This window comes from Agelaius tricolor, unplaced genomic scaffold, assembly GCF_023055355.1.
Source record: "Agelaius tricolor isolate 1412-34295 unplaced genomic scaffold, bAgeTri1.0.p SCAF_3, whole genome shotgun sequence".
Taxonomy (NCBI): domain Eukaryota; kingdom Metazoa; phylum Chordata; class Aves; order Passeriformes; family Icteridae; genus Agelaius; species Agelaius tricolor.
The window spans coordinates 11,799,069-11,942,078 of NW_027269263.1; the positions used below are offsets into that span (position 1 = coordinate 11,799,069).

Genomic DNA, 143,010 nt, shown 5'->3' on the forward strand with positions numbered 1-143,010 from the left:
AGAAAGACATTTAAAAAAATTTAAAAAGCAGCATGAACAGTTACACTCTAGAGAGAAGGCAAACCCTACAGGAAGAGATTTCAGTAACTCCTGTGCTCCACAGATGGCTTCCCTAAGCAGCCATGCCTCTTCTGTGTGAGCCCTGTGCCAATCAGGTTATGAGAGTCAACAGATTCCTTACACCTGATCCTCGCTCCTTTCCAATACCATTCCCAGATTACTTTTAATTACTAGTGAAGCACGTAAAGCATAATCAAGCAGTGTAAAACCCTTGCTTATTAGAAGCAAAACTAAGGTTCTTATGCTGGACTGTAAAAGAAAGGTCTGGATCCTCCTCTGAGCTGTGGGCAGAGAGATCTCCAAACCAGAATGGAGCTCCACTGGAACTTTTCCATTGAGAGCTGGGACCTCAGCTGGAAAGTCTCCAGTTGAACTTCCAGGGAAATCAGCAGTGAATTTTCCCTGTGAAAACATTCAATTTAAGACCACGTGACAAACATTTTTTGCAGAACCAAACGAAACCATCTTGGGATGGACCTGTCAAAGAGCAGTTCAAAACCAGCCCAAGAGTCACTTCCAAGGGTAGGGAGTGGCACCATGAGTTCCTCTCTTATCGGTCCTATTTTGAGGTTTTGTCACTGGTGAAAATTGTGTGGCCTGTTGCTATGAGAAGATGCCAATGGCATCTGCTAAAAAACCTGTAACTGCAAATTAATTTTGCACTCGGAGAGCAGAACACTGTGCATCATCTCACAGCTTTATTCTCTCAGCCTCTGGTCCACACGAGAACAGCTCTGTCGCCTGTGCCCCAGCAAATGGCTCCACCTCCCCCAGAGCATCTGGAGCAGAGCCTAACAACTCATCAGGAATTCCTACCCCCTCTCCAGTGAACATCCATGCCACTGAGCCACCTCCTCCTTCTGCACAAGCTCTCCTGCAGCTCCTGCTTGTCAATAACCCTTTTATCCACATGACCAAATTTACACCCTGCTCCGGGATTACCTATTTTTCCTCTGACTGCTGCAATTTGCATGACTCATTTGCAACATGAAGAGCTAAATTGACTTCCTTTGCCTTTTTTTTTTTTTTTTTTCTGAATATGAGCAATTATGAGAGAGTCTGAGGCTCGTGAAGGAAAGCCCTGCTTATGCTATTATACCTGTGGTGGAGCTGTCAATCCCTGTGGGTACAGGAAGGCAGCAACAGTGCAAACTTTGTAGCAGTATCACGTTTGCTCCAAGGTGTGGCTGCAGACATACCACTGGGCCAGGAGGGAAAGGATGAGCACAAAAATAGATTTTTAGCAGGTTTTGCCAGTATCTGGGATTATCATGCAAACAAAAAAATCTGAACTCCCAGGTCTGGGTTCTCATCTCCAAAGTGCTGTTAAATGGAGGTTAAATGGAGCATCTCACACCACTCCGTGGTGCCTCCCCTGATTGTCTGGGAGAGCTGACAAGGTTCAGCAGGTGGGGAGCTCTTTTTCCTGGGTGGGAACTTCTCACCACACTGCATGCCATGAATAGCAGGGTGGATGGTGGGAATGATGGAGGAGCTGCAACGAAAGGAGGGATTTCAGCCTTTTGGAGTAAAGCCAAGGGAAGGTTTATTGCATTACTCACATGCCTGTAAAATCCCATTTTGAACACTCCAGTGTGCACAGACTGTGTGCACTGTGGTAAGTTTTATTGTGAGCAGGAGGGACTGAAAATTCTTTTTCTAATAGAAAAGAGATGGATATATGAAAAAGGGGATTGGGGAGGAAAAGGATGAGGCAACCTTACTTATTCAGTGTGCCAGGCTAGCTAGGGAGAAGTCAGTCTACTTTAAATGCTCCATATTCCTTAAGTTCACACAAAATTCATCCCCAGGTTAGCCCCCAACATTCAGCTTTCACGAAAAAAAAATACAAAACATATAAAAATAAATTTATACGCATAGACATGTGTATGCATGTATTTGCATCTCCTCCAATTGTAAATATTTTTTTTAAATGTGACATAAATGGCCAGCTTCTCTTTCCAGATCCAATGTTGATAAATTGGATCCACCCACAACATCATTCCCTTTTGGTCAATGTTTGAAGGTTTAGTAGAGTGCTGCTCATCCATTGGGAAACTGGGGGATGCTGAGGCTCAGCAAGGAGGGACCCACCTCAGCTGAGCAGATCGAACACAGATTTTTATCAAAAAGGTTTTAAAAAGAGGGCTAGCCAGACCCTAAGCATTGCTTTAGACAGAGAAAATGAGACAACCCAACAGTCATGAACTTATTCTTATCTTCCCTTAGCTGTGCCACAGTAAAGACAGGGGCTAGAACTTTTAATTTCCTTCTTACTGGAGAGACAAAAAATAGTAATTTTATACTAATGTATAGAACTCATGCAAATAGAGTGTAAGACTAATTCAATAATGAAAGCATAACCATTTGAAGCCCACAGGGAGGAAACACCAAGAAAATGAGAAATCAAATAAATCACTTTGTCTTTTTGAGGCACAAACTGGAGGGAGACAAGACATGCAAGCATTATTATTCATTAGAAAGGCGATATGCTTTTGTTTCCAATTGCTATCTCCTTTGAATCACCTTGCTTTGCTTAATCTCAGTGTGATTTACAGTGAGGAGGAAGCTACCACTGGCTTTGCAGACCAGGAATCTGAAGCATGGAATAAATAGGGCAAGCCAAATTCACCAGCATGCCACAAGCATGAGGCCCACGTTTCTAAAAAAAATCCTAAAGCAAACAAATCAGGAAAGGGAGCATCAGGAATGAATCTTCCATGAAATACCTTCAAGGGGGGTTAAGTCTGTGCTGCTGTAACACAGGTACAAACAATAGCTAACAGCACAAGGAAAACTTTCTACTTTCTAAAAAATACTTTCTACCCAAACATGCCATGAGAGGCATCAAGAGCTGCATTTGGACATCCTCACTCCTGTGCTGCAACAGGAATCAGCCTGAAAAAGGAGTATCAAAACCCAGCCTTGGATTCAAACAGCAAGATGCTTCTCCAAGAACAGCATGCCCTGGAGGCTGATAGGTAGGGAGGCTGACAGCTCATCACACAGCATTTCCCCATTGTGTGGGGGTTTCTTTTTCAGTCACAGGCTCCCTGCAGCATCACCTGCTGTGTGATGCTTCAAGGGTCACATGGAGATCTGAGGAGATTCTTAACTGATGGCTAATCACAGGCCTGTGTTTTGTTTGCTTGGAGGAACTGAGCTCAGCTAAAGCTAAGCTGAGGGGAACTTTCCCAATCAGTCACAGTCTAACGATTTTCCTCTAAAAATGCTATATATGGCTTGATGCTGCAAACAAGTGCCCTGGATCAATAGTCCTGGCAAGTGAAACTGCCTCTTTGGAAAGCAAGAGGCACACAGGGTAGATCCTTGGAGAAGAGCTTCTTTTTTTTCTTTCCCCACTGCCAATTTCTTTTGCTACTTTAACCTCTTTAGCCCCAAATCAAGGCATTTCTGAAAATCCACATCAGCCAGAGATTTAGTGCAGGCCACAGTGTTCCAATTTCCATGGTATGCTGCCTTCCCCAAACTCTAGAGCAGCCTTCTCTAAGAGGCCTTGGAAAGGATGCACCAAAGCCATCTGTCTCACCCCCATTTTCAGCTAAGCTGGAACTATTCCTTTCATGGCTAGTATTTCCTGTGGAAGATAAATTCTTGGTTGCTGTTCTAGGGATGCATGGTACTCATCTATGAGGCCTCCCTCCCAGTAGAAAACTGGCATAAAACAAATTACTGTATATTTGTGATGCCAGCTCTGCACAGGGTAATTTTCACATTGGCACTAGGCCATCCATGGTCCAGGTCCCTGGATGATCAGCTGTTGTGGTGTTGTGGGTCCCCAGGATGAGGTAAGAGATGAGAATCTGACTCCAAGTTCTCAGAAGGCTGATTCATTATTTTATCATACTATATTAAAGGAAATTATATACTAAAACTATACTAAACTACAGAGAAAAGAATACATCAGAAGGCTAAACAAGAATGATAATAAAAACCTGTGACTGACCAGAGTCCCGACACAGCTGGACTGGGATTGGTCATTAAGTTAAAACAATTCACATGGAACCAATCAAAGATGCACCTGTTGGTAAGCAACCTCCAAACCACATTCCAAGCAATCAGATTATTATGGTTTACATTTCTTTTCTGAGGCTTCTCAGCTTCTCAGGAGAAAAATCCTGGCAAAGGGATTTTCCATAAAATATCATGGTGACAACCAGCAAAGCCGCAGAGTCCCCAGACTGAAAGAATCAGGCATTTCCTTTTCCATGTCTATCAAAGCAGCAGAGGTCAGCTCTGTGCCCTGGCTGGATGCTGGGTTTGGGCTGCAGGGTGTCAGGCTGGGTGCTCACACAGGCAGAACAAATTCCAAATTGCTGCAGAAATCACCCAAATTATCTCAGGGGTGAGGCAGCCTAAGGAAAGGAGCTGAGGCCAGAAGAACCAATCCCAAAAAGCCAAAGCAGAAAGTGCTCTTTTAAGAGTTCACTCCAGTTTGAACAAGCCCAGAGCAGGGAAAGGCCTCACCTTCCAGAGGGCTGTTTGCCCACCCAGGTCAGCCCCAGCCAGCCCTGTCACTCCAGGTGACAGCTCCTCAGTGTCCCTGGGCTGAAGCAATGCCCCCTTAGCATCAGCCCTCCTGCATCCCACTTGTACAGAGAATTTACTGATAATGGGGCTGTAGCACAGTGTTGCACTGAGTGTCATTATCACTGTTAAATGCTGTTGGCCTTCCCTGATTTGCACCCTTACCGAGATATAATTCTCTGCTAACCTCAAAAAGGGAAGGGTAAAACTTCAGTAAAACCCCACATCCTTCCTTTTCTATCACTAAATTACCAGTTACTAAATGGACACATTGCTGGCACACCTGGGAAAGTTGAGGGCCCAGATTTTTTGCAGTCATCAGGAAATCAAACAAGTAGCAATTGCTTTTTTCTACAGAAAATATTTATTTGCAAGAAATGAAAAGCATAACATACTTCACTACATACATATTTAGGCGAAAAAAGCAGGTAGTCTGTTCTCTCACAGAATCAGGCAGATGATTTAAAAAGGAAAAACAGCAATTTCTTTCCACCCAATGGACATGTTTGCAGTGTGAACAATCAGGTGGGACTGTATCCAGATGACAGCACTTGTACAAAAATAGAAAGGTCACTGAACACAGACACAGAGTTAAATAGACATGGCAAAGAATAGAGATATCTGCAGTCAGAAGAGGCCCCAGTGAAGTTTACAGAGGAGTTTTGAGGGAGGAGTGGTGTGCTTTTGCACTGGTATCACTGTCCCTGTCCTCTTAGACAGTTTTAAATGTTTGCACAAACCTATACTGCATTCACATGAACAGAGGGAAAGGCAAACACCAGCTGAAGGGCCCTAGGGGGGTCACAGCAGGGTGACTGCTCTGCACAGCCCAAGGCAATGGAATTGGCCATGGATACTTCTCTTCAAGAGAGCACCAGCAGGTAATTTACCCTTGGAAGGCCTAATGAATCTCAGGGAAATTGGGATGTACTTGCAGCACCCTCAGAGAGGCAACTGCTTCCCCTGGACTGCATCTCACTGTGCCTGAGGGTGGTTAGGGCATCAGTGCTCCCAGGGGCCACCTTTTAAGGCAATTTACACCACTTAAAAAAGAAAATAATAATAAAAAAAGCATTCAAAGCCATAATTCTGCAGACCAAAAATTATACCAGAATATAAAATAATTAGTTTTTTGTACCAAGCCAGAACTGGTCTCTAGAAAGGCCAGACAATCTAGGCACACACACAAAATGACACAGTGCAACAACATTCAGTCGACAATTAATCACAGGACAGTCTTCAGAGCAATTCACACAACAGTTTTACAAGTGCTCAGTGATGTGGAATGTGAACAGGTTTCAGAGAGAAATGCCTGGGCTTTCTGCTGCACCAAGCCCAAAGTGCCCTGTGTGTTCAGGTAGATGCCTTTATTTAGCAACACTTACTACAAGAAGAAAACTCTGGGGTTTTGATACCTTTTGATCATTCACCATGCACATGTGCACAGATGCACACACACACATACACACACACTCATTCTCTAACTGTACAAATGAAGAAAGCAAGATGCCATTATATCACTGAATTAAAGTCTGTTATGGTAAAGTCAGATATGAGCAGAGTTCTGTTTAACAAAATTCAGTACCTGCCTCTGCTTCTCCCTCTCTCTCTTCCACTCCCTTCATTATGGACTGCTAAGGCTCAGAAAGATTTTCACCTGCTGTTCAGAGGGTAAAGTGGGATATAACATAAAGGTCAGGTATGCATAAACAGGACTGCATAGCATTAAAGAGCAAGGGGAACAGGAGTGAACCCAAACCTAGCAGGTAACTAATGAAAGAGACTATCACTGCTGATTTAGGCTATTACTGCTGATTTATGGAATCAAGAACTGGAAGGCTTCCCTGTGATGCAAGGAGTCCCTTTACCTGCCTTTTCTGTAAGACAGGTCTACAAATCCAGCTTTCCCATGTTCTGTTCTCATCTCTTTAGTTGCAGCTCTTGGAGGAAGAATCTGGAGATTGGTTGTAGGGCAGACAAGAGACTACTGCTAATAAAGAATATCCAAACTCCATTCAGCATCAGATCCAAACAGCATCACAAACGAGTTTCCTGCATGATGCACTTTTTCTACACAGAAATTTGATTCATATATATATATATCACACCTTGGTAAAACAGAAAAAGACCTGACATAAAAATGAGAAAACCAAATTGCAATTTCCCTCTCAATTCTAGAGTCTCCAATGGATGCTGATCACCTAAGCAACGCAGTATTAATCAGGACCAACCTTCAACAAATTCTCTGAATGTCCAATCACCAAATTCTCTGAATGCCCAATGTCACCTTATTGGCCATGAGAAAGCTACAAGATGGATTGAATCCTTACATTTTCTTTGTAAAGACCTTACTTAACACAGGCATCAGTTCATTCCCCTTTGCAACCCCCAAAGTTGTCAAACCTTAATGCCAGAAAGTGCAAAGCAGCAACACATCATAGCACTACACTGTTATATAGGCTGGGACAACTTTAGTAGCTACAAAGTACTGACCTATCATTTCACCTTCAGAATACAAAATGTTCCCTTTTTAATTAGTGACTGGAGAAAGAAATATTTTAGTCACCAGAAGTATAAAAATACTCTGTATTCCTCTGTTCTGAGCTGCGTGGGTTTTGAACAATGGCCTCTTGGCATTAGCTGGAATCTAGAGCCCAAATACTCAGTGGAAATCCCTCCCAACGTAGCAATTAGCATCATTCACTCACTTGACCTACATTCTAAAAGTGTCTAGACAGAATTCACCACTGATAGCTGGGAGGGATGGGAGTGGAGAGGTGGGGTGGTTTCTTTAGCAGGGAAAAAAAAAAGTTTTTAGATGAATATTTGGTCTATGTTAGAAGAATCAAGAACACATTAAGATACACTGTTACACACAGAGATGTAAAGGAAGAGGTCCCCTGTCAGTATAAATCAGACCTGCAGCCTCCAAGAGCAGTGTGTGAGAACCATGCTGGTTGTATCAGCTGGGATCTGGCCTAAGAACCTCAGCCTAATCCATCAGTGCTGCTGAAAAATATTGAGTGGTACAGAAGAAATGAAAGAAGTGCAGCAAAGAACTATAAATAGCCTGGGGGGAAAAGAACTGAACACTATCTACACCCTAGTAACAAGGTTAGAAACGTCACATGCCCTGTGATTCAGACTTTTAAAATATACATATATATAAAATAATGCCCTATATTCCTTCATAGCTTATCTCCCTAGAAGCAAAGACCCAGCAGATCTAAACATGCTCTAAAGCTACAGGCCAAAAGGTAAGTTTACTACTGTGTATAAAATTGTGCTGGTGAGCAACATACCCTTACAGCTGAGGACTTTATCACTTAAGTCCTCTACTGGAAATGGAAATTACATAGCACACAAGGCCTTTGCTTCCCCTGTCCGTGCACACACATTTGATTCCACAGCACCAAGTCACTGATGAGCAGAAAAAGCACACTGGCAGAAGGCTAAGGCCTCAAGTAATAGAGCTGAACTGACTAAAAGCACTTATTGGCATCTCCCCTGAATATGCCTCACTACTCCTATGCCCTTAACCCAGAGCACGGGAGCTGCCTCTCCATGTGGTCTGCAGTGCATCAGCATTCCCAGCCCTGCCTGCTGAGGCTGGCAGTGCAATGGCACCTTGTCCTGCCTCTCCTGTCCCCTGCTAGGCACAGAACAGGGGCACAAACTCCCTCTGGAGGCTGTGGGTCCTTGCCACACCACAGCCTGTGAGTAGGTGATGGCAGGGGATTCCTGGGCCCCTGGCAGAGAAACCTGTTGTTTAAGGCCCCTGAAGAAAAATGATCACAAACATAGCAAAGTGAAGCAGAGCTTTTCCTTATTATAAACTAACATGTAATACAATAAATCCCCAAGCAATGTGTGTGCTAGGTCGAGAGATTCCCTAAAGAAGAGTACCTAAAAATAACTTAAAGGAGCATACAAATTAAGATTATAGTACTAGATTATCAAATACTTACAAGAAACCAGAATGGCCATACTGGCTTGGATGGATTAGTACAGAGGCCTGACCCAGACCATGGCCAGTTTCAAATGCTCAGGATGAAAACATCATTGATTATCTTCCAAACAAGATTTGAACCAGTATGCCCAAATAAAACCAAAAAAAGGGGCTAAGTTTTAATGGTGGCCAGTGCAGTAGGCTTCAGAGAGGAGGAGCTATTTTGGTTGTGCAAAATCATGTATCCTGTAAGAGCTGAGAAATAATTCCACTTTGATTTTCACACAGTGAAGCCAGCCAGCTGTATCTGGAATGGGAGGTGATCCATTTAGCTGGCAATGGGCAGGAGCTCAGGCTGCACACTGCAAACTGCAAGGCTGCTAAGTGGTGCTGTGCTTCACACCCTGGGGCCTCTTCTGCAAAACATTCAACCACTTGGTTGCCCTCAAAGGCAGCAAACCAAAGGTGCTCTGGAAAAAAAAGGACCATTTAAGGAATTTTCTAAGCTATGACCTTGCCCACTTATACTGACCAGTTGGGGTCAATCCCAGCTTTCTCCTGTCACTTTGCTGACCTCAAGTGGCTGAGCAATGAAGCCACCCCTTGTGGCACTCACAAGTGATCACTGTCTTAAACCATTAAAAAAATACAGAAGTTGTTAATGGATACTGGAATGATGCAGAGAACCCAGCAGGATCACTGTGAAGGGAAACAGATGACCCATGCCAAGATGGGAACACTTGCAAAGCAGACTACAACAGCATTTCTCCTCTCATTTTTTTGTCACCTCAGGCAAAATAATAAGGCACTTGGGTAGAAGAATAGGGCATTACCTAGGAGAGCCAATCTGCACACCAGAATGAGCCCATGGAGTCAGGCACTTGTTTCACTGTCACTGACGTGAAACACCCTCTTAAAATGGCACAGGGAGGACTGATCCACAGTCCTCTCCAATTCACCAAATCCCTCCCATTCATTTCACTGGATTTTGAGTCAGGCCTGAGGGTGACAAATAGGATGCTGAAGGAAGAAAGTCTAAGGAGAATGAAGAACAAGGAAGGAGCTGGTGCGACAGCTGCTGTAATAAAATATAAATTCAATATTTTACAAAATAGAATAGCTGCAAGAAATATCTACTGTACATAGTAAAAAATTATTTGTAAGGCTAGGTTAGTTTTTCCCTTATTTAACATTAGGAAAAAAATTAAAAGAAAAAAAGAGCTTCAAAATCCTTTTTTTTTTTTTAATTGACTTCTTCTGGTAAACTGTTAAGTAGCTCTGCTAGCCTGCTGAATTAGGATTTTCACATTAGATCCATCCTCAATGGAGCAGGAGTGCCCTTCTGTAGGAACCAGATAAAACCCTGCTCAAATTCTGGACTGAGTTCAACGATGCCCCTGCAAGGACAAACTGCAAGAAGCACAGCTCAGGCAAAGGCATGACCAGGGTAGTGAGAGAGAGAGAGGGCACATGAAGACAACACCATGGGACAAGAGGGAAACAAAGCATGGAGAAGAAGACTGGAACCAGGACCAGACCAGAATGCTGCTCTTGGCTTTCTCAGTGAGCCTGGCAGTCACTTCACCCCCTCATGTGCTCATCTCATTCCTCTTTTGACAGGTCTCCTGCCCATGTAATCAGCTCCTCAGGTCAGAGGCTGCCTTGGCAAACACTTGATACAGGATCCACCACCTCTAGGCATGGGCTGGCCTATCTGTACCCAAAGCAGCTGGTCTCAGATCACACCTCTGGAAAAGCAGGTAAGAGGAAAACAAGACACCTGGCTTTATTTTAGGACAACTCAAGCTTAAGGGGAGGAAATGGGCATTCAGTGATGTCTGTCTGTCCAATTTCAGGGTCTGCCCAGATCACTTGCAGGGTTAGGAAAGCTCAGTTCTCTTCACTGCAACTACCTGAACAGAATGTTTCAAAGCTAATAAATACTATTTACAACAGTAACAGGAAGATGGCAAGGAAAGGAAAACACAAGACAATCTGAGACCGGGTCTACACAAGAATTTTCATCAACCAGCTAGAAGCCAATAAATTAAATCCATACAGTCCTCTCAGGAGGCACTTCTGGTTTAAGCCTTACATTGATTTAGTTTGTTGGGAAGGAACTGACTTAAGCTAAATAGATTAGCCTTAAGCAGACTAAAGGGCATCCATCTAAAATATTGCATAAATGTAACAAAACCTGCTTTCTAAACAGATTTAGTTAAACTAGTGTAATTCTCCCACACAGTGTGTGGTAAGACAGTGACTATCTTTGCTTAATTTCTCAAGGGTGGAAGCAGGGAAGCCCACTAGGACTGCATTCAATGCACAGAGAAACCTACCCTGCTAAGTAATGAAGAGACTGGAGGGGAGAAGAAAAAGAGCATGGGGAGGACAATTCAGCAGCACCATGGACCAGCCCTCTCCTGCCTGTGCTGTGAACTCAGCAGTGCCAGGGCCCTTTCTTGTCCCCTCAGCAGCAGGCTGCACATGTGCTTCTCTATCCCCCCAAAAGGCTCTAGGGCTGTAGACCAGCAGGCACAGAGCTGTGGTGAGACTCTAAGCACCATCATGCTGCATCTCCTCTCTCTCTCCATTACCTTCTCCCAAGAAAACCATCACCCACATGCTCCCATTGGTTTTGCACAATTCACCCTTCTCCAGAATGTCTTTGTGCTCAGATCAGGCTGTGTGCATTTACAGGCACACACACCCACCAGTCACTGGCACACTGCTGGCATCATCTGCCATCATAATTCAGTGCTGCCCTTGCAGTGTTAGACAGGAAAGGGATAAAAGCAGAGACAGGGACTGTGTGTGACGTGAGGAAGGGAGTTACAAAGACAAGAGATCCCATCTGTAGTCACAGCCTCATCAGTCAATGCAGAAGTTGAACTCCCTCTCTTTTGTACTTTGGTTCACTGAGGATGACAAGTCAGGGGAACTTTGGTTGAAAATATGTGGGAAGGAGGGAAGTCAAGAAGTCACTCTTTTTTATTTTTAAGACGTGGCATTGACTCTTCTGTCTATTTCAATTATCTTCAGTGTTTCATTTCCTTCTAGTTCCGAGTTGACTCTGTAGGGAACAAAAAAACAGAGGTTAATGCGAACAGTAAGTTTTTTAAGCACATATCCTGCTTGATTTGGCTAATGCTAAAGAGCCAAATTCAGTATTTCCCAGCTAGGTATTTGTCAGTTAGCTAAGTCTGGTAACATACTGAATTATACTGAAGTAGTCATCTCTTTGGTTCTATGCAAGCAAAGGGGCAGCAGATGAAAGCACATATATTTAAACCGGTGACTCTCTTTTCAGAGGCCTGAAAAACTTACATTTATGCTAAAAAAAAAAAGCAAACAAAAAAAAAAATGCCTTACATTTATGCTAAAAGTGAGGGAACTCAGTGTGGGAACTTAAGTAGTCAGATAATTGTAGATGTCTGTCTCTTGAGACTGAGTCCTGCAAACTTTCAGCAGTAATGCTTTAGTAAAATCACTGCTGTGAGAAACTCCAGCTCTTCATGCCCTAACCTCATTGAAATTCCAGTGAATCACAACCTCACACTTCCATACAACTGCCAAAAGCTTATTCCTTTGGGAAGCACAGAAGAAAGTGCTTTAAAGAAGGGGGCAGGCCCATCTAACAGGCTTACAGGGGTTAGGTTTCTGGCAGAAGCACCAAGTTTGGTAGCTGTATTACTACAATTATGATGCAAACAGTTCTCCAGAGCAACAGTGACTTTGCCTACAGGCTGTCCAGATAAAAGCCAAACTCTTACTTCATATAAGTAAGCTTAGCTGAGCTTACTTACAGCATAGCTGAGCTGCTAGCCTAACCTGTGTCCTTCAGGCATGAACAAGAGTGACACAGAACACCCGTGTGACAAGCAGCCTACCCTGCACTCACCTGTGCTGCTGCAGGCCCAGCAGCACTGATTTCTCTAGCCTTGTCTCGTTGGCTATTGTGACCTGCATGATTTCATCCTGCTGTGTCCCTGGCACAGCTTCCAGGGACAGTGCTGTGAACTTGGAGGTGTCTGTTTGTCTGTCACTGCGATCTGCGAAGGAGATCGGGCTGGATGGCTCCTCCAGCTGTTGAGGCTCTTCATAAATTAGGAGGCTCCTTGACCTCACTGCATACAAAGACAGAAGGCAAAATGAGAACAACCTGGTCATTTCAGGAAATGGAAACTGTTAAGGCAGAGCCAAAGCTGCAAAGGCCTTTTCTTTTCATAGTGATTAACTGGCAATTTGAGAGCTGAAGAAAAAAACCACAGGAATGGTCTTGGTAGGTATCAAAAAGCCCTAAATTATTCAGAAAACAAGAACAAAATTAAACAATAACTTTGATAATATATTGGTTCATTATGGTTATGTAATACTAACAGCAAAGAAATAATTTGTGCATTTTAACAGTATGAACATCTGCTACCGAGTAGAAACCCTGCTACCCTTCACAGACCACTAACTTTAGTTCTTCAAACAGAAGCAAAAAATTCTTTAAACAGAAGTACCAAGCAGGCTAGTGGGGAAGATATTTTGCTCATTTTTATGAAGTCTGCTGCCATCAGCATAGTTTGCCAAGCTATCCTTCTTAGAAAAAACAGGTATATATTAAAAAATGGCCATTTAAGGAGCAGAAATGCAAGAGGTGCTTGAGAAGGGGGCTGGGAATGGGTGTGGAAAACAAGTGCTTAAATACAACCAAGCAAAGAGCAAGACTGGAATAGCTGTCACTTACCAATGGAATCTGTGTAGGACTCTGGTGAGGAATGCTGCCTGGGCAACACCATCTTTGTAGCAGAAGGATATGGCCCATAGCTCTGAGAGAAGCTGCCAAAAACTACTGCAAAGCACAGCACCACCATCTGGCAAAGGGAGGAGGCAGGAGAGGTGAGTGCACTTGACCCACATGCGCACATGAGAACAGATACTTTATCAAAACAAACCATTTGGGGCCATCCTCACCACTGCACACCTACCAAAGGCACCTACACAATAACAGTTCAGTGCTTCAAAGGGCACATCTCAAAACTGGGGTTTGTTTTCAATGTCTGCGCCAGTCTGACCAGCTGCCTTTTCTACTCACAAAGCTGAAATGCAGATAAAGCTGCCATGTGTGTTTTACAGGCACTGCTGAGGATTTCCAAAGTTATTTCTGCTGCTGGCCCCAGTCTTGCTTCCAAGTGACAGTGAAGCTAGACTGGGAGAACAGCTTATGCCTTGTAAATTATTTCCATCAATTTACAGCACTTTGGGTATAAAGGGAACTTGATAGCTGAGTGTAAGGAGGGAAAAGCAAATGTTTCATTCTACTCATTTTCTTATCTTGACTACTACTACTACCGAAATAGGACAGAGGTAGATTTACAGCCTCAGTCATATTTTGATTTGGTTGAGCAAGTTTATTTTTATTAGTATCAAAAGTACGAGCCTCAAAGGTCACCCTCATTTTCATTTTACAACTCTAGACACCATTTCCACCATATAATACTGCAGGAAATAATAAAGTGGGTCCCTTGGAAGAGCATTGCTCCTTCTTTCATCACTGCAGCACCCAACCAAAAGCAGAGGCCCAGTCTCCTCCAGAACTCAGTACCTCCCCACAATCATTAATCTTCATCAGTCACAAGTCTCACCTCCCTCAAAATTATGAAAAAGAGTTAAATCATGAAAAGGAGCTCCCTAAGCTGCAAATTTGCCATTGAGAGGCTTTGCAGAACAAGAGATGTGCCTTGAGAGAGATTCTCCTTCCCTCAGAATTCCAGCCTTAGGAATACTCACCATAAGACAGGTCCCTGTTTGTGTGCTAGCTGCCTTACACGAGCGGGACACTTTGCCAGCAACCATGGCTTGGAGCCTCTGCAACTGCTGCAGAAGCGTTCTGGAAAGCAAAGATAACAAACAAGCATCAGACACACTCACCTGGCTTGTTGGTTAAATGGATTTTTGTTCCAAATTCCACACATGGCAATAATACAGCATTTAGGATAAGGTAGAGATAATTAAAGTCTTCTTAAAATCACTAGCCAGGAGTGTTTTTAATTTTACAAAGTTTTTATATGTTATAGCACTGAAATGTTCAAGATTTTTTGCTTTTCCCTCAGCTTATGTCCCTGAACAATTACTTCTTTAGTACTTTCAGTAAGTTTTTATAAATAAAAATTGTATTTTCAGTGTTTCTATACAAAATGGCACATTAACAACTGAAACTGCTCTGCATGCAAGTGACAAGCTGCATATATAACCTGACTCTATGTCATGAATTCAGCTGGAGTTTTGCCATTATTTTTAAAGATGCAAAATCAAGCTTATAACTGCTTAGTTAGTTTTAAAAACCTTCAACTTCTCTAGTCAGTTATCTAGTTGGTTATCAAAAGCCCCTTTTCCCAAAATCTTACTGTTTGGTTGTTTAGAACACATGCTGGCTGACTTTTAAAGAGAAGAACTTAAAACCAGACATAGGCACAGACTTCACTTCTCACATTCACTTATTAAATCAAACACTTTAATGCTATTTGTTAAATCCTGCAGAGTTGACAACAATTGCAGATGCTTCAAGTGGGTACTCTGTGTCTTTGACAATCCTCTTGTGGCTAGATTCAACAGTCCCAGACCAGAACAACCTTTCTGACTGGTTTTTGTTTTGTTTGGTTTTGCTTTTTCTGCTGTAGCATCAATTACTACAGTCAGAACACAAAGTATGATTGGTACAGGATTTTCACATAACTCTTTTTAACAATCTATTAGCAACCCAAACGCCTGTCCTCAACACAAATATAGTATAATTTTGTATCAAGATGCTAAATTTTCTATTTGTTCCCAAGTTTACTTTTCACTTCTCCTGTAAGTTTCACAATCTACTGTGGAGGATACCCCACAGAAACTCCAGGCAGTTTTGGAGGCTGTTATGTCAAAAGCTAAAGCAAGAGGCAAGGTCAGGATGTCAGAGAAAATAGAAAGAGTATTTTAAGACCAAACTGGCTAAAAGCTAATTGTGGGACAGACCCAGAGGTGCCTTCACAGCTCAATATACACTGGTCTGCCTATTTTCATAGATTTTTTTAATCATCAATGCTCATTGCTAATTAGGGTTTAATGAATTCAAGGACTTCAGGAATACATTCTGAAACGAGCACAAGGCATTCTCACAGCACAGATTTATCTGGGCCAGCAGATCCTTCTCAACTTGTTAAGAAAGGATATCTTGAATGCTCTTGAGAGCATGGCTTACTCTGCAACTCAGTATTTTAAAAAGAGAGCAATATGCCCACTACAATCCTTTATTCAGTAATACAGAGACCACAGGCAAATTAAGAGATACAAACAGTGTCCCCCACCTAAATGAGACCATCCTAACTCCCTGCTCCCTTTGGCATCTCTCCCCAGTTCCTCCTGACATCCACTGCATGGCACAGGGTTCACCAGACCTGTGCACATCATTTCCTGGCACAGAACACCTTGCCCACAGTATTCCCACCACGTGCCACCAGCTGGGTTAGACAGCAATGCCCTTCCAACCCTGAACTTTCTGTGCTATTTTGGAACAGTAAATCTTTCCCCCATTTCAGGCCTGACTCACTAGAGGAAGGAGCTCTCCTTCTCCTCCTCCTCCTCCTCAGCTTGGGGGCTGGCAGCAGCAGCAGCAGCCTTGAAATGCTGATCATTCCTGCCACTTTTTGTGGAGGCGTCAGTGAGAAAACAGCTAATGGCTGGTGAGGAAATCAACAGAGAAGAGGCAATTCTCCTCAGTTTGTTCATCTCTGCCTTTTCATGCTCAGTTTAAAAAACCTGTTGGGCAGAGTGGGCCCAGAGAGCTGATTACAAAACAGTCTCTTTGGAAAGTGTAATTAGGCAGGTATTCTGAGGTCTTCTATAGACAGAGGAAGATTCATCCTCCACCTTATTTACCAAATACCTTCACATAAAATGTCTTTCTTCCCCCAGTCATTTATCTGTTTGAGCAGAGCTACTGTTTCCTCCTCAACAGACAAGGACTCAGTGTTTGGAGCTGACAGGATACAGGTGCATTTGCAAACTGTGAGCAAGAACTGAGGCAAGAACAAGAAACAAGTTTGATCAGAGATGACATCAGTTTATCCTGCCACTGCCAAAATGAGACACACCTTGGGGCATTTATTCTCTGTTTGAATCTGGAATGGTGGAAGACTGGATTCTGAGGTCAAAAGATTTCCATGCAAAAGCTTGTGACTGGACAGCTGCAAGGGTTATCTGGACCAGGAGAGACAAACAAAAGGAGCAGATCTCTGATGCTCCCTCTAAATACCAGTAGAAAGGCCACAAATGCTTTTAGTGGAATACACTGCCTATGGGTAAGTCCTAACAGGAGAAAATGCAATGCCAAGACAGCATGCTAAGGGGGTTTGCACCCACAGGGATTATTTTCACTGTGTCTGACACATTTCCCAGGGATATTCAATTAGAGGGTCAATTCTGTAGGAGGTGTGAGTGTGCTTTCACGCTTTTCCCTGCCAATGGAAGCACCTCATAGGAAAGCTGTAAAGTGCCTGAAGACTCCTGCACTTCCTTCTACATGCTGCCAGCAAACTCAGTCTGTCAGTGATGGCTTGGTTTTGGTGCATATTCACAAATATTCATTTTCAGAAGAGGCCTTTTCACTACCAAAGTATGGAGCAAGTCAAGCCTTCTCCTCTGCTTCCAGTGATACTTTAATTAAGGAGAGAAAACTTGTCACTACAGAAGCACCTGGGAGACTTCCTCAAGTCAGTATTTCTGTTTAAAATCCAACATTGATGCAAACAAACAAAAAAACAACCAAACCACATCTTCTAGGGGACACCAAACACTTTATCCTAATCAAAGCTTTTAGAGGATTATTCCTATTGTGTGAGGAACAAAACCCAATTCTGATAAGGAGAGAGACAAAAATATTCTGTCTTTTAATTCTACACAGAGATTCTTCTCTGTCTGTCCCATTTGTAGCAAAGGGGACAAACCCCAAAGTTTTAACTAAAAGACCACTTAAATCCACAATCTTCCCTCATTTGAATTACAAAGAAAATCTCCACTAATTTTTTCATAAAAGATGTTTCAGCATAAAAGCCTAGTAAGTAAGTAAGTAAGGAGTTACTCCAGGGCTGCCAAGCTTTGTCAACTATTGCAAGGGTGGCCTGAAATTAGGTGCAATATATCTCATTGCAACTTAAACCTAGATCCTTTACTCCTTGAAAACAATTTGCTAAAATGACTTTATCAGTCTCAAATGAATGAACACCCAATCAAATCAGTGAAGTCTGGCAGCTTTGGTGCTGATAAACCCTTGGTGGGTCAGAGTGATGTGCAACTTGATCTTTAGGTGACTGGGAGTTGAAGGAATGGAAGAATATCCTATTTTTATTTACAAGGCATTGCCTTTAAGGTGCTTGTTAGTGCAGATCTACACAGCTGGCTGCTGTTACTCCATGGGAGCAACTCTGGCAGCCACTTGCATTCACTGTCCACGGGTGACACTCTCATGCACTGGATCCTATGTCTATCATTTCTCCAGGAAAAGAGACCATCAAGGTACTTACAAATACAGAATCAACAAAAGTGAGAAGCAAAAGCACTTTTCAACACATGATACCCAGCACCAGATGTTTCAAAATTGTATTTAAGCCCAAACAGACTCCCAGAGAGACCATGCTGGTGTCAGAGAGTGTTCACAACCCTCTGGATCACTGGCAGGTTCTGCCTTTGGTCTCAGTGCCAAAATATGAGTGGGACAAGCCTTCTTGGTGACTGGGACAACTTACTTCAATACCCAGCCCCAGCTTCTTCTCCCACCCTTTGCTTTCTGAGAGAGCAGCGTCCCACATGCTTAGATGCTACTCAAACCAGTGGCTCACTTGTGGCTATAAGACAAAACAGGTAAGCATGGAATAATGGGCTTCCTTAGTTTTGAGAAAACTGCCTAGGAAGGAACTTGGATGGGTTTCTTTTAAGGGATTGAGTCACACAAATGAGGAGAGGTAACATATGCTACTGTTCTAATACTAAAGCTGACAAAAATGCTGCACTCACCCACTCAGAGTAATGAGAATTAAAAACTCTGGCATCTTGATCCCCAGCCTCCTGCCTTGTCTTTTAAGATGTGTGAATGCCAAGGGAGATGCTCCTGGATGCAATTTTTTTGACCACAACCACACCTTTGACATTACAACTTTTCAAACCCAGATTTTCAGGCTAAGGCTGTCTTTCAAGGAAGAATTTTCTGAATTTTTTTCATGTTACTGAGAGTAACGAAGGAAAACTTTTATCAGAAAAAAATTCTCGTGTTTCCATGGTTTGGAGCCAGATTTTGAAATGCAAGCAGGGTTTCCCTGAAGTCTTAGGTATGTATCTATGCAAATGTTTTCTATATATAGATTAACATACTCTTAAAATCTGATTGCACATACTGAAAGGAAACTGCTGTTCAATAGTTGTATGTTTTGGAAATTGCTCTTCAGTTCCTCTCAATCCAGCCAGACTACACAAACATGATAGTGACTGACAGTAATACATGTTCATTAACTTTTAGGTAGGCAACTATAGCCCAAGTTTTCAACAAGGTAAAAATCCAACTTTGTCTACATCTACAGTTGAAAGCATTGTTTTAACACATAATCTTATTCTCCTGGTATCTTTCTTCCACTCTTACAGTCCTTCACAATGGGAGAACAGCTTTGATGTTTGTAGATCTAATTTTAGATAATATGTTCAATAATGTCTTCATTTTTTACTGAAATGAATACTCAAAGTTACACCTAAAGTCAACTAGGGCTTTGCTTTGGGCATATTAAATAAGATACATGTGTGCATAACTGTGCTAGGTACTTTGAGAAATAAAGTCCTAAACATATAAAATCAGGTATCTGACACACCAAACTGACACTAAATAATTTTGACCACCACTGCTCCAAAGTTAGATTCCTGACTGTATGTAGGAGATGAAAGTTCCAGCTATAGGATGCTGTGAAGACAAGTTCTGAAACATGTGAACAGTTTCTGGATGTCATGCCAAAGCTCTGTGCAAATACCAATGAGGAAATGAGACATTTTGCATTCACTGTAGGATGTGGATCATGTACATTAAACCAGGGCCTGGAACCATCCTCTGAATGAGACAGTTGCACAATTATACAGTAAAGAGGAAAAGTGGCTTTTTGGAATTAAGGTGAAAAACTCTATAATATGATATGTTACAAAACTGAGGTTTGATGAAAGCAGGCACTTTAACAAATTTCTCAGTATTTCACACATAAGCCTTAGCAGATTTTAGACACAGTTGATATCTAAATAGCCAAAACAGCATTGCCATGAGTTACAAGAATTTCTGTGCAGAAGGATGAACATCTGCTTCTCTGCATGAGATTACAGATCAATATCAATGCTATTGCAGAGGGAAGGAAACAATGCAACTCATCCCACATGGGGAAAGTATGAAGGATTTGGAGATCATATCACTTACCTAAAACTTTTTAGAGCATTTAGCATGAAAGAATTAAGATAATCAAATAGTAGGTAAGATGCCAAAGCTCCTTTTTGAAAGGATAGACAACAAAGCTTGAGTGAATCCTCAACAGCATAGAAATGAAAACAACAAGCCAAATTTATTTTAACTGGGGAGAACAACTCCAGGGTTGATAACATGTTGCCCCAAGGGGATAATCTACAGCTGCAGCTTTTCTTAAGAGAAATTGGCTTCAGTACCTTCTGGGACAGATTCTGGGTGGGACATCTCTACCCCACACCTACAGAATAGTTGCTGGTTTTTTTGTGTCAAACCCTGGAGGACGATATAAGAGGCACAGAAATGGCTTGGCTCTCTTCAAGCAAGCAGCAGATGTCTTTATGCATGAGCAGTGTGTGGGAGACACTCTGCAGCAAGTCACAGTGCTACAGGGTCTGGCTTCATGAAATCAGAGATAGGATCCAGAGATTAGAAACAACACATGCCACTCAATTAGCAATGCACTGGCTGCCAGATCAGCTCTAGGGCCATTTTCCATTTTCTTATCTTCAAAACCCAGCTTCCCCCCACACATCAGTGTCACCATCATGCTCCTTGGTAATATTCAGCCACCACTGCAAATGCCTCTAACTGGGAAGTGTTGAGGGTGGGCTCATCTGGTTCCTACTCACTGGAATTTGCCACTGAGCATAAGCCAGGATTGACACTGCGCTCTCTCAGCTAACATCAAATTAAAAGCTTAGCTATTCAACATCTTCTGCCATGTGTCCTTTGAAAAAGCCACCACTGAGTCACCCATTTTTTCAGAAATGAAGAAGCAAGAAGATGGTTTTCCCCTCCAAATGAAGGAAATTCTGGGGTGTGAGATAGTTAGAAGGGTGCACAATAATTGCAATGACATCTAGTAGTGCATAAGGAAGTAATAATGACTTTTGAGTTTCAGCACTGTTAATTCTGGAAGTGTCATGTCTCAAATTAAGGCTTCCTGGCAAAATTCACTAAATAAAGACAATTGGGAGAGCTAGACTGTAGGCTTTTTTGTTTTGTTTTGTATTGCTAATTACATTCCCTTGGACAGTGGAGGAACTCAGAGAAGAGTGCTAAAAGGTTTCTCAAGCACACCACAGGCTGGGGAGGCAGTTTTAAGACATGACATCAAAACCTCCATGCTTTACATCCCACTGCAGTCACAATAACTGGCATTCCACATCTTTCTCTGACATGAACCCTCTCAGACACAGCTATTGTTCACACCTCAGTTGATCTCTTAACCTCCAGATTTTCACTTTGCATGGTGGTATCCCACTACCAAGTTCTGTTTGATGATATCCATACCTTACCTGTTAGTGTTCTCCAGGACTTCAACCTTCTTACGCAGCTCACTGTTTTCATTTGAGCAGGTCTCAACTCTGGAGACAGCACAATGAAAGAGAAATATAAAAACATCAGTTATTTATTCAAGTGATTGTAAAACAAGCCAAACTTGCTTTCACTGAGAGCTCCATGATCTTGCCTGCATTTTAAGAAACAATTACACCAATGAACCTTAGTCGTAATATTTAATCACACTTTGTAGCATGAAACACAAAGCAAAAGTTGCATTAGCTGTCTGGCAAATGCCATGCTTCTGAAATCAGAGCCTCAAATTTCAAGTTTATGAGGGCTAATAAGCCACAAGATTAAGTACAGTGCTCAAGACTGTCCCAAGATACTACTCATTTCCAAACCACCCCTGAAATCCCCAAACTAAAGGACTTTGTCATACAACATGTAAGAGGTCCAAGTAAAATATGTGACTCCTAGGAAAACAAATAGAACCATCCTGAATAGCTTCAAGAAGAAAAAAGGGAAAAGAAAATATCCTTGATATCTGGTATGCATGAGGTGGAATTTCAGAAGAGTAACTCTGAGGAAGCAAGGCAGAGCTATAAAGAGACAAGAAAAAAATGGAAATTACATCAAGGATATCACCAAAGATGGTACAAGAGTTTTAACAGAACCATCTGGTGAATTGCATAAGAGTAATACTAGAATATTCATCTCCTGGAAGAGAGATTAATTTGGGATATAAATCACTAACTGGGGGTTGGGTCCTGCTTGCTAAGGGAAGCATGCTATTTTCCCGAGTCCTGCTTATTTTCCCAGGCAGTCCTGACTCACCCACTTCCTATTTCTGTTTTCATCTGCACTGGAAGACAGAGTTCACTCGCTCTGGATCCATCTTTCCCTGAACACTGCCTGTCCACTGGCCAACACAGTCGCCTGAGGTGAAGGCCAATGCAGCTGGGTCTTGCCTAATTTAAGGCGTGAAGTGTTTGCTGGCACATTAGCGACCCGCTGCAGGCAGGCACGGTCCTGACCCCGACAAGCAGCTGCCAGGAGCAGGGCCTTTTCTCAGTCACTGCCACGAGATGGCAGCTGGCACTCTGTGCATGGAACTGTCCCAGCAGCCACAGCTGGATCCCTTCCCAGTCCCACAGCTAGTGCTATTGGCCTGCTTGAAACAGGAAGGAGGCTGGCTTACTTTTTTTCCAGACTGTCCATGTATTCTTTCTTTTTTCTTCTACTTTCCTGGGCAGAGATCTAAGGAAAAAGGATGAAAAACACCAAATATTTGCAGAGAAAACAAAAGCATCAGAGACAAATTAATAAACTGGTAAAAAGCCCCAGTGTTATTGGATTCAAGCATCTGTCTTGTTCTCATTTCTATTCCTGGCAAGCAAAGCACTGACTTGATCTATTTCCACATTCTGAAGCAAGGCTCCTCCTTTCAATCACACAAAAAAAGATCATCCCCTGCTAACTTTAAAAAAGAAATCAGATTCATCTGGAGAGAATATCCCAGGACAAATACCAAAAGATGATCTCAGGATGATGTCCTGCATCCAGGACAGAAAAAGCCCATGAATGTATTAGAAAGCAGCTTTGCAGACAAGGACATGGGGTCCTGATGAACAAGTCAAACAACTGTCAGCAGTGTGCCCCTGTTGGAAAAGCAGCCAGCCAAACGTGGGTCTGCATCAAGGAAATTGCAGTTAGCAGGTCCAGAGGAGTGGTTCTTCCCCCTCTGCTCAGGGGCTGCAAAACCACAGCTGACTGCAGCAGTGCAGTCCATGGCTCAGAAACAAATCCTCTGGATGTACAGAAGCAGGCCCAGAGGCAGGGCTCTGCTATAATAAGCATGCCAGAGCACATGACATTTTAGAAAAGGAAGAAAAAGATGGGCTTGTTCAGATTGAAGAAGAGAAGGCCAAGGAGGGAGTCTGATTTATTGCTGTCTTCAACTATCTCATGCAGCAAAGATGATGTCAGAGCTCTCAGAGGCACACAGCAAATGACAAGAGGCATCAAATACAAGTTGCAGCAAAGGAAATTCCAGTCACACATTAGGGATTCTATTTATTTTTTTTTACCTCAAGAGTGTCCTAATATGGGAACATGGTGCCCAGAGACACAGGGGACTCATCATCCTTTGCAGCAGTAAATTGTGACTGGACAAGACCCTGAGCAATCTTCTCTAAGCTGACCCTGCTTCCCAAGCCAGGGCTTTGACCAAAGGACCTCCAGATTTCTCCTCAATATAAATGACTGATTCTATGTAAGTGGTACATGAAATGCACAAGATCACTTCAGAAAATTTTGAAAAAACAGTACAAGACCAAATTCCAATTTAGCGTGTCCAAATTTACACCTCTATCTGCTAAAACCGGTAGCAGACTATAGGAACCACAAAATATGTGCTAAAATCCTCTAGAACAAGTGAGCTGGCCAGGTCTGAAAAAAATTGCATTCTTCTCTATCACTAGGATCTTCCCCGTGTCAGAAGAAAAAAAAAAACAAAAAAAAACCAAACTCCCGGGGCATTTGGCATATTTGATGTCAACTTTACAAGTCACTGAATTCAGTGATCAAAAGACTAGTGCATTGAAATACAGAGTAATATTTTAAAACAGGAAACAGAAAAGAACACCTTCCTCACCATGCAGAGAATACAGAGCTCTTTGCCCACCATAAGGGTAGGATTGTTCTGATTTTTAAATGGAGCCAAGCCACAGCAACTTGATACCCTGCCTGCTAAATACTCTATTGTGAATGGGCTCAGGTAAATACCTACACTGAGGCACACTCACACTGACAGACAATTTGATGGATGTGTTTAGGAACAAAGAAAAGCACTTTGTTAAAAGACAACTTACAGCATTCAACAGTACCAGGGACCATTACTGCAGAATTCTGCAGCATTTTCTAAAATGAAGGACAAGCATGACCCACCCAGCAAAGCTAACTAACATTTACCTTGTTTTTGATTTTCCTGCGGATTTTCTTTAGGACTTTCTCCTCTGCTTTTGTCAGGGGTAGTTTGGTAGGGATTGGGTAGCCCTCTGCTATCAGTGTCCTCTTCTCTTCCTCTGTCAGGATGAGGGGGCCAGTCCCCTGTAATTTCTTCAGGGGTCATAGAAATGAAATAAAATAAAATGAAACAGTAAGTGCACACAGTCCTAGAAGAAAAGGTTGTTAGGGAGGAGAGGCAGCAGGTCTCCCACTCCAGACAGGACCAAGCCTACTAGGACAGCCTCCTGCTATTGGGAATGTGTGGAAGACCTTACAGGTAACTTCCATTCTGAGTTCAAACCTTTGGGACAGGATTCCCTCAAAAGAGTTGTTCTTGGCCCAGCTCTGTCCACACTGAGGCCGACAGTATAACTGCCTTTGGCTCAAACAGGGACAGAGACACATGAGAAACACCACTGAAAATCCCTCCCTAAAGATCACCACCTGCTAACGACATGACAAGAGGACAGATGCAGATCTACCAGAGACAGGTCAACCCAGCAGGGCTGGACCCTGAGGCAAAACACAGTCCATGATGGGATAAACCTAATAACACTGGTGAACCCTGTCTCAACCTGGAGGAGAGGCACATGCTGTTCCCTGTGGGAACAGAACAGACCGGTGAGCAAGAATTACCGGATCTGCAGTTTTGACCAGAGATGAATTCATCGAAACAACAACAGAAAGTTAGCAAATCTCTGTCAAAACCAGTAATTTAAAAAGTGAAAAAAATAAAAAAAGACACACAGATGGAGAAAGCCAGTTCAACTCACATGTGGTGCAGTCAGGAGAGGGGAATTGGAGAGCATCGAAGCTGCGCGCGACGCGACCTTGGCCGTGGCCTGGAGCTGCACTGGGCTGGAAGGAGGGAGCGAGCGAGCCGGGCTCTGCCCTCCCTCAGAGTCACTGCCGTGGCTGCTCGGAGGGGTGGGAGGCAAATGCAGGGGATCCACTGCTACAAGGCAACAGAGACACAAAGTAACACAAGGGTTTAAGGTGTCCATTCACACTGCCACTACAGCCCCACCACCACACAGTTCCCAGGACTAGGAGCGTCTCCTGAAAAATGGATCAAGCAGAAGTGGCAACTTGGAAGAGGTTTGGAGCATGCAGGTCTCCAAAGAAGGAATGAAATGCAGCAGCTATCTTTAGGTTTGACAGACAAAACAGGGCTCTGTGCATATGCTCCAGTCACTTCTACCTACACTTCAGCTCCTTCTTCAAATGCTTTGAGGTTCATGTATAATGTAAAGTACAAGTTCCCTGTTCCTGGGAAACCACATTAACAGAGGGGCTCTGAGCCAGCATACTTTCCCTCCAAAAACAATAGTATTTTCTAACTTTGCCATGGATTAAACAATCTGCCAGTATTTGCAAGGGAAGGGATCACATCCAAGGAGTTACATGATCAGGAAGGAGAGAAAGGCCTCCTAAGGACATGATTTGGCACAGCTGGGAAGTGACTGACAACCTAGTGACAGCAAAGGCTTCAGTGCACTGATGGAGCAGGAGCAGCACAGGCAGCCACCACAGGAACCTCTCTCACAGTGTCTATCCAGGGCCATAAGATAACCTCAGCTGCAGCCAAAAGAACCTGCTCTAGAATTGTCAGCCAAAGTGCTGCTTATGATCAAAAGGGTCTGGACCAAGAGAAACAGGGCATGTCTCACTCACTCTTACTAAATGGACAATTTAGCAGATGCTCAAAACAGCCATAACTGAGTCACACTTTCTCTGAGCTAAATTTAAAGCAATTGAATTCTGAAGTAGGAAGACACAGGGTTGATCTGCCACCTTTCACTTCTGTTATGCTTTGCAAATTTGAGTTGAAAAGATCAAATGGGTGGTAAGGGAGGATGGAAGAAAAATAGTAAAAAAAACCACTATAATACTCTTTTTATCTCACACAGTAGCTCTTGCAGTTGCCAGAAGAAGAAACATATTTGAAAAACAGAAAAGCCCTTAATCCCACAAAGTGAGCAAACAAATCTACACCTGGGTTGAGATATCCTTTTATCCACCTGCTACATCATTTGCTTCTCTCCCTGGAGCAGTGCTACTTACCCACAGAAATTAATTCACTAACAGAATATCAAGTGTTTCTAACTGAAATGCAGTTATCTGCTCAGATCTCACACCAAATATTTGGCTCTTCCAAATTTTCATGGCTTTAATTGTGTTTAGCTTTCAGGGTAGGGATCTTTGCTCCTCCTTTCACATTAGAGTGCAAGTACAAAGAGATAATGATTGTTCTTAAAACTAATTTGCTACAAACAGATTCACCTAACTTTTGTTTTCATATAAATTCACATCCTGCTTTTGCATCAGAGGTTAACAGTAAAGTTTCTTATATCTTAACTAAGTCTCCTCAAATTGATTTCTTTTCTATCCCAAATAATCTTGTCCTGGAATAATTCAAGCTCCCTTCAGTACAATTATTAATATCCTACAGAGAAAAAGGGATCATTTTCTTTGTGATGAAAAAGGGGGGGGGGGGTGTGAAAGAAAGAAAAAAGAAAGAAAAAAAACTTCCCATAAAGGCTCAGAGAGACTCTGGCTCTTCAATAGCCTGAGTTGAATCCCTATAAAATGACAGCTTCAGCCTAAAATCTGACATGGTGAACGAGAAATCCAAATATTTAATCAGGGTAAAGTACATTTATTGTACTTGCTGGACATCTAGCCCTACATTTTCATTTGGTATTTAACAGACCTTCCTTAGAAGAGAGGTTCAGGAACTGATCCACTTCATGGGGCTCCAATTTAATCTCTGGAAGAACTTTCTGGATCAGTGGTTTCATCTAGAAAAGAGAAATTAACAGCATGAAAACCTGGAGTACATATCTTAAAGTCTTAATAGAAGGCCACAAGGATTACTTCTCCATAAATGGAGAGGTTTCCTCTCCTCCTGCTCTGCCACAGGCAAAGCTTTAACTGCTTCACACAGTTTGCTAAACCAGGCTACAGAGAATATTGCCCTGACTACTCCCACTATGGCTTTTCTTACTACTATATTTAGCTAAAATAAAAGATTACGCCTCAGAGATGACATTTCAGACTGAAAGCTAACATGTAACCCACTCCAATTACTTCTCTTAGCAACAGAGCTGCTGCTAGGATTTGCTGGACTGCAGGGTCTGTTTGAGCAAGGACAGGAACACCCCTGGGAGTCAGGGACAGCCTCTTAAAGGCCATTGTCATCTGTGAGCAAGAGCAAGGTGCCAGTCGCTGAGCACCTTGGGTTTTGGGATGCAGGTTCCTTTCACAGTGCTGAGGAGCAGGAAAAGAGACAGTCACTGCTGACTGAAGTTTGGAACACACCTGGCCTGCCCCACTGACCAGGCTGGGGCACCAGGCTGCCAAGCTTTGCCCAGAGCCTGTCTGTGTGCTGCAGTGCCAGGCCTGAGGAGGCCAGACTGGCACACCAGCAGGCTAACTGCAGCCAAAATCTCTCTCAGTAACCTGTGTAACTAATCCATGCAACAGCAGTGAGCCACCAGCAGGTCCCAACACTCTGCAAATCACAGCATCCCAAGCTACAGCAGGACTGTGTCCTGGGAACAGCACATTCAAGCCAGGAGAAAATTATGGGAAACTTGTGCTTAGCTTTTTTCAGTTTCTCATAAAATAATTTCTGTTGCACCTATTTCTGATCCACATCCAAGTGGAAACATTTATTTTCAGCATATAACAACTCCCTCCAGCCTGGACTGACATTGCATGCTGGGGGCTGACAACAGCCATGCTTCTTCCTCTGCTGGCTGGGGACCCTGGTGAGCCACCAGCTGCTGCACTTCATTCTCCTTAACCCAACCACAGCCAAACTAAGCTCTTTAGAATGTCCACTGGCTGCTCCAGCTGTGGTCAGAAAAGCATCACAAAGCTCCTTGTGAGGCTGCTGGGTCTGGAAGTAGCAGCAGCCTGAAATGTCAGAGCTTCACAAATCTGGCAAAAGTTACTTTGCAGGCAAACAGGGAAACTCTCCAGTCAATCCAAACAAGGAGTCTTGTTCTGCTAAGGGGAAGGCATAGCAGCATTAAAGCAAGGTCTTAGCAAAGACACTTAGCTTGTCACAGGCTTCATAGAGCAAGTGGATTAGGCAGTTCAGGCACAACTGGCTCATTAGAAACTATTCAAATATTTCTAGAAACCCAAGAGCCGCACGCTTTGGGGCTAGCATAGAAGACAAACTTGTATATCCAAACATTAAGAGCTAAAGATGCAGACAACAAGTTCTTACAGCACTAGTGGGGCACCAGCAAACATTAAAAACCATTGAACAGACTGCAGTGTGCACCCTGAACTGCCAAGCTCTGGCACCAAGGAGGCTCCACTGGTAACAGCCTTAGGAGAAGCTGCAGCTAAGTGTGCAGAGAGAGCAGAGTCTGCAGTACCAGGGCATCTGTCTGGAGCTCAGGCTGTTCCCCCTCCAGCGACGTGGCCGTGATGGTGAGACTGACTGAGGGAGCAAGGCCTGATGTCTCACAAAGCCCTGGCTCAGTCTTTATTGCAGCTGGAGTAAACTCTGTAGCCAGACACCATTCCTCATTTTCCAGGTCACCTGCCAGGGAAGGAAATTGGACACCACATGTTTAGATCAGAAACAGAAAGACTACAAATGAAAATAATGTCATTCCTCTTCCAGAGAAGGGAAACAAACACAGAAGACATTTTAGTCTATCAACAAAACTCTGCCCTTACTATTCAGCTTTCAGTCAATGCAGACAACCATGCCATTTCAGGGCTGTAACCTAATCCTAGCCCCAGGATACACAGAGGAGCAGCGAGGAAAGACACAGAGCACTAATCACTGTGCATTGCTGAAAGCTGCTAATTCGTGGCAGAACAAGACTAAACAAGCTCTGGGTAAAGCAGCCAGAGAGCCCTGTTCTAAACAGCCTAATGCCTGCTGACTCAGTTTTATTCCTCCTTCTAGAGATAGCCTTTAGCCAGACTTCTGCTTCTTCTACTGCTTGCAGGCAGCAAATAGCTCAAATGGTGGGATTATACTCTTTAAAACAAAGTATTTTACTTAACTTCATTTTTTCCCCCCAAGGATTCATTTAGTATGTGCAAAAGAGGATATAGGCTTTGATGATTTCACAGGAGCAGCAGTGCCATGGTGATCATGCTGATTTCCTCCATAGAGCCTCTGGGAAGTGACAGCACAGGATGCATATTTTATCTGGCAGCAATGAAACGTGCATCACGTGTCAGCAGAATTATCCCCTAACTCCACTTAGTGAAAGCTCCCTAGTCAAGAGAAAGCCATGCAATTCTTTTCTAGACAAAGCTGAAGGGTTTGCCCAGCATTGTCAAGAACTGGAAGAAGGTTGGCAGGCAAGTTTAGCTCCCCATCTCCATTCCATTTCCATTCACTGTTTTACTTGCTGAAAAAGGACTTATTTTCCCAGGTCTGAAGTGTAATAGAGTACTAAGAACTGAGAAAGACTCAACCTTCGAAACAATTCCACAAGGCTATTAACAACCCTTTAAAAATACAAAATAATCAAATGCATTTTTGTCAATTGCAATTCTGCCTTAGAAAACTTCCTGTTCCAACTGAAATACTCCAGTCTTTCCTCTTGCAGGAGAATATCCTATAGCAGGGGCACTGCATCCCAGCTGCATGTGGCACAGTCCTCTGCCACGACTGAGCAGTGGCTGTCAGAGGCATATCCATTAAATACAGCAGCTGGAATCTCAAAGCAAATATACACAAAAGGAAGAAGAGTGCTGATCTTTCTTTCAAAGCTTTCTACTGCCTTCAAACCGATTCTTTACTGCATATACAAAATTAAAAGAGAGAGAGCAAAACCATACACTGTAGGGCTGGTAAAAGCAACAGAGCTCTGAATTAACTGTGTACTGCACCAACATCCTGGGAGGCAGCCATGGGGCTGTGGCTGTGCCACCAGCACTCTGCAAGGCTGCACAAGACCCTTCATTCACAGCTGAGTGCATCAAGCTGGTGAGATGTCAACAGAGCTCAGCTGCAAACAGGTAACAAAAATAAGAGTGGGCTTACAGCCTGTGCTGCTGTGTGTCCTTGCTATTAAGACCACACACACACACACACAGAGCACACAGGCACTGGGCAGAAGCTGGGTGCCTGGAGGAAGGGAGGAGAATGTGCATCTCCAGTGCTAGTAATTACTCTGTGGTGGGACCTAACCTCCACCACTGGCAAGGAAGGAGGTAATTTGAGTAAAGACACACCAAGGAATTAAAAATGAAAAATATGTATCCTGTAATCAGAAGCTCAAGAACAGCAAGGCCAGCGCTCTGCCAGGTTAACTGCAGAGCAAGGGCTAAACACCATATTTAAACTTCTGGAGAGCTTGCTCCCAAAGCTTCCTGGGAAATGCAAAAATGCAAAAATAGAAGTATTTATGGGAAAAAAATAGGTAGGCTTGCCTAAATATTAACTCAGGAGAGAGGACATTGCTCTTTTTCAACCCTCCCTGAGCCTCTCTAGTCACAACACAAAAGCAGCAGCTCCCTCCTAGCTTGCTGTGTATGCATTGTTCAGGTAAAACCTTTAAAGTGGTATCTGCATGGAAACCCAGAATCCCTTGGCAAATGCAACTTTCAAATGCCTGTTTGGATAAGTTGGGTCAAAACTGGCCCCACAACACCTTGGGCAGAGCCTCTCTTTGCTGCCTCTTGCACCTCTGGGTCAAGCTACCCCTGGGACAGCACCATTTTGAAGGCTATGGATAAATTAGAGCTATGAATGAGGCCAGTAATTAGCCCTTAATTTTCTTAAATTTGTATCATCATGAAAGTAGAAGGGAAATCCAGCCATGGGTGACCAGCACAACAGGGCATGTCCTCTAAGGCTGCACTTTATGATGTTTATCAAATCTAATCCCCAGACTCATCATGAATATTCAGCTGCTTTAAGACAGCAAGATATGCTGGCTTTGGCTGGTCACTTCACTCCTCTGGAATCCATCATTTTACTCCTCTGGAAGCCAACTCTGCTGATTAACCTGACATCCCTGCCATCACCACTTAGATCTGCATAAACTGCTCAGAGTTATTCCAGGCTTTAAGCCAGTCTAACCAGTCTGCAGGGTTACAGAGGTTGCCAGGACAGCAACATGCTGCGCTTAGCGCTGAGATAATTCTGAACAACTGCATCTGGCACTCCTCTGACACTGCCTCTCACAATGCATGGTGACAGCTGTCATTCCAGATGAACAATCCTGAAAGGAAGGGATGGGGGACTGGTCAAATCTCACCTTGATACTCTCCTCCCCTCCCCTCCATCCTCTCCCCTTCCCCTGACGCCTTTTTCCAAGTTGCAGTTCCACATTCCCTACCTGGATCACGGAGTGTTGTGCTACAAGTTACTTTGTTTTGACACATTCTGGCTTCTGAAGTCACCAACAGCCCCTCTCTGCTTCAAGGGATTTCTCACTCTCTTTCCTCCTCTTCCTGAGCACAGCAGGTTGAAATTATCTGAAAATCATTCTGAGTTTACTCTTATAATAGTCCCTTAGCATCTTAGTGTACTCTGCCAAGCACTGCACTAGCAAAGTGGCAACCCTTCTCCCAAAGCCCTTGAGAATGACAAACACAACATGAGAAACATGTTGAACATGAGAATGTTCAATTTGTGTTATGTTCAACGTGAGAAACATGTTGAACCTAACACAAAATGAGAAAAACTTAGGCAAAGAGGAAAAATGGAGCAGGCTAATAAATCAGTGGTCATACAGAGAGGTATGGTACACCCTCTACTCTTATCTAAGACAAGAGTATTTCTTATAGAGGGTTACAGAGAACCACGAGAGAGGTTTCACAGAATAATGAGAACAAGAAAGAAGGTGCATGGGAAATACTGGAATGAAAAGGACAACAGGAGCTGGCTCAAGAGACCCACTGGAGAAAAAGGTGTCTTCTCCAAACCAAATCAAGCAAGATGTGCTGTGGTAAGAGTAAATGACTGGTGTCAAGAACTTAGAGGTGTTTATGTTTATATTTGACGTGACCCAGGAGGTACATGTGAACTCTTGAGCCACAGTCCAAAACAAGAAGCTGAGAGTATGACCTTCATGATGATATGAATTCTAGACAAATAGGAATAGAGCAACACTGCATCCTCAAAGGTGAAACAAAATATGCTGCAAGTCATTCTGATATTGAGACAAGAAAGCCTAAACAAGAGATTTGGCTCTCCAAATGGCCAAGAAAATACACATCCTAAGTATTGTCACTTCGGCTCTCTTGAAAAAATCTCTTCTCAGGCTTCAAAACAGTTCACTGTTAAATAAGTGATCCTGGCTGTCAGTTCCCTCCCCAGCTGAAATTTTCTACAAACCTCAGAACTCTATCATGCAATGACTGTTTAAATGAGTAGCATTCCCCTTTACCTACACTTTCCCAAGTCCATGAATGCTAGGCATTTTGGCACATGGAACATATAATTTAGGGAGTCCACACAGTACTTGGCAAAATCCCAGCTAACACTTCTACCTGCAATGCCCTAGTGCTGGTAAATTGCACATATGAACTGAACATTCAGGCTGCAAAGCACCCAAGTATTAAGAAATACCTGTGAATGTTTAACTCAGTGTCCTTTTGCATATCAAATACACCTAAAAATAGGAATGATTTAATGACGAAACAGTTTCTCTACAGAACCCATGCTTTATCCAACAAGCAGAATGCATGGTGCTCCACTAATTGAGAAGATATTCCATGTTTTGTTCTTTGCACTGGCTCATGCACAGCCTCACCTCTCCTTTACCGAATACAATCCCAATTTTGTTCCCACAGGGCTATTTAATTCCCTGCTAGGGAAACACTGCACAATCTGAATTCATTTTCACAGTGGAGCTGAAAATTCAAGTGAGACACGGGGAGACTAAGGCCAAAAAGTAAATAGTAATTTGAAGTGGCCAACTGGAGACAACTGGAATTGGGTTTTTCAGATGATTTAGTCCTGTTACTACACTTGATCAAAATCCAGCATGCTTTCAGGTTGGGCTGTGAGCACCTACCACTGCTGCAAGTTAAACATCAGAGTTTCAACTCAGCTATCCAAAAAACCCATTCATCACAGCCACCCAGGGTTTGTGACACATGCACGTAAGATCTCCTGTGCCCAAGACTAAAATTACATTTCTTCAGAAAGCTTTTGTGTGCTTATTCTGTCATCAAGCTTGTGCCTCTTGTCATGCAGACTTGTTTAGCACACATCTTCCAGTGCACACCTCACACACTGTGATGATGATTGTCAACAGAAATGTGCTCCTCCAAGCACCACAGCTGTAATCAGTGTGTGTGATTTAGGCACACGTGAAAAACACACAACCAACAACAGCTGTGTTTTTACATGTCAGAATTCACAGATACCATTTCTGTGTTTATAAAAAACCATTTTTTTAATATATCTGTATTTATACACATATTTTAAAAATTCTACAGAGTCTCTTAATAAGACCATGTGCAGCTTTCTAGGATATTCATATCTCTCAGAAGAACGGCAACACTTTGTTTCTCTTCTTGTTCTGTGGACATGGTATGGAAAGGCAGGGTAGGCAAAGTGGAAAACAAGGTGAAAAATGCTTACCTCAACTGTACAGTTTTTCTAATATCAGAGTTCCCAAAAAGTTTTGCTTTCCTTTTTTATTTCTATCCAACTAATTCTTCAATCTTGTCCAACATACCACCTCCTTTCTTGTGAAAAAGTAGATCTTCTCCAACACTGACTAAATTTCACCCTTTCTGATAGATGTACAGGAAAATGTACAAAAATAACTAAAATGGTGTCCCTTGCTCCCCACATTCTTTTCAGCATTCTTCATTAGAGTTTACAGAGACACTTATTGCTGGATATTTAAGTTGCATGTGCATTTATTGTGCCTTTTTAAATAAATGACAGATGTACTCTGCATCTCATCCTCACTCCTCTCAAGTACAGAGAATGCAAGTACCCAGAAAAACCACATGGCTTTCACCTTTTTTTCCCCTGCAGTAAAAAGTATGATAGCACCACTATGTAAACAACCCACATGAAGGGTGTAGCACTGAACCAAATCTTTGAGGGTAATAAAAGCCCATACCAGCATTACAGATCTCCATCACAGAGAACAGATGCATGCACTGAATGTCATTTCAAACCAGGGTGCAAATAAGACCTCTAGAATCATCAAGGGATATATCCTTATCTGTATCACCAGAATGAAGAGGCAGCTTTTGCCTCTTTGGTAAAGTTCCCTGTTCAAGTGATGGAGAAAGTAACTTGGAGAAAAACAAAACTGAAAATTTAAGGTGACCACAGAGTATTAAAGTGCTCTGCACAGGTATCAGAAAAGCAATCTCTGAACAGGGTAATGCAGGAAGTTCCCTAATGAGTGAGTCAAAGTGTTCTCCAGCCAAGTGCACTTAAATAACCTCCCTCTTCAGCTGTGTTACAGATTTGAACAATAGGGTTTCAACTAATTCCTTCTGGCAGACCTTACACTGTCACCATGCACCACAGGGCTGCATGCACAGCCCACCTGGCTCCTGCACAACCATGTGCAGTCTCAGGCTCAGCTCACCACATGTTAATGACACACCTTGATGCAGAGGGTGCTTAAATTGCACCAAGGGTCCCTGTGTGCAAAGCTGGCCTTTGGACAAGTGTCCAGTCCTCCCCTGAATCCTCCCTCTGAAGGGAGTGCCTCTATACAGTGGGACCTAGGGGTGTCACCACCACAGAACAGCTGCCAGCTGGGAGCCAGCTAACTGCAAAGGGAAAGCACCTCTTGGAAGAGGCTCACAAGTTGTTTGTAGGGAAAATGTCTGCTTGATCTGCCAGAGAAGCACCTCTGCACCATGAGCCCAAAAGGGCTCCTGATGCATACATTTTGGGCATGTTGCTGGACATGCTACTTGCAGGGAAGGAAGTTCAGTGTGCCCAGCTTTGCAGTCTGAGCCTTTCCAGCCTCCCAAAGGCAAATTGGACCTTTCTGGAGAAATAACTGTTTCCTTCTCATTCCCCTGGGTTTGGATGGTTTGCAGCGCCCAGCTCTGGGCTCACATAGCACTCCCTGTCAGACACAAGCCCTGTTCATTATGCCTGAAATGCTGAACTCCAACGCCTCTACCTCTCTCCCTCTCTCCTTTGGGAGGTGAGAGCCCACATTCATCCACAAACAGCTCCTCTTACAGATTTTCCAGATGGCATTTTCCCTTCCCGGCGCGCACACGCTCCCACCGCAAATAACGAAACCGGAGCCCTCAGAAGGGCTGTAACAAAAGAGAGACTGTTTGACTACCAAACATTGGGGTCCTTTCTAAAGTGCCAGGAAGGGAAAATTAAATAAAGGGGCAAAGATAAGCAGCAGTAAAACACAGTAATTACAATGCATAGCAGAAATAGCTTTTTTCGTAACAAATGATCATCGCTCATACCAGCATCCCCTCTTTGACCAGCATGGAGTCCATGTAAAACCCACAGATAATTTGCATCACTATCAAAGTTACTAAGATAGAAACAAAAACATATCACCTTTATATACATGGGAGTCAGGCACAGATTGAGGTGGTAGCTGGATTTACAGCCTAAAAGTTGGATAACATTAAATGTCTTATATAAGATTATGATTTTTTTCTTTTCAGGTATGAGAAAGTTATCCACAGAAGCCCTGTGGTCAAATAAAACCAGTTTTTCTCCTCACACCCCACACAGATGCTGTGAAGGCAGATTTGTATTATGGCTTCAACACACATGAAAATGGACTTGAGGTTCACAGTACATAACTAAGTGAGCACAAGCTGTCAGTGCAACACTACAGAAAAAATGAGATCACTGGTTTGACAAACAGCAGGACTGGAAGTGGGAGGAGTATTCCCATAACATGCATCATCAGGGAAACTATTCCTGGGAAATCAGTTCCCGTAGTCACTTGACAAAGAGTTTGAAAAAGAAACTGCAAAGGTCCCTGCATTGAGAAAGGCACAGCAACAGCTGAAGGTCCAGAAGATTCCACCTAGGGGGAAACATCAAGGAAGTACAGTTCATTTAGACTGTATCCAAGCAGCAGTCAAGAGAGAACTTAATCACAGCCTATAAACACCTAGGGAAAGAGGTTTCAGAGAGAAGATGGTTCTTTAAAAGAAACAAAGGCTATAATGAGATCTCATCTGTGTGTAACTGGAAGCTAAAGGAGGCCAGACTGCAAATAAAGCTGACAATTAACAGTAACCATAAGTAAATGCCCACCTCTAAATCAAAACCAGCATTTTTCAGACATGCTGCTGCTCAAGGAGGAGTTACAGGGTTGATGTAGAGTGACCTGTTGAGACTGTGCACCTTGGATATACAGAAGTTCAAAAATCTTATACTCTGGTATGAATTTAGTTATTCTCATAGAGAGCAATGCTTTCAGGCACATGGTGTGATTCTTGGGGTGTCCTGTGCAGGGCCAGGAACTAGACTTGATGGTCCTGATGGGTGCCTTCCAACACAGAGTTTTCTATGTTTCTATTAATTTAACACTGCAGATGGTGACAAGGATTGACTGCTACCTTTCCACATAAAAATCAATACAAACACAGGCCACTCCCACTAAATGGCTTTCTCCTCATTTCCTAAATAAACACACAAAAGAAAAAAAAATTACACAAAAAACAAGTTGTAGGAATATGCTCTAAAAAATTACCAGTGTGGCTTTGACAGCAACTTTTGAAAGCATAAGTGAGTTTGTTCTTTCATTTCTGTTTTCTTTAAAGTCAGGGCAGCAGCGATTCCCATTTTCATTGTTCACATTACATCGATTCAGTATTTGGACAAAAACAGACAGTAGCAGGACATTGTACCTCTCTATATATAGAAAATAAATTAGGATATGTAATATAACCTAATACAAATAATAAAACTCTTATGACTCACATATATACATGTATATTAAATGTGTGCATACACATGGACACAAATAAAACACATGAAGACCAACGTGAGCCTCAAGCCCAGAGACAGCACATGACTGATTACTGCTTGTGAACTCCATACTTAAACAAAGCTTTTTCATAGCCCTGCCTGAGATGAGGGATGGATTTATTGTTGAAGGGAGAAAAGTGGGAGCCATGGTGCTGGGGGTTTCATTTGGTTCATTTGGGTTTCTTATTTGTTTGTGTTTTTCTTTTTCAAACCATGTATGGAGATGGACTTGAAGTTTAAAAGTTGAAAAAGAAAATTCGAGTTTGAAAAGCACATTACAGAAAATCATAACCTCAGCAGTAAAAAACTCAGTAACAATACAGGTTACAGTCTGGGGCCAGCCCCAGTTTTGGCACAGCTAGGAGTAAAACACAAACACACCATTTCAGCAATCAGTCTGTCAAACCTTCAGCCAAGACAAGCCTCTTCAAATCCAAAAGTAACTTCAAAGCATTCCTGAGCAGGAAAGCACCAACAGGAGGGGCAAGTGGGGACCCAGAGTAGCCTCAAAAGCAGAGCCCTCTGGGGACTGGGGAAGGAATGCACCCAGCAACCTGGGCACAATCTGAGGAGACAGAGCATCCAAGTGACTGGCCAGCTGCCCATTTGCTCTGCCCTGTCAGGCTCACAAAGTGAAAACCAGCAGGAAAATCAAACACACACCCACCACAACACACCCCCAGCACTTGAACTGATCTCAGAGGATGAATAGCCCCACACAGATGCTGCAGGCTCTGTCACCCATGCATCTCACATGGCCAAAACAAGGGACAGCACAATCCCAAAGTTTGTGCCCACAGCTAACAAGATCAAGCACGGGAGGGCAGGGAAAGAGCCTACACTCTTGAGCCTGTTAGTCACAAGAATAACCCTAGTGCCTGCTGAAACCTGGGTCTTGCCTTGCTCCTGGCTGTCTGACCCACAGCCCTCCCTTTCTAAAAGGCTGCAGAGACTGGAAAACTGAAGACAAACCTGCACTGACTACAACAGAAAACCAGGCTTCTTTCCCTACTTCTTTACAGTTGTCAGAAATGACTCTGTGCCCCAAAAGGCTGCAATGAGATCTCCCTTACCCATCAGCCCTATTCCCAGTCTGCCCTCCCACCTTCTTCATGTCCTTTCAAGAGCATTTTCCACTCCACAGCTACCCACTGTCCTTCTCCACAGCCACTCTGCAGTTGTTTCAGAAATCCCAGGGCTCAAAACTAGAAAGCAGAAACCTGGTGGAGGAGAGGTGGCAGTGCAGCTGGTGTGGATAGTTTGTACACAGGATACAGCCTCCTTTTTCATGTTGCAGCCTGAAGCCCTCCCCAGGCCATACTCCTTATTCACCACTTCAGGCAAACAAAAGTGATCAACCAGCTGCAAGCAGGCTGGTCAAGCCTGTATATCTTTCTCTCTCTCCAGTATCTTTAAAGTTTATGCAAAACTGAATCTAAGAATAGATTCTCATCATGGGAAGAAACCAAATAATGCATTAAGTAGCAGATGTCTTGTATACATGTGGTTTAAAACTGACACCTTCAGAAAGCCCACACTAGCAACAGGCTGCAAGTATTCAGAAAAGTTATTCTGCACAAAGCTGGGGAAATGGCCTCAAAACAGTGAAGTCAGAAGAGTAAGTGGGGGAAGCCAGTGTTTGGACCTTGACTTTATGGACACTTAAATGTGTGCTCACCTTGAACTTAACAGAACTTCTCAGAAAAGTTAAACCCAGACTTATGAGTTTCCTAAGTTTTACAGTTCTAGCTCTTTTTAGAAAAACTTCATATAAAATTTACAATTACAGGAATAGGTCAATTCAGCAGCTGCAGAAATTACAGTAATGGCCAAGCAGAGGCCAGCAAGAAACAGCTCACAGCAGAAATTACTCATTCCCCTGCAGGAGTGGGCAGGAAAATGGAATCAGAGCAACCAATTACTCCACCATAACGGCTGAAAGGAAACATTAAATAACATTGTCTGAGAGGAAACATTAAATAATATTTTCAATGAGGTTGTGAAGATTTGGGGCAGGGGGGATGTTGCTCTGTTCTTTTAAAGTTTTGCTAAGCTTTTTGGTGTTTACATTTTTGTAATGGAGTTTCTCATGCACTTTACATGTAACTAATGATTGTTTTGCATTCCTTTCTGGAGGAGGAGAGAATTGATGGACTGTTGGTTTGAGCAGTGTGGTTGGAGAGGTAGCAATTTCATCCTCCAAGCCATGGTCACTTTTGGAATTCTATAAATATTGAAGCCCAGAAATAAACGCGCGTTTTTTGCCTTCAACATCTCAGAGTGTGAGTGTCGTTCATTTCGTGTCCTATTGCAACGGGGGGGAAAACAAAAGATGGAAACAGACACCATAAGGCTTAAACCTGTCTTGAAGACCATGTGCTGAGCAAGGATGGCCTTTTTCTCAGCCTCCCTGCATGCTGAAGCTCAAAAACCATCCCTCACCAGGGAGAAATCATGAAAACACTACAAGACCTCTCCAATTTGCCCACTGGGATGGGTTTCTGGAAAATGCAAATTTTTGGGATATTCCACATATGTCTCAGCTCCTGCCACCCCACAAAACCCCTCCCAGCTCCCCAGCAGCAGAGGGTTGGAGCATACAGACCTTCCCCTCCACACTCTGTATTTCTGCTCCCCAAAAGGACACTGGTGCTCCCAGGACCTGTGCCCTTACCCCACCCAGGGGACTGGCCTTCACTGGAGTTGTCAGGAGCACTGTGTACCTTCACTGTTCTAACAACAGAGATGCCTTCAATCCCCAGTGTCAAGCCTTGCAGTACTGCCATCCACAAAATCCTCTTTTCCTGATCTCACAGATTCAAGGAATGGAAAATCATCAGGGTGATGCCTTTGAATATCTATCAGACAGCCAGGTTCACTCTAATATTGCAATTTCCTTATGTACTTCTCTGAACTTCACTCTATTGAAGTCAATAGGCACAGAAAGGTTGTGAGCACGATTCTGGGGTTAGGATTAAATAAATTCCCAAACACCAAGAACAACTCCTCCTCCTCCTCCTCCTCCTCCTCCTCCTCCTCTCTTATGAAACACTCGGCAGAGTGAACATAAGATGAAATGTTTCCCATTCATTTTCTATTTTTAAACCCACTTGTTAATGTTTCTCAGCGTTTTCAAACATCATTTGACTACAGCTCTATTACAGTGGTCTCAGCAGTATGAAATTCTTCAGAAATTTTCCCCCAAGGAAACTCCCTCACTTTTAGCCTAATTTGAAGCTTCCCCCTATTAACTTCCAGAAAAGTTTTGTTTCTGATGTTCCTTGTGCTTGTTTTCCCTTCCACAATTAATATCTCCTATACGTGTTAATTTTAAAATATTCTTATAAACCAGCTAGGAAAAAGAAAAATTTTTGTAGATTATGTTTCCCAATCATTTCCAAAAATCCTGACCCACATTGAAAAATCTTTCTCACAGGTTTTATTAGTTGCCCTCTTGTCAAATCTCAGGAAGATTTCATCTTGTTCCAACTGAGCACTTTGGACTACAAAACTGTCAGCCTTTGAAGACCTGTCTGGTGGATCTTCACAAACAGTTTAGCTGGTCAGTGCTTAGCCAAAAGCACTAATCTTTCTCCCTTTCATTCTAATGCAGCTTAACACTCCACTGCTTTGTACTGTAAAACTAATTGTGAAGATAAACCAATTTTTAGGAGTCTGGCATTGCAATTATTCCTTATAGTTACCAGATATTCATGGTCTTGCTCCTCTACCAACCACTTCACACCAGAACAAGAAGGTTGGATCTCCTCCTCCCACCATTCTTGCCCTTCCCCCTTTTCCCCTCCAGATGTTTATAACTGCTGAATTACAGGTAGCTGTTAAAAATGCTATGGGTTTTCATCAATTTCTGTGCATCACCATTTTCCACAGCCACAGTTCCACCAGGAGCATTTCATTACTGCATCATCACAACAAATGAACATGGGCTCAGTGTGCTGTACCTTCATTAAAGTTGTCATCAGTGGAGATGTGGGTCAGGGGAGACTGGGGTCGGGAGTCCCCACAGAGGGAATAGCTGTGCTCAGCCTGGATGAGGGGTGCTGGGGATGCTGGAGACAGTTCCACCTCCATGATCTCATTCTTCTCAGACAAGAAGGGGTCATTCAACAGCTGGCCTAGGACATCAGGTGAAAATTCATCCAGGAACTCTGTGAAGTGCTGTGGAGACAAAAAGGCAGGGGAAAGTTTATCTCCTTGCTGTCTGTCATGCCAACAACAGGAGGGAATAGATGAGAACAATTCTGTATGTGCCCTGGTCATCCGTGCCAGTCAGCAGCAGGATCTACCAGCCCTGTCTAACAACCTCCTCCAATCACTGCTTCAAGCTGAAGAGCTACAGCTAGAACAAAAGAGGCATGCATTACAACAGAAGAGCCTGTCATTAAACTGCAACAAAAATGGAAGCATGGTACTCATGTCCTGAAGCAGTCTCCTCCTGCCACACCAAAGGTACTCACTATGGTGCACTGTAGTGGGAAAAATGGGAAAGCACATCTCCCTCAGATAGAATGAAAGATCCTGGAGGATCTATCACCAGAACATATTGTGTATGGAATAGAATATAAGGGGTTAATGTTCACTGAAGCACAGAAGAAAAATGAAACACATTCCAGCACAGACTGACACCACATATGACTGTTTTAGCAGTGCAGAACATTCCGTGTGCTCCAGGAAAACGGGTCCATGCACATCCACAGCCAAGCAATTAACACATTTGCTATAAAATGGGTTTCCTGGTTGATTTATGTATCTATTTTAGAAGTAGCATTCCACCTAGAGCCCATACCCAGCTTCTAGGCCCCAGAGCTAAAGCTCCTGACAGCCAGTACTAATTACCACTTTGTCTATTGCACTGAATTCCTTACACCAGCAGCCCATGTTAGATCTGTATGTAGCAGAGTAATTCCATGCTTGTTTATTATTCAAAATGAGCACAAACCAAACCTTGCAATCTATTTCCTCCAAACTCCAATGCAGTTCCCATCAATAGCCAAAAACCTTGTCTCTTCATCTTCTTTCCAATGTCAGAATACTACATCTTTGACAGATGAAAAATCTGCACTGCAACAAGTCATTCCTGTTCATCTCATTGACACAAAGAATTCTATTTTTGGATAAAAATACTTGCACAGTGAATTGTAATGAGCTTTTCTGAACAATGAGCCATTATCTACTATCTTATATAGGAATCTTTGTCAGCTCAGGCATGATGCTATAAAAGTCCAAGTTTGTTTGATCTGTTTAGTTTTTGCAAGCAGTATTGATCTTGGCTCTTCATCGTGCTCTCTCCTGCACAAACAAACACTGAAATTCAAGATTCAGCTTCCTGTAGGCTAAATTGAGAATTAAACAAGTCAATATTGTGCAAACCCACAAGGGAAGCAGTGTGCTCACACCCTCACATTTCACAGCTCCAGCAGCACCTGTGGCCTTGAAGCCTCATGCTGAAAACCCTGAGCACAGCTGGCTCTCACAGAGCTCCTGGATGTTCAAGCACCTCCTCCAAATGCTAACTGTGCCTTTTTTGAAAATCAGTAAGTCTTGAGTCAATTCTGACCGACAACGAGGAAAAGAAAATATTGACCGAATACAAGGCAATAAACAGGACCACAGCTGCTGTACTGGAATAACAAACTAGCTCAAGAAAAGCCTTTACAAATGGCAAAACAGATTCATAGCCTCGTATTTACTTACTGTAAGTCATAACACTAATAAACTCTTAGAGGACTCTGCAAGAGGGTCATGACCACCTTAGAAAGCCTCATTTATTTTAATTTTGATACCCAAGGACTCACTAGCACTTCACAACCAGGTGCTTCCCAACAAGGATAAAAGTATAAACACCCCACTACACCACCCCACTATGCAAAGAAAAAAGGATACACAAGAGTAGTTGAACATCCTGGTACATCAATAAAGACACTGAATAAAACAGGGCAGGCAGCCATTAATGTGTAAAGAAGGCACAGAAGTACTTCCCATCCAGGAAAGAAGTCAAGGATGAACCTATAAAAAAGCAGTGCCTTTCTTAGGGACAATGCTTCTCCCCCCACTCTACACATTTCTTTTCATTTGGAGCAATGGCAAGAGTCAATTGTATTTGTTTACATATTTTCCTAAAGCTGGAGCATTTCCTTAATTCTTGCATGCATCACTGTGACTGATGAGTACAGATGCTGGAATATGGCTGCTGCAGTATTTCTACCATAGTTCCACATGCAGCTGCTTCACCACCAGCATCATCCAATTTCAGGATGTCATCCTTGAAAATATCATACCCATGTGCTGACTTAGTCTGACTATTTAGATGTTATAACTCAACAGACTCGGCTTAAAGAAACACGGTCACAGGCTACTCAGCTATTTTTGGCAAATTCACAAATAAAGATTTTTTATTAGCCTTCTGTCTATCACTGCTTTGATATGGAACAAAATCTTATCAAATGTTATTTTACTTTTTCATTTGACTGAAGTTAGGCCCATCAGATTTTGTTTATTTTTTTCCTTTCTGAATGGGGAATTTTACTAAAACCACTTCAGGAAAAGCAAAGGAGGAAACAAACATTCAACTTCAGAAAACCAGAGAGAAAGAGGACCTCAGGGTAGGGAAGGATGTTAAACACATTTGTCAATATTTGTGCTTTCTCCTTTTCACATGCAGCTGCAAAGCAGCAAGCTGTGAGCAAGAAAAGAATATGCATTTATAATAGAATTATCTGAAAGCAAATAAATGGCTGGTTTCTAAAATGATTTTCTAGTTTCATTATAAGTATCAAGTTTATTTTTAATGATCTGTGATGTAATATTGTACACTGGCCAATACAGACTGCCACAGGTCAGACTGTGCAGCTACTGAACTCAGCAAACAGACAATTTTAGGGATGTGGACTTCCCTGATTTAAAAAATCATTGATTTACAGGAATTTTTCAGATGTTATAAACTTCTCTATTACAGTGAATGCTTAAAGCTAGATCACTTTTTGTCCCAAATAAAACCATTGTCTCATTGAATGTTTGCTTAGAGAACTAAAGAAGAAAAGGCATCTGAGCAGCAGCTAAAGCAGAAACCATCTGGGGGCATCCAGACCTCCAGCTCCCCAAAACTTCCACCTACACCTAAGCTGCTCCTTCTCTTTTCAAAGCACATTCTCCCACTGCCAGCCCCTCTCCTCCTCCTCTTCCTCCTCCCCTCTCTGCTTCAACATGCACCTCAGCAGTCATCAGCCACTTCCATAGCTGGAAAGCCCCAGAATAACCCTCAATTTTGACACAGTAGCAACCACCCCTGTGCTCAGGAACAGGAAAGGGCAATTTGGGAAGGAAACTGAGACTTTGACTCTTAGAACCTGTATATAAATTTGCTTGCAAAATAAAGAAATTCTTTGTCTAAAGAGAATCTCTGGCTTTCAAGCTGGGCATCTTTCACCCAGAGAGTTCACCTTTACAAAAACTGAAAAAACAGAGGAAAGAGCACTTGCACTGAGAATCTGCCTTTTTTTTGTCCTTCTTTTCCCTTTTTGCTCTTACTACCTCTGTAGACAGCTCAGCTGCCAGATTCCTGCTATCCTCACACCCCACTGGCAGCCCCAGCACTAATTGCAGACATGTGTTAGTACAAGGAGTCTGTTTGAATTATTAAACTGTTTTCACCACATAGCAAAGAGATGTGTTCAGCTAGGATTTTAACCTCTGTAAAAAGTCAGGCATTTAGGACAGATGTAACCTTATCTTCCACCTCCCCTTCCCCCAGAACCCTGAAAAGAAAAACAAAACAGCAGCACTCCTGTTTACACACAGGAAGGAAATGGCAGCCCTGAGGAGTTTCAGCACTCATCTGCCTGGACACTGGCTCATGCCTACATCCTGGGTGTTTTTGGGGAACACAAACACCTCCAGCCATGCTGCTGCAGTGAGCAAACAGAGGAAAGCTCTCACATCCGGGTGCACAGGGGATTTTTGGGCAGCTCTTGGAAAGTAGCATTTGGCTGCGCACCAGCCGTGCCGCGGGCTGCAGCTCTGCACAGCATCTGCCCCTTCCTGCCACACAAAGGCCCTTTTCTCCAGCTGCCTCAGGGACCAGGGGCTTTTTTATTTCTTTTCTGATCAAATGAGGGTCTGTGAAGCAAAACACTCAGGTTTTGCTAGGTGCATGGCAGTGCTGGCTTCTCCACCAGCTGACCTGAAGCCAGATGAGAACAGCACCAGCCCAGTTGGTTGTTTGAAGATGATGTTACCATGCCTGAATATTGAAGTCATCTTCAGAAAATTGACCTTTTAAGAACTCATTAAAAAAGGAATCCAGAGAAGTCAAGAGCCCAAAATGACACTTCCCAATGATATTTAAATTTTTAAACAAGTAGCAGGCTTTGCTGAGCCTGGAAAATGCACTGCGTCAGCTGCAAGTGCCACACACCACTTGTAGCAGCACAATCCCACCTTTTCCAGCAGAGCCATGCCAGAGGGGAGCTGCAGTGACAGCACCTTTTGCACACTGCAAAACAAGCCTGGCTCTCCCAGCAGACCAGGGCAAGGCAGCCATGCCACATGCCAGGGTTACAAACACCCACAAATTCAAGATAACACCCTCCTGGGAGTTAGTGGCTCCCTCCTGGCTCACCCCAAATCTCCCCATCCTGAAGGGATCTGTCACCCCTGCACAGGAGGAGCTGTCAGGTACACAACAGGCACTCATAAAAAAAAAAAATCTCACCATTCACCTGTAGGTACAAAAAGCCTGGGTTTTATGTGTTTATTATACTGTAAAATCATTTAATGTCTCATTTGTGGGAGAATATGAAGAGTAACACAAAACTGGTATTTGAAACCAGCAATGAATTCCGCTGTAAGAGCAGACACAATTGTTTGGACTCTCACACCAGCATTTACTCACTTTAAGCACTAAAAAAAATGTGGACAGATTTAAAAAAATCCACTAAGTGAATAACATATAGGTTGTGTCATCAGCAAAACAAATGCCAGGAAATTCAGAGCTAATAGATTTACATGGTAATTAAATCTGCACATCTTCCCAACTTGCTCAGGTTACACAGTTGGAAATGCTGAAGTTCATGCTGAGCAAATCTTATAATCCACCCCATTATGTACACATGTATGCACACATTTCCATTGCAAACACTCAAATATTTCCACCCCACAACCAGCAAAGCAGACATGCATTTTTTTAATTTATCAGGGGGATTTTCCAAGAACCATGCTGACTCCTTTGCCTGTCTTCCAAAATATTCTTTCACTTTTTCCTTTAACAACCCCCACCAAAAAATATTTTGTATTTAAAAAGATAACTAAAACCTAAATTAAACTCTTAAACAGAGAGGACTAAATATGGGTTAAAAGAAAGAAAAACAGAAATCAAAGAAAGAAAGAAAGAAGCCCTTGTGCAGCAGAGGCAAGGGTGAGAAACAACCCTCAAGTTCAGTCCTTTAAGTCCACTGTCTGCAAGAAGAGAAAAGGATGCTATTGCTCCTTCCTAGCCCAAGCCTCCTGGGAGTCATGCAAAATAGGAAAATCCTTCTCACACTCCCCTGCCCTTCTCCCAGTGCATAGCTCTTGGATCTAGCCTAACTTTTCACCAGGCTGGGTGCATGTTTTGCTGTTTCCCACCCTCTTCCCAAGAAGCCAAAGCCAGAGGAGTGAGTCACTGGGGCAAGAGCAGTGAGTCAGTGGGCTGGAAGCCCTTCAAGAAGGCTCCCCCATGTGAGTCCCTGACTGAGACCTCAAAGTACATTACTAATTCTGTGTTGCAAGTAAGCATTTGGATTAAGCTCTCAGGTCAGATGTAGCTGTTTTTTCCTCTCAGCTCTTTCCCCACCCCCCAATGCCTTATTTTTTTTGCCAGCTTGAGCAGCAGAAACACAGAACACTGAACCTCTCCATTGCTTGTCCCCATGCCCTTCCCCTCACCAGTGAGCAGCAGGGTCACAATTCCTTACCCCAGTGGCTGCAGAGCTGCAGGACAGGCCTGACTGACCCATCTGCATCTCACAAGCCACCAAGAGTAGGGGCAAGCCTCTCCTTGGCACCTCCAGCCAGCGTGGCTCACACCACACAGAGAGGGGAGCTCAGCTTCCAAAACTTACTCACTGGGGTCTCCAAGGATTTTTAGCCCCCACACAAGATACCTAAAGAGACCACTTATGTATTAAAAGCTGTGTGGAGAAGAAAAGTATGTTTGGTTGGTTTGTCTGGGTTTTTTTTTTTCCCATGCTCCAGCCATGCAGTGCCAGTCATAAATATTTGCTGTGAGATAATATTAATTTGCTTGGTTACACCCCAGCTGCACCTCCAGGCTCTATGGAAGGAACTTGGATTTACTGTAAGTTTCACATCAAACTAGTGTCTTCTATATAACTCACAGGATTAAGCCAAAAAATAAACAGTGAAGAAAGTTTTCAGATTGCATACAAAATTTACAGTTCATTGGTGGGCATTTATGGCCCTCTTTGCTGTCCAAGAGCTTGGCAGCAGGGATAACACATTTTGCTCTTGCACACCTGGTTCAACTTACAGCCATTTTTAAAAGGACATGGTTGCTCCAGCTCCTTCTTGACAGGAGACAGATCTTAATAATATAGGAGAGTTTACACCACTTGAGCACACTGCACTTGACTTCATTTAACATCTTCCCTCAACATGGAAATGGGAGGGGATGAAAGCAAAGAAAATACATCTCAGGCCTCCTGCAACAGCATCCCTTGTTGATGGGTACAGATGAGCCCTTTGTAAAGGGCACAGCCAGCACAGTTCCTGTATTTTAAACAAAATCCACTAGTCCTGCATGCATCTTAGAGATCACAGAGTATCTCAAGTTGGAAGGAACCCATAAAGATCATCAAGTCCAACTCACAGCTGACTTTAGAATTATAACAGGAAGGAGGAAAAGACAACCACTGATACTGCCAGGAAACCTCAGAAAAATCTTAATTTCACATTTAGGTTCCCATTAGTGCAGGGGACCTCCTACAGAACACAGATGCTTTCCAGTTCAGCTGTTTCATGTTTAAAGTGTTCTCAGCAGCCTCCTCCTTGAGGACCAAATTAGTATCTTTCAAAGGAGGATCTTTCACTAGCCTGACTGGTGTAGGTAGGAAACAACTTCTGCTCTATCAGCAGTGCTTGCTAGTCCTGACTGACAAGACACTTGACATTTAAAATAAAAATCCTAATTCCTTCCTTCAAAAGTGTTTCTTTAATGGTTGCAAAGTTTAAATGGCAGGGTTCCAGCTTGCAGGAGCCATCATTCCTTCTTTTTCCTAATGCTGGCTGCAAACCTACACACCACCCATCCGAATCCTGCCCTTTAATTAAAGCTGTCTGTTATTATAAAATAAGTTGAGCTTTATGATCAGTATTGGCGGCTTAAGGAGAGACTGGGCATGTTATTTCACAAAAGAGTTTAGTTTTTGTTTTACAGATTTATAGTACTGGTTGGGGGGTGTTCTGCTGCATTGTTTGTTTGTTTTCAAGCCTCAACTTCTATTCTTGAAAAGGCACAAATTTAAGCTCCTTGATGTTTATTTAGGCACTCTTCAGCTTTGAAGAGTTAGACTATCAAGTGCCTAGATGCAGACACCCTTAGTTGATTATGGAAAATATGAATTAGCTTTTATAAAAACTACCAAAAATCCATACACATAATGGTTGAAATTGCAGATGTGTGCATAGTTTTAAAAAGAAAAAACACACCATGCACATATAACCCTTTCTTGAACTCAAGAAACATGTGTCTGAGCACAGTGGAGGGAGAATAAAAAATGCAGTGCTTCTGTGAAACAAATGTAAAGAAATCAACAAGTCATATTGCCCTGCCCAGGGGGATGAACTGCCCAACCCTTGCAGAGCTCAAGGATCAGCAGCCTTTGGCTAGCAATGAGCTGAGCTGCCAGAGGGTTCAGACCCTGCCCAGCAGGACCTGTGTCTATCACACAGATATCTGCTATCAGGGCAGAAGGAGGAACACACTGGCAGGACTTTGTGTTCAGTGCTGCTGTCACTGAGGGTTACACATTAAGTACCGTGCACTAAAAAAGTTGGTTGTGTGTCTAATACTCTTCCAGTGATCTCACTAGACAGTCAAACAAACAACCACACTGAAGAGCACCTTTCCAAACAAGTTCTCTACCTTGCTTTCAGTAGAAACATCCTGGGGTTTGATGTGATGTACCTCTCAACCCTTCCCCTGAGCTGCCACTAAGCCCAGGCACCATGGATGCACACAGAGCTAGGACTTCATCAACAGCAGGTATCATCACGTCCCTGACTGACAAAACATTCCCAGTTTGCAACTTTGCAGCAAGTTTAATGTCAAACCTGCTGCTGCCCCAGGAAGCTAAGGAAGTGTGACAGTACTTGATGATGACAACACCAAGAACATCCCTACCCTGCACCTGAAAGAGAACATGGTTTTTAAAGCCATGACATTGCAGCTGCTTCAGATGAGCCAGCCCTACCCATCCCACAGCAAAAAGCCTTGCCTTTTAAAGCCACCCCCAGTGGTCCTCTGTACCATGAGATGGACACCTCAGGACACCCACATTGCACTTGTACAGCCTTAACTCTGCAGAAATCCACACAGGAACCCACAGAAATGGTTTTGACACCTCATTTTGTCTGGACCAGCGCTTCCATCAGCACTGGTACTTTGGGACCCTTCCTCTGAGGGAAGACACATTTCATTCCATATGAAAACAAGAGTGTGGGGGGTCACTTGGTTTTTACTTGTGTCAAAGGAAGACAAAGTTTGTTTTGAAGCCCTGCTGAAATCTGCAGAAAGTAAAAAAAGGAGACACAATATGAAAAAGATCAGATAAATATACACTTACAAGCATGTGTCTGGAAAAATAATTTTAAGATACCCCACACTTGAGAGCTGGTATTCCAATTTCCTATGACAAGCCTTTTGTCCCAGTGCCAGTAAACATTACTTCACTCAGTTTTATAAAAAAATAAATAAATAAATCATGAGTGGTACTAGACTAGGGTTCAGGACCCAAGACAGCAATAGATGGAAACATCTGTATCCTAAGACCAGGTCTTAAAAACAAACTTCTGTGCTTGTTTTTCCTCTCTGCTTCCTTCCAGAGATGCAGGGACTTGTGGAAAGGTTATCTAGCAAGAGGTATGGTGGCTCTCTCTCCTCACGATTGCTGGGAATACAGGGGAGACTTTCAAACCAGTGTTGCCATCAGTTGTCTGTGACCTGACACTTCAGCTTCTTTTTTTAGCCCTCTCCCACTCAGAGCACCCCTCTGCTTCATCTCTAGCTCCTCTCTGTACCTTCCATTTCCAGGCCTTTGCTCCCAAGCAGGTAAAACTGAGGCCAAGCTACTCATCCATCCCCTTGCAGGACATCAAGAAGAGCAGCAGAACTGGGAAGGAAGCTGCAAACTGCAGGCAAAGACTCTGGAGGAGCAGAGCCAGAAAAGCAAGGGTCCAGAAGGAAAACAACAGGAAAAGTCAAAGTCACAGCTCCTGGAAAGGGATAAAATAAACCAATGACAGATAAGCAGCATATTAAGATTGTGCAAGAACTTCCTCCATCCCCAGCTGTGTATTTTTGCCGAGTGTCATTGACTTTTGTGCACTGCCATTTAAATCTCAGCATATTACAGTGTTTTCTCTCGTGACTGCTCTGCACTTGCTCTCATTTGTTCCTCCCCACCTGAAAGGCAAAACCACTGCCACCTCACCATGGCAGGTGAAGAGAAAACCACACAGGGAAAACAAACCTGCTTACCATGGGAACCATAAGTGTTATATACTTGAGCTACTGAAAGAAAGGAAAAATTACCGAGAATTAACGTAAATCAGAATCCAGAAAACAAGAAAGAGTTAATAGAAAATGCAATTCAGAGGGAGAAAGATTGCTTCTGACTTTCTCAGGATCCAGAAGAATGTTAATTATAGATCAGGCCACTGCTTGGCTGCAGTTATTGAGGGGAGAAAAAAGAAGATCAAAATGTTTAATTGAATATTCCTGGGAGGGGGCGGTTCTGAATTACTGCTTTTTATATAAGACCAGATGATACAGCCATCCCACAAGATGGTAATGAAACGACTTTTATTCCAACAATAATGGAAGAGAATATAAAAACAGCTACTCAAAGTTGGCCATTTTAATTAGTAGACCTAGAAAACTTCCATCTGAAAAGTCTAAATAGAGCTTCTAAGGAGTTCTTGAAACTATTTTCAGTAGGAGACAATATTAATGGACTGTAAGAAATAATACAAAAATATTTAAATGTAAACAAGGCAACCAAAGTAACAGCAAATTAACCTACCTACAGTTCATTTCTGAGGAAGGGAAGAGATGGAGAAGGGAAGAGAGTAGTGAAGAGCCCAAAAACTTCCAAAAGGAAATCTAATTTATGCTTACTATTCCACAATAACTGATAATCAAGCTTCTTACATTTTCTCTCATTCTGAAATAATGTTACAAGCATACAAGCTTAATGCCCCTTGTCGTGTAAGGCAATTGACTTGGTGCTATACAAACAAAGCCAGAGTGAAATGAAGTCAACAGGCCCCATTCAGTGTGACAAGGAAATCAGAAATCTCCAGATGTGAAACACAAATGAGCTGATTGTGCCACACATTTTCAGTGGGTTCCCACAGGGATCAGTTCTTGGCCCCAGACTCTAATACTGTGACCTGAGAGGAAAAGCCACCACCACTGAAGGCTGCAGATAATGCAGTATCAGCAGGGGCAGCAAGTAACAAAAAGGTCAGGTCACCAAACCAAAACAGAGAGAACTTGGTAAGCAACCATAAACAAGAGACATGCCTTAAGTAAAGATGAAGGTAAATTTAAAAGCAAAAAAACCCCAAAAAACAAAGTATCTTATGGTGCAAACCAAAGGCTCCAAGTCACACTTGGGCAAGGACAATCAGAAGCCAAGACCCCAGGACTCGGGGACATGGCTGAGGAACATCTGTGGGACAGGTCCCACAAGCACTGGGTCCTGGGGAGGAATTCCTGCAGATGTGTGCTCATGCTCCAAATGCAGGAGATCCCTGCTGTATTTCAGGTTCAGCCTCTCAGCCAGTACTGGGGTTTCACTCAGCTCCAAGCGCAGCCAAGCACTGGGAAATCTTGCATGGTCATCCCATGCTGTGGGGCCAGCACTGAAAGAACAGCAGGGAGGTACTGCAGAAATTTTTGCCCTTTTTATTTATTTAGGACTTCTTTTGTTTGTAACTTGTTTCTTAAATGAGAAACTTCCTTCATATTTAAAAGAAGTGTGCCCGAAAAGCTCAACCCCCAGCTACACCTCTGTACTGCAGCCTCAGCCCAATCACACAACCTGCTGCACAAGTCTGTGCTCCCTGCAAAACCAGAGTTTGAGGACTTCAGGAGACAGAGAGGTGTGAAGCACAAGCTCTGTGCTCATGGTGCATGCAGCTGCTACTGGCCACAGCCAGGCTCCACTCCTATGCTACCAAATTTCATAAAAAAAGGAAGTTGAACAACTGGAGAAAGTTCAGAGAATCACAAGAATCACTATAGAAAGGGAAATCTTGCCTCAAAATAAAAGCAAATATAATAGAAGAAACCAACGTATTCAGCTTATCAAAGTGGAAACAAATGCAGAACATGAATGTTCCTAAGTAATAAAACAGGGAATAAGACTTCAGAGGATGGCTCTATCAGCTTGCAGCTCAGTTTACCATCTGGAGCCAGATCCACTCATTGTGGTTCACAATATTAAAAAAAGGGAGAACAATCAATCATGAAGGAACAGTGTGAATTCTTCGACCCAAGCCATTCTTAATTGAAGACCAGAGGTTGCCCTAAAAAGATATGCAGGAATTCAAACAATCTGGGGAGCTTTTATAGCCCTTGATTTACATAAGGTTAAAATAATTCATCATAATTGTTTCCTTTGGCCCTCTGGCAGCCAAACAAGGCTGTTTACTAGAATGTGTTCTGAAGAAACTGATGCAAAGCCAGAGCTGGGAAACCTGCTGATGGCAGCTTTGCATTCCTGTATTCCAGATAACCTGATATGCTTATCAGGAAGGCAGCTGGGGAACACAGTTCAGGAAGGCAGGTTTGGGACCAAAGGTTGTTGATGTCACACACAACGCCCGGCCCAAAGCCTGCTCCAAACACAGCGCTCAGCAAACTCCAGGTGGCCAGCACATCCCACAGCACTAGCCCACTGAAAGCCTTTGCCCTTGTTTATTTTTAAGGCTAGGTTCTCCAGCTCTGCTGCACAAGTGAGTCAGCTTTCCTCCCCACACCAGAGGGCTGCTAGCTGGGAGAGGGAGCCCCTGCTACCTGTCATCACGGCAAGAGCCCCACCTCAACAGCGAGCTGGGAGAGGGTCTCAGAGGAGGAAAGATTTGGCAAGCCTGCACTGGACTTCAGGGTTTCTCTATCAAAGAGACTGAAATGCAAACACACACATGCAAACTCTCCCCATGCCTTCTGAAACTAATTTGTTCCTCAGGACACACACACACAGAGCAGTGGTAGCTGCAGCCACACCACACCACAAGCAAGTGGCTGTGACAAACTGCAAGGAACTCACAAGCACAGAGCACTGTTATAATTTTCAGAGTCCACATTTGATTTCCATATCCAATAGATGGCCAGTTTCAGTGCTGATGGGAGATTCCCCATGAGCCCAAGCAAGAGGAATGCTGAAGTGCATGGGGAAATTAAAAGGGAGCTTCCACGTGAAGGAATTTGCTTCAAAAGAAGTCATTTAGCAGCTGCTCACTTCAAAATCTTTTCTAAGTCTTCTAGGTAGTAAAGCTGCATGTGTCTGGGCATCTCTTTCAGGGCCTATCATCCTTTCCAAGTGCCAAGTTTGCAGCAGCAGAAGCCTGCCCACAGCAGAGAAATCAAAGGCAAGTAACTTTATTCTTGCTTTAAATCTGACAAAGAGCACAAACACAAGCGTGTTATGTGCAACCCTGTTCAAACACAGTGACAACAAGGTTACTTGTGCTCTTATTTTACATTAGACGTAAGCTTTTTTAAAAAAAGGTTTTAAAGCTTTTTTAGTTTGATAAAGAAAAGCTTTAAAAGCAGCCAGCTGACAGAATGAAAGGAGAGGGAGCATTTAAGGAAAGGAGGAGTGTGATCCAGTTTTAAAGATTAATTACAAGATTAATGCCAGCAGAAGGTGCTCCAGCCAACACCTTCAGCCAGCACGCACACACAGAGCTCTGCACAGCATCTTCCTCAAACCCTAATGCACAAACAAAGCCGCTTTCACTTGTGGCACTGAAACTTAATTAATTGGATATATTGAGTGAGTGAGTGAGTGAGTGAGCTGTGCAGCGTGGAAGATGCCTCTCCTGAGGCTGCAGAAGGAGCCTGCCAGCGTGCTGGGGACAGAGACGGCGCAGGGGAGTATCAGACATTGCATAAGCACAGGCACACGTCATGGCTCATTCCCGCTGTCCTGCGCCAGCTCAGACCCCTGCCAGCCACGGCCAGGATCTATTCCAGCCTTTCAGAGGTGGCCGGGTGCCCGAATGGGGGAGCAGGGAGGGGAGGCCCAGCCTGGGGGTGTGCCTGGGGACGGACAGGGGACGGATATGGGGCCTGTCCCAGCACCCAGCCAGTGCCTCCAGGGGCCCCTCAGCCCCTGCTTGTGCAACCATTACCCCACAGTTCAGAAGCGGGGGGAGTAGGGTGGAAAATGTTTTTCCAGACTTGACCAACATATTTTCCTTCTTCTAAGGAAAGAAGTATGGCCTGGTGGTTAGAGGGCTGGGTAGGAGCTGCCATCACACAGCACCTGGGCCAGCCTGGGCCTCTTGTCCCCTGAGGCAAAGGTGCCCTTTGCCTCTTCATTCCACACACCCAGGGGCAGAAAGGAAGAGATACCCTCCAGTCAAAAGGGAGGGATCTCAAGGGTAGTGGCATGGAAGATTGCATCACATTCAATGCCAAAATTATCAGGATCATAAGAAAACCAGAGCCAGCTGGAGATAGAGAAAGCACCTTGTTGCAGGGCACAGCACTGGACACTGCACGAGGGCCAGGAGCGAGACACACGCACAAAAAAGTACTTGCAATTGCTTAGGTTAGTAAACACCTTTGAGATCAGCAACTCCAACCCAGCACTGACAAGTCCAACATTGAACCTGGTCTTTAAGTGCCACATCTGCACATGTTTTAAAAATCCCCAGGTATGGTAACCCAATCCCATCCCCAGACAGCCTGTTCCAGTGCTTGACAACCCTGTCAATAAAGAAAAGTTTCCTATTATCCAATCTAAAACCTCCACTGGGGCAACTTGAGGCCATTTCCACTTGTCCTTGGGAGAAGAGACCCAACCCACATTGCTATGACTTCCTTTTAGATAGCTGTACAGAGAGCAAGAAGGTCACCCTGCACCTCCTTTTCTCTAGACTAAACAACCCCAACTTCCTCAGCTGCTCCTCATAAGATCTGTGCTCCAGATCCTTCACCACCTCTGTTGCCCTTCTCTAGACTTGCTCCAGCACCTCCGTGTCTTTCCTCTTGTGAGGGCAAACACTGGATTCAAGATGTCACCTCACCAATGCCACATACAGTACACTTCAGGCTCTGAGGCTACCCAGAGGCAAAGTGCAAGCTCAGGAGCTCAGAAATGAAAATCTGCATTCAGGAATTTCAGGTGTTGTGATTTCTTCCATGCAGCCTGTAAGGCACCTGTGGCACATGGCCACATGAGACCCCACTGCCAGGGACCAACCCAGCACAGCCCCTGGCATTACACAGCTCAAGCAGAGAGACCCAGAGGGAGGAAAACTCTCCCAGAGCTAAATGAGTCTCTTTGGCTCTAGGGAAACACAGGTAGAGAGCCAGAAAATTAATCAGGGGAACCTTGTACTGCTTATCAGCACTGTGTAACTCCAGAGCCAGTTAGGACTATATATACATAGATTTATATACATGTGTATGTGTGTGTGGGCTTGTGTGTCTGTGTGCATTAAATATAGATCATTTTTCTAACATTTCAGATGAGCATCTGCCACAGACCATCTGGGCTGGGAGGGAGGGAGACCGGAACACCAAGGGACTCTTGAGGAATTTGAAACTTGCAGCGGATTTTACACAGAAAGCTGTTGCATAAGGGACACTGACAAATGTGTGGTATCAGGAAGGTTCTTTAACTAAAAGAAGGAAAAAAGAAGAAACAGAAGTGATCCTAAAACTGCTGCTTCCTGTGGGGGTTGGAGCTGGCTACAGATGACAGGACTGACTTCACACCACTTCTATTCAGCATCATGAAATGAAACTAAGCCAAGTTGCCAGGACAGGCATCAGTGTGCCAGGAGATCAAGCACTGAACTGATGTTGCCCCAGTGAACTGAAAGTGGTACCTAGTGTTCAGCAGGTTAGCACAGAGTGTCTTCTGCTTCCATCAAAAAAAGCACATCAAAGCCACACAAGTTTCAATTCATTAAACTAACATACAAGAACAAATGGTTCCTGTGTAAAGCATTCCAACATCCTTCTAGCCAAGACAGCTTCACATTCATGATGTTTATGTGTAGATAGAATCTCAACCACTTCCCTGGGCAGACTGTTGCAATACTTGACAGCCCCTTCCACAATTTTTTATCATATTATCCAATCTAAACCTACCCTGGTACACCTTCAGGCCACTTCCTATTGCTTGTTACCTGGAAGAACAGACTGACCCAACCTCCTTTCAGGTAGTTGTAGAGATCACTAAGGTCTCTCCTGAGCCTCCTTATTCTCTAGGCTAAACAACCCAGCAACCTCCTCCACTCCTCAGAAGATCTGTACTCCAGACCCTTCAGCAGCTTCTGCTCTCCAGAGACTAAAGCAAAGCTTTACAAACTAGAGGATTTTATAAATCAAGGCTCACAATAATCACATCTTATGCAATAACAATACAAAGACTCAGACATGCCAAAACTAAAACCATCAGATTTTCAGAATTGCTGAGCATCCTCCTCTCTATACCTCTATTTTTAATTTTTTTTTCTAGTTGCAAGAGCTTTAAAGTCTAACAAAGGAAACTAAAGAACGTGAAATAGATTTGAGTTTGCAGAGTCCACAAACTTCCCCAGAAAAGTGTTGGGTGTCCACAAACAGCAAGGGATTTAAAAGCACTGCTCTGTTCTACCAAAAAGTTGTGGCTTCAGATGGCTTTGGAAAATCTGGTCTTTGGCAAGGCAAAATGAGCATGGCTGGCACTAATGCCAAAGGAGAAGAATTCAGTATTTCTGGGGTTTCTGAAAGCTGAATTGCTCCTGTGTTGTAACAGTTGCAAGCATGCACACGCTGGGAACCCAAGCATAGGACAGTAGAGGGAAATAGCTCTTCTTTTGGAAAGAGCAGCTGCCCCTCTTTTCCCCACTAAGTTATCTTTATTTTTCCAATAGTGCAGTAAAAATATCTAGTAACATTTCAAAAGGTCCAGTAGGGCATCATTTTGTAAAAGGAACAGAGTAGGCCATTTTACAGAAAGACCTAACAGTTTTGTTCCATCAAAGGGTTCTGTTACACAAGCCTCCAGTTTGAGCTTTATGGGGACAGCCAGGCACACCCAGAAAAGCCTGCAAACAGATGAAGATAATAGAAGTTTAAATGGACCATCCAGCTTTTAGCATAATTCCCATATGTGCCATTCTACAAGCTACCAGGTGGGTGGGATGGGGGGAAGGAGTAGAAGACATCATCAATCTCCCCATCCTGCCTACAGTGCTTCAATCTCTGGTGCATGTAGCTGCAGTTAGACCTACTCCCCTATTCACAGGATTTGTTAAACCAGCCAGAAAAGGTCAGGACAGAACATGGAAATAGACTTAAACCAGATTCCCATGCTAATAACAACTCAAACTGCATATTTCCTAACTAAAATGAAAATATTAAATAAAAGCAGCGACAATCTGATATGCTTTTAAAGGTTTAGTGCTCTAGCCATTCTTATTCAAGCAGATGATTTGTCTGATCCTGATATAAACCCTTTCTTAAAACTTCAAGCAGTAAACAAGGATACATGCTGAGAATCAGCCTTTTTTGATGTGTAGAAATTTGTATTCCTGGCTTTTCTGTTGATAAGATAGAAGCTCTACACACAGTGCTGTACCTAGAGGAATAAAAGCTGGACAGGGCTTTTCACACCACATCACAGTATTGTCAGGCAATGCACTGTATTATCAGACAACACCACAACTCTCCACCTCCAAGAGGGGCAACTGGGCCAACAAGCAAACGGGCTACAGACCCCACCAAGGGCTGTAAAATCTCTCACTGCTAAGGGATGTCCACGCACATGTTCAGGTGTTCTCCTGGGACACTCTGAAGTCGGTGTTTTGTTTAGGGAGAAAATCCAGCACCACCTAAGGCGGACTACAGAGAGGGTCCCTACCAGGACTTAGAAGAACAACAACACAGACCTTCTGAAGCCTTCAGTGATAAGAATACACAAAACCCAAAGACACAACTGGAGAGCAGAAGAGGAATGTGCACAGCTCTGCATCTTGTCCTTCAACACTCAAATTCCCATGGCAATAAGTCTTTTCTTTCCAAAAACAAGAGCACAATTGTGAAACTGGTGCAGGAACACCAGCAGCAAGCCACCACTACTGACACGCACAAGCTTCATCTTTGGCAAGATAACCTCTAGCAGCAAAAAGGTCCTGTGGTCATTCAGCCTCTGCCAGTGGTGGCACAAGAGCACACTTGATGGGGAAGAGGCCTGGGGATGTTGTGGAAAGGGACAATATTTCACCAACAGCCACCAGAACAGCCCAGATGCTTTTTATATCAATACCTATCAAGCCCCAGGATACCTGAACCCTTTAGTCACTGCCCAAAAACTCAGATAAACAAGTTCTAGAAAAATGTCCAGAAGAACAGCCCTGGCTTAAGATAACATCGTGCCAGACACCTGCAGGACTAGCACTCTCCTGATGGCAGGAGCAGGCCTTCACCCCTGCCCTCCTGTTCTCAGGAAGGGACAAGCAGCCTAACTCGCCTTCCTGGGCAGGGTTAGGCTAAAACACTGGTGCATGAGGCCCAGGCACCTCTTCCCACGACAGTCCCCAGCAGAGACACCAAAGGGACAACTTTGGCAGCAGCATGGAAAAGCAGCCTTGTGCAAAGATACCAAGTGTGTGCCCAGAGCGGCTCCAGGCCTGCCTCAGCCCAAAGCACAAACACAGAGCTGTTGTCCTTGGAAAGAGGCGAGAGCATCCCCACAATTCACCCACCAGCGTCCCAGCCGTGCTCTCACCCGTTATATTTAACTACCAGCAACCGATGTGCTAACCCCTCCCTGGATTTACATCATCCCTCTGGCAGAATGAAACCACGTGGATTCCGCAGGGTTCGCTTAAAAGTTATGCACACACGCACGGCTCGGTGGTCTCAGGGTCTCAAAGGCCTGCCCTGTCCCTCCCGATCCAAGGGAACACAGAGCCAATTGTTGGGAACCCGCCCCCACAGAGCGGGGACTGTGCGGGGAGAGCAGAGGTGGGCTGCGCTGGAGGGAGCTGTGCTTTTTATATCAATACCTATCAAGCCCCAGGATACCTGAACCCTTTAGTCACTGCCCAAAAACTCAGATAAACAAGTTCTAGAAAAATGTCCAGAAGAACAGCCCTGGTTTAAGATGACATCGTGCCAGACACCTGCAGGACTAGCACTCTCCTGATGGCAGGAGCAGGCCTTCACCCCTGCCCTCCTGTTCTCAGGGACAAGGAGCCTAACTCGCCTTCCTGGGCAGGGTTAGGCTAAAACACCGGTGCATGAGGCCCAGGCACCTCTTCCCACGACAGTCCCCAGCAGAGACACCAAAGGGACAACTTTGGCAGCAGCATGGAAAAGCAGCCTTGTGCAAAGATACCAAGTGTGTGCCCAGAGCGGCTCCAGGCCTGCCTCAGCCCAAAGCACAAACACAGAGCTGTTGTCCTTGGAAAGAGGCGAGAGCATCCCCACAATTCACCCACCAGCGTCCCAGCCATGCTCTCACCCGTTATATTTAACTACCAGCAACCGATGTGCTAACCCCTCCCTGGATTTACATCATCCCTCTGGCAGAATGAAACCACGTGGATTCCACAGGATTCGGTTAAAAGTTATGCACACACGCACGGCGCGGTGGTCTCAGGGTCTCAAAGGCCTGCCCTGTCCCTCCCGATCCAAGGGAACACAGAGCCATTTGTTGGGAGCCCGCCCCCACAGAGCGGGGAGAGGTGGGCTGCGCTGGAGGGGAGCTGTGCTCCATCTGCCTTCCACACGCATTCCTGAGGCTCTTTCTTCCTCCAGCGCAAGGCACATAAACACGGCCAGCGAGACATTTCTGAGCAGAGGCAGGAGCAGTCCATGGCCCTGCGGAGAAGGAGCAGTAACCCCCGCCTGTCCCCCATCCCCGAGTCCCTGCCGAGGCAGGGCTGGCAGCGATCCAGCCCACCCGGACACCGCGCCAGGAGCCTGCAGCTGCAGGAATGTCTAGGACCGGCGCACGCAGCTTTTTTTAATTGCATGCCTCTGCTTCCACCGTCTCAGACTGCCCTGGCTGGGTACGTTTTGGGGTCGGCTTCTTTTTTGTCCTTCTTATTTCTTTCCCGAGTTCTGCTTTTAAGTGGATGGGAAAGGGGAGCAATTATAAGGCAGGCTATGGTGATGGAATGCTCCTCTGCCTGTTCCTAGACTTTGAAGGGATGCTCTCCAGCCTAAATGACCACAATCTTATCTTATCCTCATTTTCGGGTAACACTTGTGTTTTTTCAAACTCTGAAAAACCATTTTGCTCTGTTGATAGCGGTGGAGAAAGCAGGGATCTCAGACGACACAAACCAGTGTGAACAAAGCTGAAAGAACACATTTCAGAAAACTTCGATGTGCCTGAAAACACACATGCAGAAAGGAGTGTTATAACAATATCAAGCTATGAAACATACTTTGGCAACCTATCTTTAACAGCTCAAGAGTCTAAATGCTGCTCATATCCAATGGATGAGAGCACATCTTGAAAACTGAGCAAGTCCTGGCAAAGTCACATGCAAACTACTCAGCTACGCCAGCTCTGTCATTAAAACTCAGGCTGAGCACAACAAAGAGGCACATTTCAACCGCAAGACTCAATCTGAAGCCATCACACCAGACTGTAAATGCAGGAGTTCATAAATATGCAATTTCTTATAGCCTGACTTTCCATCCTATCTGTTTCAGCCTCTTGTCAGCATACCACAGCATCAGTAGACCACGCAAAAGGCCACCACCAAAACAATCCTAGTATTGCTGTGTCACTGGAATTCTGAGATAAAAATGTTTAACAGCCATAACATGCAGAGATATGTGCCCTTCTGCCAGAAACTTTTTCGTTTATTCCTCATATTCAACAGAAGGCACCATCCTTCCCAGAGGTCACTGTTCTCTCAGCTTCACTCCACATCTGCTGCTCCAACCCAGTTCCACCAGGATGGATTCGTGGGTTATTCAAGCTAACAGAGACCACCTTGGCAGAGCAGTATGAGGGAGCTACTCCAGGTTCAGTTATGCCAGCAGCTCTGAAGTGGACAGCCAGAACACCTAACCACTGGTTCATTTATTGCTCTCCCTCCCATGGGTGATTTCCACTTTATTTCTACCTGTTTGGTCAATCAGGACTGACCTCATTTAAGAAATCAGAGAGATTCCACAACTTCAGAGCAGCAGCAGCCCAAGCACTCAGCCCTGTACAACTCAAGCAAAAATTGGATTTCTTTTTTCTCTCCACCTCTCAGAACTGCATTGTTTATAGCAGCAGCTCACCTCACAGACTGTTTCTTCTTGGAAACATAAGAGAATGTAGAAGTATGTAAGTAATTCAGTGTTTTCATGCAGAATGTTACAGTGACACGATAAAAAAAAATCATACATTCTTCCTGCATCATGTGGTGTGTGTAAGTCTTTATAAAATGAGACATTATGATGTAGGTTGTTTAGGCTGCTTCATCTAAATCACACTGCCTTGCACAGAGCACTGCTCCCTTTACAGGTATTACAAATGACAGGATTTGGTGATTTAATTGCAACAGTTAGACCATTCTGCCTGAGGTCAGGTGCACAGAACTTCACTGAAGTGAAAAATGCACCTCCATAAAAAAAAATAAGACCCATATTCTTGCAGCGAATCTTTGCCAACAATATGGGCAACTCTTCATTTTCTATAATTATTCCATAAAACACAGTGAGGGATGTTAGCATCTATTTTCCAGATAAGGTAGTGCAAGAAGTGACCTCCTCCAACTAGAGCAGCATTTGGCATTGAAAATGCAACAAAAACTTGAGTATTCCTGTAAGAGATCTGCAAACCTACCTATCCCCATATGTATAAGTCTGGAAAAGAGATTCTCTGTCTTCAGCCTCAAGAAGAACCAAAACTGGTACAGACAAAAGATATCTTTAAGAATTCTTCTTAAAATCATGGAATGAGCAATTTGAGCTCTATCAAAAGCTTCACAAAATTTCTTTGAGTGACGATGCACTTTGAAGTCCAATTTCACTAAATTGTCATGCCATGGTCATAGGAGAGGAAAAAAAGCAGATTGATCTGGACATCTTGTCCAAGTTTGCACCGAGTAGCTGTACTATCTCCAGGGTGAACAGCTCTTTCCTAGAGAAGAATGTGTGGTTTGTGTGGTTCTCTATCTTTATGATCTCATGGATTAGCTTGAAATGCCTGGGGCTACAGTGCATCCTGACCAGGACATGCTGTCTCTTAGGATGTTGCAACAACACAATTTAAGTGCCGAGTAGATTTCACAGGCTACTTTCCCCAGCTCCGAGTCACCAAACGGCCGGAGGTGTCAGAGTTCCCATAAATCACAAAATCCTGCAAGCTGTACTGACAGGACTGCCACTGCAAGCTCTGGGAGGGCACTAGCAGCGCTGCTTCCTCCAAAATCTGTGCACACTTTTGTCACAGTACACACACAGGACTATTCAACCCTTCTTACTGAAGGGAACGTCTGCTTCTGGCATGTAATGTTCCCAAATCCCACCAAAAAAGATTACTCTAGGTAGCCACGTACTTCATGATGGCAACAGATCAGCCTCAAACTGAGCAATCCACTCATCTCTGGGCCATCTGCCACCCACCAGACACAAAGTACCTGACTTTGTTTCTTACTAGAGAAACAATCCAGCCACGCTTTAGCAATTGGAAAATAAAATTCAGCTGAAGTTCTTTTGGCCTGACCACTGCAGTGGGTTTGTTTTTTTTTTTTTTTTTTCTGGTTTTCCATATATAGTTGTGACAGCAGCAGTAAAACATTCTCTCAGCCGCCCTCCCGCAGCTGAGTCTGTACCCGCCCACACCACAGATGTACTCAGAGGTACCAACCCCTCCCTCCCTATTTACACAGCCTGACAAGCCCAGGATGCCACTTGCTGCAGTGCTGTTGGTGCTCCAGCCCTCCCACAAGATCCCAAATTTGTGTCTGGGGTCCAAGGCAGCACCTGTGCCAAGTGTAAGGACCAGGAGGAGCCTGCATATCTCAGATTCCTGAGCAGAGCACTTCCCGTGCTGCCCAAGAACACTGTGGGGTCAGAGCTGGCAGGTAACTATCAGAAACTCATAACAGGAATTATTTCATTCTTACAGAGTTATCAAGGCACATTTTAAGCACTGCCTTCAGGAGTAGATTTCAAAATGTTTCACACTTCCATGTTTTCTTCTTCACATATGCTTCCATCTAGCAAAATCCCACTGCATTAACAAGCAAGATCTTTACCTTCCTTGTCGTTATGCATAATCCTAACTAAGCAAAACATGCACCTTCCACTGAAATTTCTTTAAGTTACTTAAGCTACATTAGCTAAACATTATTTTGCTAATGTGCCAGTGCCACATTCTGATATATTCTGCTTTGGATGGTGCACTCCCACTCTTTTCCCAAAATACAAGAAACTGTCTCCAAAATACTGCACACCTCCAAGAAAAACAACACACCAGTGGACAGATGACAATTTCTTGCTAAGGCTGAGTACACTCCTTCCCCTGTTGAAGAGGGAATCAAATTTGGATCTTTTGAGGTTTGCATCACTTCCTGGTAAGGGCACATTTTGTCTTCTTTTTTTTCCCTGTCTTTAAACCCCTCCAAGCCCAGGCAGAATCCAAACCAAAGTGGCTGAGCCAGCTTGCACTACACTTTATCAGTCAGCCTGTGACCGAAGCAAGCACCCCAGACTTCCCAGAGGTACCCCTGACCAGCAGGCCCAGCTTCTCACAGTGGCATCAGTACACACAACTACATCATGTCTGCCAGGGAAAGATAAAAAAGCACAGCCTGCAGATAAACATTCTGCTGCTAAGTCACAGGTTCATCATGCATATACTAGAAATATGGAATAAGAGGAACCCAGCCTGCTCTAGTGATAACTCTTGTTTTAAGTGAAATTACAGTTTCTGTTTTCTTAAATTTCATCCTGGTCCAAGTAGTCTTTATTAAAGTTTTAAGCAAAGAGAGCTTCTTCCTAGTTTTTCCTCCCAAATTCTTGTCAAACTGGCTGTTGTTCAGTCTATGCCCTGTCCCTTAGTCTGAACCCCCTGAAGAGCTCTGCAAAGCTTAATCTGGAAAGGGAAGAGGTTCTCCTATTGAAACATATTCAGCACAAGCTGGCAGGTCTGAATTAGACACACAAAAACCTTACAGTGAGAGCTCCACAAGACCACCAGCACCTACCAGCAAGGTAAGGAGCAGAAGTGACACACTCCTACACTGTATGGTTTCTAGGGCAGGAGATGGCTGAAAGAGCACACATTTCTCAGCTCTTCTACATCTCTCTGCCCCTTCCCTGGATCCCCTCAACAGATTCTCTGGCTATACCCTTTTCCAGTAAGATAATGGAAACCCTTTTTACTCCCTGTTGTGGTTACACTTGTGCCCTTTCATATGAGCCTGCCCACCTCAGGGAGGTGTGAGAAACTGTGCACTGGGCTATAGTGAAGAACACCTAAATGAGGCAGAGGTGTTCCTCACATGAAACTATTTTAAAAAAGACATTTTATAACCCTTTTTTTCCTCCCTGCCAGAGAGGGATGGAAAAACCCCCTCCTTCCTCCCAACCTTATTTTCCTGTTTGGTTTTCAAAGGAACACGAGGATATAAAGGAACCAGGTCACAAAGACAATTTGCTAAAAAGGAGACTCTGAGAAGTTACCAGTGACCTCAAGCATTTGAATGTAGTGTCTGCAGTTACACTGACCATAAGGTCCTAAGGCTCCCTGCTCCTCCCTGAGTGGGGAACATCCCTGTTTGCCTTGGCTCCGCTCCCTGAAGCGCTGCGTCACTAACTGGAAACAGCCGGGCTTGCAGGGAGATTCCAAGAACAAACCCAAAGGAGCAATGCAACCACAGGCACCACTCCTCACACCAAATCAGGGGAAAATACAGGAGGCTGAAGGAGCCTGGTCCTTGCTTGGCCCCTGGCTAAGCTAACAAAAGAGGGTTTAAGTGTCTCTGTGTTGCAAATAAGCACAGTGAGGAACCTGAAAGTGCTGATTATATTAATTGTGCTCTTGTACTTCAGAGAAATCCCTGACAATCTGTTTAGAGACCAAAAAAAAAAAAACCTCCTCCCTGCTGCTATGAGACAGCACTAGGCCATGTGTAACCTCAGGGCTGCTTCTACACCAGGCCTCCCTCCAAAGTCCAGAGGGAAGATGAGCTCCTGTGTGAGTACAGCTCCAGTCTGAGACGTGTCAAATATCTCTGCTTAATGCAAGAGCTCTGAAGCAAAGCATCACCCAGACACATTTCAGATTGTCACAGCACTGCCTCAGATGCTCACAGAGTGCAGCATCTGCCAGTGACTGAGCTGGTCAAAGAGCTGTTTCCCAGCACCAGCACAGCCATCTCTCCTTGGCACGCAGTGCAGACCTCTGATGTCACAGCCTGGGCTGCACACAACTCAACACATTTCCTCACCCCATCTGCCTCCACACTTCTTCACACCCCTGCTTGGCCCAGGTTTTCTCAGGCATTTGCTCACTCACTTCATGCCATTTCCACAGAATTCTGACTCCCATTTTTCTCTGTTGCTTGACTGAACTGATGGAATGCAGCCTGCCTGCCTCAAACACCACACCTCTTGTTGGAGATCTCGGCAGAACTGAGGATTTTTGGGACACCTGCTGGAAAGTGCCTTAGGAGGGCTCAACCAAGACAGGATATGCAAGTCAGGAGAGACCCCTGAAAGGCCTTCTGGCAGTACTCTGAAAAGCCAGGCATGTCCTGTCCTGTGGCTCCACTGCCACGGGTTACCTTTGCACAGCAGAATGATGGAGGTGGTCACAGGAGGAGACCTTGCCCCACAAATTAAGTGGTGCTGAACGACCAGCATTGCTCATTTACTCCATCCCCAGGCAGGCTCTGGAGGTGACTCCCAGCAGCACGTAGCTTCAGCCTCTCCTGGTGGAGCCTGACCAGCCTGACAGGATCATCAGGCTGAGGAGCTTCATTCCTTGCCAGACATTCTCCAGGAGGCACTCCATGCTGAGCAGGTCAGGAAGGGGCCACTCCACGAGTGCAGCAGCATTTCCCCACACACCACCACACCACAGGCACACTGGGACTTCATGCCACAAGGAGAAGTAACACTGCTTTAGAGATGATGTGCACTCTCCTGGTCATTGCTGTGTTTCCAATACAGCTTCTGGACACTTTCAAACCACATCTGCTGTCCACACTATACTGGAACAAAATATTTTTGCTTCTAGCATATTCCAGAGAAAAACCAAAACAGCATTACCACTACAAAAGGTCATGCCATGTCATGGAAGCAGTTTAAGGCAGTATCTTCTGTCTGCCAGCTGCCTAAATACAGAGATGCCAAGGGAGAAAAATTACTCACCCTTCCCAAATGTCCCAGGCCCCCTTCTCCTCCTGTTTCAATCTGCATGTCAAAATTAAAGACTATTTCCCTATAAACTATGAGGAGACTGACCCTGGATCACACAGAGACCTCCAGGCTTGCTAAAATGCTGCAGAAGTTCTGGACAGACCCTAATGAGATAAGGCTGCCATAGCCAAGAGATTTTAATCCTCCTCCAGCTGATGGTGTAGAAAGGTACAGGCTTGTAGAGCAATGCACAGAGACAGAGGGACAAGAACAATCTTCCACTGTTAAACACTGGGGTAAAAGTTAGTACCATATCAACCACCACTTTCCATTACTTACACCTTTAAAATAAAAGCTACAAACTTTGCTTTTTTATCTGTATATTTATCCCATCTTCTCACACATTCCCTCCTTCCTCATACCTCACCCTAACTGCCTTGCTTTCTGCTTCTCCTCTGCCCTTGCCTTGTCAGGGTTGAAGACCCCTGGCACACTGACACCAATCACGTGTGTTTTACCCACTCTATACAAGGCCACCTTTGGTACTCAGCTTCAAGAGGGAACATACATAAAGTTGGCCCTGTATTTTGGGACTAACATCTTTTTTCTAGCTGAAATCTTATCCTTCTCCATCTGCCTTGCATATTTTCCTCCTTTATATGTGCCAAGAGGTGTCGTGATAAACACAAGCAGTTCAAAACCAGCTTGAAGCAATTAAAGCACTTATTTAAACTTCACTGAAATTAACAGTTCAGGAAAATGACCAAATGCTGTGATGCATGTGATGTATGTTCTGCCTTGAAGTATCCAGAATCAACAGACCCAGCAATAAAGTTTTATAGCATTTCAAGCTAGAAAGGACTATGAAACCTTCCTAATCTTCCCTGCTCTAATCCACTGTTTCCATAAGGTACCCTTATAAAGGATCTGATAATTTGTTGAAATATAACTGCCAGAAGAGAACATGGGTGTGCCTCAAAGATTGAGGAATGAGCATTTTTCTTAAGTCAAGCATTTTTTAGCACATTTTTTTGTAATGCATTCCAAGTCTTGATTTCCAATTCACCTGTATTCACCTGTCCCATAGGTAGACACATCTTTGTGCTCCTAGTCACATAACTTTGCTTCCAGATCATGGATGAAAACCTTGAGAAGCCTCCTGTCTGGTTCTTTTTGCAGAACCCAATAAATCTATTCTCTGACACCAGTTCTCTGTTAGCAATACTTTGAGTCAGTCCTTTAATTCCATACACTTTGTGGTACAATCTTTCAGCCAATACAATGAAATAAATAGCCAATTGCTTGCAAAATTTCTCCATTTACTATCATTGTTTTTCATCTCAAAGAATGTAACCAGGTTTGTCAGACTATATCTGCTTTCCCTTAAATTCTATCTACTAGGGTTAAATCCTATCTGTATAATTGCACTCTGTAACAGTGGAATACTAAAAGATTCCAAGTATTTTTACATATCTTTGGTACCAGGATCTCCAGTGCATCGTTTTAATTTCCTCCCCTTTGCTCTATTAATTGAAGATTTTCAGCTATTTCCCCATAATGTCATGACCCAACAAAAATCAATGTCAACAAGCCAAACTTCCCCTCTGGGACCTTCCAGCCTATCTGGATTTCCAGTTATCTAGATTTATTGGTTCCAAGGCATTTTGTAACCTGATTACTGACAGTGGCGAATTTTCACATGACACCATTTAGAAAGGTAGACACCTTTCTACCCTTACACTTGCCAACATTGTGTTTTCCCCTTGGATATTCTTTGCTGATCATCCTCAGTTTCTCTTTACTTCACACCAATTCTTTTTTACCCTTCTCTAGTAAGCATTAGATCAGACAAAAAGAGAAAAGGTACTACCAGAGGACATTAGCAGTTTAAAAAAGGCACAGCATAATATAGCTTAAGATTCATAATCCCCTTTATGATAATTTTAATCTAAGCACAAAGCTCTGAAAGGATCCTGCTGGAAATACAGAAATATTCATTATCTGTGTGTTATGAGAACCACAGCTGAAATCAAAGTTTTCAGACACTCTATTCTGGTACAATTACTGAAAATGACATTGCATACATCACATGAAACTGAGAAAGATGCCTCAAGAATAGTAATGTTAGCTTAATATAAACTGTTCTGATCACATCACTTCCTCAAACTCCTCCAAACACCTGTCCACCTTTAAAGCAATACATATTTAATGTTTGTAATAATTTCTCACAAACCTGCTACTTCAACCCCTTACTTTTGCAGCTGTTCTTGGAATTCTCCCAAATGAGCCTCTTTCAGATATCCAGGTGTCAAGAACTGAAAACTCCTCAGCCAAACTGTGACATACTGACACCTGCAAGAGCCAGGTTTTTAAGAATCTCCCCAAACCATACTTTTCAACACTTTCATCCCCACAATAGCAGAAGCACAGTTAATTTGCCATCCCCAGCCACAGCCCAGTCTCCTTTACACCCAGACTTCACAGCTTTCTGCACTCAATAACTGCTTCAGAAGCCTCTTCAGCAATGCAAGTTTCTGCAGACTCTTGTTTCTTGCTTACAATTCCAAGCTCCCTTTTCCCCCTCAAATGCCTGTGAATTTGAAACAATTTCCTTGTAGTTCCAGTGGCTCCATCCACCACACCATGTCCCTCTTGAGCACTAAAACCACATCTTAAAACCTAGTAGGGTTTTTTCCCATCCCCAACTAATCTTGCCAGCAAGCTCTCCCAAGCACAGTTCTTTTTCATTAAATCTAAAAAAAGATGTTCTGGACACAAAATGGCTTTAAACTTTTTAGAAAAGTAATCAAGATTTTAACTGCACATTTTTGAAAGTCAGTGACACTTTTTGTGTTCATTTTGATCTGGCAGTGTTTGTAGTTGAGAAAAAAACAGCAACATGAATTAAGTTCATCTTTTCCCTGTGGTTTTTCTAACATATTTCTAACAACCCAACAAACAAGCAATGGCAATAGGGAAACATTCTCAAGTCACAGAGCAGACTCCCCAGAGCACTTTTCTGATGGAAATTTAGCTGAAATTTTGCTCTGAATTAGAACAGCCAAGTGAGAAGTCACAAGTCACCCTGGGCAAGTACAAAATACTACTTCTTCTCTTTTAATCCTCCTGGCAAGCGACAGCATCCCCTGAAAGCCATGAGAAGCAAACAAGCTGAATTGAAAAAGAGCTGCAAAAGCACTAAGGCTGGAGGAGGAGACAAATTTTGCATCCAGAAAGCTCATGCCTTAAAAGCAGTGAGTGCCAAAGCTCATTCCTGCCATGCCTGCTCCTGCAGGCAGTCGTGCCTGAGTGGTGCCTTCCAGCAGAGAGAGCTGCAGATCCCGAGGGAGCAGCACCCATCCACATCTGGAGCCCCCTGCAGCCGCACCCATCCACATCTGGAGCCCCCTGCAGCCGCACCCATCCACATCTGGAGCCCCCTGCAGCAGCACCTATCCACATCTGGAGCCCCCTGCAGCCGCACCCATCCACATCTGGAGCCCCCTGCAGCAGCACCCATCCACATCTGGAGCCCCCTGCAGCTGCACCCATGCACATCTGTAGCCCCCTGGCAGCTGCCAGCTCCTGCCCTCTCCCAGTGAGCGTCCCTGCAGGAGTGCCATGAGGGAAGGGGTCAGCCAGGCAAGCAGGCACTGAATCATGTGGATGGCACTCTCTCCATCTGGAGAGGCAAGGGGGAAATGCTTCCCAGTGAGAGGAAGGGCAGATGGCTCACAGCCAGCCATAATGGACATCCCCAGAGGGCCCTCAGCCCCTGTGGCATTTCACCAGGGAGCACACAAGGCATTAGAGCCATATGTAGGCAGTGCCAGTTTGCTTTGCTTTTTCTAAAAAGAACCCTTCTGCTTTATGCCCTTTTTCTAACAAATACATCTTACCAGCCTGCCTGAAAGCCCACACCACTGCCAGGCCTGAGTCACACAGCCAGCAGTGCAGGGGGGAGGCACAGAGGAGGAGGGAAGGGAGCTGCAGCACCAAGGAGCTCCAACAAGACACACCATCAGTGCTGATGACGAGGCCAGTCACACCCATGATGAGAAAGACAGATGTTTTGCAGAAAGTCAGCCGCTGCCTCATATGAGCAGTTATGAAAGTGGAGAGTTCAGACATCATATTTTCCTTCAGTCTTCATCCTTTTCTAGCCAGGACGGATCCCAGAAAGCCAGGTGTCTGGCTGCAGGAAACACTAGAGCCTTAGTTCTAAGTTCTTAGTCTCGGCCCCTCCTGAAGGCATCACTGTGTCTGGAACACCCCAGGCTTTCTAAGGAAACCCTGCCATCACTGCTCCAGCACTGGTGAGAACTGATCTTCCAGCACAGAAGATCAGTTCTCTGCTGCTCCTGAGTTTTGGTTCTACATGTACACAAATCTCTCCTGCGGGGACCAGAGGCTCCATAAATGAGAACACACATGTCTTCAGATAACCCCCACAAAACCAAAACATTGCAGGTGGATTACAGAAACCAAAAGAACCTATTTTTTTTCCTAAGACTGGAGAAAAAAAAAAAAAAAGCAGCCTTGGAATAAGCATTCTCTTGTGCACAGAATTTGCTGCAGGGCTGAAGGAACAGAGATCTGCTTGGTATTCAAGGACTGGAGTTTGGGGTTTTTTTTTGATTGGGTATTTTTCAGGTTTTAGGTCTACAAAATCTCCTCCATGCTACTCACATGAGCTAATCCATGAGGTGGTCTTTTTCCACACCCACAGTTTCAGGGTTATCCACAGAAAGGAAATAACACAGGTATGAGGTAGCATAGACAAACAGCCTTGAAACAAACCAGCCTGGTGCCCAGCAGTGCCCTGTCTCCATCTGAGCAGGTCAGTGCCTTGAGACCAGACTGCTGTAAAAGGAACCACAGCACAGGTCCAGCTGGAACGGGGCTCAAGTCATCTCTAGCCCAGCCTTCTACCCAAACAGGGACAACACTAAGCTAAGACCAGCTCACTCAGGGCTCAGTCAGTCAGGTCTTAAAAACTTCCAAGGAAGGAGGTGGTGCAGTCTCCCTGGGCAGCTCTCTCTCCAGTGCTCAGTTATTCTCACTGTGAAGCCCTTTTTCCTTACCAGTCTGAACCCCTCTCACTTCTGCTGGTGTCCATTTCCTCTCACCCTCCTGCTATGCTGTGGTGTAAAGAGCCTGACTCTTTTTCCACTCTTTTCTACAGACCTTCCCATCACAGCATCCAAACTTTGGAGAAGAGAAATTAAACCAGGTACTCCTAAGCACAGCAACTGAAAGATGCTTCTCTTGCTTCACAAGTCACCATGTGCTGCAAAGAATTTTGCCACAGCTGAGGACTCTGCTCACATCCAAAATCAGGGGCAGCACTCAACATCCTTAGTGCAGAACAAGGGCAAATGGCTTTCCTCGTGTCTCCTGGAGATCAGCCCATCTCACCCAAAAAAGCACACTCCTTAGCTCTGCAGGCAACTTCAGCTGCAGCAAGAGTGCTGCAGGCTCACCAAACAGCCTGGGCTCACCACAGCAGAGCTGCAGGAGTGCAGTGAGCCCAGCCCCAGGTGAGCCACTAAAGCCCATCAGGAATATTGCTCCTTGCCCCTACACTACAGAGAGAGGAGCTTCCAGCAATTTGTGCCCTGCATTGCTGCTCAGGACACATCCAGTCTGGCAAGGAAGGAGGTCTGGAGCTCCCTAAGACACCCAAAGCTCCCTAAGGCATTATTAGAGCAGCCTGGTGCCTATTTCTCACCCCATATGACTGACAGATTGCATGAAAGGACAAAGCCAGCCCCAGCACAGCTGCAGAGAAATGTTTTTCTTTGGCAGAGAGGAGAGAGATGAAGTGGGTGTCACGTTTTTCCATTAGATTTTTGCCTGTCGCCACAGCAGAGCCAGATCACATACAGAAGATTGAAAGCCAGTTAGCAGCAGATGGCAAAAAAAAATAGAAGGTAGTAGTTTCCAAGACACAGAGAGGTCACTGGCAGTATTCAGCTCCACATTTGGATGGATGGCACCTGTGGGGACAGCTCTAGCAATTAAGGTCTATCCCATTTAACCATACTTTATTTTCCCACATTGCCTTCTCTGCTTCCCTACTCACCCTCAGGAGAGGGAATGCTCATTACTTGGTAGAGTATGTGTATCCTTCCTGCACACATTTAGCACTCCACTCAATCCAGTGACTTTCTTTTCTGCAGTTGTGATCTGTGTCTGACAGCTCACAGGCAGAGAAATGAGGAGAAAGTCCCTGCTCTGAAAAGCTCAGCATCTCAGACTGGATGTGCACCTCAGCTATGCCTTGTTAAACCCCACCACTTTCATTTTTCACCTGTCTTCTCTACTGCCTATTACTCACTTCAGAGAGGTGAAAGGGCAACATATTTGCCAGCAAAATTGTGGCCCTAAGCCAAGCTTATTCTTTGCATGCCATTCCTTTTGCTTTTATGAAAGAAAAATAATTTAGCATCGAAGGCAGCCTCCACTTTTCACCAGGACTTGACATCATGGAGGGGTGGTGGGGCCATGGACCAATCCAACATCAGTGCTTCCCTGAAAATCAGGTCTGTCTGTTTTTCTGCTACATACCCAAGCCTTTTTGCTACTGACCCTTGAACAAATACTTCTTCCAGGCAAACCCTGTTCTTTCCAGTGACATCCCAATCAGAGTCTGCTGGTATCAAATAAATACACACATGCACATCAGGCTTGCATCTAAGCAGAACTCATAAATCTACTCTGACTATTCCCACTGCACACTCCTTTAGCTCAAAATGCAGTTCCACTACCCCTTCCCCAGCCAAATATTCCTACCTGCCCTTTCACATCAGCATCAGTACCTGGGCTGCTACAGGGCAAGCTGTATCAGAGAACTGATCAACCTGAAAGCTAATTTCTGGCAAAAAAAGTCATTTCAAAACTGGATGAGCTCGCAGGCAGCTGCCACAACAGCCTGTGGTTACATCCAGGTGCAGAACTGCACTGTCAGGTCTTGTCACCCACAAAAAAACACAGCCAGAAGGCATCTCCATGATTCAGAGAGAGATGAATAGGAAGCAACAGCACAAAAGAATGTGCCCTCCTGAAAACACAGACTAAGAGCTCTGCTGTTAGAGCACCCCTCAGGGACCCACCAGGAACCTATTTCTCTTGGAAAAAGGGCAAGATGCTCTAGGGAATCAGAGGAGTTAAAGGGGCTCAGGTTGGCAGCCAAGACAGCCTGTGACAAATGCCACAGAGCCAGGTCAGACACTCTGTGTCTGACAGCAGTTTCACCTATCAGTAATTGCTAATCTCACTCACAAAATGATCCCTCTCCAGAAGTGAGAGAAGCAGCCAAAAAAAGAGATGATGGATGTTTAAACCAAGTATCATGAAGAGACTGGAAAACAGCTTTTGGGAATGCAGGGAGGAAGGTCTGCAGACAGCAGTATGGACAGCAAGGCCTGATAACCAACATTTGGATACAAAAAAGCACAAAAATGCAGCACCTGTCTGCAAGTGCAAAGCCAGCAGTAAAACTTGCCTGGTCAGAGACAGGGGGCTACTTTCAAAGTGTCTTCAAAGCAACAGCCAAGTACCTCAGAGGGACCTTGTGAGCTGAGGGACCAAGAGAAAATGAGCCCACAGTGGCACAGAGGTCCCAGCTCTTTGGAGGGAGGAGTAGCCAGCAAGGCACAGCACACACTGGCCTCCTCTACAGACACGGATAATCCTAAAAAAGCGAGACTGCTTTAATAAAAAACTAGTCCCCATCCCATGAGAGGGGAAACTCACTTAGCCCTAGCTAAGAAGGGGCTCTTCACATTGCAAACAAAGACCTGCAAAGAGCACAAGTTCCCACCAGCCCTGTAGATAAGCTGAACAACTCCAGACACAGGAAAGCCCTGTCTGGTAACACCATAAGTGAAATTCCTTTAGCCCTGCTATCGTGCACAACCTGCTCCATGTGTAAGGACTGCCTTTCCAAAGGAAACATTTACACAGCACAGTGCACAGCAGTCACGTCCATTAGGAAAAGGAATAAATAGTGGGTTTGTACATTATGCTGGCTCATTCCTATCTACCACGCTTCAAAGTTGGTCCCAGGACAGACTGACATTTCTTCCAGCTCCTGTCTTCACTGCAGATCACGCACTTCACTATACAGTTACAGCCAGCAACTCAATACCCCCATTTTTCTAATTTTAACTGTCAGAAAACAGCAGGGTTAAGTTTCAGGGTCTCCTACTTGTGTTTATCTCAGCTTTTAGAGGAACTGTAGATCAGTTAGACCCATTACAAGTAAGTGACATGTCTCTTGGCAAACTGGAATAGTTTTCTTATTTAAATCAGGGAAGAAAACGAGGAGAAATGGTTTTCAGTGCAAGGCACCATGTACAACTAATTTTGCTGTTCAGCAGCTGTGATGTTGACTTTTTTATTGATATGGAAAGTCATTGACAAAATTTAACACTACTGCTTTGTATGAGCTCTGTATACAACTATTTAAAAATCTCACTTTCTCATTTCCCCTCCTCACTGCAATTTTGGAAAAATCTTTCCAAGTACTGACTGTACAAATATTTTACATAAAGCCAGCTGCAGGTGTATAGAGAAGAAAGAATGAGGGATTTCAGCTTTATGGTTTGTGGGCAACAGACCAAACCCCACGTGCAAATAAATGAAGTAGTTCTCCCCCTACCCAAATGAAAGAGAAATTGGATCCAACTATACTGACACCAGAGAGCTACATGCAGCCACCACACAATAAGATACAGCCAGCTCCACATCCACACCCGCTGCAGCAACCACAGCTTTCAATTAAATACACACAGACTGTAAAAATCAAGCCCTGCCATCCATTAAAATAACGACTGCCCTGCTCCAAAAGCTCGAGGCACTCCCTGGCAGCTCATCCAGAAGCAGCTTTCCTGCAGAAGTCATTAGACACACAAAGCAGCAGCAACCATCGTTTCTGTGGCAGAGGAAATGAGTCACCAGGCCAGCTCCGCTGAGGTTCAGAGGTTTGTGATGGAGAGGAAAGGCCAGCTCAGAGTTTCCCCAGCTCATCTTAGATGACAATCACAACCCTGACCATTAACCTTCACCTTTGGCTTTGCTTTCACAGGGAGACAGAAACTTGCTAGCTGCAGCCTGGGAAGCCTCCTCCTCTCATTCCAACCCACAGTGCACCCCTGAGCCAGGGCTGAGCTGCCCACAGCATCCCCAGTGACATGGAAACAGGATCACAGGGCTCAGACACCACCCAGGCAACAGCAGCAGCAATGCGACATTTCACCAATTTCAATGCAGTGTGACATCTCACTAATTTCAATGCTTTCATGAGTTCCAAGTGCAATAGGCAGGCTCTTTAACAAATAACCCATTTGGGCTACTTGGCACTTGAAGTTACTTTCCAGTTAACCACTCATCCAAACAACCAGGATATGACATCTAGGAATTTAGTCCTAAATATCTGAGCCAGCTGCTGTCCCCCATACCTGCAGGGCAGCTGCAGTTCTGCATGTGCCATGCCATGATCACATCCATGCTTGCATTCTGCTGCATTTGCTACCATCTGGAAGCAGCATCCCATGGGTTAAAAGAGCCATGAAAATGGGGGGAGGAAATAAAAATGTCCAAGAACCACCTGCCTTTCAGCCCCCATCCAGCCATGGGACAGGTAGCTGGCATTTCATGGCGTGTTTGTCAGACTTATCCACCTACATCAGACGTGGCACTTGTCAGAGAAGACAGGGTCCCAGCTGGGCCATGTCCAACCACAGACCAATTCCAGTGGAGCCCCAGGGCCTCCAGCAGAGCCCTCACACTTCAGGCCCACCTGTGTGTTATGGAAAGTAACAGCAGCAGCAAGAAGCTGGAGGTGTTGCCACACTCCTGCTCCCCTTGGACAGTGGCAGGTGTTGTGTTTCTCTTCTGTTCAACCACCAAAAAAGCACAAACTAACAATAATAACACTAATAATAATAACAACACTGCCTTGCACAGTGCCAGCACATGGTCCTACCAACACAGTCACAACAAGCTACAGCACAGCTGAAGATTGATTATATAATGCAGACACGTGACACATACCATGAACACGCCTCTGGGAAACCTTTCAGCCTTTGCTTCCATGGGAAACCACTCTGGAAAAATAACTGCTATAAAGCTATCTGGCATGCAGGTGAGGACTTTAATGAGACTTTAACCTCCGGGATTGCTGCCTGCCAATAGCAGAGCTGAGCTCCTCGAGGCCCCACTTTCTCCAGGTACAGCTGATGGTATCACTGACAGCACCAGTGGGGTGAGGGAAGGGCTCCTCACACAGCTCCAGGCACTGGTGAAATCATCAGCTGTTAAAGAGAAATGTAAATCCCCAGGAGGTTGGATTTCAGCCCTGGTAATTAAGGCAGGCTGGAACAGTTTAAAATAGAGGTCAAGTTTTTAAGTGTATGCATACTTTCACACTTGTCTGCTAGTGTCAAATCAACAAGAGCCAGGGGCAGCCTTTTTGGTCATAGAAAGGTTAAATTTCAACTCAAAACACACAAAAAGCAGTTGGCACAAAATTCTCACCCTCACCAGTCCGTACACACAGGTGGAATGACACTGACCCTTCTTCCTGCTGGTGAGCTCTCCCCTCAATCATCATCTTCTCCCTCCTGCCCCTGCCGGTCCAGCTTGTGCTCCCAGGGCTGCCCTGACTGTCCCAGAGGCTTTTCCCAAGTTTTCTTGGATGCAGACCTGCACATCCAGCTAAGGGGCACCTGAGGAGTGTGTGAGGAGCAGAAGATGCTGTAGGACCCGTGTTCCTTGGCTGTGAGGGTGACAGCCAGCACAGGGCGTGGGCACTCCTGCGCAGGGGGCACGGGAAGGGTCTCCTCATCATCCCAATCTTTCCAGAAAAACCCTGCAGTAAGTTTGCAAACAGCAGAATAACGGGGTCAAACCAGTCCTCCCAGAAGGAAAGCACAGCCCAGGAGAAGAACAGATGTTTCATCCAGAGAGCTTGTTTGTTTTGGGTTTTTCAAATGATTCTGTGAAGTTTTGGCCAGAGGTAAATAGAAACCTTGTGTTTTATGGTATTAAGCATGGTATTCTCCTCCACATGGCAAAGCACATGCACAAAAGAAATTTTTCACTCTAAAGAATGTCAATTTCATAAACATTCCTCTCTTCTTTAAAGATTGCAATACCTCACTAAACCTACTTTATAGCATTTAGTTGGGCATTTTTTTTCTGAAACTTTTTTCAGAAGAATTCCAAGAACAACCAAAAAGAGAAATTGATTTAATGCTTTTTATTTGGCTTCAAGAGGGTCTCTAAAGAAATCTTAAACTTCTAAAAAGACCCAATCAGCAAGACAGCAAACACAAACAAATCAATGTCAGTGTTACTCCCAACAAAAGTCATCACAGCCCAATATTTTGCAGATCCAGCTACACACTGCCCCTTACAAAATGCTCACCATCATAGCATTCAAAGCTGAAAATCCCCAATAAAACTTGAAAACAGAAAAGGGAAAAGCATCCCATTTCCATCCACCAGACAAACAGGATGTTTTCTTTATCAAGACACACTTAATTCTCAGGCTTCTTGAAATAGGGCAGAAAAGACATATACATGTCACTGCAGCCACAGTTTCTAGCCCAAGTGTAAGATCTCCTTCAAAGCACTAATTAAAGAAGACATGAGAACACCGAGTAAGAAAACAAAAGTTAAGAGTGGCAACTCCATTCTCATCACAAGGATCCAAACAGAGCAAGAGGAAGTATGCCAGCACAACCATAAAATCTGAAGGGGAACACTCTCCAAAGAGCCTCTCATTTCATTCACAACATTCTTGTTGATAAAGAAAAAAAGCCACAAGAAAACAGCTGTTTGAAGGAAGAGCTTTCCATTGCTAAGCGCTCCTGCTGGCTTTTAAAAGCCCAAGCCACCATGACAGGATTGCCTTTCCCCGGATCTACCAGAAGACACACATTGCGCAAGAAAGCCCAAGACTTTCAAAGACAAAGAAGCCAAACACTGTCTAAAGACCCGTCAGGCGTGCAGCAGGCTCGCTTCCTGCTGGGACCAGGCTTGGAGCTTGTGACGGACACGATCCCGGATCACACTAGCACGCACCACAAATAAGGTTTTCCTTGTTTGCCTTACAAGACCAACGCCAACATCAGCACGGGGGCAGTGCTGCGGGATCCCCGCTGCTCCCACGGAGAGCCGGGCGCCTCGCTCGGGGCTGCATTTGCACATCACCCTCCTGCAGGGTGCAAGGAAGAGACGCGGAGCCCGTCCTGGGGCGCCATCCCCGGGGCGCTGCCACATCCCGTGTGGATGTCGCCACCTCCGCGTCCCTCTGGATCTCCATCCCAGCACGTGCCCGACAGCCACACCGAGCGGGTGGGGGAGAATTCCACGCCGCTGTCCCGAGGTGCTCCGGCACACTTCCACTCGGGATTTACACCGACGGGGCTTTGCAGAGGTTTTAAATCGCTGTGCTTGCGAGAAGCCTCCCTCCTGAGTAACAGCGAGCCAACAGACCCATTTCCTCGGAACTGTCCTAGCTATGCGTTTTACGCAAGCCAAAATATGGGGATCCCAGCCAAAAAACAAACAACAAAAACATCGAAACTTGTTTCACTTCCTTCCTGCGCTTGGGGAGCGGGATGGAGCCGGGACAGTCCGGTCCTTAAGAAGAAGACACGGCCGGCGACTCCTGAGCGGCCGCCCGGGAGAAGCGGCAACGCCGAGAGAGCCCCGGCCGGGCGGGGGAAGCGGCGCCGGACGGAGCGGGGGCTGCGGGACCCCGGTTACCGGGAGCCAGGCTCGGAGGGGAGGGAGCTGAGACCCCCCCCCTCGGCGCACAGGGGACCCCAAGGCCTGCCCGAGGACAGCCCGGCCCCGGGGGTGCACTCACGGCGAGGGGCGCGGGGAGCACCTGTTGGCCAGACCCGCCCGGTGCCGACCCTGGCGCCCGCCGGGCACGCACGGGGAGCCCGAGGAATCCCGCCACGGCCGCCGGAACGCGGCCCAACCACCCCACCCCCGGCCTCCGGGGCCGCCGCCCGCCCCCGCCGCTCCTCACCGTGCGGCTCAGCAGCGTCTCGGGGTCTGCGGGCTCGCACAGCTCGCTCAGCTTGCGGTCCCAGTGCAGCAGCGGCGGCTGCTCCCCGCCGCTCTCGCACACCTCCATGGCGGCCGCAGGCACCCGCGCCGGCCCGTCGGTCGATCGGTCTGTCTGTCTGTCGGTCGGTCCGTCCGCCGCCCCGCCGTCACACGCTGCCCCCGCCGCTGCCCCGGGCCGCGGAGCCGCGCGCTCGCCCCCGCCCCGGCGCGTCCCCTCCGCCGGCGGCCGCGCGCGGGCGTGGCCGGGCGGGTCACCCCCGCCGCGCCCCCGCCGCCCCGCCGGCCAATCGGGGGCGAGAGGCGCGGGGCGCCGGCCAATGGGCGCGCAGACCCCGAGAGGCCGCGGCCGCGAACGTAGGCGTGGCGCGCTCGGCCAATGGCGCGGCGGAGCGGCGGGAGCGGTGGCCAATGGGGCAGCGACAAGACTGCGGCCGGCGCGCACCGCCCCGCCCCGCCCCGCGCCGGGCCGCCCTCAGGGAGGGACCCGCGGTGGCCCCGGGAGAGAGGGGCCCGGACTGAGGGAACGGGACGGGACGGGAGGGGACAGCGGGGACGGGGGTGCCCGTTCGGTGAGGACAGGTCAGAACGCACCTTCTGAAAACCACAACTTCACTGCTCGGGGCAGCCGCACCGAGGCCGCTGGTGCCTGCCTCAGATCGGGCCCAGAGCGCTCATCAACTGGCGGCAAAAATAATCCCAGGCAACGGGAAATGATGGTGTTCTGAGACTTGTGTTGCTGCCAGGCCGGGGCAAGACTGACTGTCCATTGTTCTTAAAAAGTGACAAGTTGCTAAATGTTTCGGGTTCAAAAAGCATTGCTCAGGGTGCCTTGTGCAGGAACAGAACTGGAATTCCTGGCGTGTTCCCTCTCTCCTAGAGCTCCCCTGAGACATCACCTCTGTGGCAGCCGCTTCCACCCACTCACAGAGCCAGCACCTCATCCAGGCCTCACTCTGCAGAGCCCAGACTAACCCTCTGAGGAAAACAAAGCCAGAAGGATTGCCCAGCACTTAATAGGCACAACAGCAACAAAAATAGGAAAAATTATGGTGACTCCACCACCTTCATTGCTTTATAGTTTATTAAACTGCTGGAGTTTGATTAGGGAAAAAAAAGTGTAACAGAAGTTACATTATGTAAGATCTCCTGCAAAAATTAGTTATTTTAAGTTCATTATTGTGAAAGAAGTCAGTCTGATATTTGCCTTCAACAGCAAAGAAAAGCCAAATTACCAGTACCTGAATTGCTACCTTCCACTTTGGCAAGCCCAACCAGAGGTCCAAACGTCTTGTTTGTACTGCCAGGCACTGTTATTAAAGCAATTCCATTGTGCCAGTCCAGAGATGCAGATTGTGAAATTCGTAAAGGTCAGTTCCTGATCCAGGAGCCTCCGTGTTTTCATTGGATGTGTTCTTCATTTCAAAGCTTTTGAGGCCTTGTGATAATCCCTTTAGCAAAAGGCTCTACATCACCCTGCTGGCTGACATTAGCACCTTCTGAAATCACTTCTATGACTAGATAATTTCTGGGGGCTGGGGCACTCAATGAATGTTTTGCCCATATGAGAAGTCTAAAGGGAGACCCGTGTTTGCCTTGTAAACCAACAGAACAAAGGCCACCTTAGAAGAAGGTGGTCCTGACTGGGTGAGTGCAGCTTCCTTTGCTGAGCATGATGAGAACAAGGGGCTCCCAAGGACTGGTGTTTGAGTACTGGGCTGAATTTTCTCACCCAAACACATTTCTCAGGCAGAAGTATTTATTTAAGGAAGAAGTTGCACAGGCACACACTTCTGTCCTTCCCCCTTGGGTAAATCACTCACACAAACTGAGGCACCCTGGGTAAACACCACACTGCTTTTCCCAGTGGTTTCCACTCTTCCTGCACCATGTAAAGCTGTGTCCCTCTCCCCTCTGCTCTTCCCCAGGAGCTCTCTCTTTATCACTGGTACTGAGGCACAGCTGCTGCTGTGAGACACAGAGCTGCTGAGAATTCATAAGTGTGCTGGAAGACTTCTTTGGCCACTGAAATATTTTGACACACAAAACTATCCATTTCAGGGGCTATAAAATATAAAACACAATATTGGTAAACGGGCATCCTGCCCAATCGCTGACACATTATTAAAATTAGTCTTCAAGGCTACATGTAAGTTTTGAGCTTCAACATCTCTGAAACAATGACCCAAGACTGTGTAAGGAAATGTGACCAGTTTGCTTTGCATGGTGGCAGCCAACAGCACAGAGACCACACACTGATGTGTTTGTGCTGCAGCACCAGTTCTTCTTGGGAAAGGAAATCTGAAATAGCAAGGTTCTGCTGGAGGCTGGCAGCACATACAGGGCACCAAGAAGGAGGAGACAAAAGTGGAGGAAAGTAATCCTTTCCAGAGAATATTAATTATTCAGTGTGCTGATACAACACAATGTGTCACATGTTGCTGCCCACAGACTGACACTACACCAGCAATCAGGCACTGGGGAAAGCACGTTAAAACCTACAAGAACATGATACAGACACAGCTACCCTAACTTTATCCCATAGTCCCTGGAGGATTTGAATGGTGGACTTCAATAGTTACCAGCCTGCCAAAAATCAAGGCTGTTTCTCCATGCTTCATTACTTTTCTCTTAGAACAGTTGTAACAGTATTATTAAGTTCCAACTCATGTAATTCTGAGAGCATTTTTGTTTTACTCTTTTGTGTAAGACCCTTTCCTCACCCCACTCTTCTGAAGTGGGTTTGAACTCACCCTGCAGCACAAGGGGGGAGAGTGCAAAAATCAACCAAAAATCTACAAGAACATAAAAGGGTGGGGAGTTATTGTCTGCACATATAGGGAAGAGAAGAGCTCAGCTTTTGTTTATACTGAGAATTCTCCTCCCTTTCTACAAGGAGCAAAAAGCCCACACAGAAAACACATACAGAAAACCAAACCAGCTAAGAAAGAGGAGGCTGCTAAGGCAGAGCTCCAAACAAACACCACTAAAAACATCAAAGAACAAAGCAAGGAACAAAACAAAGCCTGGCAAAGGAAAGGTGCTCTCCTTGCAGATCCGGGTTACAGAAGCCACAACTCCTGCAACCACATCATTACTCAGTTCTCCATCAGGTCAGCTGCACAAAGGTTCATTAAATATTTACAGGTGACATTTTTCTGACTTGTGACAACCAGGATCAAGATAACCATCCTTTTTCTACAGCCACTCTGTTCAAATCAGTTTGAGAAACCAACCAGCAAGAAAAGAGCAAACAGCAACAGAGCCCCCAGAATGAAAACTGCCAGGTTTGTGACCAGCTACCCTTAAAAATCTTAGCCCTTGAAAGCAACAGAAAATAGCCACAGCTAGAGATTTCTTCAACAAATTCAGCTCCTCTTAAAGAGTGCAGGACACAAATTTCAGGTCTAAGAGTACAAAGAATAAACTAGCAGCCAATTCCCAACCACAGTTGTTACTGGAGATTTTTGTGAAATGGCCAGGTATGGTAATGAGCTGAATTTTGTATGTGGGACTAAGCAACAAGCAGAAGAAAAATCTCACACACATTGGCACACGTTCCCCACAAGAGGATGTCTCAGGAGAAACCCTGTGAAAGCTATTTCTTTATGTGATGTGCAAAGACTTTACTTGCACTAACAAAGCAAATTTCTTGTGTAAATGAGATTTAAATCACACTGCTGTGCTGAGAAGCTCACCACTGCTAAGATAAACAGACACCAAGCCTTAGTTTGTACATTTAGACATGCTCAACTACTTGGCAAAAAGGCTTCCACCACAGAAATTTCAGAGTTAAAAATAGAAGGTGAGCTTGAGAATAGTAAAGTTTTCTTCCCACAATCCTGGCATTTCATTCCTTTTCTGACACATGAAAAAAGTGGGATAGCCAGCCCTGCAGACAGCCTGTTACTAAACCCACATAATTGGTACACTGACAGAAATACAGCCTCCCTTTACCAGAATCTTTCTTGCTGTTGTACCCAGGGGTTTCTCTAAGCTCCAATTCAGCTTTCCTGTCCCTCTGCAAGGGCTTTCACCAGGCCCCCACAGGCACTGCTGGCCTTGAACTGAAGTGTGAGCTGTGTTTGGGAACAGACACAGTGCCCCCAACCCACAGAACACACAGGAGGAGAACAAGAGGGCTATTTTGGTGAAGCAGGACTTGATTTCTTTGGCTGAAGCATCTTCTCCTACTTCTTCAAGCCTCCTAATTTCTGTGGGCAGAGAAATTACTGCAGAGTAATGAGAAATAAAGTTGAAAGGGTTCTTTGCTGTGTGACACAGGCACAATGCTGTGGTGTCTTCCTCACACCAGCCACAAAAACAAGCAGAGAAGAGTGTTTCCTAGACCTTACAGCAGGCTGACAGAAATAACTGAGTGCCATGGAGCTGCCTTGCAGACCAGAATAGCTCTGCCTCAGAGCTGCTCAGAAATGCTCCAAATACTTGGTGAACATGCTGACATTTTAAAAAGAAGTCACCCATATTTATCTTTTGTAATTATCTCCATAAATACATAAAATAAATTCCTTGTTAAGGTCAAACGCTTCTAAATATCCTGGTTGATGCAAGCAGCCAGGGTTTGCCTCATCAGGTTTACACAAGATGCTAACACTGACAAGAAAAAGCAGAATGCCATTTTCTAGGGCACACTGTGGGAAAACACTCATTGCCTAGTTACAAGCAAGGAATCACTGTATTTCACTCAGGTGATACCATTCCCATTCCATTTCCTCACAGAGCAAATACCTATCCATAAAAAAAAAACCCTGAAACCAACCAGATGCTATAGGAATGCTGATTTCACACAGGATTTTCTCACAAGTGAAATGACTTAGTTACAGATTAACTTTGCCCCAGAGTGGCAGAGCAGACACGAGATGAACAGCAAGCCTTTGCCACTGGTTATTTTTTGCTGTAACTAGGGCAATGCAGAATCATTTGGGAAGGCCTGCCCTACTGCCAAGCTGTGCTGAACATTCAGCACACTGCTTCCAGTGTGTGCTCAAAGTCAGTGTGTGTTCTTTGTAGCAGGGCAATCTTTGAAGTGTACTAGCTACTTTAAATAGAACTGGAAGGGCAAGAAAACTCAGAGTTCTTGAGTAAATATTTTTCCTTGCTGGCACCTAATCCTAATACCTTGTGCTAGCTCTGCTGTCTCCAGTTTGAACCAGGGGCAGAGATTAGCAGGAGCCATTCAGCAGCTGCAGAGTTCTGGCAGTTCTGGCCTCTCCGTTGTGGTGGTGAAGGGAATCCTCGCTGCCACTCCTGCTCTGAGTCTGGAGGAGAAAGGCAGCTCCCAGACACCAAAACAGGCACTGCCATGAGCTCCACCACCACAGCAGAGTGCAAATTCAGTGACCACTGAATGAACAGCTCACCACATCTGCTCAAGGCCACCTAGCAGAAAGCTCAAGACAAACAGGAAAAAATTGTGCACAAACTACTTGGATCACTACTGTGCAAGGGCACCATCGCACTTCTCACAGCAGTACAACAGGCTCAGATTAAACAAGTAGTTAAAGGAATTAAAGGCAGGATTTTCTATTTAAAAAGACCTTCTCCTATGGATCACAACCCACTGAAGTAGCTAAGCCTTTGCAATACATCTGACATCCCACTATGCCAGTGACAGGGGCTCAGATACTTGTCAGAGCTTTAACATCAACCAGAAATAGATGCTGAATTGAAAGAATTGAAGTTTTTGTTAGAAAATGTGCACAGGGCATTAAAAAAACCCCAGCATTTTGTAGGGGAAAGAGCTGCAGACATTAATGTGTTCTGCACATTATCAGAGAGATCAAAATCGCCCAAAAGAGATGGGATCAGAGAGAGAGATGAGATACAAAATCTCACCAGCTCTGAAGGCAGGAAATTGCCACTTCTAATATTTTTCTTTCCCTGTTCCATCACGTTGTATTACAGTGAGAATTTCCCCTTTCTCTTTTTTGTGTAGTAGAATTAAACACCTTTTAGATGAGCAGGTTCTTGCCAATAACACAGTAATTCTCACTGTGACAACAAAACGCGGTGGAACAAGGGCCACTCCCACACTGCGACTCCCGGACCCGAAATGCTTTTCACGCTTTCCACGCGACTGCCCGAAGGCACAGCCAAGGCAGCCGCTCCTCCAGCTCCTCCTGATGGCAAAGCACGGGCACAACACCCTATCGAGGGCCGGGATGGGAATGCTGGTGTCATCCTACACCAAACACCACAGCAAACAAGACCTAAGCAGGGCTTCGTGAAAGACAATACCGAGGATCAGCAGAGGGGCAGATGCAAATGCACAGGAAGCTTTCTCCGGGTCTGTGACAGAAATCTCCAGCTGAGCACTAGTCAAAGCCAATGGTTCTGCTTTAAACTCACTGTCCAGCTGGCTTAGAGAAGGAAAAACAGGGAATGATGCCTATAGAACAGAGGAGGGATGCCAAAAGTGAGAGGGGATCAGGCTGGCAGGCCCCACAGGACAGGGGAGAGATTAAGGCAGACAGGGACAGAAGGTTTGAAATTGGCTGAAGATGCAAAGAGTGACTCCCCATTTACATATTCATCAGCTCAAGAATTGATACAGCTGCCTAGGGTACTTCTCCTTTAAAGAAGAAAAAAAGAAAGTAATCCAAAAGATCATAACAGAGAGAAAGCACATGGGAGAACAAAACACACAGAAATACCCTCTAGGTAACAAACATTTTATTTATTTCATAAAGAAACTACAGCAATATATGTGACTACAGAATTACGAAGCACTGAAAAACCAAAGGAATGAAATGGCCTGGATCCAAGCACTAAGGGACATCACACCTTTTCTCTCACCGAGCCATCACTCAGAAAAATCACATTATCTGAAAAAAAATTTAAAAAATTAATCTTAAGCATTGTTTTGCCTTGTTGTAAGCCTTCACACCATGAAGCCCAGGTATTTGTGTTAAAAGAAGTTGCTAAGATGTGGATTTTGGAACAGAATAATAGTTGATAAAACAAAACAGTGTCCAATACAAGGCTCCTTCTCTACCTCCCCTGAAAGCAGACACTTCAAGGTGGCCACACGTACCATGAAACAAGTGTGCTAAAGCTGATGAAAAGCTGCTGAACAGTGAAAGACACTAAAAACATTTTAAAATAATGGTTTAATTCTTTGACTACAATCTCCATCAGTTACAGCTTATTTCCCTTTTCTTTTGTCATGCTCACTCTGCACTATATACTATACTATATACCATGTAAACAGCCTGTAGGACTATGGGAAGTTCCTACTTCATCAAACCTAAGGAATTTCTCAAGTGCCTTGAGACTAGGCCTCTTGAACAAGAATCCATTAGGAGAATACTAATTAAAAAAAGAGAATTGCTTCTCCCTTCCAGTAATTTATAGCACTGCTAGCATTTAAAGAGGCTGCAGAAAAATCCAGGAATACGACTGTTCCTTTTTTTCCCCTCTTTTTCCTCTGTTCTAGTTTTTTTAGACATAGTTCTGTAACAGAAATGTTTGCTTTACTACCCAATTAATTTATCCCTTATTCAAAAGCAACACAGGAGCAGCTCTATCCACAATAAAGATGCTGCAGGATGCTCAGTATTTAAAGGCTAAAGGAAAAAGTTGAGTTTCCTTGTTTTCTTTGTTGTATCTCAAGGCACAAGTCTACTCCTTATCCATTCTGTGGGATAAGCAAACAACACCAATAGTTTGCAACTGGATATTCTCATTTTCTGTGTGTTCACAAGCAGTGCCAGAGGAAATCTGCTGGTACACACTATCCATTCTCTCAAAATCCCTGAATGTGGATACTGAGGATGAAGACAAACCAAGCTTCATTTCAGAGGTCCTTCACCCTCTTTTCATTTTAAAAGGGCAAAGGGCACCTTGGTGCTTTGCTCCTTACCTGCTATAATTGTTGTGGCCTGTCGCCTCACATTGTTCTTATCTGTATATTCACCATAATCTATCTTCCCTTCAACAAAGATTCGAGAGCTGAAAAAAAACAAGAATTTGATTTTGGTCAGAGAACTGTGCTGCTGTTTTCCACTCTGTAATCAATTTGGGATTGAATTTAAAATGTTGCCCTAAAGACCACAGGTTCCAAACCCCTGGCCATGGGCAGGAATACCATCTACTAGATCAGGCTGCTCAGAGCCCCATCCAGCCTGACTTTGAACACTTCCAGGGATGGGGCATCCACAGCTTCTCTGGGCAACCTGTGCCAGGGCCTCACTACCTTGACAGTAAGGTTTACATGCATATATCCAACCTGAATTTCCCTTCTTTCACTTGGAGCCCATGACTCTCTGTCTTATCACTACACTTCCTGATGAAAAGGCTGAATTCAGAATCTGATTCAAGGTACACAGGCTTTTGCATCAGTTGTTTGTAGCTGCTCTGCTAACTTGTTTTATGCCACCTGTATCTTATTACAGTTCCTGGTCACCATAATTATTACAGTAATCCATTATGAAGGCATTAAATCCTCAGCCACATTTGTTGTTCACTTACCCCTTCCTCACATACTGATAGGTGACATCCCTGAGGCCAGGTCTGAAGACAGAGATCCTGTGCCATGTCGTCTTCTGACTGACATCACCTAGGGTACACAGAAGTAACAGAGCTGGATGCCAAATCCTCTTTGTGACACAAGACTCAGAAATTAGTTTCAACACATTTATATTCTCAAATTATGAGAAGTGATTTGAAAACAGAAGTATAGTAGCACTCCATCTCCCACTTCACTCCAGAACTAAATGTTCCACTCATCCTTGTCCAAACAAATTCTTGTGCAGAAGCACAGTTCAAACCAAGACATTGCTTTTTCTGTAAGACAGTGCTCATGGTATTAATTTTTTCCCCCTCATGTAGTACCCACCATTCTAACACCCACATTTTTACCCTCAGACACTCCACACACTGAATAGAATCTAGAGAATGAGACATCTGCAGATGCAAACTGATGACAGAATCACTAAGAAAATTATCTTTTCTTTATTTTTCTCATCCTGAAACACGAGTAAGAGCACAGAACCTGCTGTGCCTCTGACACACCCCCCACCAGTGACAAACTGCCCACTCAGCACACTCTCCTCTCCTCCTGAGGAAGGCCAACAGCAGATCAGTACATGCTGCTGGGCATCAGTGAGACACACACACACACAAATGCACCAGCATCTCTGCTGAGCTCAAAGGAACCTTCCTGCACCCCAGAGATTTGCCAGTGTGCTGCTGCTGGCCCTGCAGCCGTGACCTGGGACATGTTGCTGTGCAGACTCACCTCCCTGGCCCACTTCACTATCTCCTGTCCGCCACATCTCATTGGTTGCAAGGGAAAATATGGTAACAGGATTTTTTCCTTCCACTTGCCTCATGATAGGGTCCTGTCCAACCCGACCAAGCAGCTGAACACGATTCATGGCTGAAACAAGAGAGACCAAACACACAGGTGAATTATGATGCTTCTAAGCATGGCAAGCCCTCAGTCAGCAGCTTTTCTCAAGGGCCAAGATCACAACTTTCTGCACCTCCTGAGCACTTTTACGTTCTTGTGACATTTGGCTTTTTCAGGCCCCAGCAGATGGTTGACTGTGTCTGTACTGTCATTATCACTGTGAACTAACTGATTTAAAAAGCCAAAGGTTCCTTATTCTTTCTGTTCCATCTCTTTCCCAGATACATCCATGTATCACTGGAGACTAAACTGCATTTATGTGGCTTTTATTTGTTTCATAATGATAAAGCACAATGCACAGCAGTACCTTTGAAACAAAGTTGCATTACTGTACTCCATCCTCTGAATGAGTGAGTCAGTTTTTACACCATTACCAGGCCTAGGCAGACACAGTCTATCCCTTCCTTCTCCATGTTCAAGGACAACTGGAAGAGGTCAGGGAAGTATCCCTTGTGCACAATGAGCATGTGAAGTGAATAGTGAAGGCTGAAGTACACCTGCAGCAAACCCTGCTGGGGCAGCAGCACACACACAAGTGCCCCAGGAGTGTGAGAAACAAGCACACAAGAGACCTGAAGGCAGGTTTAGAAACCATGCCAAGAGCAGAGCCAAACCACTACCACAGATAAAGCACAACTATCTGCTCTATGGCAGTCTTCATCAGGGCTTTCTTCTTTCCCCCCTAAAGTGCTGCTTCACCTGACAGAGACCAGGCAGGAAGCCACTCAAGACTGTGGGCTTGAAACACAATCTTAGGTGCTACACAGAGGAGCCACCATTCCTACTGCTTCTCTCCTGCCCTATTTCAGATGTCCTACAACTGAGATAAACACAATGAGTGTAACAACTAAATTGCATCTCGGGGGTACTTACATCTTTCAAGTACCAGTGAGTTAACCGTGTCAGAGTCATGTCTTACAAACTGGCGGAGCGCCTGAAGGAACAGAGAAATGTCAGTTTCCAAGACACAAACTAGGAACAGCATTCACAAGCCTTCACAACTTATTTTCTGAGCCCTGGCAGAGGCTCTGCAAGTATGTACTTTGCCAGGTAACTAATGGGGGACCTGAGGAGAGAAATCTATTCAGCCAAATGAAGCTAGTAAGATTATTTAAAGAACATCTGGTTAAATCAAAGAGTGCCTAGAAAAAAGTGTGGCCCAAAGGTACACCTCCAGCAATTATTTTTGAGACATGCAGTAACTACTGTTTTTCTGTAATATGTAAATAAGAGGGGAGGAGATTTGCAGGAGAGTGGAGGTTTAGTTGTTTGAGCTTCAGCCTTTGGAAACAAACAGGTCTGATGGTTCTGCTCCAAAAAGTACATCCATCCACTGGAATGAGCAGTGGATGCACTGACACCCTTGTTGCCAAGGCAAATCGAGGACACAAAATTCTTAGTACTACAAGGGGGAAAGCTATATACCAGCAAATATTCCATCTTAGAAGAGAGGCGGGGGGTGGGAGGGGGGGAAAACCCAGAAAGACTTCTGCCAGAGATCCAGGTGCAGAAACCGGAAAAAAGGGCTCATTTCCCCGATCAGGTGGTTCCAGAGCTCCTTCTCCCCAAGGGCAGACCCAGGGCCGGGGCCCCGGCCCAGCGGGCACGGCCGGCCGAGGGCTCCGGGCGCTCGGCTCTGTCCGCCCCTCCCCTTCCCGGAGCGCTGTTCCGTGTCCGGAGAGCCGCTCCGGGCTCCCGGCGGGGCACAGGGGCTGGAGCCGCGGCTCCCCCGCCGCCCCGAGGGCGCCGGGCCCGCACGGCCCTACCTGCCACGCCGGTCGCCGCCACATGCTGCCGCCGAGCCTGCGCCTGGAGGGAAAAGCAGGGCTGAAGCAGCGCCCCACGGAGCCCCGAGCCCGCGCCCTCCGCGCCGCTCCCGCCGCCGCCGCGCTGCGCCCGCGGCCGGCCGGAACAGGAAAGGGCCGGGCCGCGGGTTCCGGGCGGAAACGCGCCCCAGACCCGAGCAGCGCCCGCACCCCGAGCCCCCGCGGGACCCCGAGGTCGAGGAGGGGGGAAAAAAAAATAACCAACAAAATATCATCACTCCATCATCCGTTAAAAAATGATAAAACCTTTATTCGCACTAAACGATAGGCTCGAACAGTTAAAAGCCAGCATGTGCAACATCGTAAAACAAACCAGTAAAAGCTGGAAATGAGCGAGTTACCAAGTGCTCTCTCAGAGCAGTGCAGCGCTCTGTCCAACCAACTCAAACAAGCGACAAGGACCCCCCAAAGTTACATTTAGCGGGGAGAGGGGGAAGCGTGTATGAGATCTCAAACACGAAATACATACAACCATCAACACGGGCAACTCTAAAAAGCTGAAAGAGCCCTTTGTAATTGCCCTCATCTTTGCCGAAAGGCTGCAGTTCACAGGCAGGCAGCCGCACCACGTGCGAGGTACTGGAGGGGAATTGGGTACAGACAGACCCAGCTACCAACACCCTGCAGCTGCCTCCCCCAGGTGAACAAGGAATCCTCCCCGATTGACAGAAAACGAGGCGGGCACCAGGGACTAACTAGTCTGTTAGAGCACACCCAGTTACAAAAATTTGAAAGAAGGTTTTTCTTCAACTCCCACTCCTTAACTCAAAGTATTTCCTATGACTCTGTGTCCCCCCTCAGGGAAAAACCACTCCAGCTGCACCCTGAGCCCCCCAGGACAGCTGTGTGTAACCAGCCTGGCTCCTGATGTGTAGCTAAAACTGGTTGTCGTAGTCTCTGTCTGCTTGATCCTAGAAGGTACCAGCTGTAGATGCTGTCTCCCTGTACAGCCATTATCACCCCTCTAAAACACAGTCAGCCCAAGTGTTAAGACCACAAAATCACCAATAACAGGGCCCAACTCAAGACAGAGGGAAGTGAGTAGAGAAAATGTCATTCTTTTGTCACAGCAGAGTTAGACTGAGTCTGTAGCAAGGCCAATTACACAAGAAATTAAACAAGACTGAGGACAACGTTAAATCCCATTATCCAACATTCGTAAGTCAGTCATTCTTTTCTCAGCCAACATCTCATAACTAACAGGGGAGCAAAACAAAAAAAAACACAAACAGGGAGAGAGAATATGGGGCATTGGTCTGTGCAGACCCTCTGCTTTCACAGGGCCATCATTCAGCAGTCTTTGGACAGCACAAATTCAGAAACCCAGAGTAAAGCTAAAGGAGCGACAGCTCTTCCCTCCCACCAGACGCTTGCTCTTCTGCTTAGAAGAGGTTTCAGACTCTTGTAACTTGGCACTTCCTAAGGCTTGGTCCTTCATGAGGCTCTGGGCAAGGCGAGCTGCTTTAAGTTCCCTGCAGGGGGGAGACGAGGGAAGAGGAAAGCAAGAAAGCCATGTCATGTCATGGGCATGAGTCCCCAGCAGCTACAGAAGCAAACTACGAACAATCTTGCATTAGAGGGTTACTGTAATACTCCAGCTCTGCTCGAAAGGGGCAGTTTCTCAGCCCAGAGGGTAACATGAAGATTACTGTAGCTGTCCCTAGAGTTCCTGTTTGAAAAGATAGGAGCTCTGAAGATTTACCAGAAGAAAACCATGTATCAGATCAGCAACACACTGGCACCAGTATGGGGAGCACCTGGCTCAGTTTTTCTCCCATTGTTTCAGATAGTTGTGAGTGCTGAAACTTAGATCAATGTCATCTCATACATATATAATACCTAAATAAAGGCAGATGCTTCTTTTCCATTGCCTTTCATCCCTTCCTGGTACTTGCTGTTCTTCCAGATCATTCACTCTTCTGTCTGCACAGAAAACCTCCTCCCCAGCTGAGCACTGCACTTAGAGGGGTTGTGGGGCAGTTCTTAGATCCCAGCACCCCAAAACACTGCTGCCAACAGCAGTGAGAGGGGACAAGGGAAATCTGCCACCACCTGATATTTCTCTTCCTTCTATGCTTAGCCCACTATCTCAGTGCATTATCAATTCCTCATCTGCCCACTGGCTGCAGGTTGTATCAGCATTTTACGCCACCAGTGGTTGCAGGAAGTGCACGAGTTCACTGTTAAAACTCAGCCAGCTCCTTCAAGCCAGAGCTGAAGCACAGCTGCTGCCTGGGCACTGCAAGTCCCTGTTTTACATCCCCATCATCCCCCCAGCTCTAGGCACAGGAACTGGCTGGGGATTTCTGCATGTGCATTCTCCCAGCACTACCACCCTCCATTCGAAGCTGGTGACCAGCATGGTCATGCCCACACCTTCTCCCCTTCATGCCCAAGCCAGCCCTACCTTTCCAGCATGGCAGTCTTGCATTTCTCCATATTGAGCTGCTCCTGGAGCTGCACAGCTTTTCCACAGGAAGGACGGAGAACAGGGTGTTTGGTGAGAGCCGTGGCAGAAGGTCTTTGTGCTGGGTCAGGGTGGATCATGAGCTAGAAGGCAAAGGAGTTCAGAGTTTAACACTCCTTCCTATCACATGCCAGCTGCAAAAGCCACCATCCCATAATCCTCACCTTGAGGAGCTCAAGAAAACGGTGGGGAAGCTTCTGGGGGATGGGTGGGACGTTGCCTTTGCGGATGTGGTGCCACAGGGCCCCATTGTGGGGCAGTGGCGCTGTCCCGGCTGCCAGAGCCACCGTGAGTGCCAGGGCAAAGATGTCTGCCTTGGGCAGGTAGCAGTATTGCTGCAGAGAGAAGGGAAAGCTGTTAGAAAGGAACATCTTGCTGCACTAAGCAAAGGTGAGGTGCAGTATGAGCTCAAAAACAAACAGCCAAGCAAATGTGTGTATGTAGCACTGCCTTCAGTGAGCTGTTTCCTGCTCTTCAGCATGAAAGCACCAGCAGCAGGCAGTAGGACTAACCAGCAGCACGTTGGATCTCAGCCAGCCATAAGGACCTTGCAGGCCACGTTGGAATCACTGCAGTAACTCCAGAGGATGGCCTAACACGTGTGTACCTCCAGCCTCCACCACAAGGCAATAAGCTACCCAAGCCCAACTCAAACTGAAGGCTCATCTCATACATTGGCCCAACAGTTCCTAAATCCACTTGCAGCACAGATACTGTCCCTTAAATATCTGAACAACACATCCAAGCTGGTTGTTCCATTCTGATTCCCTTTCCATTTGTTGGCTGGAGTGTCAAAACTGCAGTCAGTTCAAGAGATATGTTGTGCCTCCCACGACTATTTGTTCAGCGTTTGTTTTACAAGGCATCTGTCTGGGTAAATATATTCCTCAATAATCACATCCAGTAGTTTCATCTCAGCTGGATATGCAAATCAAATGTCTTTAAACTGATAAAGGTTTTGTCTCACTGATCCCTCAAGGGGAATAGTTGCAATAATCCAATGATAGCTACTTATGAAGTATTTACATATTAACTAAGTATTTACATGATAATACTCAGACCATTATTGTTCACGATAAAGTGCTAATTTCACAGATTTCACAGCCAGACCAGACAGATGAAAGAGGAGATAAGGTGAGGAACAAGTCAGACTAATGACTGCTCTACAGCTGATCTCTCCCCACTGCCCTGCTCTAACAGTTTTACCTCTTGCAAAATTTCATTGGCCAAAAACCGTCTGTCTCCTTCCTCCACCTGAGGGTTTGTTATTGATGTCACATGTCCAAGGTCACCTGAGACAAAGAGCAAGCAGCTGAAATGTAATGAAGCAAACTGAAGTCATTCTCCAATAAAAGCCTGCACTTGATAGGCACCAACAGAGAAATACTGAGTAAGAGAGCAAGCCTGCTCCTAACTCAGGAATCTGCACTTGGAAACAAGCACATGAATTTTCTGTGACTTTTCTTAGAGGGATTAATCCTGGTGAGTAATCGGGGCATTCATGACTATCCTATCAGTTCTGTGTGCAAGATTCCTCAGCCAGAGGACACAGCAGTCTCAGGCAGTAATGGGCAGCCCTAATCTTATGCCAGCTGTAAAGTAGGTTAAAACCTACCAATCTTATACACCACACCAGGAGAGAACTCATCTTCACTGTCACTCTCCTCCTGCCCAGCAGGGCCTGAAACTGCCAGCTTGTGACAGATGAAGATATTACCTGCAAGACAGAGAAGTTTAGCAATAAGGTGATACCAGCAGTCAGGCTGCAGCAGCCTGACAACTCTGTCAAAATCCTACCTGTCAAAGTAGTTAAGCTTTGCAGCCAGAGAAATTATGCACATGCTTCCCACCTAGTAGTCAGCTTTCTGCCCAGCTCACATTCAGCCACACAGCTGGCATAAGACAGTTGTATCTTGTGCATAAAATATCCCAGTGAAATCAGCTTTCCCCTCCCTCTGCCCTCTATGGGAGAAGCATAATTTCAGTAGGAAAACAGAGTTCCCCTCTAAGAATATTAACTATGTGACAGAGGAGAAGCATTGCCCTGGAGGTGACCATCCTGCAGAGAGGAAACTGTGTTTCTGTTTTTGCAGGAACTTAATCCCCCCCCAAGGTAGCTAAACACACAAAAGACAAGTGTTGTGCAACAGGACAGTAAATAAGGAAGTGCCCATCTTCCCTGGCAGCCCTACTTGCTCCATCAGTATGCAGGCGATTCCCATGAGCTAGGATTACAAAGGTCAGGAGACAGGAGTAAAATGCTGCCAACGATCAGAAAAATCTCAATTTTAGAGCAGCAGTAGTGGCACAAATCAAAATAAAAATTAAAAAAAAACCAAAACACCATACACAACACAAGGGCAAGGTCCTCTTTCCTTTGGAGCACTACAATCAGTCCACTCAGAAGGATTTATTACAGGTCCTACCCCTGAGGGTTCACTAGGAAACCCTCCACAAAGGAGAAGGGCACTCTGCTTACTAGGTTTGATATCCAGGTGCACAAGGCCAGAGTTGTGGATGTATTTTAGACCCATGGAGACTTGCAGCAATATTTCCTTCAGCTCTCCTTCTGGGAAATACTGCCCAAGCTTTGCATTTTCCAGCAGCACATCTTGGAGACTCCCACCTAGAGGAAAACAGTCAGCCTGAGACCTGACAGAGGTTTTATGGAACAGCATGTTTGAAACAGTTTAGCTGCCCAGAACACTTGGAGGCTGGCTAGTGACAAACCCCCAACCCCAGCAGCTCTGTGTGCTCTCCTGAGCAAACTTGGCCATCACCACTTGGCTGCAGCCTTCCCACTGCCCTGGAACACCCAGCCTGCTGCTCAACAAGGATGGCCAACTGCAGTTCTACCTCCAGCCTACAGCTCTACATCCTGCCAGGAGGGCTGACCTCTTAATGATGCTGGTGCTGCTGCAAGTGAACAGCAGAAAAATTAATTGCTTCTGCTGTGCTTAGATGCAGAAAGCAGGTGTAGGAATGGTGGAACAAGGAAATTCAGTTCCCACTAGCAGATTTTCGACTGAAAAGCATTAACATTCGACAAAGTTTCGTGAGTCTCCATCAAGATACTTTGGATATTTCAGAGCTAGAAGCTATCATAGCCTCTGTCTCCATCAGCTTACTTTTGACCACCTCTCCTTTAGCCTCAGATGTTCAGCCACCAGGACACAAGCAGTACACTGATGCTGCAGCAATGAGCACCACATTTTGTGTTTGCCTCCATCAAATTTTAGAGCAATACTCCAAACAGCTGTCACCACTCTTCGTTGAGCCCCAAGACTACAGCTGCAGTCCAAAGATGAACATTACATATTTGCTTTCAGCAACTCTGGCAGCTAAAGGCATCTTTTCCAATTTCTCTCAAGCAGTGGTATTGCCAAGGGCAAACTTCAGTAGGAGTTTGCCACCCTGCCTGCAGCAGCCCATTTATACTTAGCCTCATCATTTGCTGCATTCCTCTGCAGCTGTAAACCCCTTTTTTCAAGTCAGGATTCAAGGTGCCTTCATCCAACCAGTCACTGTCCACGCCCATTAAGAGGAGGTTTTGCCAAGATACAGGGACCTTGAGTCAGCAGCTCTTGAGTCATTCATATCAGGTGTTACCTGGACAGTCTCAGCACAACCCTGAGCATCAGAACGGGGAATGCTTTTCCAGGCCAGCCAAAACAGAGAAACAGCTTTCAAATCCCAGCAGTACAAAACTGCTTCTAAAACATTAGCACACTCAGAGCTTCACCTAAATATTATGTACCCTTACTGGATTCTCCACAGAAATGCAGCCCCAGGGCAGTTTGCTTTGTTGTAAGCCACCACACCCACATGAAGGTACAAAAGAAGGGAACTTTGCCCATGCTGGGATGTCAGCCTTGAGCAGAGTGCACCCTTACCATTGCAGTGCTCATTCTGGATAATCATGTGGTCATCCTCTGCCCAGGCCGAGTAGTAGCGCACAACATGGGGGTGGTGCCCCAGCACGGCGTGGGCATACACCTCCCGCAGGGCCAGCTGCCTAGGGGGCACACAGGGAAAAGCTGAGCTGACAGGCTGCCAGAGGATACCAGGCACCAGGAGAGGAGCCCTGCCAAAGTCCTGAACCCCTCTGTTCCCCCTTTCTCTCAGGTTTTGACAGATAGACTGGCTCTCCCAGCTGCTGAGGCAAAACCTGCCCTTGCTCAAACGCCCTGAGCAGCTGTTAAAGAAAAGAATTGCTGAGCAAGTCTTTTGTTAAAGAGGCAAAGGCAGCAGCAGCTTCAAAGACTTTGCTTTAGCTACAGGACACCACAAGCTGGTCAATACAGATAAGAGTAGTGCTGGCCATACAGCAAGGCAGGGACAGCAGTGTGTCTGTCAAATAAACTTCTTGGCAGTTATTGTAAAGAAACTCTCTGGATGGACCCAAAGTGTTCAGGTATTCCATCCTCCCACTTTGCAGTGCATGTGGCTTCTTCCTTCCCTAGACATTTACATCCCATAGTTGTATAGTGGTATCTTCCCCCACGTTCCCAGCTGTTACTTGTGTGCAGCAGTAGCCAATTCTTGCTCATGCCACCCCATCAGATACTTTTAGATCCACACTCCCTCCTTCCCGTCACACCTCTCAAGAACATGCCCATCATTTCAACTGGCAGATTCCAGCAAGCACACTCACTCATCTGAGGATCCTGCCAGAGGCCTTTTGGAGCGTTTGATGGCATAAACACATCCATCAAGGCGTTTGATGCACTTGTAGACAGAGCCAAATTCCCCCACACCAATTTTTTCTAGTTCCAGGAACTCCTTCTTGTAGCGGGAAACCATATTGCTCGCCTTCAGAGTGTATCTCTGCAAAGAGACAGAAACAGCAAAGGCAAACAGGAGCTGAAAGCCTCAATAGCTGTCATTGTTCTAGAGGTGTGTAACACTTGCTGTCACTGAGCACCCCCATTGCTCCCTCTCCCATTCTGGGTGCTCATCCAGGCATAGGTGCAGGTGTGTGGCCAGTTCTTGAAACAGCCATTTCAGTTCTTGAAGTCACCTTTCACTTGTGTTTTTTCTGACCACTTTAAGGCCACCTTCCCTGGGTTGGCCAAGCTGCAAGGCTGGTTGGTTTTATATAATCAGGATTTGTTAGCCATAGAGGTAGAAATTGTAGTTAAGGAGAAATTTAGTCTAGTTGGCTGTATATGCCTAAGCTCCTTGGGTTACTACCATGAAATCCCTTCTCCTGATAACCCAGACCAGTTCCCACAGCTTATGGAGGCACTCAGGGATGAACAGCAGGCAACAACAAGGTGTTGGCCTAAAGACAGGACTAGAGAAGGCCTTAGATCTATTGCCCATTTTGAGCTCAGGAGAGGAGCTTGGTGTGTTGGCTCTGTGTGACCCCAGCTATGCAAGAGCAGCTCTGCCCTGGCAGCTGAGGTTGCCTGCAGCCAAGGCCATTCTGTATCAGCTCAGGCTCTGCAGGTTTGAAGCACCAGCTGTTGGCTCATGGCAGATTAGCTGGTCTCAGGGTATTTGTTTGTATTCTCGCTGAAATCTCACCCAGAGGCACTTTTCCACAAAGAATTGAAAGCTGGCAGAACTGCTGGAACATAATTATTGCTACAATAATGGCCACTAGGGATTGAGGAACTGCTGGTGCTGCTGGGAGAGTGATGCCTACTGGCAGGGGAAATAAGTAGAGAAAAGATAAGCACTGGAGCATGAAGTGAACAACAAGAGTGATCTAACTGATTTTTCTCCATCCCTTACAGGGACAGCAGCTCATGTTGCTCAGTGGCTTCCTCAGCAACTGCTGTGATTGCTGTAGTTTATGATACAGAGGAGAAGGTAAGAGTTGGTCCTCACAGCCAGTAAAGTGTGGTTCACATGAAACAGCAGCCCTCCCCAACAGGCTGCATTTCATAAGGCAGCTGTATTTTACACTATCTTAAGAAGCTTGGCAGTAAAAATACCTCCCAGTACACAATTTTATACCTATATTACATACTCAATCTCATGTGCAATCAAGCAGAATAATATTCCAGTAATTCACAGGTTACTTGAGGCTTTCTTCTAGGTAAAACAATAATTGTGGCAGCCTGGATGTTGCCTGGTGGCAGATTTGCTCTGCAGGTGTAGTTTTTCCAGGGAGCCCATTTGCCTGCAATCCCAGTCTGCTCGGCTAGAGGGTACCGTTGTCCTTCCATAAGCCTGGCTATTGCAGTTGGAAACAATTCCACCTTTTCCAAGTTTGTCATCGCAAACAAACGTTAACAAAACATTCAGCTTAAACCTTTTCTGTCACAGGTATTCATCCTCTGGCACAGTGCCATGGTTTCTACTCCAAAAACAGAATAAATTCCATCAAACACCAAGCTTTTGCAAACACCTTATCCACTCTGTGGGAGGAAAACATACAGACACTCACCTTTGGAGGCAGCTCCTTTTTAATCTGGCTTCCTGGATGAGAATCCTTCCTATAACAGAAGATTAGGAAAGTCGGGTGTATCATTTCAGTGCAGCAATCCAACTGGGTTTGAAATTAAAACATCTTTCAAATGAGCCTCCAAACCTTGCTTCACAGCCTAATCATGTATTTTATAGAGTTGATAGACAAGTTTTTAGTTGAGCTCTTAAAGACTGCAGTCCCAGGTTGGGAATTCTTTGTTCTCACTTAGGAGGCCTCCACAAAGCAATTTCAGCACTGCCCACAGGACAGAGTGGCATTTCCAGAGGCATCATCCCCCTGGCCTCCTTATTCCTGCTGAAGCTGCAGCCATAGCACTGAAGAGAGCTCTTGATCCCCCACTTACCTTTGTGAACAGAGGCAATGATTGATTTTTATTTATACTTCTGTTACCTTGATACATCTGCTAACATTTACTCTACAGCAATGAATACTACAGAACCAGATGATTCATTGTTAGCAAATAAGTCCAGATACTGAACATCTCCATTGCTTATCCCCTTCCAGCAGTCTGATTCCAGTCTGCTGCCTAAGAGAAGCTCACTTACAGCTCTCCTGCAGCCTTCCTCTTCCCATTAGGATGGAAGAGCGTTTGTCGATAGGACTCAGGTGTGAAGGGGTTAATGTTGACAAGAGAAGCGTGGGAGGAGTCCTCAGGGTCAGTACGGGGAGTGAGCCTCAGGTGTCGGAGGCCTTTGGGCGGGACCTTTGTTGCAGATGAAGGAAAAGCTGTCTTCGATAACAGGCTCTGTGTTGAGAGAGGAAAAAATAAGTGGCAAATAAACCAGGACATTTTTTTTGTTGTTGCTATTTCAGAATAAAATTCTTGTTCTCCTGTAACTCAAGGAGAACTCAGCTCCCTTCCTTGGCAGAGCTGAATGATTAAATCCCTGTGTCCCTAGTTTAGTCCCCACAGTTTTCATTTTCCACAAAGCATTCCATTCTTTGTTAAGCCCTTTCATAGTCTATTCCCTGCTCACTTGGGCAAGGCCTGCAGAGCCATTCTGGCAATCACAGTCCTCAAGAGGAGCCAGCTGCTCCCCTTTCCCTCCTACAGAGAGGTAGAAATTGCATCATATGTTGTATTAACATGGAAGACCTAGTTCTGCCAGGCATGGACCATTGCATCAGTTCAGTCAGGACAGGTTTGTCAGGAGATGAGCTAGAACACCAGCCAGATTTCCCAGCACTTAGCAGCATTAGGATAGGGGAAGTTGCTAGAAATATTTTTTTATATGGCTACTAGCAAAGAAAAATGAACCCATTTCTCTTCACAAGTGAAAACCAGAGTTTCAGAAATTAAAATTCAGAAAGAAGATCTGGTTCTTCTGTAGTTCACCTTGCCACAGAACACAGGCCATTGTGTTTCACTCACTGGTCCAGAACCTTGGACCACAGAAAGTATATTCAGCAGTCTTGAGCTGAAGACAAATCTACTCTCTCTGATTTGACTCCTTCAGTAACCATGAGCTTTTAAAAAAATACATTTGGTTTTGACTTGTTTCAGCTTCAAGAGAGTGGCTTACAGTCTAAAGGATCATTTAACATTGTGCTTTTTTTTAGTTAAAAGCCCTTTAAGAACACAAAGTCTCCCTGTTGAAGATCAAGGCACTCTTATATCTTTTCAATCCCACAGTGGTCTCACTATTACAATCCTGGAGCCCCATCTCCACTCACTTCTGGTGGCTCTGCCTGCAGTTTTAGACAGGGCTCTGCTCTCTCATCCTTTCTATCACTTTCAGATGGTCTAAGGCCAACACTCCCAGATTTGTCTACAGGCAGATTTAGGCCCTTTAGAGCCCATCTTTTGCAGCATGCTTGGAAAACAAGACCTTTATCCCAGGAGAGAAAGGAAAATAAATGGTTGATTTCATGTGATTGCTGCTTATGGGCTACAACATGACAAACTACAAGTTTTGAATCATTCAGCCAACATGTTACCTACACAATGCACACCCTGAAAGCAGCATTCCCTACCTGCAGCCCATCTGCTCTGGAGAAGATTTTTCTACACCTCTATTGTGGTTTAACCCCAGCCAGCAACTAAGCCCTCTGCTTTTGAACCCTTTGCTCACAGCTACAATGCCTTCCTCAGTGGGATGGGGAGCAGAAATAGGGAAAAACAGGTAAACCCTGTGGGTTGAGAAAAGAACAACTTAATGATTAAAATAAAATATAATCATTATTATTGCTATGAAAAGAGAAATAAAACCCAAGACAGCCAAATGATTCACAATTGCTCACCACCTGCTGACTGATGTCCAGCCCATCCCTGGGCCCTAATCAGCCCCTCCTGGCTAATTTCCTTCTGTTTATATGTTGAGCATGACATTCTATGGTATGAACTTTCCTCTGGTTTGTTCCTGGCAGCTGTCCTGGCTTTGGAGCCACACAGCTGCAGGTGCTTCTGCTCACTGGCAGAACATGGGAAACTGAAAAGCCCTTGACTTTGGGTAAACACCACTCAGCAACAACCATGTTTTAGCAACACTGTCCTGAAGCCCAAAATCACAATGCAGTACCAGTTACTAGGACAAAATTAACTCCGTCCAAAGCAAGGACAACTTCTCACCTATGTTAAGGTGAGATTTAGGGAGATTTCTTATAAAGGGTCATTACAGGAAGTTTTTTGAGGGATGCCCTTTAGATGCTTTCCCTTAGAGAGTGGCAGGCCATTCCTCAGGAAATATTGCCACACAGTCAATCATATAAAGCCAGAGGATCATCCTTCTCTCCACACAGTCAGGTTTCTGGAGGAGGACAGAAGTCACAGCCTAGCTCAGAAGCATTAAAGCACTGATCCTCTGTGTAGCACTTAAGGAAAGGAGCAAACAATCTATCAGTAGAGCAGGAACACTGAGAGAAGAGCAACAGCCACGCTTCACTGCAGGTCTGGACTGCTTGGAGCCATGCACACACCAGAAATCATCTAGGAACAGAGAAGCTGGTGCCAAGTCCCCACCTGTGCTTACTCAAGACAAAAAGCAGTTGTATTCTACTCCCTCCAAGAAGTTACACATAAAACAGGGGCTGGGATCATTCTCCCAAGAAACTGATTCAGTAGCTAAGTTGCATTTTAGGACAGTGACACAGGTGAAGAGAGGCTAACTCCCCTCCACAAGCTCACATTGGTTTGCTACCCTTCCATAGGAGATTTGCTGCCCTGAGAACAAAGCCCTGCTTTCTTCAGATCTGCTGAGCAACTCTTTCCCACAAAAAGGAACACTGTGGCACCAGACAACAAGCTGGCTGGAGCTGACCACTCCTGCCAGGTGAAGTACACATCCCAGCCATAATGCCACTTCCAATTTTCAACACCAAACCTGTTAGCATCCAAAAATGTGCTGAACAGAGCAGCAAGTGCAGCTGCCTACCTCCAAGCTCCCCCCAAACCACGAGCTTCTTGAAGGGAGATGCATTTCTCTCCTACAGAGGCACCCCAGACCTACCATTACCTTAGGAGTGTGCGGGGTGTCACAGAGCTGCAGTTTTTTCCAGGTGATGTGCAGTGGTGTCTCAGGTTTACTCCAGCTCTTGCTCACAGATGGGGAAGACTTCAGGGTGGGACTCATCCAGGCTTTTGTTCTGCTCAGGAAAATCTCACTAAGCTTTCTCTGAGGGGTTTTTGGCAGAGGACTGCTCTCTTGCCATTTCTGGAACTCTGAGCTTCTGGGGGGGCTCAAGTTCAGGGAGTCCTCCTCATTTACACTTCTTTCTTCACTCTCTTCACCACAACTGGAAAAGTCCAGTCGCTGGATGAACTCATTGTTGTTGTCCCAGTCATCCATGTTAGCACATGAAACAGAGCAGCAGAGCTGATACTGGCCTGTTTTGTTAAAGAGACAGAAAGTTTATCTGTAAATACTGCTGCCTATCTTCTTCCTCACTTCATTAAGGGCAGCAGTTCTACTGACCACACTCTGCAATCCCACACACACAGAAACCTTGATCATTCATCAGTGTAACCAGACAGCATTGGTTAATGAAGAGCACCCCAGAATTACCAGGTACAAAGCCATTCCACTACTGCTCACATAGAAACAGATTTTTGCTTTTTGCCTTACTGGCATAAGTCAGATACAACTCAGAAGCCACTGCCTTTGCTAGCAAGTTTCCAAGAGAACTCCACTCTCCCCTATTCCCATCACACAAGGAAACACATACTGAAGAATAACACATACAGCCTCCACTCACTCTCTTCTACATTAAATTTCTCAACCAGAAGGGAGAAAAAAAAAAAAAAATCCATGCTACGTACAGCTGTAAAAGCAGAGGGTGCCCCAGGGAGTCACCAGATACCCCACAGACAGCCTCTCTCCTGCCCTGGGCCATTTATAACCACCCCACACCTGAGCCAATGCTAATGGGAAACATCTGGAGCTTGGCAGCACCTGTCCACAGTTGCCTGGTGGATGAGGGATTCTCTCTGGATGTGGATTTGCAGTGCCAACAACCAGCTCTGAAAGGAGCTCGACTCCCTCTCAGTCTGTCATCTCCCTGCTCCTGCATGCTTATCCCTTCTCCAGCTTCCTGGGGCCTGGAAGGGGGAGTGATGTTTGCTGACAGCCTGTCTGCTCCATAATCCCATCAGAGATCCAGCCTTTGCGGGCTTTACCTTTTACCTGTATGCCCCTGTGATGATGGGGGCCTGTGTTTCATCCTTTGAAGTCTGAATTTCACTTCCTGCATTTAGTTGTGTGTTAGTGTGGGCAAGCATTGCAGCCTGCATGGAGAGGACATTAGCCTAATTTATAAGTACAGATTTATGAGTGTATCATTTATAAGACTTCAGGAGAGAGTCAGGAGCCATACACAGGTCTGGGTACAGCTTCCCATTTGGGGTTTCAAAGGAGAGGAGGGAGGAGCTGTGCTGGGAAGGCAGCCCCAGAGGTGGGGTTGCTCTGTTCAGGTCAATGTCTCTCCTCACTGCAGCTCTTTGTAAAAACCAGCAATTTTCTGAGCCTTTGGCAACCTGTGTTTCAAAGTGGGACTAGAGCAAGTTTTAACTAATTGGGGACAAGGTGACAGCAGCCTTTTCTCTTAGCCTTGAGGAGAGCTGCCAGAAAGATGTGCAGAGATTGGAGGTGGCTACTGCCCATAGGAGATGGGTGCTTGGCAGAAGCAGCACCTGCTTTCCTTTGCACACATCAAGGCAATTCCCACCAGAACACACAGGGCCACACAGGGCTGAGCTCTCTGTGCTCTCCTAACCCATTCCTTAAATGAAAATTATGGCCTTATGAGTCTCTGAAACTGCTCGTTAAGACTGTGATGAACAATTCATTTGACAGAGAAATGATTTGTATCCAATTCACCAAAATAGCCTCAGGAGGACATGCCAGGAGCCCAGTGCTGGTTGCATCTGGCCCAGAGTTGCAGTATTTTTGCAGGCACAGAGCTGTTGCTGCTATGCAGCCTCTCTTAGCCTGAAATGCAGCTGCTGCATCTCCCTGTGCCTTATCCTGAGCGAGGTCCAAAAGCCTGGCAGTGCCAGGGCTGGTTGCTGTGACAAGCTGTGTCTGCAGCACCTGGCCAGCTGAGATCCAGGGCCACTTCAGTACTGCTGGGATCTGACTGCATCCATCAGATGTTCAGTACCTGAAACAGTAAATTGAAATATATTCATTCTGAACAAATAATGCCTTTAGTCCCCAGGACTACATGTTTTTAATACCCAGAAAGGAAATTCCTTCAGACAAGTTTTCAATCCCACCTTAAACAATTTTTAAACTTTTTCCCCCCCTCAGGATTTAGAGGAACTATCCATTGTTCTAAAGAGGGATGTGATATGTAAAGGTGAAAACTTGGACCTGCTGTGTAAAGAGGGACCAGCTTGTTCATCTTGCATTTTAAAAATAAAAGCTACCACACTTTCATTTACATTTTTCCTGACTGTTCAAAGACCTGATGACAATTTCCTGAGCCCTCAGCTGGAGGGAAAAGGTGTTCATTTTCTTTTGAAGTACAGTTTTTATTTCTAAAGGGGTAATATTATCTTCCAGCCTAAATCATTTCAATTTTGGTGAAATAATAAAACAGTAGAAAATGTGGTCTTTGTTTTTTGCATGTATCCAACAAAGAGTGTGCTCTCAGCAGGCCCAGATTTCTGGCCAAAGCCATATTAATTGCTCTGGTACCCCCAGGTCCCTTGTCCCACGGGTTTTTTCAGCAAAACTCAGAGCTCAGAGCATGATGACGTTTCACACATCTCAGAGCCAGCACTGGCAGCCCCTGCTCCCTGTCACTGCTTGCTCTTCCCACTGCATCCCTTCCCTCATGCTGGGGCAATACTGGTGTGACTGCAGTGCAGAGGGGACCAGGAACAGCTCTGCACCACAAATAGCTCATGTGGGTCATGAAGAAATTCTTATTTGGGATTTATTTCCTGCCTGGATTGCTGGGGGACAGACACTTGACATTTGTAGCAGCACTACTGTGGAGATGAAGATAGAAGCGAGCTGTCACTTCAGCGTCACCAACATGCAAAAATATATTCATCCAAATGAAGATTGGCACTGTCTATACAGTTAAAGCAAAGCATGTGGCCAAGTATTTGCAGAATCTGGCTTTTCTTTACACAGTAACAAAATATTGTGCAGGGTTTGTTTCTTTTTTTCTTTACCAGTCACCTTCTCTGAAAAACTCCATCTGCTAAAAACCACCTACTCTGGTCTATAGCTCTGCAAAGTAAACTTGTGCATGGGCTTTGCGAAACAAAATGCCCACTCAGTGTTGGAGCTGTCTGAAATGAAGCTCACAGCAAATGGATGCTAATGTTACCAAAAAAAAGAGAAAAAACCCAAACCCCAGTGCTGAGGAAACTGGATGATGGGTTTCTTAATGGGGTATTGAACGCTCAGAACTGCTCAACAGGAAAAAAGTTAGACAATTGAGGCTTTTATGACAGTATCTTCCTTTTAATTGTGGCCTGCTTAATTGGGCAATTCAATTAATCAGAAAGACCTAGGGAACCAAGTTAATCCTAGTGACACTTAATGACATTGGTGGTGGCATAAGGAGGACGGTAATTACAAAAAGCTGGCTGACTGTAGATGCCTTGGTCATGCTTCTGCCCCCATCTTTCAATCTGCTTCTTCTGCCCAGAACTGTTTCACATCCTTCTGTAGCACATATGTACATATGTGTGTGTGTGTATATATATATATATATACATATATGCGTGTGTATGTGTGTGTACACATACCAGTGTACTGATACTGGACCATTATCCCTGACTCCTTCAGATTTGTGGCTCACAGCTTCCGCCACAGCCATTTGAGGGGGTGCGAGCCTGCCCCCGTTGCTCTGCCCAGTTGCCGTGGCTTTCCCAGCAGGACGGCGCTAACGGGGCTGGGGGAGGCAGCTGCTCGGCGTTGCTGTCACAGCAACGGGGGAGGACAGAAGGCGGGCAGCTGGCTCTGCCCGGAGCGAGGAGATGAAGCACGGGCAGGCGGACTGTCCGCAGCCCCCGAGCTCCTCCAGGAGCCGGCACCGGAGAGCTCCGAGCCGGGATCTCCGCCGGCTGCCCCGGCTGCTCCAGCCCCGCCCCGCCGGTGACACCCCCGTGCTCCCGCCCCTCGCTTCCCGCCCCCCGCCGGTGCGGCGCGGGGGGTGCGGCTCCGCTCGGCTCAGCTCGCTTCGGCTCGGCTCGGCTCGGCTCGGCTCGGCTTGGCTTGGTTTGGCTTGGCTTGGCTTAGTTTAGCTTAGCTTAGCTTAGTCTATCTCTGCCCCGCTCGGCTCGGCTCATCTCGGCTCGGCCCGGCTTGGCTCATCTCTGCTCGGTTCATCTCGGCACGGCCCGGCCCGGCTCATCTCTGCTCGGCTCGGTTCATCTCGGCTTGGCTCGGCCCGGCCCGGCCCGGCCCGGCCATGGTGGAGCGCTCGGACGAGGCGCCGCTGCTGTTCTGGGCCGAGGGCCCCGCCGTGTCGGCGCCGCCGCCCGCGGCCGAGCCGGGCAGCAGCAGCGGCGGCGGCGGCGGGAGCGGCGGGCGGCGGCTCGGCGGCGGCTGGAGCGCGGCTCCGTGGGACGGCGAGGGGCCGGCCGAGGCGGCGGGGCCGCAGCGGGCCGAGGCGGAGGAGGACCAGATCGTGGCCGTCTTCGTGGTCACCTTCGACCCCCGCACGGGTGAGCGGCGCCGGGAGCGGGCGGGCCGGGGCGCGGGGGCCGGGCCTGGGGCTCCCGGTGCCGCTGGAGTAAGATGGATGCGGCCGGGACCGGGCTTCCCTTGGGGAGCGCTGCCCGCATCCCGCCCCCCCAGAGACCGCTCCTCCCGCCGCGCTGGGCGGCGTGGCCGGACCCCGCGCTGAGCGGCCGCGGGAGCCGGGCTGCCCTCCGCCCCCAGCGGGACCGCGGCTTCACCGCACGGCTGCCGGGGTCGGGAGCGGGGGCCGTGGGCATTGCCGAAAACGGAGCACAAGGGGATTGCTTTTGGTCTCCATCCCGCCGAGAAGAAGTTCTGGCGGGAGGAAGGCGCCGCGTCTGGTGCCGCTCGGATGAGAGGGATGGGTGTTTCTCCACGGCGCAGGGAGTTTGTGGACGGCGCTGGGGCATCCCCTGTGCCCCGCACAGATTTAGGCCGAGCCTCTGCTCAGCGCTGCCTGGAGGGCACCAACCTGTTAGCAGCATCTTGAGAGCATCCTTCTGTCTCCGTGGAGTGGCGCAGGCCTGCCCGCAGCTATCGGTGATGGATGGCGTTTGTGGCAGGCGTAAATCCGGCAGGCTTGCAGAGCGTGATCACCAGCAGCAGCAGCAGCAGCAGCTCAGCTGCCTATTTCTTGGTGACCAGTGTGTTTAGAGGCTGGCCTCTGGTGGATCTCTGGGACTTAGTGCTTTGAAGGAGTGCTGCAATCAGGGAGGGCAGAGGAGAGGGGCAAGGGAATTTATTTTCTACTTCTCACTGCCATATCCATCACTCTCAGTGTTGTTGGACTGTGCTGTTGTATCACTACTGACAGAGGTTATTAATTTCAAACCTGTAAGTCAGCATTTCAGAAAATGTCTTAACTTTTTCCTAGTCCCAGTGCTCCCACAGTATCCACCAAACAGGATCTTAGGACACAGATAGGAAGTTAGCACCTGCCTTGTACCTGTGAACACAGGTACCACTGTGCAGAGGGGTCTGATGTCCTGAGACACATTGCTGGGTCTTTTGGCTGCCAGGCACCAACCTGGGGTTCAAAGGCAAGAGAGAGATTCAGGAGCCCAGGAGTGAGACTGAGCTCCTCTTTCTTCTCTAGACCGGCACTGCCTTAGCAGATCCACAGCAAAAGTACAAGAGACAGGAGTCTGTAAAGCACAGTGAGGTTAGTTCATCAGTGGAAGGGGAAAGTACCTGACATCCTGCTCACAAGAGGGCCTTGGCAGTGAAGACTGAATGCCAGTCCTGAACTGAAAATCCTAAGGAAGTAGAGAACAGGAGGTAGCTGCTGGAGTGATGTGGTGTCAGCAGTGCCCACTGTCAGACAGCATGGTTGCTGTGTCCCAAAACACCCAGGGATTTTGAGAAGTTACCCTTTCATACTGCACCAGAGGGAAGTGTCTTCAGTCTAGAGGTCATTCACTCATAAAAATCTGAAATAAGATTGGATGTCATCTTTCCACCAGGAGATGGAAAATGGAGGTGTTTTTCCTAAGTATCCAAAACATGAGAGAGTCTGGGTGACTGCAGCAACAGCAGGTTGCCTTTCAATCCGACAGCATATGCCTTCTTTGAAATTGTGAGATTTTCTTGAGAGTTGGCAGAAAGCTGAGCTTTCTCAGGAGTTTTTCTGAACCAGCTGTTGCTTTGAATGAATTCCAGGGAAAGTTGGGCAACAGCTCTTCTCACATCTGATGTGCAGTTAATGCTGGGTGTCATCAGCCTTGGAGTAGTCTGTCAAGTCCAGGAAGATTCAGCCTCCTGCTGCTACCCAGCAGGGATGATAGGACTGTGAGCAATTCACCAGCAAATGTCAGCTTTACAGCTGGGGAGCAAAGTGCCCCGTGGAGGGTGTGGACTTGAAAAAACATCATGAAGGTGCAGTGGTGTGAACTTGCTAAGGTCAAAAAGAGAATACAGGAATTACTGGTAAATCACATCAGATAGTGTGAGGGACTTCTGTAATGTTTGTAAGGGTAGCTGGTCCTTGTGTATGACTTAAAGGAAATCATCCAGTTAGTGTCTGAGCTGGAAACCTGCTTGAGCCTGCCTAGTAAAAGCATGGACCTCCTTTGGCAGCTTGCTGAGGCACAGGAACAGCTGAATTTCTGGTGGTGGCTGTGCAGGTTGTTATCCCAGGTAGTGTCTGCCCAACCACAGGCAAGTAGGTGGGCAAGAGAGGTTTTACTGGAGCAGCATGAAGTGGTGACCATGCTAATAAAGAATGTAACAACTTCCCTCCAAAATTTAGATGAGCTTGAAACAGAGGAGCTTAGTGTACAGCAGTTGCATGTGATGAGCTTCCAAAGGTAGGTTATGGGGTTGCCAGGTCACTGTTACAGTTCCGGTGTCCCTGTCACTGTCAGTGCTCATGTGAGTGACTGACATAAGAGCCAGAGGCAGCTTCAGAATCGGTGCTGGTCTCACCCCAGCATGGTGAACCCTGTGGCACTTGAGAAGGAGCTCTCCTCACTGCTGTTGTGGGACAGCTGATAACAGTCACCTTTGTAGAGGTCCCACACAGTCTGTTAGTTTAAAGGGTCTGTGAGTAATGGAGACAAGGAGGGAAAAGAGGGAAGTAATGTGTTTTCCACCAGTGAACATGCAAATATTCTGTTTTTCTGTCCCTCGTTTCTCCTGTGCAGGAAATGGAGTGAGTGTGATGTTTAGATTTCACTTTTTGCTTCTCCTGTCCTGGCACAACATGGTAGCACTGCACAGCAGGGGACCCTAAAGCCCTCAGCAAACATCTAATAGTGAGGAGTGACAGGTGATGACCCCAAATGCTGGTGCCAATATCTTCTTTGGGAGGATGTGGAAAGGGGAAATACAAGGGAAAGAGGAAGAACATCCTTAACTTTGCACACTAGAAAATGAGTGCTGGCTCAGACCTGACCTGAAGGTGGGAGATAGCTTCCAGGAGATCAGATCTGCAGATCTGACTCTCAGCAGAATCACTAGTCTGCTCCCTAATGCTGGGTGACTCTCACTTGGAAAGTTTCCTGTGTGCATGAGAGCTGCTTTCTCCGTGGGGAAGGGCAGTGCTTCCTGTTTTTCTACAACATTGTTCCCTCCTCCCTGCTCTGGTTTCTCGGGTAGACTGGTAGTCCTGTTGCATCTGGGTGAAGTCTCTCCTTTGTTTGCTCTCCTGTTTCGCCAGACTGACTTTCCTACTTTTTAATCTCGGCGTTTGTTCTCTGACTGCCACGTCACTCATGTGCTCATGGGGCAAGGTGGCGTGAGGAACAGCCAGGAGCACAGCTGCAGGTTGCTCCTGATAGATCCCAGAAAAAGAAATAGCTACGTGATAAGTGAGCTGGTTTTGAGGTCACATGCAGGGTAAAGATCTGTTTCAAGGCATCCTTTCCTTATTGCTGCTACAGAACAGGCATTGTTTGAGCAATGTCCGCTTTAACACCTCCGCCGCGGATGTGACACCTGACGGTGTTTGTGACTGAACTGAGCAAAGCCCATCTTCCTTAGCTCTTGCTGGCACTTTCACCTATTGATCTATGAATCTACAGGTAGTGACCAATAAGGGATGCTTAAAAGCACATCTGGCCTTAACCACAATTTCATGGTTATGAGGCAACAGTCTCAAGAGTTGACTTCCTCACGCTTTCAAGGAAGGTTCTTGCGCCTTTAAAAAGCGAACCAAACAGGCTCACACAAGCCCCAAACAACAAAAGCCACCATCTATATATAATCTGCAGCCCTCCAGGGGAGCGTGCAGGCTGCTATGATGTCAGTGGCTCTCTCTGCCAGCCTTTCACACGCCTCAGAGGCCGAGGCTCCGCACAGCAGAGCTCTGTGCTCCCGCCTGTCACTGCACAGGGCTGCGCTCGGGGTCACGAGGCTGCTGCTGCTCCCCGGCTCTGCAGGAGAGCTCTGCTTGTGCACTGCCACTGGGCTCCTGGAACCACAGCTCCTCCTGTTGCCATGCCTAACGCTCTTGGGTTTTTTGAAGTCCTTGCCAGGCAGGGCTGGGGGAGGTCTAGTGAATACAGCATCTATGTGAGAAGAAAAATAGCCTATTTAAATGTCAGTAGCTAAGCCCTATTCCTGTGCAGGCATATACTTGTGCAGTATGAGTAATGAGACAAAAGACAGGCTTCAGAAATGAGGCCGCAGATTTAAATATCTTCAAGAGTCTTGGCTGAGTGTAAGGCCCCTCCAAATGTACGCTGTCTGTGCAAGCACTGCTGGAATGCTCACCCCAAAGGGCAGGGAAAGGAGTGAACCAGTAGGAAACACCTTTGTGCTGCACCTGCCATTGCATTATCCTGAAGAATGTTGGTTTGTTTGCCTTGCTTTTAAAACTAAGCCACATGACTTCAAATGCTGTGGGCAGACTGACAGAGAACATAAACTTGGTGGGTAAATTTGGAGCACATCTCAGTACAGTGGGAATGTCCAGGTGAGCAGGTTGGGCTCTGAAGTGCTGTCATGGGAAAGTGTGAGAAGTCACCCCTTTTTTGGTCTGTGGTAAACTTGTTGGACTTCATTTGCTTTAGGGACATTTTGTGACCTTTCTGATATCATCTGTTCCAGGATCAGGCTCCTCAGGCCTGGCCTTTTCCCCTGAACAACTGCATGCTTTCTGGCTGGGTTGGCAGGTGACAGATGTTTGCTGATCTTGATCTAGCCTGTAATTTATGTACTTTTTTGTTGGTTATTCTAGCATGCACAAACACATTGCAGTACTTGGATCACCTCAGTCCCCATATAAAGCTTCAGGTAACTCCTCCTATCCTAAAGAAAATAGGAGACATTTCAGGGAAGAAGTGATAACTTGGATGATAGCTTAGGGGTTTCTGTTTGACCAGGCCTGCCAAGCACAGGCAAAGAACAATACTGGTGGTAGTGTGAGCTATCCCAGAAATTCATCCTAAAGAGCAACAGTCTGTCCTTTGGTTCTTTCTTATGGGATAGATGCTTGTGTAGACCAAAGCTTATGCACCATCAGGTAAAATCATAGCTGCTCTGTAAGTGAGCTTATCATGGATAAATCCACAAAATATCACTAGCTTCAGAAGTGGCCCCAAATGTCCTGCAGTGTCTGTGTGTTGTGCTACAACAAGTAACATTTGCAAGAGATGTGTGGAGTATTGTATGTCATGTACTGCCTGTGATAATTTGGGAGTTCAGGAGTTGTGTTAGGACACTGTTAACAGGTGTCCCAGGGTTAGAAAAGCAACAACTTGCTGTTGATGATATGTGCATTTTAGAAAGGGGTACTGTATTCAAGCTTACCCAAATTGATTTGCTTCTCTGCAGGCAACATGGTGGAATGGTGTTTACCCCAAGATATAGATTTGGAAGGTGTGGAATTCAAATCCATGGCAAGTGGGTCCCACAAAATCCAGTCAGATTTCATGTGAGTACATCTGAGCTATGTTACTTCTTCCTTTCTTGGCTGTGCACCTAAACCACCAGCTCTTAATTCAGAACATGCAAGGAAAATACCTTCTAGGAAGCTAGGGTCCTGCAGAAACCGACTTGCTAAGCTGTTCTACCTGTGCCAAAGATACTTTTCAGACACTTGCAGTATCACGTTAAGTACCAGCCAGCTGCAGGGATGTGCTGTATGTCTGCTTTGCCTGTGGAGACCAACTGGGGCAGACCAACTTCTTGCTGCTGTGCAAATCTTAATGTGTACTGGGCAGATGATCTGGACTGCCACTACTGAGACTGTCAGCAGAGGCCTAGGGTGAAGGGCAAGGAATGGCAGACCTGAAATGGGAAGGATTTTGCAGGACCAGGACTTAGAAAAATGTTCTTAACTCTGACAGGTCTTTTGGTTCCTTCAAATGTTGTTATAAACAGGTCTCACTTTCTTCTTTGCTAGTTCCTTCAGTGGAAACACATAAGAGAGGAATTTTCTGCATTCTGCTAACCCAATGTTGCAATGCAGCAATGTTTTGCAATGAACTGCAGTGTCACAGTTCCTTTTGGTCAGGAATAACAGTTACTTTCTTAAAGGCATGTGAACTGAACTCTTGCAGTCTGATAGTCAGAGTGTGCTTCAATGTGCTGGCACCCAAAATATGACCAAGTAGCTGTAGTGTACTCAGACCTGCATTCACTGCAGGCTTCTTCCTTGGAGGAAGGGCTCTGCTCTGACTGAATCATGCATTCTGTTGGTCTTCCTTCTAAGTTACTGATTTATTTTATATTTACTGGCCTGTGACGTGGCTGGTAGGAGCTTTAGTGGAAACTCCTGGGAACTCTTGCCTTAAATATTTTGTCTTGCTACTCAGAAGACTGGGGCACCCAAGGCCTGTCCACAGCCCTTCAGTTAGCAGGGTGGGATTTCAGGGAGCTCCTTACACAAGAAAATATATTCCCAAATCAGCAATTTCAGCCCTCAGTTACCTTTCTTCCTCTTCCCTCTTTGTAACACTAACCCTTCTGTCAAACCTTTGTCTGCAGTTATTTCAGGAAGGGGCTCTGTTTTGGCCTGGCCTGCTTTGCCAACATGCCTGTGGAGAGTGAGTTAGAGCGTGGTGCCCGCATGAAGTCCGTGGGCATCCTCTCCCCTTCCTACACACTGCTGTATAGGTACATGCACTTCCTGGAGAACCAGGTCAGGTAAGTTCCCTTGGGAATGAGCCTGGCCATTCCCCACCTGGGAGAGGTAATGATGTTCCTTCTATGGAGAGCAGTTTTAGGCAAGTGAGAATTCAGTGACAATGCTCTGCTGTGGTTTCCTTGACTGGCTATTTCTGCAGAAAGTATTACAGGTTCACAGTGTGAAGGAGACAAGGAACTGATTAGCAGCAGTTTGTTCCTTCCTTAACAGGCTAGTCAAATGATACCCAAACCCTGGTTATTGTAGGCAGACCTAAGTGTCATAGGGAGAGTTGAGAGAACAAGAAGTTCCCCTTTTCACCTTTTGAAAACTATTGTACTAGGGGTTTACAAAAGGCTTCTAATTGTGTAATGATGCTCCTGGCTAGCTGTGTGCTTCAGTTGTGTTGAGTGGATCCAGCAGCAAAAATGGTGATGGTAGAAAACTGTTTCTACCTGAGTGTATTTAAAACAGGACCAGTGCTATGCACACCCCAGCTCACTGCCTGTGTCAGTGTGTGTGTGTTCTCTGGCTGCACTGAGAGCTGGTAGTCCTGATGTTTCTTCAGCCCTCCTGGATGAATCTGTGCAACTGAGGCACCCAGGATCCCTTTTAGCTGGGAGAGCAGATGTTTGCTGGGGGCAAGGCACTAAACAATAGTATGGAGATACTACAGATCTCCCCTTTTTTCCTTTCTTTTCCAGACACCAGCTGGAAATGCCAGGGCACTACTCCCATCTAGAGGCATTCTATGATGACAAGAAAGGAGTTCTCCCTGATAGCAAGGGCACCCCCAGCTCTCAGCAACCTGTCCACTGGCTGCCTTCCATCCACAGATACATGTACCCAGAGATGAAGGTGAGGCAGGTGCCTGAGGCCTGCAGGAATGGGCAGAGGGCTGCTGCTCCTTGCTGGTGCCTCAAACTCCTTTATGTAAGCAGTCACTCCCGCGCTTTGCAGGCTGCTTAGATAAGATTTTGTTACTTGGACCGTTGCAAGCTGTGTGCTGGTCTTGCTCCCACATTTAGACTTAGCATCTGTGCATGTGTCCCTGCTTCACCTCTAAGCTGTTTTCTTCCCTTTCGCTCCACCTGCAGATCACACACCCTGCTGGCTGTATGTCTCAGTTCATCAAATTCTTCGGTGAGCAGATCCTCGTCCTCTGGAAGTTTGCCCTGCTGCGCAAGCGCATACTGATATTTTCACCACCCCCAGTTGGAGTTGTCTGCTACAGAGGTATGTTTCCAGGGACACTGCAGAGCTCTGATCTAGTAGGCTGAAGCATTGCAGAAATTGCCTGCAAGTACTGAGGGGACAGACATCATGCAGGTGTTCAGAATCCATTGTGACCATGCCTCGTGAAGACACCGCTCAGGCTGCATTTACACGTTTCCTACCAAATGCTTTTCTTCAGGCCTCGTGAGTAAGGACACATCTGGCACTGTCAAACTCAGTTCCTGTCAGCACAGGATAATAAGAGCACTGACTGAATGTGTGGATTCTAAAATGTGGGATTCCTATGGGAGAACTGATTATTTCCTATGCAAAACAAGATGTCATCATTTGAGAAGTTCTGGTGTTCAAGGGCATTTCAGAGCTCTGACCATGGTTTTTCTAGAGGCCTGTGGGAGAACTGGGCAATTGGGGTTCAGAGTGCCTTGAGGGAAAGCAAAAGCATCTCAGGATGTACTTCTCTTGTCCACAGTGTATTGCTGTTGTTGCCTTGCAAATGTTTCTCTGCCTGGTCTTGGAGGAACTGTCCCAGAGTCCAAACCATTCTTCTATGTGAATGTGGCAGACATAGAAATGCTGGAGACAGAAGTATCATACGTGGCCTGTAAGTATGATGGATTAGGTGTGATGTTTTTAGCTTCAGGCTGCAAAAAGTCTTGAGACACCAGACTGTGGAATAGAACTGATGAGAAATAGGTTGTGCATGGAATGACTAACTATGCAAGCAAGAGAGAACAGTTGGTCTGCTGGGAAAGCAACATGCTGCTCTGAAAATCTTCTCTGGTTTTGGCAGGTACAACAGAAAAGATCTTTGAGCAGAAACGGGATCTCTATGATGTCTATGTGGACAACCAGAATGTGAAGACGCATCACGAACATCTGCAACCACTCCTGAAAATTAACAATGCTGACAAGGAGAAGTACCGACGGCTCAATGACCAAAGGTAATCACAGAGGTCTGGGTGCTCCTGACAGGAGATGTGGAATCAAGAGGACACTGCTCCTTTGTACTTTCCTCCTTGTAGTATTTTCAAAATATCCCACTGGTTCAGCTCATCTCTTGAAGACTCTGGTTGTCTCATAAAGCTTTGAGGTTCACAGTAGGAACATGCAATTAACTTGTCTCCCTTCTCTCAGGCAGATGTTAATGTATTCTCAAGAAGTGGGCGAGGATTGCAGCTCCTGTGAAGAAGACCTTTTTATCTTGTGAGTGGCTACCTCTAATACTTAGCTGGACACTGCTAGTTTTAGGGAGCCTCTTGCACTTGATTTTGTGTTGCACTGTTTGACATATTATGAAACAGCATGTTTGACATAATTCCATAGTTAGCTTTCTTCCTCAAGGGTTCCAAAACCATACTCTGGCTCTTCTTCTTCAGATCACCTTCCTTTCATTTTGAGAAGCCAAAATGTAGTATCCACTGGGGTTGCTTATGTGCCAGAAGGGAGAAGCAAATTTTAAAAAACAATCAGAAATGTAAGAATGCCCTTGCAAACATAAGCACTACTGCCAGAACATTTGGCTCTGGAAAGGACAGTGTTCATGGAAAGCAGGCACAGTACCATACTGGGGGTTGGTACAGTGTGGAGATCAGGCCTGCATGTGAAGGATTGGCCCACTGATGTGGCTGACTTCATACCTGGCAAAGAGAGGAAGCAGAACTGGGTATAGAGTGGGAGGTACAGAATTAGATAAAAACCACATGCTACCACCTCTGAAGCCCTGCTGTGCCTGTTGCTACTCACACTCTGCAGCAGGTGAGAAGTAATGGAATGAGACTCTGTGAAGGGCTGTGGGGGCAGAGCTCTGATTGTTGAGCTTCACAGGTGTAGCCAGAGCTCTTTCTGAATAGCTTTGCATGTTTCTAGGAAAGCAACAGGTAAGAAGTAGCTCTCACTGGGGTGTTCTGCACCAGTAATGGAGAATTTATTTACCCACTGGCTTATCAGATGAGTGAAAACGCCATTTCCTCGTTCACATTGTGGGAGCTGTAGGTGTGATGTACCTGCTTGGTGACCACAGATCACACTTTAGCTGATAACGTGGCTCCTTCTGAGGGAAATGGCACCCAGACAGGAGCATCACTGTCAATTAATAGTTCCTGCTTTATCTTTGTTTATTCTGGGTCACCGTAGAGAGAATAGAAAAGTACTACAGCGCCACCCAACAAGGTGGGATCTCTGGCTGAAGGGGGTTCAGTGCAGTTCTGGGGCTCTGCTGCCAGTTTGGTAAATACATTGTCTTTTTGGAGAGTGTGTACAATCCCTTTTGCTAACTTTACCCTCTAGGTTTTTCATGGAGCAGAACAACCGCATATTCCAGACGCTGATGGAGGTGTCAGCCAGCCAGGACAAGACCCTGACAGCTGAGCATGCACGAGGCATGGGCCTGGATCCCCAAGGGGATCGAAGCTTCCTCATGGACCTCCTGGAAGTGTATGGCATTGATGTCATGCTAGTCATTGACAACCCCTGCTGCACTTAAACCAAGGGCAAGAGAGATGGGGAGCAAAGATCACTTTTTAAAGACTGCCGGACATTGCTTAGGAGGATCACTGGAACTCACCACAGCCACAGTTATTTAATAACTTTATATGGAGAGTATTTATAATTTTAAAACAAAATGTGATTTTATTTTCTCACACTCAACTTCCCAGTGAGTACCTGCTCTGAGGTTCCTTTTGGTTTTGTCTCCCTTTCCCTTTCCTTTGTGTTTTTTTGTTTTGTCTAGCTAGGACCAGTGGCACCTTTGCACCAAATCTCACTGTTGCCAGTGATAGCTAGGTTTTGGCCTAGCCTGGATACCTGAGGGCTGAAGACCTCAGGAAGCACTTTGATGACAACCAATGTGAAATGCTATAGCTGAGCTTTCAGACTTGACTGGAAAATCCTCCTATCAATCCCCCTTCCACTTGGGGACTGAAGAGGGCTTTAGCACAAGCTGTTAACAGCCCAATCTCATAAATAGCTCCTACCAAATTTATTGGTGGGGACAGTTAAACCAATGATAAGAACCAGAACTCCTTTAAACATTCCTCACCCAACTTTAAGGTGAATTGGAGTCAAGCCACTCTTCTTTGTAAATGGCAGAAGCAAGTTTGGGATCGGGGATGCTACAGGATCTTCTGACTTTGCTTACTGGAGCAGCACGGTTTCACTTCCAGCATCTGAGGTGCTCTAAAACTGGCAGAGACTGCGTGGACCTATCTCCTAGCTGGAGAAGAGCAGCCTCTCTCCTCAATCCATCCCACCACCACCTTTGGGTTTTAGTTGCATCCCACCTGCTGCTTTGGTTTAAAATCTTCAAACCAGCAAGATGGTCTCCATGTAACAGGGACCAACACCACTGAGCCACTTTGCAGTCACTTTGTTGTCCAGCCTCAGCTTGGACGGTGCTGGGCTGGAGGGGGTAGAATAAGAATGCTTTAACTACTGTCACTAGCCCTTCCTTTGTAGCTAATGGGACTTGTTGCTCCTTTGCTTTAACACTGTCTGCTAATCCTCCTTTTGTTGAGCCTTCAGCACTGCCTGCTGCTATCCCTGGCTTTCTGTGTGAGACAGAGAACAGACCTTTCAGCTGGAACAACTGAAGTTTGCAGGAGGTTCCCTTGGAGTTTGGTATTCTTACCTGGCACAGCTGCTAGGAGCAATGTTTAAAAGCAAGTCTGTCTTTTTTTCTGGGCAGAGCTGTAGAACCAGATGAAACAGATGTTTTCTTATGCTGTTGAACAGGATTCAGTTCCTGAAGGACTGGTCATTACCTCTAAGAAGGCTATCCCAGTAAAGAGTAACCCCCTGGCCATACAAAATCCAAGAATGCTACTGTGGGTTCCACGTGTGACATACAGCTTTGCTCCAAATCCTTCAGCCAATAGCAATATCAGCTTTAAGCTGACTGTTCTTCCTCCTGAACTGTGGCTATAGCTGAGAAGTTGCTGCTTCTATCATTACAGATTTCAGCACCCTTGGAGGGCTTTCTGTGCACTGTAGGAATGCAAACTGTAGCTGATGTATCTGTTTGTCCTAACATTTTATAGGATGAGACAGAGCCTGAACCACTCTAAGGCAGGCAAGCATCTTTTTGAAACAGGTGAAGCAAATGTTCTCCAAGCAAATGTTCTCCAAGCAAAACATTCTCCAAATGTTCTCTGTGGTTTGTCTCCCTCTGGAAAGGAGGAGGCAATTGTTCCTGCAATTTGCCTGTCTGAGCAGTCACTCCCCTAGCTGCTTTTTCAAGGCTTTGGGATGTTTTTGTACAGAAGAACATATGCTGTTGTTCATACTATCAATTGTTCACAACAACTGTAACATCATCCTTAGAAGGCTGGGGAAAAATGCAGAGAGACGTAAAAACAGCTGAGTATCATTTAATGGAAAGAGCAGTCTCTTTTCCTTAAGAAATGGCTATGTTTTAAAATTTACACCTGAAGTATTTAAGTGGCCCACAACCTCCACACTTTTTTCCTCTAACTTCCACTTCCATTTTAACATGCTGCCTGCAGTGATGATCCCTGAGGAAGTACAGCTGAACTGCCCTTGTACTGCTGTCACTTTTTCAGACATCAAAAGAAAACCAGAACTGAAACTAGTCACAAGCAATTTCTCCTCTCACTTTCTGGAAGGTTTGCTACATAGTTTAGCTGTAATCAGTTGTTAATGACTTTCTATTTTCTTTGTCAGTAGTTCTTTTGCTAAACTAAACAGAAACCTTTGATTTAATGTTGAAATTTTACAGTGACTGCAGTCAAAGGCTTTCCAACACCTTGCATTAGAGCAGGGTTGGAACATGAGATCTAGTAGATTGCACTGACATAGTCCACTGCACAGAAGCTCCTGAAATTCCTATTTGACATTTATTAAACCTCTGCTTTCCAGAAATCAGGTCCTCACTTGTTAGCAGTAGCATGGGTGCAGAAGCATCAAAGCAAGCAGATTGCTGCAGCAGCATCCATGTGCTACATCCAATTGGATGCTTGCAGCCTATCTTGTTCTTCCTTGTAATTTTGTTCTTCCTTGTAATTTTGCTTCTCTGTCAAGGCTCTCTTGGCAGGCAACTGCTGCAAAAGTCAGGAAGTTGTCCAACAGAAGACAGAACAAGAAGACCTTTCTCTCCTAACCCTTTCCTTATTTGATTAGCTGCAGAAGTGCTTTCACCTGCACTCCTTTTCTAAAAGATAGTGCTTTTATTTTTGTCATGTGGAAAGTTCTCAAGAAATGGGTAATGGGTACATAATAGAAACAAATTGTTATAGCTTGGGACATGAAGGACTGTTCTGTGGAACCAGTTTAACTGAGTCTTATCTTTCCAGAAGATACCATAATTCAAGGTAAAACAGTTATGTACAGATATTCAAAATCCCCTCCTGGGCACTCAATTGGTGCTTTGCTGCATAGTAGCAGCTGGGACACATCTACTGGGTATGTTTTGAATCAAAAGAGGAGTGAAAATGTGGCATAAGACAGGATATTACTGATTTGTCTTCTCCCTTTGCCTTTACAGTGGTGCCTTCAGTTTCTTGGGTGTAATGCCTCTGGTCAGTTGCTGTGATCAGAGCCCAGGTTTGAATGGTGGTTACAGTAACCAGGTCTGTGCTGTGCCCCTGTGTATTCTCCAAAACTCAAATTGTTGGATACCAGTGCAGGTTCTCAGCTTGTACTTGCTTGACTTGAACCAGGAGAACAAGAGCTTCCTAACTGCATCTTAAATCAAGCTGCACTAGAAATGCATAATCAAGCAATGAATTATTACTACTTGTTTTGCATTGGAGGGTAAAGCTTATGAGAGACATAAAAGCTTGGTTTTCTAGCTGAACAAGCAACACCATGCCAGACACTTAAATCATCCAAAAGTCTTCTCACTGCAAGGTTAGGCCAAGCTGCATAGAGCCAATAAAGAACTATAATGGATACTAGGAGAAAGGCACTTTAGGGAATCAGAATTCAAATTTGTCTTAGACATGCCACTTCCTTTTTTTCTAGCACACATGAGGTACTTACTGCAGTGTATCTTACAGCCAATGGTCACCACTGTCACAGGAGCTGAGCTTGCCTGCTCATCATCCTTTTGGGCAGAAAAAAGTTCCATCACTTGTTCAAGAGGAAGTAGCTCCCTGTACAGGTTATTCAGTAAAGCAGAGTTATGGTGATAGCCCATTTTAACACCTGTCAAAGTTAATGAGCAAAAGGCTGGGAGTAACTGTGGCCCTCCTGGTCACAGACTGTGCAAGGGACAGGCATGCTTTGCTCAGGGAGGTGGAAAGACAGTGGCTCCTGGAATAGCAGGGGAAGAGCACTCTAACCTAAAGCAGAATCCTAGGTAAAAAGCATGCACACTAACCCAAACTCTCATCCTAGTCATTATTTCTAAGTTAGTTGCTGTCTTCTTCCCACCTTCCCAAAACCAGTGGGGTGTAGTGATTCTGAGAAAGGACAACATAAATGTCTTTTACAAGGGACTGGAATGTATTGACTTAACAGTGTGATCTGTCTAAAACTGAGGGAACTAAATCCCTGTGAACCAGGATTTTAGATTTTGGTTAATAGAACATGTCATTCAAATGGGAATGTTTAAATGTGGTCAAAATAAACAGGTGCCTTGAGTTGGTCCACCCTTAGATTGTTATCCCTCCTTTTTATTTATGTTACAGTATTTTAAGCCCTCCTAGAATGGATTGTAAGTTGATGCCAGAATAAGTGTTTTCTTGAGTGGGACCTAGGATTCTACTCCTCCTTCCTGTCTTGGAGTTTTACAAAGAAAGATTTTTGTGTTGCTGTCAGCCAGAAAGATGAGAACTGAGTCCTTTCCTCAACACTTTAGATAGTGGGTTCAGCCCCTGCCTATTTTATGTAGTGTCTGTCTCACACCTCCCTTCTGAACGTTGCAATTCAGAGGCCTAGAATTACCCTATACTGGAAGAACTCTGAACTGCAGAGGAAGGAAAAAAAACTACCTGAATGGTATTTGTACAAGCTACTCAACTTATGCTGATATGAATATTTAAATACCTGCCTGTGTCTCAGATGATCCTTGGTACATCAACATCAGAACAGCGTCAGCAACACCAATTCTGAAGGGATCTCTTGGTTACCCTCAAGCGAGGAACCACACTGCAATGGGAGCTATGGAAGAGAACGAGTGATTTTCCCTGTAAAATGGTACAGATGAACAAGGAGCCAGTTCTCACCATCTCACCCCTTGCAGCAGGCTGGGTGTAATTCTAACAGCTCTGATGTTGTTTGCATCTTGCAGATGTGTGGTTGCTCCCATAGGCCTGTGGCTCTGTAGAGAAACTGCTTACTAAAAACATGGGTATTTTTTAATACAATTAAAGCTTACCTTTTTGAAATGGCTGTTGCCTTGTCTTTCCTGCCATTGGAGAAAAAACACATTGCTGATTTTATTACAGAAACGTCAACTTGAGGGAAAACTCCAATGGTGAGAACTGCCCTTGACTCTGAATGAGCCAGGGGCTGCAGAGCCAGGTCCCAGGTGTCTCTGTGGCAAGCAAAAAGAGGAAAGCACAACCACCATGTTCCTTGGAGAGTGACCCAGGGCTCCACTGAGCACTCTTGATTACTGCAAACCAAAACAGCACAAACCAGGTCCTATCACCAGCATAACTATGAAAAGGAACTAGCAGGCTTCTGTTCCCTTCAGTCTCAGTCAAGAGTTACAGAACAGCTAGGGCTGGAAGGGACTTTAAAGGTCACCCAGTTTAGCTAATTTGTGTCTCTGCAGTAGTCCAGGGAAGAACCTTCAGCTTGGTTTCAGCATCTTGCAGAAACCCAACCCTGCTTCCTCTTTCAAGGCATTTTTCCTTTAAGATGTCTCCAGCAGAGGACGCTGTTGGAGCACAGGCTGCCAGGATTCAGTCCTTGACAGAGCTGCTGAAAGCCAACTCACTTAGGTCTGTATTTTGGTAACAGCAGTCAACAAGGGAACTTAGACCAGACCACAGCGTAACACATTGACTACAGACAATCACATCAGAAAAATAAGTTCAATTTTCATTCTTCCAGTAAGCAAGGCAGAATCACATGAACTTCTAAGTTAGAACAAGGGCAACAGATAAGCTTGCCTAAGTCAGTAATACTTGCTTTCAGCAATAAAAGCAAAGCTATAAACAAAAGCTCATAAAGGCAACAAAACTAATTATGGTACTGAGGCTCAAGTGGAAGGAGGTTGCATATGGAGTGGTGAGCACTGTTTACATTAGAGAAGAGCAATCAGCCACAATAAATAATAAACTTTATTTGGATATCCTTACTGGTATTATAATACTGCAGGAATAAAAGGAATATTTACAAAAAAAAGGTCTTTTTGACTCACTCAGCTTGTTAAAGAGTCTTTCCAAATGTACTTCATACAGCTTTGGGTCAATGATGTTTTCCAATTTGCTTCTGTGAAATATACCTAAATTGGTCAAAGGAATACATTTCTACTATATAATTACTGGAACTCTGTGCTGTTGAATCTGGCAAGATGAAAAATTAACAAATATATTATCAAGATACATATGGGGAATTTTTAAACTTGCTCCAAAGCTTTGTATCACCAACCTCCAGTTTATTTTGTGACAGAGTTGATAACCAACCATCTATTTTAATGTGGCAATTCCAGTATTTCATAGAATTCCTCAGCATTATTCCCCCCAAATATTTTTTTCCCAGGATCCCAAGTTTTGCAAGATTTTTACATGGGTAAAGTAAACCCAAACTCTTAGAACACAAGGACAAGTATACTTAAATTTTACTTTAATATACAATTGCATTACAGCAGTAGCATCTGGCACACAGCACTCAGCCTGTAGTGCTGTAAATGATGACTTCTTAGGGGAGGGGGAAAAGAAGATGTCATCAAGTTCACATGCATTTTTCAGAATTTTCATTTGCATTTTTAACCCCTTTGAGACCAGTCAAATCATACACTTCCAATGGAAGTATCTTGCACATAAAAATAGCCAAAAGGCTTCTTAGTCTACTGGGGTTAATCAGGTTGGCTAGGTCTCATGTGCCTTGAAGAGTCAGACCCTGGTGAACACTGGCCCCTCTGCCATGAACTTTCACTGTACCACTGCCTGCAGCAGCTGCTCTCTTATTTTGGGATCACAGAAGAAGCGGAGTTTGCGGGGTAGGAGCTTCACCTCCACAGGCATCGCTTCATACTCCTCATTATCAATGCCAAAGGATCCCTCAGTGCCCTGTGTGCAGTGAGTTAAACATCAAATGTTATTTCAGCAATGCTGATTTTACTAATAAAACAGCTGCATACTTAGCTCAGTCTCAACCAAGATGACCCCCTGCCTGTGCCTTCCAGCCCATTTTCTCTCCACAACACAGGGAGACCTATCCTTCACCACACAGAATGTATTAAGAGTCTGGTGCATGAGATGTTACCTCACTTAGTTACTAATTAGTGATAATTAAACACTAGGAAGCTCTAATGACCCACATTGTTTATACTGAAGGTTTCTTTTCTATTGGTACTACAATTATGTGCACTTAAATCTTGGGTCTGCCAGTGGTGACATAAACTAATCTGCAGAAATGCCTGTTAAGTAACTTCTATTAAATCCATGTTACAAACCCCTTTCAGCATTGTTTTACTATATTGATCTGAAACATGAGATGCAAAGTAATTACTGGCCACGAATTACTCAGCAGTAGAATTTTCTCAAGTGTTTAATGCTGATAAAGTCCCCATGTGATTAAAACCATTCATCAAAATGGCAGGCTGACTACCTAAAAACAACTTCAGTGACTGCTTTGTGTGCCCTTGACTCACAGAAGGGCTGTGGGTACTCAAACAAACTCCAAGAGAACTGGGACACCAGAGCAGCACAGACGAGGGGAACCAGTACAAGTTCTGGCAGTCAGAGGTAGAGCAAAGCAGTCCACCTCCATCAACATGAACTGGTGAGACTCATCTGGGCTGCCTCCAGTTCCTTCACTGGAGCTGGGCCATGGAGTCAAACAGGACTGCTCTGTACCATGCACCCATGTTCTGAAGATCTTAGCAGCAGCTGCAGTATGAAGACCTCATTTTATACCACAACCCTTACTTATGGCCCAGCTGTACTTAGCCCAGCACTGCAGAATATTCTTTCAGAATCACAAGTCTGCCATGATCTGAATTCAGGGCAAGCATTAGGATGCTGGTGAATCATGACATCATAATTCATGATTTTTATTTGGTAGCAACAAATTTTTTTACCTTTCAACAAATTCTTTATCCCTTAATATGGAAATATTTTACCAAATGATAGATCACTTGAAAACAGAAATTGTCTATGAGATTGATTTAATGTCCTTGTAAAAACAAGAAACTGTCCTCCCAGGGCTGCAATAACAGCTCAAAGGCAGGAAAAGACAAATCTAAATCTAGAACAGGCAGGCACAGCCTTGGTCTTCTTTCTCAGCTTCATCATTTCAAAGTTTTGAGGCACTTCCTTATACTGATCTCAGCTCCCCTGCCCTATCTCACCCTCCTTTGTCTCTAATATTTATCTTCTTCTCTACAGCACAATGCCTTCTAGGGTAAAATGTACCCATCTTCAGTGCTAAGGAGAAGATGATCTGCATATCACAGCATTACAGAATGTTTGAATCAACAGTGGATCATCTGGTCCAACCTCCCTGTTCAAGCAGGGTCATTCCCAGAGCACATTGCACAGGATTGTGTCCAGGTGATTCTTAAGTATCTCCAGTGAGGGAGACTCCACTACCTCTCTGTGGAGTCTGTTCCAGTGCCTGGTTATCTGCACAGTAAAGAAGTTCTTCCTAATGTTCAGGTGGAACTTCCCATTCCTATGCAAGACACTCAAGTAAGAGACCCTTTAACCATCATGACTGTCTTCATAAAAGATCTGCCACTATTTCCTGGCAGAACAAAGCTCCCCCATCAGGTTTTCAGACTACCTGGGGAACTTGAGTATGTCTGTCCTAGTAGCAAGGGACTCATGGCTGCACTATGGAACTTAGTGTCTCACGTGCAGTGTAATCCATCTCCCAGATTTAGAGTAGGGATTTCTTAAGTGCAGCATCAACAGGTACAAGAAACAAAGGGAAAGAGTTTTTCAGCTCTCCCAGCTTCTCACCTCTGGAAGTTGCAAGATGCATCTGCTGGCTTGGATGCACTGACTCCCTTCAGGGCACATGTGTGGCTCACGCATCTTTTGACTTCTGTCCAAACAAACGGAGAGGTCAGGTAAGGACATGCTTCTCTCAGAAACAGCCTTCTTCAGGGATGGCATTTTGTTGTGGTAAATCACTATGCATTTGGTAAACTTAGAGGTTATATACACAAATATTTATGGGTTTAACTCTGAAAAAGTAGAAGAGTCCTTCCCTCTTCTGCTGCAGTCAATGCATATCATAATGCACCGACAGCCTCCAACTAGCTTCTGCTCTGAGGCTCACTAATTATATTTGAACACTGAGAACAGTTTTGTGCTCTTCACTTCCATGCTGAACTATGCACTTCCTGCAGTGACTACCATCTCCTCATAGCTTATGCAACTAAACTTACCAGCAACCTCAAAGACCTAAGCCAAAAAAAGATAGTAACTTAATGGTTCAATGTAATTATAATTCTATCTAAAAACAAACAAAACCCCCACATTTTTCATATCAAAAAATATCAAAACCAAACAGCATAACATTTCTTATCAGCTGCTTCTGTTATGACTCATGAAGAAACCCCCATAATTTTATCCATTCCAAACAACATGCCCAGTTTTGACAGTTTCTCTCTTCTGCTACCTGTGAGATTTTTATTTATGTATTGTACTTAGGTAAGTGCTGCTTCCTTTCCCACATCTGCTAATGTCAAAGGGGACCACATGGAATGCAGTTTCCTGTCTTGGAAAGCTGGTGTTGCAAGTGCCACATGGTCCATTTCAAGGCTAAGGCTGCTGTCCTGTCACTGTCTCAGCTGTTAGAGACAGTGAGTTGTGATTCCTTTTCCCCACAAGTGCTGCTGCAGAGTGAGCACAAGCTCTGGGCTGTGCTGACCTTCCTCTGGCCTCCTGACTGACCACACAGAAACCTTTGACTGACCACTGGCAAAGGGTACACTGCAACCCAGGCAGCAACCTCTCAGTCTGGGCCCCTCTCCAGACAGACAGCAACACATAAATAGCAAAGAGAGCAGCACAGAATTACAGTGTTAATACACCACAACTCTCAAGCATGGTAGAATTATCATAGATATTTCTCTGACAGGCAATGCCTGTTGTCTCCAAATTTCCATCTCTAGACTGATATGAAAGAAGGGTGTATTTTAATATTGCCTAGGAAAAGAACTCACAAAAGCATGTCAGAATCTCCCTGTACACCAAGTCTTCTATGCCCCAGAGAAGGCAGTGCCTCTAAAGTCACAGAAAATCCCAGAGAAGGAACATGAGAAGAGAGGGTTGAAACAGAAGATGAAAATCAAAGACAACGGAAGAAAAGCTAAGGAAAGGGCAGGGAAGGACAGAAGCAATATTAATGTGGAAAGTTTGGTTTTAATCAAATATGTATACACTAAAAGATTGATGAGTGACTGTGAGGGAATTAAACATCCTCCAGCAATATAAATTATAAATCATTGATGGCATGCAATACTGTCAGTTTATACAGTGCTGTACAAACAAGCAGCAAGATTCCTCACTTTAAGTTTAACCTGCTTGGAGTTTATCATACAAGGTCCTAGATACATACAAGACATACTCTGGTGAGCGAACAGATTTTTTTTTTTGGCCAATGAAGGCACATGAAGCTCTATAGAGATGTAATTGTGGGGTCAAGGTAAACTCCAAAGAGCCACGACATGGAATTCAAGATCATTCAAAGGAGAACACTCATAGAAGCAAATAAGACAACTCCACCTGCAGTGATTGCCTCTCTAGTGGTCCAGCAGAAAAGAAATTATAACTAATTTCCCTTAGACTCTACTCCTCACTCAAGACCAATGTGAAATAGGAACAAGCAATGTGAAATAGGAACAAGCAATGTGAAATAGGAACAAGATCAGAAGTCTAACAGCAAGTTTCCATTGCTTGTTGCATCCCACTCTATGCTGGACCACAAAAATACAGGCAGAGAGCAAACCACAACACCTACTGCACATAAAACACAACTGGAATGTCATTTTCATATCCAGAAGCTGCCAGTGTTAAATGAGTCAGAGTAAGATCTCTAACAAAGAACTCCAGTTTTGTGCACTGGGGAGGATAACTGCAACCATGCCCTGGAGTGACAGCTCTCCACACTTTCATATACACAATCTAAACTGGCTACCAGGATGTGGATTACTGATGCCACACTTCCCATGCCTGCTCTCCTTCCCTGCAGCACACCTTAGTAAGCACTCAATTGTAAACAACTCACTTCATTGTAAACAACTCTTCTGCTCCCCCCTTATCTAAACATCAGCTCTATGGCTGCTGTAGATGCTCTTGTTCACACAGATCTGATCCACAGCCAGAGGGCACTTTTATACACCTGGGATGACTTCCTCCTTTCTTGGAAATCCAAGAGCAGCTGCCCTGCAGCACACTGATGCATCCTCACACCCACACACTGCCATGGCAGTTTCCTGCTGGATGTGTGGTTTTCTCTGTGTGACCCATCAGTTCTCATCAGCTCATGTCAGTGCCCTCTCCAATATAAAAACCTCTTGTTACCTGCACTGATAAGCTATTTCCCTTAAAAACCTTTTTCAACCCCCCAAATTCTGGTATTTAAACTATGCAGTAAAAAGGAAGAAAAAAGAAAGAGCTGTTTCACACATTTCCAAAGACAAACCCTGTTGGTGCTAGGCAATGGGGGGCCTCTGATAATGGGCTTAACTCAAATCCAGCTGGCAAAGGCACAGTGGGACCTCAGAACACCCTGATTCTGCCTTGAAAAAACAGGGCACCTTTGCTCTGCTCTGACTCCTCTCTGTAGAACTAACCATCCCCTCCAACTGCTCCCCTACCCCCCCACACCTCTCTTTGTCTTTCTTTGTTACCTACAGGCTTTTTGGCGCTATTTAATCAAAAGAGCTTGTTTCTCTGAACTTTGCTTGAACAGCTCAAAGCTTTCAGTACTGCCTCTAATTAGCTCTCAACAGCAGGGCTATGGTAATGCTCCTCAGAGGCTTTTTCTGCACGACACTGTAACTGCAGTCAGAAAATGAGCCACACTCCTGCAGGAAGCATGTCCAGTCAACACAGGAGGTATTATTTACACTAGGAATACACTTGAATACCCCTGCCTCAAGTCACACAAGCTTGTCTACTTTTTTCTGCCAATAAAGTGTTTGAGAACCCAGAATAACATCTCCTTTATGAGACCAGATTCCTCTTGCTTCTAACAGGAAAACTGCCTCCTCTTTTCCCTCTGTAGCCTTCAAAGCAAACAAATCAGTCCCAGGCAACCACAGTCCACATGCTCATGCAATTTGAAAACAGCTGCAGGTGGTAACCTGACTTACAGTGTATGCACAGGTCTGAAGATTTTATTCCTACTGGGGCTCCTGGGAGGCTCAAATAAGAGGCCTGAGTTGACATCAGTATCATAAACAAGTATCTTGCAGGAATTATTAGAGTGATGACAAGCAGTTAAAACTGCACTGAAATCCCCCCATTGATTTCACTAGAGGGAGCTCGAAGACTGAGAAAACAGCAAATTAAAAGGTAATATGGAGAGGAGCTCCCCTGGATTCAATAAGAAAATCTGTTGCTGGTAAAACCTGCACTGAAGATTCAATGTATTTGTGAGTGGGACTGTAAGAAGGAGCCAAAAAAGGCAGCTCTGATTTGCTTCTTGTAAGAGCAGGAGGAACAAGCACACTGCAAGACAACATCACAGCACAAAGGAAGCAGTAGCATTCACTTTCTCCACACACTGCTTCTACATACCTGCAGCCTTTCTTATTCCACATACAAGCAGGACCAACACATTTGCTTAAAGTCCCTGTTTAATTCACATCTTCCAAAGTTCTTCCAGCCTAGACCTAATTTCTCCCAAGAGCTATTGAGATAAGGAAGCTCTTTTCTTAGAGGAGGGCCTGTCTAATCACAGTTCAAGAATTCCCAGGTACCACTAGTACAAACAAACCAGCTCTATGACCCACCTCTCAATCCACTGAGCAGCTAGGGCTAAAAGATTCTGGGCTAAGTCTGCACAGCTGCCTATAAAACTCAGTAAGGACAGTAATATCCAAGCAGTACTGACTTACAGCAACAGGGGAAAAGATGAAAGATATAGCAAACTCAGAAGCTAGAAAGAACTCCAGGTTCTGAATACTCCAGGTTCTGGAGTTCTGCCTTGTTTACAGAAACAGAAGATGAGTAAGAATTTCAAAGAATCAAAGTCCTAGTCCCTGAGAGCAGTACTGACAGGTGTGCTTTGCAGTCCTCTGCTTCTGAATTTTGCAGCACAGTATGAGAGAAAACCAGCACACTTTTCAGAGACCCTGCCCCCTTTTTGCAGCCTTGCCATACTCACCCTCTGTGAACAAACTCCCCTTTGCTGACACTCTCTGCCTCGATGCAAATGTCCATGAAGTCCTTAGTGCGCTGTGCAAAAAAGGATTCAGGAACCAAGCAGTTAACATCTGAAAATGCCACACCCATGATACTGCAATATGTTCACACAATGGCCAGTCCTTTGTCCCCCAAAAGGAGGCAGAAGATGCATTTCTGCATTTCATGCTTTATTCAAATCTCAACTTGAGATTTGAATTAGGAATTACAGACTTTATTTTCCCATTAATGAATATTCAATAAATACCACAAGAAGCAAAATAATGAGTCACACACTTGGCTTCTTGTTATATTTAAAGACAATAGCAGATCTCTTAGGCTCTTATTTAATTTCTATTCAATGGGTCTTTCATGAATTTAAGCAATAGTACAATGATACAACATTTGGCCACCAAACACCCCAGTAAGAGAATTTTAAACAATACAAATTGGAAATCAAAGTGTCCTTGGTAACAATCCTTTAAACTCCTTACTTAGCTTTCCTATTTACAGCCTGCCCTTAAACTGAGTACACAGTACAGCTTTTTTCAGGAAAGCAATTTTGATTAAAAGATACAGCTTCTTTTTAATGTATTTTAATATTTTTGTTCTGGCAAAAGTTGCAGTGTGCAGATGCAATCAAAATGACAGAATTAAAAATAAATGCATCTATTTATTGAACTTGGTTTATTCCTTTGCTTCTCTGCAGAGGCACTGCCTGAGCTGCACCTGTATGGCTTTATCAGCTTCCCTTCAATGGGGCAGCCTCTGCATGAGTCTGAGGTGAGACACAGATTGGCTGGCAGCAGATATGGCCTGGTATTGATTCCAGAGAGCTGCTGGGCAGCTTTGAGGACTACAGGGACAATGGTTTCAAGAGAGAGACTTGAATACAGTAATAAGGGATCTACACTTGTAGAAAAAAAGATGCAATATCAAGATACTTCCCAACTCAAGAAACAGCAAAGTACAACTGGCCTAACATGAACTTGTCCATTTCTCTAGGTTTTGCAAGAGACCTGAGAACCCTACATCACTTCCTTCTTTTCAAAACCAATATTAAAGTGCCTCTTGAAGGCCTAAGGGAGGCAAAACAGACAAAACCACAGGAAGAGCGTAAGGGAATTTGAGGCAATCAGATACTTTTTCTGTTCTTGGTAGGTCTGTTTTTACTTTACATCACTGGCTCCAATCCAGTTCAACAACCAAAACTCTTCTGTTCAAATGTCACCTAGAAACCACTACAAAAATACCCAAATACTAGTCTCTGTCTGGCTTCTACCATTACTAGGACACTGACAGTCCAAATCATAAACCACAACAAAGAACAAACTAAAGTTCATGGTGGCATATTCTTAAGGAGAAACCAGGAGAATTTAAAAAAAAACTAAATTTGCCTGTTTGGGTTCTTTTGGTCTGATCCTACAAGATAACATACCAATATAACTCACATTTTCATGTTCTTAAAGACCCTGACTTCTAAGGAAGAAATATGTTGCAGAAAGTTCAACACCTCCTGTTAGCCTGGGTATAGTGGAAGGGTTTCCTGCACCCTTGAGGAGGAAATGCAGGGCAGCTCACAAGTATAGGATCACTGCGCAAGCATTTTCCTGTAAAATTAAAGACTGACATCTATCCAAATAGCTTTCACAGCAGTAAAATTGCACCAAAACACAGGCATAAGCCAAAGAGAGGTTCTAAAACAGTGAATGAACAGCATGAACGTGCTGAGAAGGTTATGACAGGAACAGTTCCTTTGATGCCATGCTTCTATACTTTCAACTACATGCACTTCCTTTCCTTCAAATCAGTGTAGCCCATGTCCTTTCCCTAGTACCAATTATTTTTAACTCCACTCTGCAAGTCTAAAAAAAGAGAGAAAAATAAAAAATTCCAGCCAGACACTCAGGCTCAGCTTCCTTCTAGCAGCAGTTGATAAAAGAGAATCACTCTCACATAAGTGAAGAGAGAAAGGAATGCTTTTTGGTGCTTTTTTTACTCATGGGAAATCCTAAAACTTCTGTTTGGCTACTGAAACCTTGTACAAATTCTTTCTGATCCCACTGCATCCCAGTTTTACTTTGGTCTCCTGTGCTTTCACACTGGATCTGAAACTTGCCCATTCCTCGATCATGGACCTCTTCTTCCATGAAGCCATAAATGTTATTTATATACACCCAAGAATAGGAGTTTAGCAAGACAGGAAAACTCTGTGGGCAGGCAGCATTTGGAATCCCATTATGTTAGGGTCTTACTGCTAGGTCAAGCTGCCTGTTCCGAGTTGCAATGGAAAGCTCAATGGTGGACAGCTTCAGCTCCTCCCAGTCCTCCGGGGCTACCTCGTGGGGGAACTCTGTGTAGCAGGAAGAGAAGGTATCAGTCATTAAGCACAATTTAATTACACAGATCACTATGAAGCAGATGCCAGACACAAAAATCAGTCTGAGCCATTCTGGTTAGTAGTTTTGTTTCTCTAAAATGTCAAAATCTTAAAAATTTCAAAGGAAGCTTAGGAGTACTGAAAAAAAGAAAAAATACTATCAGCATTTGCAGAGTATCAGAAAAGACTGTCAAGCCCAGTACATCACAGCCCTGTGAATCCTTATGTCCAGAGATTAACATATCTTCTGGGCTGGTGACAGGAACATTTAGAAAACCCGTTAAATGCTAGCACCAAAATACCAGGAATCCAATGTTCAGGAGGCTGTGGTAACACATTTTCTACAGGAGGCAGCTCCACAGTTCAGTTCTCATATCCAGGTCACTTGCTTCATGCTCCTACATGAATCACCTCTGCTAGCCAAGGAGGAACCAGGTCTTAGCAGAATACCCACCCTCCTTCCTCCTGTGGCCTGCCATGTGCACTGCCCAGACAGCAGCCCAACCCAAGAGAGGCTCAGAGAACACAAAATTTATGGCACAGAAAGAATTTCACATACTAAGAGAAATTTAGGCCTGGCCCAAATTTTACCGTTCTATTTAAAGCAACATTTGTTGCTCTGTGTCAGCAATTCTCCCCACCCTGGAAAAACAAAAGCTGCTCCTCTCTGCCCAGCTCACTAAGAAGCCATTCTGCTGGAAGATTTCAAGAAGCTCACCCAGAAGTGCCAAGTATCCTCAATGGATGCCTCCACTGCAAAGGCAACTGTGAGTCCAGGGAATGCCCTGGGTTCTCTACAAGTGAGTATTTGCTTATGAGACCACAAACACTGGCAGGACTACTCTGTTCCATTTCTAACAGACGCCTCTATAACAGTCTTGACAAAAACAATAGTTTAAATAAATAAAAAAAGGAAACAAACAGATAAATAACAGTAACAAAAAAGAGAGCAGTGAAGCAGACATGCCCTCCACACAACACACCCCTGGATGTGTTAGAGGAGTAGAGCCTGCATGTGAGTTGATGCCAGAGCACAGCCAGCCCACCTTTTGGGGATGACCAGTATGATCGAAGCCGTCTGTAAAGCCTCACGTACAAAGGAGGTCTGGATGATTTCTCCTCCGGCTCTTCTGGAGGTCTCTCAGTTGGACCCACGTACATGAGAGCAGCTTGATGTTTCTGAGGCCACTCCTTGGATTTACATGGAAAGAAAAGACAGAAGATAAAGGACATTTTGCTTAGGGCATGTCCTGTTTATTCTGTTTAGTCCTGTAGCCTAATTATTGTGTACTCACACACAGTCCTGCAGAGCTACTCAGGCCCCCTCACTGCCTCAGCCTACTTTATGGCTCGCCAGTCTCCAGGTTCATGGGGGAAATGACATTTCTGCAGTTTCAAAAAGATTACCCACAGTTCCCAAATCCACTAATCTAATCCTTCCCTGCACAGAAGTAAGGGCATTTTCCCCTTGATGAACAGAGGGTGAAGGGATGTTTCCTTTGCTGCTGATGTGTGGCAGGGTGACACAGCTGCTTCTGGCTGGAGGGAACAACCCAAACCAGCCAGGTCACCAGTAATGTCTGAAAGCACAGTTGGTTTCTGCATGGCAAAAAAGGCAACCTCAAAGAGCAACTGCTCAGCAGGATCCAGTGCAAACAGACAAAGCCTACAGTGCTGTGTGCAGCCAAGGGGCACTAAAACCTGACAGGCCTTTGTTTTCCAGCAACTCAAACAATCCTGACCTGAGAGTCAGGTGCTTCTGAACAGCAACTCAACAGCTCTTAAGGCAAGTCATGTGAGCTCCCTAAAGCATCTTAAAAAAAAATAAAGTACCAACACATTATTCTTGGTGATATTTCAGATTCCAGCACCAGGGCTACAGAAGAACCTTAGCTTTTGAAATATTTCCAGACACTGACAAAATTCACTTCCTGTCATTGTTTTGAAAATAATTTCCAAAATGCCGCAAACACAGGATTTAGGGAGGGAATCATTTAATAGTTTTTTAAATTTATATACTAAAACAACACAGCCAAGAGCCCACATGAACTCAGTACAATTATTTTTCCAGGTACAAAATTTCAGAAGTAGTTTTGGATCATATAGCACAGGTTGGTAAACTAATTCACCTCACACCTCTGAGAGCAAGGAATACTTCCATAATAAGCAGGACAAACAGAGGTTGTATCAGTAGGGCAGTACACAAACAATAAATATTAATGATTAAATGGAAAAGCAGCAATGCTGTGATAATTTAAGCCTGTGTATTTTAGAAGGGATGATAACACTCATAACAATGCCCCTACCAATATGAGAGGTGCTATTTCCAATTACACTTTTTTTCAGCCACGCATCATCCTGTTTCAAGAGACCCCCCGCAGTAAAACCAGAAAATATGAAGTGTGGAGCAGCAAACACAAGCCAGGAAGAGATTAAACTCAACAGGCTGGAGACACTTCTTGTAGAAATTAACAAAATCATAATATAAGAGGCACATAAAGCAATGTGAATATCACAACTAGGTGAGATCAGGTAGAAAGTTTTCTATCTAAATGGCTGAAGAAGTGGGCACTTCTCTTTAACCTTCAGCAAATTAAACAGATCTTTTTAATGTACAATTAATAGCTCACCAGAGAAAGCCACTATCACTAGCCCCAGCTGAACCTAAGGACTCAAAGTGAGAAAGGAGGTGGACAGAAAAGAAGAATAGGTTTTTACCTAGAATGCCAGAACACAGAAGCATAACCTCAAATTTTCTGTGGATGAGAGGGGGGAAAGCCATCCCAACTTTTCTGGATACTTTACTATTAAGCCTCCCTTTACAGGAGCTGCCTATAAAGGAAGCATTGGCATTGTCACAGACAGCATGGCTAGACTGCACTATTTGATCTACTGTACCAGCTCCTGGGCATTTTCCCTGCCTTTCAGGAGGTTCCTTATATGTTGAGAGAAAAGGAAAACCATGTGAATGAAAATGCCTTACCTTTAACACAGGTCAAATTTTAATCTTTCCAGGATCAATTTTAAGCAACAGGAAAGTTTAAGGTGAGATAAAAGCTACTCATCTTCATGTTCATTTTACTACACAAGGAAGCCTGATTATCAATGTGCATGAGCAGTCTAATTATAGACCCTTCTGCCAGAGGAATAAATCAGAGTGAAATGTTATTACAAAGACTGTTGAGAATATGTGGCTGAGCACTTTAGCACTTCACCACTGCTGCTCACCAGTTTCACAGGGGGTTACTGGCTTCCCCAGGTGATCTTGGAGCAAAAATTTAAAAAAAATTTTACAAGTATTTTTTTCTCCTTTCTCTCTTCAGAAGTAAATCTATCAGTTGGTAGGCTTTTTAACAAGTTGAGTTTTAGGCCCATTTTATTTTGTTACCAGAATCCTTCAGGAAAGCTTGCAGACATATTATACAAAGCAAAGTCAGCCTGTTCATTTCCCAAACACTCTCCTCACAATTATTATTTACCTTAAATATACTGAACAAATGAGCTGCTTTGGTTTTCAGAGGCCCAAGGTACCAGTACCTGGAAAAGGAACAGAAATAGAACTTCTAAGATATCCAGGAGTCAATACTGGGAAAGGGAGAAACTCTGCCTGAAGTCAGAGCATACAGACTTGTTTGCCACTGAGTTAGTGCTCCCTGACAACCTTTAGCTTTTTGATTCTGTAAGATAGTTTCTACACATCAGCAGCCTAGCAGTGACATCCCTATCCTGAGTTACACACCACCAAATTGCAGTGTATAATCTTCACTACAGGCAGCAGGACATCTCACTACCAGAATTTTACTTTGCTGTGTGAGACAACTGGGGATGATTCAAGGGTCTGTGGTCTAACAGCTCGTGGTGTGCATCTCAACAATATGCAATACAGCAAATTTCCAAAGGTTAGAGGAAGCAAACAAAAACCAAAAGCTTCAGTGACAAAAGAACCAGCAAACATTCATTAGTCCCAAAGGATTCTCACATCAAAATCAGAGTTTTACAAAATAAAAACCCTGCCAGCCACACAGCACGGTACAGCTAAAGCTAAAGATGTGACTGTATTTAGGCAAGCTTGGCACACATTTTGATCAGTGTCATTCACCAAAGAGGGTCAACAAAGCACATTGAACACCACCAGCTCAAGAGTTCTGCAGATCTAAGGATCTCATTAACCATTAAGGCATGCAAATGTGCCACCACTCCCCTCAAGCCATGAAATTGTCTGTAAAATAGTAACAAGACAGCACCAGGTCTCCAGCAGCACAGTCATTAGCAGAGGGACTGTCAGACACACTTCAGGAACTCTGACTTATGGCTTAACTCCCTTTGAGTTCTTTTCAGTTTAAGATCTGCTGCACTGGAACACACCAAATGTTTTTAGTCCAATAACCCATCTCTCACAGGGAGCAAAAGTGGATGAAGTGGGAAGGTATAAAACCAGGAGTAGCACACGAGGATTTTGATCCAAGCAGACTCTGAGCACTTGTCCATTTGTTGCTGAAGTGCTTTCCAAGCTGGACATGTTTCTCTGCATTCAAAAACATTTATGGAAGGAAGCAGGGCTTGAGGATGTTCGTGTGCCTCATGTACCAAAGGTGCTGTCATGCCTCCAGCACTGAGCCCAAAGGACTCTTACAAAAGGGAAGTGCTGCAGGGAAAGATGTGAAGGCTGACACCAGGAGAAGAGCAGAGCATGGGCAGGAAGCCCAGCAGGAGTGCAGAGCAGAGGGAAGTGCACTTCCTTGAACTGGGGGCTGCAATTAGCAGGAGAGCCTGCAGCACAGCCAAGTCAGCACCTACACAGCCCACTAAGAATGTCCCTGGCCTGCCAGGGACAAACAACCTGACTATTTACTGCATCTCCCCCATCCCCTCTCAAACCTACTCAAACATTTGCCAGACAAACTCCACAGGTCTGCTACCTCTTCCTTCCTGACAGCTCATTCACAAAGCACATGGTATTTCCTTATAGCTGCACTTCCTCCATAAGAGCTTGGGAAGTGAGCTGCTTTGGCTCTGCTGCTCCTTCAGCAGATAATACCTGTCACTGGATACACAGACACTGACATGTTATGTGTCCATCTGGAAAAAGCCCAGTAATTATGAGTTTAGCATCCTGAGAACAGTCATCAGATAGCACAGTCCATGCCACTTCTGGCAGGAACCTGAAGGCATTTCTACGGCATCTAATGTCTCTTGCTGGAATTGAGTTTCAGAGTACACACACAGCTTTTCATTGGCAGATGATGAAAAACAATGGCCAATTACTTTACTTAGACTTTACTCAAGGGAGAGATTTTCCCCCTGTTACAATCTGAATAAAGTTCCAGAATCAGATACCACAAGGCAAGAAGAAAGTAAATACTTAAAAGAACAGGTCAGCACCAAATATTTATTTCAATTTACAAGAATTCTGATACATCTTACACTCCCATGTGTGTAATGAAAGATCTAGCAAGAGTGGGTGCCTCTGCCTGTCAGATGCCTACATTCAGAAAAAGACTTAAATGAGAGAGGGGAATGTGTCTTTTTAGGCAACAGATACTAAAAAGGGGACTGTTTCAAAAAATAGTATTTTCTTACTTGCTAGCTTTAACTCCTGCATCTCTATAAGATCCCCATCTTAAACCAGAGACTGCAAACACTGGCTGCTCCTTTTCTCCCTGTAAAGAAAAACAAACACTGCAAAATTGCTTTCTCTTAACTTCAGAAAATAAAGTTGGAAAAAAAAGGTACAAAAACAGCATAGCTACATAAAAATGTCTGTTAAATTTCTACACAGAAATTTAACAGAAGAGGTACGACAACAAGCTAACAACAATAAAGCTTAGCAGAATTTAAGCACTGTACACTCCATCTGCTCCAGAGAGGAATATAAGAGGTGAAGTTTTGAACAGGTAGCCTGAGTTTGACTGCACACCCAGCAATGGCATTTTCATTTCGTGGGTTTGACTGTTAGCCAAAAGCAAGGAGCTCTGCACAGCAACACAACACTCTTGCTGCAGAAATGTCCATTCTACAACTGAACAGAAAAATAACATTCAGAAACCATATGAGGCATAGTCAAAGGTTTTCCAATTTTGTATTTTTCCATTTGTCAAAGAAAGCTATTAACTTCACAATCCACATGAATGCATCCAATCAGCAGACAGCTACTGCTCTCACCATTGCTATAGAAACACCACTGTAGTAAGTTTTGTATTCATCAATACTCTGAGTCTCAAAGAAAGGCAATGTTGAGGCATTCTAGTGTTTTCTTCTGTTTAGATTGTCTGATGCCATAGCACATGGTGGAGAAATGACTGCCAGCAGAACTGCTGATATCATAAACTAAAATTCCTAACAGCAAGACACAGAGGAATACCATAAACATAAAAAAATCAGAATGGGAAAGCTTTAGAAATGTTGCTTTTCAAATAAGTAGACGCTTTCACCTTGATCTGCAAGACATCAAGTGGAACTGTCTCTCCTTTCAAAATGGCCAATGTAGCATTAGTAATATGTCTGCAAAACAAACAGGAAAAAAGCAAAGAAAAACAAACAGGAATAAAAGAAATGAGTAAACTTTAAAATTACTTTTTTTTTTTCCCAGCAAATTTCACTACAAGTCCAAGTAGGGCTTTTTTTTAGCAAAAGTAAAAACCCCAGGGAAACGTGCTGCACTTAACTGAAATCAGAAAGCAAAATGGGTGGTTGCAACACATGACAAAACCTAACAAACAGCAAAATACAGAAAACAGCAAAAGGAAATTATCAGCCTAAGCTTTTGAGATATTCCTCCTTTTTGAGTTAACTTGAGAGGTCAGAGGCCAACTGTGTTGCCTCCTGTTTCAGATACTTAACACACTAAGGATCCAAATCCGGGTTTTATTTTAGCGGTAGCAAGTATTACAGCCTGGGAGAGAATGGGACAGAATGACTGGTCTCAACTCATGTGTCTGAGATTGAACTGCATTAGTTGTGTGTTAATTTATTTTGAAGTTTTTCATCAATGTAAATCTACCTATCAGCAGTGCCCATACTGTTTAGGTCTCCAGTAAGTTGTGGGCAGTAGCCAGGGCACTTTGTCATTTCAAGCTGTAAAGATTTTGTAACCAAAGTGTCTAAGCCCACTAGACAGTCTATGTTCAAACCTTGACGCATATACTTGACTGAAACCCCTTCTTTGTTTTCAAAGTTGGGTAACATTTACTTTCCATGCTGCATACATTTCAAATGTCTCAGCTGGACAAGGAAAAAAATGCAGTTTTCAGATCCAGACCAATATTGATGTGAATCTGTGGGAGAAACTGTCCTTGGTTTCATCAGGATTACAATACTGAGACAGATAAGGAAGCTGTTCTTCTCACAGCCCATCTTCTCTCCCAGCTCTTATCTTTCTCTAAGACCTTTAGAGTTCCTACACTCCTAAGAGAGTGCTGAAGGAACCAAAGCCCAAATATTTCTTCAAAAAATATCACTTCTGCACTTCTTAACTCGGGCTCTGCCACTGGTGCGGGCTGTTAAGCAGCCTATTGACCAAATTACCTTCAACTTCTCCAGTGTGCTGCAGTCCCACCTGCACAGTTCATTACCTTGGCACAGGAAGATCATCCATTTCAAACAGCTTCTTTAGAACCCAAACATAAATTATTATTTTAATCTTAGCTGCTGATGACAGCCTTGTCCACCTTTCTGAGCTTCAAAGCAGTCTGGTAGTTTTAAGGAAGGATGTTATGCCAGCTGACTCGTGGGTTTAATGTATGATGGATACCAGCAAGGGCTCCACAAAGAGAACAATGTTAATGAGTTACTGGGAGAGTGAGACTGAAAAGATTTCAGGACCAAGAAGAAATATATTTATTATTATGAGAGGAGAGGAAGGGAAAAATTGAAAAGAAATGAAGTGTGGGGAAAAGAAAGATTGACTCCCTTTTTTTCTTTGTAAGTGGACAAAACAATCCTGCAGCAAACTGAACTGCAAACAACAGATACCACCAGACTGGATCATATTGAGGCTGCTGAAGAACTGGGTTGTTGGATTACTGCCACCATCAGTCCCATCACAGGGAAAAGTCACCCCTGCCCTGCAAAAGTCAGTAATGGGAACCAACCTTTCCCATATTGCTGTATACCTTACTTTGCAGGTCCTAACCAGCCTATATGTGGACCAGTTTCTAGAATTCTTAGAGTGGAGAAGGGTCAGAAAGAGGACTTATTTTTGGCTTATTTTGTCAAATCCTTGCTATATCCTTGTCATACACTTTCTGCTATTCCTAAGAGGCTGATCCTTTTAATCCCTATTTAAACTCTGAGCATCACATGATCACAGAGAAATTAGCCACAGCAAATGATATCTAATAATACATACATTTCCTTCTTTTAATTTTTAGTCAGTTTTTGGAAGTCATTAACTCCGGTAAGTCCAGAGAATCATCAGGCTCTGCCCAGAGACTGCCAACTTCTATGTAACACAGAAGAAAAAGAAAAGCATCAAGCTACCAAGAAGCACTGCTTCTTGAAAACAACCAACCATGTTTCAGAAACATGTGATACTTACTGGACTTGATTTGTGCTCTCAGGGTACAGTGTGTGGCTCAAAGTGCAAGTTTTTCCAAGGGGTATGAATCCTATAGGAATCTTACTGAAGGCAGCCTGGACACATAAGGAGAAGAAATTAACATTTGCATGAAGCTTCCTGCGTGGAGATCACAGCTGTGTCTGGCATCACCCCTTTGGCACTGTGCACCAGGCACTTCCTCACACAATGACTCAGAACATGGCACCCAAATCCGTGAAGCCACCACTGCCAACTGGGTA

The 143,010-nt window shown here is 44.9% G+C and overlaps 4 protein-coding genes across 9 annotated transcripts in view; 1 reads left to right on the top strand and 3 right to left on the bottom strand.

Moving 5' to 3' along the window:
- Positions 1-4,949: 4,949 nt before the first annotated feature.
- On the bottom strand, positions 4,950-80,566 carry CREB3L2 (cAMP responsive element binding protein 3 like 2). Of its 2 annotated transcripts, none has more exons than XM_071422463.1 (12): positions 80,199-80,566; positions 41,262-41,478; positions 28,754-28,920; positions 27,073-27,160; positions 25,133-25,311; positions 24,324-24,470; positions 22,552-22,610; positions 21,368-21,436; positions 14,336-14,435; positions 13,293-13,419; positions 12,459-12,684; positions 4,950-11,630 (listed from the first exon to the last, which is right to left on the bottom strand). In XM_071422463.1, exons 1-12 carry the CDS (start codon positions 80,304-80,306, stop codon positions 11,555-11,557), a joined length of 1,563 nt encoding a protein of 520 aa, XP_071278564.1. In that variant the 5' UTR covers positions 80,307-80,566; the 3' UTR covers positions 4,950-11,554. The 2 variants fall into 2 exon arrangements, with proteins under 2 accessions (XP_071278564.1, XP_071278563.1); XM_071422462.1 differs by having other exon boundaries at positions 25,133-25,314; positions 80,199-80,558.
- A 6,348-nt stretch (positions 80,567-86,914) lies between these two features.
- On the bottom strand, positions 86,915-109,160 carry WEE2 (WEE2 oocyte meiosis inhibiting kinase). Of its 4 annotated transcripts, XM_071422467.1 has the most exons (16): positions 103,854-104,202; positions 100,947-101,146; positions 100,360-100,408; positions 98,617-98,789; positions 97,856-97,977; positions 96,442-96,588; positions 95,578-95,679; positions 95,169-95,254; positions 94,127-94,297; positions 93,903-94,045; positions 91,436-91,472; positions 90,543-90,603; positions 89,496-89,636; positions 88,727-88,814; positions 88,119-88,207; positions 86,915-87,081 (listed from the first exon to the last, which is right to left on the bottom strand). In XM_071422467.1, the coding sequence occupies exons 1-16, from the start codon at positions 104,184-104,186 to the stop codon at positions 87,035-87,037; spliced, it is 1,989 nt and encodes a 662-aa protein (XP_071278568.1). In that variant the 5' UTR covers positions 104,187-104,202; the 3' UTR covers positions 86,915-87,034. The 4 variants fall into 4 exon arrangements, with proteins under 4 accessions (XP_071278568.1, XP_071278567.1, XP_071278566.1 ...); XM_071422466.1 differs by lacking the exons at positions 86,915-87,081; positions 88,119-88,207; positions 88,727-88,814; ... (1 more) ...; positions 90,543-90,603; positions 91,436-91,472 and adding exons at positions 91,721-92,967; positions 109,012-109,160 and having other exon boundaries at positions 103,854-104,224; XM_071422465.1 differs by lacking the exons at positions 86,915-87,081; positions 88,119-88,207; positions 88,727-88,814; ... (1 more) ...; positions 90,543-90,603; positions 91,436-91,472 and adding exons at positions 91,721-92,967; positions 107,603-107,721 and having other exon boundaries at positions 103,854-104,224.
- DENND11 (DENN domain containing 11) lies at positions 108,268-123,686 on the top strand. 2 transcript variants are annotated; one of them, XR_011678514.1, is made up of 9 exons: positions 108,268-108,523; positions 113,814-113,913; positions 114,969-115,127; positions 115,812-115,965; positions 116,205-116,343; positions 116,813-116,944; positions 117,134-117,284; positions 117,482-117,546; positions 118,630-118,709. XR_011678514.1 is itself a non-coding variant. In XM_071422468.1 (9 exons), the coding sequence occupies exons 1-9, from the start codon at positions 108,268-108,270 to the stop codon at positions 118,823-118,825; spliced, it is 1,356 nt and encodes a 451-aa protein (XP_071278569.1). In that variant the 3' UTR covers positions 118,826-123,686. The 2 variants fall into 2 exon arrangements, 1 of the variants encoding a protein (XP_071278569.1); XM_071422468.1 differs by having other exon boundaries at positions 117,478-117,546; positions 118,630-123,686.
- An 885-nt stretch (positions 123,687-124,571) lies between these two features.
- AGK (acylglycerol kinase) overlaps positions 124,572-143,010 on the bottom strand; it is a 37,108-nt gene continuing 18,669 nt past the window's right edge. Inside the window, exons 7-15 of the mRNA XM_071422469.1 lie at positions 142,751-142,845; positions 140,646-140,715; positions 139,795-139,874; positions 137,694-137,751; positions 135,261-135,405; positions 134,090-134,187; positions 131,818-131,888; positions 127,437-127,521; positions 124,572-125,540 (exon numbers count right to left, since the gene is read on the bottom strand). Of these exons, the coding sequence (XP_071278570.1) occupies positions 125,403-125,540; positions 127,437-127,521; positions 131,818-131,888; positions 134,090-134,187; positions 135,261-135,405; positions 137,694-137,751; positions 139,795-139,874; positions 140,646-140,715; positions 142,751-142,845 (840 nt within the window). The 3' untranslated portion in view covers positions 124,572-125,402. The remainder of the gene's footprint in view (positions 125,541-127,436; positions 127,522-131,817; positions 131,889-134,089; positions 134,188-135,260; positions 135,406-137,693; positions 137,752-139,794; positions 139,875-140,645; positions 140,716-142,750; positions 142,846-143,010) is intronic.

Coding starts and splice junctions, on each gene's coding strand:
- DENND11 (XM_071422468.1), top strand. CDS start 108,268: ATGGTGGAGCGCTCGGACGAGGCGCCGCTGCTGTTCTGGGCCGAGGGC. Junction 108,524..113,813: donor CACCTTCGACCCCCGCACGG/GTGAGCGGCGCC, acceptor GCTTCTCTGCAG/GCAACATGGTGGAATGGTGT. Junction 116,945..117,133: donor AGAAGTATCATACGTGGCCT/GTAAGTATGATG, acceptor TGGTTTTGGCAG/GTACAACAGAAAAGATCTTT.
- WEE2 (XM_071422467.1), bottom strand. CDS start 104,186: ATGGATGACTGGGACAACAACAATGAGTTCATCCAGCGACTGGACTTT. Junction 98,790..100,359: donor AAAAGGAGCTGCCTCCAAAG/GTGAGTGTCTGT, acceptor GTCTCTTTGCAG/AGATACACTCTGAAGGCGAG. Junction 94,298..95,168: donor CCAATGAAATTTTGCAAGAG/GTAAAACTGTTA, acceptor TTCTCTCTGCAG/CAATACTGCTACCTGCCCAA.
- CREB3L2 (XM_071422462.1), bottom strand. CDS start 80,306: ATGGAGGTGTGCGAGAGCGGCGGGGAGCAGCCGCCGCTGCTGCACTGG. Junction 21,437..22,551: donor ATGGACAGTCTGGAAAAAAA/GTAAGCCAGCCT, acceptor TGCTGTCTCCAG/AGTTGAGACCTGCTCAAATG. Junction 11,631..12,458: donor CTGGGCCTGCAGCAGCACAG/GTGAGTGCAGGG, acceptor TGTTCCCTACAG/AGTCAACTCGGAACTAGAAG.